The sequence below is a fragment of the Bufo gargarizans genome, chromosome 4 (genome assembly GCF_014858855.1).
Source record: "Bufo gargarizans isolate SCDJY-AF-19 chromosome 4, ASM1485885v1, whole genome shotgun sequence".
Lineage (NCBI taxonomy): Eukaryota > Metazoa > Chordata > Amphibia > Anura > Bufonidae > Bufo > Bufo gargarizans.
The window spans coordinates 404,725,364-404,869,542 of NC_058083.1; the positions used below are offsets into that span (position 1 = coordinate 404,725,364).

Consider the following 144,179-nt stretch of genomic DNA (forward strand, 5'->3'; position numbering starts at 1 on the left):
CCTCTCCATATCTCTGCTGTCTGGTGAACTCATGGGAGGGCGAGGGTATGAGGGTACTACCACACAGCATGGTGGTGTCATGGTTATGGTCGAGTACCGTGTGGCTGTACGGGTTGCAGCTGGCTCTTGTTAAGTTGAGATGACCCTGTTTAGTCGGTCTACATTGTTAATGGCCGCACGGCACCTTCAGTACTGCATTAATACTTAACAATGCAGACCGACTAAACAGTGTGATCTGCACAAAAGCCAGCTGAGTTACGTATGGCCGCATGGTACCTGACTATAGTGCGGCTGTGTCACAACTAGGACTGCACCGTGTGGTCATACCCTGATGGGGCACTGTTACTGGCATTGTAGTTGGGCCAGAGGCAAATATAAAAATCATTGGGCCCCATAGCAAAAGTAACTATGAAATAACATTTCCCTGTAAGGTTTTGTTCTGGAAATTATTAACTTACATTTAAGTAGACATGGTTCCATGCGTATGTAGCCTACTACTGACAAGGATGTGTACACAGTTCAGCTATCTCCGGAATTCCCATAGAATTTCCATAGAAATGAATTGAGCGGTCGCACGCATGTGCTGCAGGAGGTACAGGGCCTCCGTTCTCGTGGATAGGGGATAACTTGAAACAACCTGAATACCCCTTTAAAGCAGGGATGTCCAACTTGCAGCCCTCCAGCTATAGCAAAGCTACAACTTACATTATACAACAGATGTAGGAACGCAGGTTGACATCTCTGACTTAAAGTGTACCTAAACTAAATAAAGTTTATTAGAGCCTATTATTAGTGCTTTAAAATTATTTTTTCAAACTTTTTTTTCTCTATTAGAAAAAAGGACCTGAAGTTCAAGTGCCTATAGCACTTGTAGACCTCTGGTACCGCTATCTTTGAAAAATTGGAACCTGAAGTTTCCGGGATTTTAATATTGATTGCCTATCCTCGGCATAGATCATCAATATCTGATTGGTGAGGATCCGAGGCCCAGCAAGTCATCAACCCCATGATCAGCTGGCCACAGCGGTTTCCGTGGGACCATCTTTACATGTCGGCATCTTTCCACGTGGATTTTTTCAGTGTGGGCTATTTTCCATGTGGGAATTTTACTCTTGGAAATAGAGTGTATGACATTGGTTGTAGTGAATAATTTTCATGTGGGCTTTTTTCATGTGTGTGTTTTTTCCTGGTTACCCTGAAGCATATGCAGCTGTGCAGAGTGTACGTATTATATGCTGGTTTGCGGAGTGTTTTTCACAATATTTGTTTAATTATTTTGGCTCGTTATGACTTTGGTGTCATCAGTGTAAGGCTACATTCACATCTGCGTACGGGATTCCCATTCCACTATTCCTTTCCGGCAGCGTTTTTTTTTTTTTTTTTTGTAGCAGCCATATTTTTCCGGCAGAAAGCCAGCATTAATGCCACAAATCTGATGAATCCCATTAGAGTGAATGGGTACATGGTGGTGTCCGGGTATGCAGGATATGTAATTCTAGTATTCTGCTTCTCTGAATGAACAGAATACCAGAATCTCCCACACAGATGTGAATGTAAAGGTGTATCACACAGTTAAATACCCTTTAGGGCAGCGTTCTCATGACAGTAGATAACAGGATGCAAATTAATATGGTTTTAATTGCACGGATTAAGACAGCATAAATGATCCAAACAAAATATTTATTGCTGCACACTACAATTTTACCATTTACAGTAGACATTATACTTGAGCTTTTCTCCAAATTTGGTTCCTGCTAAACATTCGTCAAACTTTGCATCCATTTCTTGGCTCTGAGCTTGTGAGAAGTAATTCTTCCAGTCCCCAACTTCCCCTAGAAAATAATAAAATAAATGGACAGTGAAATATATGGTCTGAAAAAAAATTGTTGCATGAAACTTGTGGAAAGTTTGTCATGGTCACCTCATACTCTTATACTCATGCAAAAACACAATGCAATGGCACTCTACAAACATTGAATATATAGATGGAACATTTTACTAATGATATATTCACTATATAAATGAATATGTTACTTTGCAAGTACATTTTGATCAAAATCATTTGTGCCCTTCCCCTGTAGCAAGGGGATCTAATTTAGATAGGACCCTACTTTATAATGACTCCTCTCCTTGTAGCAATAGACCTCAAATGAATTGAGAAAAAGTAGGATCCAGCTTTGTACTGCTCTAATTATAAACAGCCTTAGGGCTCATGCACACCACTGTTGTTGTTTTGCGGTCCGTTTTTCACGGATCTGTTGTTCTGTATCTGAGGTTTTTTTTTCTCCGATTTAAGTCCTCTTCTAATTCTTTATTCTACAAAACATATCCATATGGTTTCCGTATGCGATCCGTTTTTTGTGGATCGGAAACGGAAACAGTAATTTATTAATCACCAAACACATAAGCAATATGGGCTGGGCATAGCATTTCTGCTGTATGAATCCGCAAAATACGGATTAAATGCGGATGACATACGGATGTGTTCCGTGTGTGTTCTGTATTTTTTGCGGACCCATTGACTTGAATGGGGCATCGGACCGTGATTTGCGGACAATAATAGGACATGCACTACTTTTTTTGCGGAGCGGAAAAAAGAAAATATGGAAACGGAATGAACACGGAGTACCTTACGTTGTTTTGCGGACCCATTGAAGTGAATGGTTCCGCATACGGTCTGCAAAAAAAACGGAACGGAAGCAGAAAGAAAATACGTTCGTGTGCATGAACCTTAGTTACATAGCCACAGTTAATTAAAAAAGACATAATTCCATTAAAGGGGTTGTCCAGGTTCAGAGCTGAACCTGGACATACCTCCATTTTCCCCCTGGCAGCCCCCCTGACATGAGCATCGGAGCAGTTCATGCTCCGATGCTCTCCTTTGCCCTGCGCTAAATCGCGCAGGGCAAAGGCATTTTCTGAGTTCCGGTGACGTACCGGGGCTCTCTATGGGGCTGACAGGAACCCCGGTGACGTCACCGGCACTGATGGGCGGGATTTGGCTCTGCCCTAGCCAGTAAAACGGCTAGGGCAGAGCTAAAGCCCGCCCCTCAGAGCCGGTGACGTCACCGAACACACTGCTGGGCGGAAGTTACCGCCCGGCAGTGTGTTATTGTAAACACAAGAGCCTGTGCCCTGCGCGATCTAGCGCAGGGCACGGGAGCGCATCGGAGCATGAGATGCTCCGATGCCAGGCTCAGGAGGGCTGCCGGGGTGAAAATAAGGGTATGTCCGGGTTCAGCTCTGAACCCGGACAACCCCTTTAAGTTCAACCAGGGGATAGATGGGGACGTGAATTTTAGAAACGGGGAGAGAGACCCAGATTTCTACACATACTCCTGTTAGCTACATCTGGCATGTATCTGACATTTCAACTAATTTATCTCTTGGATTCTTTTTGCAGACTTTTGAACTGTCCCAGTTTAAGCAAAGGGGCAATAATAACATATTTTCCATGACATTTACATAGGACCTGGCATTTTCCATCTGATTAATGCTCCGTTCAGCAAATATTGGTACAAAATTGATATTAAATGTGAACACCCTGTGATAAGTTAGTAATACGAACCTTCCTGTTGGTAGGAAGTGGAACAAGGTTAATATGGCCTTGGATGACTTCTAACAGCTCTGTAACTGCATGGAGCCGACTAAGCAGACTTTTTGACACCAAAGCTGAATTATTTACTACAGGTAGGTCACCAATAATTCCACCAATAAGTCTCCACACTAGGCTTTGAGGCATTTTTGCTTGCCCACTGTGTACTAGCCCAACATTCCATAGCTGAGCTAACACTATCGGGGGAATTATCGTAGATCAGCATTTTTGGATGGTCTATGATATCTCCGGGTGTTGTCAAAGGATGCCCCTAATTTATGACGAGGCTGAAATTTACAGTATGCCATCTCCCAGCTGGTGTAGATGTAGAACTGATGTAAAAGAAGATAAATATGCCGGTTCTGCTGGCCACATCCCTCCCTCACCATGCCCTTTTTTCAGCAAATGGTGTTAAAAAAGACAGTGTCTGTGACGTTTTTACGTCAGAAAAATGTGATCATAGCCTTGGTTGCTTAGCTGTAATTTGAGTAAAGGGTACTTAGAGACTCGCCAACTCACCTGGAATGTCCAGGAAGCGCCCAGAAAATCTGGTACATTTCCTGGAGGGCTGTTTTCTCAAAGAAAGCAGCACTTCATGAACTCTAACTACATCAAAAGACTCAGTTCCAGTCCCAAAAATGTGCCTTGAAAGGACAGAGCACTGCAGAAAAAAGGGGCATGGACTATTTCAACAGGGGTTGTGGCTTGATAAAAGGGGCATGTGAAAAAATAAATTTGCCACCACATTTAATTTCGCACTTTGCCACCTCGCAGATTCTGGGGGGAGGGGGGTTGACAATATGCACTGCTCTAGGTCACAATACAGTGGATTTCACCAAATTTGCATGTGAATTGCAAGATCAACAAAGGTTACTCAGGAGTACTGTACATGCTATTCCAGCAGCTAGTGATTCTGTTCTTAAACAAAAGCATATTCTTCCAGGTATAATATATGGAACATCCACGTTTTACAGAGCTACTATATGCCTCCCTAATAACTGCATGGGCCCTACTGTACCTCTATATACCGCCAATTTGAAAGAAGATTCTTCTCTCAGTTTCATGCTCTGCATGTTGTGTGTATGAGACATACAAAGGTCTTCTTTTAATTTGATGTCAGAGAAGCAATTCTTGCAAATATGAATTCAGGTCATATTATGGGATACAAGTAGCAGTTGGACTCTTACCTTTTCTAAAAATAATCTTTCCATAATCCCCATGAGTTTTCCCAGAATTCTCCTTCATAGACTTAAATGTTCCTTGTTCAGCAATTTGCTTCTGTTGTTCCTCAGTAATTGAAATTCCATAGAATTCAGATATCTTCTTAATGGTTCCTTCCAGATCCTATGAAGGCAGTAAATCTAATTCAGGTTACTGCTAGAAATATTGAGTTCTGTTCTCTATTGATTTTCCTGGTAGCAAATAATCATCTGTGAAACGGGTTAAACGATTCCTCTGTCGTATGATCAATTATAAAAATAAAAAATCTAAAGATGAATAATCATCCTGCATGGTTAACTGAGCAGTACTGGACTATGAAAACATGGCTGCCTTCTTAAAAAAAAAAAAATCCCTCACCTGTGCCCCACCTAGGTTGTGTGTGGTACTGCAGCTCAACGCCATTTACTTCAGTGGAGTTAAAATACAATATCATGCACAACCCACTGGGAGATGAAGCTCTGTTTCAGGAAGAATGCAGCCATGTTTTTCTTCTCCTCTACATGCCGTTTAATTCTAAAAAAGGATCAAGAGAATTCAGTTAAAGTTTGTTTCCAATGATAACATTGTCAAATACTTCATTTATGGATGCTGAGCAATACTGATATCATTTATGTGTCATTGGGGACTTTGGGCCCCCTGAAACACCAGGGCCTGGGTGGGTGTGTCACCTCTGGTACCTATTGCAATGACCCTGATTGGAAACATCTAAAATTCATAGACCTTAACAATTTTGTACTGTAAAAAAAATTTGGTTCATTCATCTGTTATGTTCATTTACCTCGCCACTGAACATGTACTACTCAACATTATAAAAAATGCTCATTATCTTCTTAGCTAGAAATGGAGAAGCTGAAATGCCAAAAAGAAAGTGTTGTGGAAATGGAGAATCAATGTGGTAATGGCAAGGTCAAGCTAGGACACACAATGGCTAGCAACAGAAGAAGTAATATAGTACAAATCAGTAAGAAGACGCATGGTCAAACAATCCAAGTCAAGAACTCAGGACCAAGTATCAAGTAGGAAGAGAAACAGAAAATTAGGACAAGGACTACAACAAAAGAAGTGGACCTGGAACAGGCAAAGTAGGGAGCACAGGGGTTAAGATACAGCCGATGGGACAAACCAAATAACATGCCAGGAAAAATCATATAAGGCAGAGCCCTAGCGAGCAAAGAGGAATGGCTCAGCAGCTGGAATGCAGTTTAAAAAAATGTCACTAACTTCTTTCATGTCTTCAAATATTGTCAGCAAAATTGTGTCATCATCAAGATGTTTATTCCAGGCAACTGCATGGTCAAAATACGATCCAAAGACAACTAAAATGATTAAAAAGAAATAATTAGTCTGGAGTTGAGAACTTGCTTAATAAAAATGTCCAGATTTGTGAACTGAGAAATTGTGGAAACTTAGAGTTTATGCGTTTTTGTGCAAAATTAAATGAGTTGTCTCCCTTCAGCAAAAGGCATTGGCTCCATTCACAGGTCCAGATTTTACCTTTCCAGAATTGCGGTCTGTTTTTTTGCGGATCCGTTTTTCCGCAAATAACTTAAGTTTTTTTACAAATGTGCATCAGCATCCGTATCGTGTTTCTGTGTTTGCGCAAAAAAAGAAAAAAGAAAGGAGGAATAGATGTTGCTAGGGTACCCCAAAAAATTAGTTTAGTTAGATCCCCTGTTGTTATTTTAGTATAGATTAGGGACTCACAAGAGAATGAGGACCCTTGACGTGGGCTTGCGGGCTGAGGTATTTTGTAAAATCCCTATATTTTTTTTTTTTTGGGTGTAAATACCTTCTAATACCTAATTTCTAATTACGTCTTAGAATTATTATTAAATCATTTTAATATTAATTTAAATTTGTGGATGTCCCATTTTTATAATTTAAAATAGGATATGTCTGTGTTCAGCTTTGAACAAGGACAACACCAGACGTGATCAGGCCCGCAATCCACCAAGAATAAACTTTGACGCAGAAATGTTGTAAGAATATAACATCATAATTTTTAAGCTGAATGCACACGTCTGTGTAAACGGACTGTGAGATACCGGCCTGAGGTCCTGCTGAGTGCAGGAGCGTGCGGCGTCATTCGTTGCTATGACGCTGTGCGCTTCATGCTACCGCTGCTGTACACTGAGGCCTCCTGCACACAACAGAAAATCAGGTCAGTATCTCACGGTCCGTGTCACGTGTGCATTCAGCAGACAGCTGCTGCTCTTGATGCTCTCTCTTGCCGTGCGCTAGATCACGCATTGAAAGGGCTCTTTAAGTTAAAACAACACACTGCCGAGCAGATGCTTCTCTCAAGCAGTGTGTTTGGAGACATCACCGGCTCTGATGGGCCGGCTTCTGCGCTGCCCTATCCTTTTTAGCTAAGTCAGTGCAAGAGCCCGCACATTAGTGCAGGTGATGTCACCAAACACACTGCTTGCCAGCAGCATCTGCCCAGCAGTGTGTAGCCCTTTCCATGTTCAATCAAGCAAATATGGAAGGGGGGGCTGCCTGGGTGAAAATATGGTTATGTCCAGTTTCAGCTCTAAACCTAAAATCTAAAAGTGGAGGGTACATAATAACTTCTATTGTTTACTTAAGCTCAATGCTGCTCAAGGATTGTTGTGACAAAAAAAATAGAAGTCTTTATGTACCATATCATCAAAAAGATGATTCTCCGCTGTGCGGCCGTTCTGTGTTTTGGGGACCACAATTTGCTGTCCCCAATGCACGGGCAACGTCCATGCAGCGACTGGAATGGATCAAAAACCATTAAACTTGAATGGGTCTGTGATCCGTCTGCACCGCAAATAAATATAATTTTTTTTATTTTTTTTTTGCAGTGTGGAGGCACGGACAGTTACTCCGTAGTACTTACGTGGGCTTCCATTCTGCACAGCAGCGCATATTCAGGATTTGGATCCAGTCTGCATCTGTGATTCTGTGATACGGGGTGCACACGGCCGGCACCCTTATATTGTGGACCCGCTGTTTTCAGGCCACAATATGGCAACGGGCATGTGCATGTGGCCTTATAGTAATGGAAAAAATATGTTTTGATTTAAAAAAAAATAATAATGACATAAATAGATATTAAAAATCTAAATTTTTTTAAATTACATTTTTGAATAGCTAAAAGACATACTCAATAGTAATAGTATAACAATGTTTTATTATTACAAAAAATAAAATAATAAAATAAAATGATAATTCAAATAATTCAAAAGAGGGGTCAGATCTGTTGAGATGGGAAGGAGGGGTATAAAGTTAAAGGGGTATTCCCATCTTTATCACTGTTAAATATGTTAATGATTTAACAGTGATCATTTTTCTAAATATATTTAATTAACTAATTCCCACCCTTTAGAAGAAAATGAACATATACTTACCTGACTTTTGTCTTCCGTCTCCCCTGGTTACCGCCACGCTCTTCTCCGGAATCTCGGTGACCGCGCTTGCGCAGACGACTTCTTCTTTTCGGCCGGCTGGCCGTGCGCAGTTCCGAAAGCGCATGCCGACGCTGCGCATGCGCTATGGTGATTTCTTCCTGGCCAGTATAATATACTTGCCAGGAAGAAGTCACCAGGGTGCATGCGTGTTCAGTCCAGTGCGAGGCCCGGCTGGGATAAGACTTCAATCAAGATGGAGCCCCCCCCCCTGCTGAAACCAGGAAGTGGACAGCGCGCCGGGAGCAGGTAAGTATGAAACAGCGTGATGGGAATAACCCTTTAAGTCTCTTATTTCGACAATTTTTTTCAAAAAGTGAAGGACTTCTTGTGGCTCCTGAGGCCCAGAAAATTCGTCAATAGCCATGGCCAACGCAGTAAGGCACAGTGTTTGCCTTTCATCTGGCACATGACTTTGCGTCTCATTGGTTCTGATTTAGATATTCGAGCACCATTGAATCAACATGTGCTCGAACATCTACATTGGAAGCCATCAGCGGACGTTGGCGGTGTCTGCCAGATGAAGGGCAAACTGGAGTAAGAACAATTGGGGTCCTTTCTGCGGTGGCCACAGTGACATTTTCCATTACAGGACCTTGTTCTGTCAGCTCTAAAGGCAGGAGCGGCTCTGTTGTAGCAGATCCTCCAGCCATATTCTCCTGGGTATCTTCCTCCTGTGTGTCACTCGTTGGAGGTCTTGATCTGGAATCTTCTATCGCCAGTATCAATAGTTCTGTAAAATAAAGTTATATTTAAAAAAAAAAAAATTTAAATGTATATAAAAAATATATTACTGTATGATACATTTTCTTACGGTCTTAGTTCCATAATCGGTTTCAAGAAGTTCGGATTTTTTGTATACATATACTTTTTTTTTTTAGTGATCCATCACCACTTTTTTGTTTTGCATTTACTTTGCGACAATATTCGTCAAGGCACGTATTCCAGTGCTTTTTATCTGCTGTACTGAAAAGACAATAATATTTTATAAATTTTTATCATTAATTTATAATACTTAGGCTACATTCACACGTCAGTATTTTTCTATAATCCGAATTTCGGTCCGTTTTTTGCGGATCCGTTGTTCCTGAAAATGTTTCCGTATGTCATCCGTTTTTTGCGGATCCGCAAAAAACGGAAACATGTATACATTTCAATAATCAAATAAAGTTTTTTGGATTTCTTTGAAAAAAAAAAAAAAAAAATTTGCTATGTGTTTCCAGGAACGGATTCCGCAAAAAACGGAAGACATACGGAATGACATCCGAATGTCTTCCGTTTTTTGCGGAACCATTGACTTTGCATTGTACCAGGATCCGATTTTTCAGGAACATAATAGGACATGTTTTATATTTAAACGGACATGCGGAACGGAACAACGGAAACGGACAGCACACATTGTGCTGTCCGATATTTTCCAGGACCCATTGAAAATTAATGGGTCCTGATCTGGTCCTGATCTGTTCCGCAAAAAACGGAACAGATCAGGAAAGAAAAAACGGACGTGTGAATGGACCCTTAAAAAGACCCTTTTATCTGTTTAGCCCTAGTCTAATTAGGGTCTTACCTTATAGGGCAGCCCCACAGATGTCATCTTTTTTTTCTTTTTTAAGACCCCCCCCTGTTCATCCGCTGTCGTCCCCTGTTGATTTCGGCACCTTATATTCTAATTAGCCGACTTGGTTATATTAGGTGGAGACTGGAGCGGTTCTCTTCCCCCTGGCTGTGAGTGCATCCAATCAGAGTGCACCGCTCATATCCAGGGAGGCTATGAGGCCCTATAAGGTAAGACCCTAATTAGACTAGGGTTAAACAGATGACAGGTCCTCTTTAAATAAAAACTACAAGACATATTTTTAATTATAGCTCAAAAGGCTCATGCACACGAATGTGTGCGGTCCCCAATGCATGGGCAACCTCTGTGCGACTGCCACAGACGGGTCCAGACCCATTTAACTTGAATGGGCCCGTGATCTGTCCGTTCTACGGAGGCACGGCCAGAGACACCATGGAAGCACTCTGTAGTGCTTCTGTGGGGTTCTGCTCGGTGCTTCCACACCATATCTCCCAGATCTCTGACCCATTGAAGTGAGTGGGTCCGCAATGCGTGATGCAGGCTGCTCAATACTGTGGACCCGCTGTCCTGTGAATGAGCACTTATACTATAATAAATATATTGAAATACTCACAATTTTTTTCTTTTTTCTGGCTTGATGCTGAAGACCACGATGACTGGACTAGCTCTTTTGCTATATTATCCCATGACCGGTCCTTTTTCAGACGGTCGAGACATTGTTCACAGCGGGTGTCCCATAGGGTTGGGTGCTCCTGGATCAATATTATCAATTTCTCGATGTCATAGGAAGCCATCTTTTCACTTGTGTACTCTTGTCTCCTGCTTTCTTCACTGCTTTCACAAGTTCTGAAGTTCTTAGGGGGCAGGCCCTTTTTTTTTCTACTTCTTGCGGATCCACAATTGTGGATGACATGCGGATAACATTTGGCACCTTTCCGCATGTCAGCCACATTTTTGCGGACCCAATGAGTACAATGGGGCTACTGACCGCAATTTGCAGCCAAAAGTAGGACATGATCTACTTTTTTGCGGTTCCACATAATGGAACGGAACGGAACCACGGATGCGCCCCTATTGAAATGAATGGGTCTGCAACTTTTCCGCAATTTTGCGGAACGGATGCGGATAAAAAATTGCGGCTGTGTGAATGGACCCTTAACATGTAAGACAAAGTTGATACAAGGCACTTACTAATGTATTGTGATTGTCGATATTGCTTCCTTTGCTGCTTTGATTCACTTTTTCATCGCATTATACACTTCTTGTTTCCATGGTTATGACCCTGCAATCCAGCATCTGGGGCCATGCTTGCATACTATAGGAAAAATCGCTGGCCTAAGTGCACTCCTGCGATCCCGGCCATCAGTGCTGGATTGCAGGGTGGTCGCAACCCCTGGATATGAGCAGTGCATAATGTGATGGCAAAATGAATCAAGACAGGAAAGGGGGCAATATCACCAATCACAATACATTAGTAAGTGCTTTGCATTAATTTTGTTGACATGATAAATGCCATTTGCTGAAGTGACGAAACCCCTTTAAGACATTGCCCATTTTTATTCAAAAATATTCGCATGCATGTAAAAATATTCTACAATTACCACTAAATCAGAAGGGAAGAGAATATTATGGATCTAGAAATGGAAGGATCTTCTATTGCAAGGTTTTGTGAATGATTAGTTGAAAATTGTGACTGCACAGTCAATATTTCAGTTCTTATAGATCAGGGGTGGCCAACCTTACAGACACAAAGAGCCCCCAAAAAAAACTTATGACTAAGAGGAGCCACAAGCTACACACTTACACACGAGTTACTGTACTTTTCACCCTACAAGATGCACCTAGGTTTTAACAAAGAAAAATAAGACAAAAAATGAAAAAATATATTTTTCATCAGACTCCTAAATCAGATCCCCAATCCTCATCTGACCTAAAATAAGATCCCCAAACCTCATCAGACCTCCAAATCAGAACCCCAAAATAAGACCCCCATACTCGGATCACACAATACAAATCAGACTCCCAGTAACAAACCCTCAGTGCTCAGATCTGCCCCCCCATGCTCAGATCTGCCCCCCCATGCACAGATCTCCCCCAATGCTAAGATCTCCCTCTTTCTCAGATCTGACCCCCCCATGCTCAGACCTGACAAACCCATGTTCAAACAAGACACTCCATGTTCAGATCTGCACCCATGCTCAAATCTAAACCCCTATGCTCAGATCCCCCCCATGCTCAGATCAGACCCCCATTGCTCAGATCAAGAACCCCTCATGCTCAGATCAGACCCCCATTGCCCAGATCAGGACCCCCCCATGTCCAGATCAGAACCTCCCATGCTTAGATCAGACCCCAATGCTCAGTTCTATAATCAAAAAAAATCTCTTCCCTCTCCTGCTCGGGCACCTGCTACTCTGCAGGTCTGACACTGTGACCTTATGAGCACAATGTCAGGTCATAGTGCGTGTCTCCACGTACTACGTTATCACACTGTGTGCATCAGGACATAGTGGAGAGTGAGCTGGAGCTGCAAAGTAGCAACAGTGCCCGATCAGGAAAAGAGATCTGAGCACGAGGTGGAGTGTGAGCCGGCCTGACTGCTTCCCGGCTCCACAGCTAGAGCCGCACTTGAAGAAGCAAAGAGCCGCAGGCGGCTCAAGAGCCACAGGTTGGCCACCCCTGTTATAGATCATCAATTCTAATATATCAGGACATGTTTATGATGAACAGAGACATTAGCGCTGCCGTTAGATATATCTCTGAGGCTGATGTTTTTACCTTGTTTGCCGCTGCCTAGTATTGGGGTGAGTGTCCAACCTGTTCTCACCTTTAATAGGTAGCTAATAGCTATATGTATATGTATATAATACCGGCGCTGGCATACAGAGAGGGTAGGGGAGGGTGAGGATTATTATATGTATATGCACAGGACGCTAATTACAAGACTTCTACCTGTTATCTGATGAATAGTCGTTTGTGATGTGGTGTGATCCCGTTGTTCCAGGAAGCGCTGTATCGATCTTCTGAGACGCTTCTTGCTCTAACTCTCACCTAGCACGCTGCCCCGGCCGGTAGCTAGCGCACACGGTTCATTAGATAACAGGTAGAAGTCTTGTAATTAGCGTCCTGTGCATATACATATAATAATCCTCACCCTCCCCTACCCTCTCTGTATGCCAGCGCCGGTATTATATACATATACATATCATGACATGTTGTCTACATTTTTCTACATCAGATGGTTGCACTCTTTATTACATAACATTTAAGATTCCACCAGACTATCTCATGCAGTACCAGGCTACTCAACCAATAGTTTCACAGGTACCAATATCCTTTGGACATGTTACAGGCTTAGTGGACCTGCCCTCCAATCAAGAGACGTTGGATTCAGGTCTATTCCCTTATCTATTCAGCCACTGACTACAAGATCCAGGAGGGGCACTCCTAAGTAAAAAAATAAATAAAATTGCAGGCATATCCTCAAACTATAGGTGGTGTTAGAGACCAGCTTCTCTATATGATCCTGCACAACTGCCAGCCCTCAAAATGGGTTAACCAGGTGCCTCTTACTTTTTTCCTCCGTTTCATTCCTCTCCCCTGTTTGCTAAGACCAGCAACTCAGGGTAGACCTCTCAGAAGCATCTTGGAATAATCTTTTTCTTCATTAATCTTATTCCTCTTCTAATATACAGTGTTTTGTATATTTCATTGATGGTTCTTATTCTGTTGCTTATTTGTTAAGTATTCAATCACCTTCACGGCCTCGCGGTAACATCCATTTCATTTTCAAAATGGCAAACCACAATCAAAATTATTGTAAATTTTTTTTTTTAATACAGTACCTTTACCAGCCATGAAGTCCGGGAAAAACTCATCCCAGCTATTGTAAGTGGGAAGAACTGGGTTGTTATTGCAGAAGTGAAAAAGTGACACTGCTGTATCTTTGGGATTCCGAAACACCACCATCATCTGTTAAACAAAGTAGTTATGAAAACACTAATGAGGTAACAATTTGTAATAGTTGTACATAGTCATTGATATGTGGGCAACAGACAGTTCAGTCCACTGGACCAGGACAGTTAGATGGTCTTATATATTGCAGAAACTGAACCATGTATGGTCAAACCTCTCCAAAAGACCAGATCTTTAAAAAGACCACCTTTGATTCAGATTCTAGTTTTGGCCTCTTCATTGAGAAGACCTCCTAGAAGATTACTTTTACTGTAATTGTAATAACACTAATCAGAGTCATACTGTGCATCTGAACAATTATATAGTACTTATCCAAGCTCACACAGCAATTAACCCCCTTTCATCTAAATAACACATTAATAGCAGATAATTAAAGAGGATAGGGGATAGGTGTCTGATCAGCAAGAGTCCGAGCAGCAGGGCACCCGATGATCTTGGTGGAGAGTCCATGTTCCCCTAGTTGAATGGAGCGGTGCATGTGCACTGCTATTCCAATCTGCTCTGCAGGGCTGCCAGAGATTGCTGAGCTGAATGAGTTAAATCAGAGCTGAATGAAGAGGTGGACATGCATTCACATTTAGCTCTCTATTCAAGTGGGAACATTGAGACTTCTGCCGATCAAACACTTATTACCGACCATGTGGATAGGGGAGAAGGTGTTGTAATAGGACAACCTGTTTAGCCCCTTAGGGCCTTTTTACATGTGCTGAGGATCGAGGAAATTATTGGTAACAAACATTCCTATGAACGCTCTATCCCAGTAGTCGGCTGTGTAAAGGTGCCGTAAATAATATACTTGTTTGTCAGGTGAATGCATCTTTTAAGCATCACCGACCATCTTCGCTTGACAGCAGCGTATTGCCCTGTGTAAATTGGGGTATGCGGCTGACATTCCAGGAATTTGTATAGGGACGATCCCTGATAGTAAGGGTCGTTCCCAATTATTACCCACTCTATCAGCCCAAGTAAAAGGACCCTCAATCCCACAGATGTTTTGAATTCAATGACCACTTACATAGTTACATAATTGATGAGGTTGGAAAAAGACAAAAGTCCATCAAGTCCAACCTGTAATCCTGCTATATCAGTGGTGGCGAACCTATGGCACGGGTGCCAGAGGTGGCACTCAGAGCCCTCTCTGTGGGCACCCACATCCTGGAATAAGTCTGTGGTGTACCAATATGCCATAAACTTTTCCTGCCATTCATCAGCGCAGGGCTTACTATGAACAGCGCAGGCAGCGCACTGAATGTAGGCAGGGTATTATAGCTAAATAAAGTACATGGAAGATACACTATACTGGACTGTAGTATTCAGGGTGAATTACTGTGTCGGCACTTTGCGATAAATAAGTGGGTTTTGGGTTGCAGTTTGGGCACTCGGTCTCTAAAAGGTTTGCCATCACTGTGCTATATTGATCCACGGAACAAATCCCTGGATCAATGTCCATCTTCCTTTTAGTGATATTTTTGCATGTAGTGCTTTTTAGTGCGAGAAAGGTAAAAGAAAAGTCAGCATTTTCAATTTAAAACCATAATGTGATATTTTTCACAATCAAGACTGGATCTAGTTGAACTGGGGGGGGGGGGGGGGGGGGAGCAGCGATGCCTGAAGAAGAGAGGAGTTGCATGGTCACAGTCAGGAGGACTGCTGGACCATATGCCCCAAAGGTATTTCGCTGCTTCCACCAGGAGGACTGGTGGGTTGCACTGGTCACAGCTTGGAGGCTGTTTGACCAATGCCGATTCTGCTCTTTTGCATGTCTTTACCATATGTCCATGTTTATGCAAACAAGTTTTTATATGACAAAGCTGTATAGAAAGGTTATTAAATATTATGTTAGGACAATCAGAAAACTTTTTGTCACCCTAATGATATTGATCTAGGTGCGCAGGTCCACCCAAGCCATCCAACAGATGTGAAGCAACTTTGAGGCTTACTGGCTCTCAGTCAGATGAGAGCTGGTTTGGAATGTCTCATAGTGCACAAGGCTGCCATTGTAAGGTATGTTGACTGTTTCTGTCTCATGGATAGATTGTTGGCTTCCACATACCTGGCTTTTGGCATATAGCCTTTGTGTGGTTGTCTATTGTATGTCATAGATAATAGGAGTCCAAGACGCATCCAGCTATCCTCTTAATGCTGTTTCCAAACCATTTTGATGGGGTTTCCATGAATTTCTAACCTTTTTTCTGAACCAGACTACTCTTGCGAGCAGGGGGTGCCTGGGGTTCTCCCATTGACTTCCATTATGCCCGGGTGCTCGGTAGAGCACTTGAGCATACCGATTTGTTCGGCCAGAGCACACAAGCACTTTGGTGCTCGATCAACACTAGTACCTACCCTTTTAAATGATGATTTAAGGAAAATGCACATTGAAAACAATGGTTCAGGTGAAATGACCATTGAAAACAATGGTGCATATGAGGTGCAGAATAAATATGTAAAGTTAGTTGAAATGCATAATAAAAAGGTAGGGTCAAGTGAGATATGTGATGATGATGACACCCCTTTTCCTTTGCTGGTTGTGATCGGATCGAAGAAGCTCCCCCTGTTGGTAAAAATGTATGTGAGTTAAAAATGCTGGTTGATAATGTTGGTAGCACAGAGCTGAGGAAACCCACTGTGGTAAATGTGCAGGAAAGTGTGGCAGTGTTAGGCGGTGCACCACACAAACCAGATGCAGATAAGCAGTTTCCACAGTGTTCTATGGGTTATGAACTAATGTGCAGCGTTGGCGAAGGTAACGTGACATACAAGGTGAATCACGCTGATGAAGGAGTGCCTGGGAGGGTTCATGACGCGAATCAGACAGATCGAGTACTGGAAGAACCGGGAATCATTGGTGGCCATACATAACGGAATTGAGAATGTGTCGCAACCAATTCCCACTGTGAAAGCAGAAGAGGCTGTTCACGTCCTGAAGTCTACTCTGGGTAAACGGCCAGTGAGATACCTGAAGAGATGAATGACTCCCATAGAGAAGAGGTACACAGACATGGGGCAAGTATGTTTGGCCATTGAGTGGATGGTGGAATCCATAAAATACAGGTTGTCAGGTACAAAACAGATTTTTGTGATAAACCTGGCATGTTATGATTTGCTGGGTTTTCCACTTGGGGATAAAGCAATCCTCAGTGTGTGAGAGGAGGAACCCTGCAGAGGTTCTTTGTGGTTCCAGCCAGGAGGGCTGGGTGGCCACAAGGCTGAGGAAGCCTGAGTTTGGGGGGGACCCAGTGACGCCTGAAGAGGTGTCACATGGTCAGAGTCAGGGGGACTACTGGACTATATCCCCCCCCCCCCCCCCCAAGGTATTTTGCTGTTTCCACCAGGAGGACTGGTGGGTTGCACTGGTCACTGCTAGGAGGCTGTCTGACCATAGCCGAATACTGCAGTGTGAACACTGAGCTAGAGATTAGTTAGGGAAAACCTCTGTATAGTGAGTGCCTAGCCAGTCAAGGGTTTATAGTTTTATGTTGATGTAACATGTTGTGATGTGAAGCTGTGAGTTCATTGTACCAAGTGATGTCAAACTTGAAAGTATGATGAGATGTGTGACAAATAAAGCACTGTTTGAGCTTGAAAACCCCCTGTTTGATGAAAAGTCTGTCATTGCCAACCCCTGAGAGAGAGAGTGATCCCTTACAATATGGTGTATGGTGCTGCACGTTATTCTACGTACCATTGTTTAGGCTCCTATACGTGGCATCCTAAAGAGCCTGCACAGGGGCTGATGTGGAGGATAAAGGGGGGGTTGAAACTAATGCATTGGTGACCAGTGAAGGATCCCCAGAGGTCTGCAAATAAGCAGCCAAGGGTGCAGGAGGCTCCTCAGCAGAGAAGGAGGCTGTGCGATTACTTCCCATGGTTTGTGGGTGGACAGAGAGATAACTGGTGCCTGGGCTGACTACTGCAGAGCATGCAGGAGCGGGAGGACATGAGGCAGGAGTGGGGGGGCGGGGCCACAGCACAGGATATATTACAGAGGGAGGCTGACTTGGGCTCAGGCGACATGGTGGTCGGGTGTGCCGAGCGGTCCGCCGGCCACCAACAGAGGAAGAAGCTGGTGGAGCAGGAGGGGGCTCCTGCAAGCCAGCAAGCAAGTGGGCAGAAATAGCTGCCAAAACTACCTTCTTGTCGGCCATACTTGCAGCAGCAAAATGCCTGGTGAAGGTACAGGTGAAGAGAGGCTGGAGTAGGTAAGCCCTCCTGTGACGAATACCGCACCTGGCAGCCCCGCCTGACGTCAACTACGTAGAGCTCACGAGATATGGTTTAATCACTGGTTTCTAAGACGTGATGTTACGCCCTCCCTGGGAGCACATAAGGTCAGCTTAATACAGTTTACACAGACGCCTCTTGTCCACGCGGGCACAGAGAGGCAGGGGGGAGGGATGCTCACAACCCTGACAAGCTGAGAGAGTCTTTCTCAGCCCGTTAGACTGCCACCAATTCCTTGTTTGATATAAGCCCGGTCCACTAACGGGATTATATAGGTTGAGAAACCAACCCGCAGTAGCGTATAACTATGCCGAAACATGGATGTGGGGATTCGTGATCGAGATACAAGGACAGCACAAGATTAAAGGGAACCTGTCACCGGGATTTTGTGTATAGAGCTGAGGACATGGGTTGCTAGATGGCCGCTAGCACATCCACAATATCCCGTCCCCATAGCTCTGTGTGCTTTTATTGTGTAAAAAAACCCGATTTGATACGTATGCAAATTAACCTGAGATGAGTCCTGTCCCTGACTCATCTCACATACAGGACTCATCTCAGGTTAATTTGCATATGTATCAAATCGTTTTTTTTACACAATAAAAGCACACAGAGCTATGGGGACTGGATATTGCGGCTGTGCTAGCGGCCATCTAGCAACCCATGTCCTCAGCTCTATACACAAAATCCAGGTGACAGGTTCCCTTTAAATTATATATTTAATTGCCTTAAGGGCACACTAGACAATACATGATATACACAGAGAATATATATGGTGGTCGGATGTGCAAATACAGGTGGCATGACACAACAGAATTAAACAGAGCAAGGGTCAGTTACCAGATGGATGAGTTGGGTTATGATGAGTTCTGGGGTGCAGTAATCCTGGGTAGGGATGAGCGAACCCGAACTGTATAGTTCGGGTTCGTACCGAATTTTGGGGTGTCCGTGACACGGACCTGAACCCAAACATTTTCATAAAAGTCCCGGTTCGGGTTTGGTGTTCGTCGCTTTCTTGGCGCCTTTTGAAAGGCTGCAAAGCAGCCAATCAACAAGCGTCGTACTACTTGCCCCAAGAGGCCATCACAGCCATGCCTACTATTGGCATGGTTGTGATTGGCCAGTGCAGCATGTGACCCAGCCTCTATTTAAGCTGGAGTCACGTAGCGCCGCACGTCACTCTGCTCTGATCAGTATAGGGAGAGGTTGCAGCTGTGACTGTTAGGGCGAGATTAGGCAGTGATTAACTCCTCCAAAAGACTTAAGTCAGTGATCGATCTACAGCTGTGGATCATTGAACTGCTGCTATTCAATTGCTCACTGTTTTTAGGCTGCCCAGAGCGTTTTTCAGTCACTTTTTTCTGGGGTGATCGGCGGCCATTTTGTGTCTTGTGGTGCGCCAGCACAAGCTGCCACCAAGTACATTTAACCATCAATAGTGTTTTTTTTTTGGCTATATCCTACATCAGGGGCAAGCTGTCACCAAGTGCATTTAACCATCAATAGTGTGGTTATTTTTTTGGCTATATCCTACATCAGGGGCAAGCTGTCACCAAGTGCATTTAACCATCAATAGTGTGGTTATTTTTTGGGCTATATCCTACATCAGGGGCAAGCTGTCACCAAGTGCATTTAACCATCAATAGTGTGGTTATTTTTTGGCTATATCCTACATCAGGGGCAAGCTGTCACCAAGTGCATTTAACCATCAATAGTGTGGTTATTTTTTTGGCTATATCCTACATCAGGGGCAAGCTGTCACCAAGTCCATTTAACCATCAATAGTGTGGTTATTTTTTGGCTATATCCTACATCGGGGCAAGCTGTCACCAAGTGCATTTAACCATCAATAGTGTGGTTATTTTTTGGCTATATCCTACATCAGGGGCAAGCTGCTACCAAGTCCATTTAACCATCAATAGTGTGGTTATTTTTTGGCTATATCCTACATCAGAGACAAGCTGTCACCAAGTGCATTTTACCATCAATAGTGTGGTTATTTTTTGGCTATACCCTACGTCAGGGGCAAGCTGTCACCAAGTGCATTTAACCATCAATAGTGTGGTTATTTTTTTGCTATATCCTACATCAGGGGCTTGGCTGTGTTTGCTATTTTATTGAGGGGTGAAATACAATTGCCAAAATAGCAGTACCCTAAATCTGGTATTTCAGCTGTGGCCAGCCAATTGTAATACTGTCTGCTGTCTGGCAAAGGATATATTTTTGTTCAGGGTTGAAATACAATTCCCAACTTAGCAATTCTCTAAATTAGTGGTTTCTGCTGTATCAGGCCTACTTTAAATCTATCCCTAAAAGGGTATATTAGATTCAAGGTGCTGATAGGGTCATTCTCAATAACTTCACACACACTCTACTGTGTATTTCCAAGTCTAATTCTGTCTGTAAACATATACCTGTCACCCAGCGCCTAAATAATAGGCCTCAAATTTATATTCATCTAAATCTGTGGTTATTGCTGAGGCTGGTCAAGTTATTTTGGGCCCGTCAAAGCACAGTTTTTGTTCTAGGTTGAAATACAATTCCCAACTTAGCAATTCTCTAAATTAGTGGTTTCTGCTGTATCAGGCCTACTTTAACCCCTTAAGGACACAGCCTTTTTACACCTTAGGACTAGGCCATTTTTTGCAAATCTGACCAGTGTCCCTTTAAGTGCTGATAACTTTAAAACGCTTTGACTTATCCAGGCCGTTCTGACATTGTTTTTTCGTCACATATTGTACTTCATGACACTAGTAAAATTAAGTCAAAAAAATATTTTTTTTTGCACCAAAAAATACAAAATTTATCAAAAATTTTGAAAAATTAGCAAATTTCAAAGTTTCAGTTTCTCTACTTCTGTAATACATAGTAATACCCCCAAAAATTGTGATGACTTTACATTCCCCATATGTCTACTTCATGTGTGAATTATTTTGGGAATGATATTTTATTTTTTGGGGATGTTATAAGGCTTAGAAGTTTAGGAGCAAATCTTGAAATTTTTCTGAAATTTACAAAAACAAAATTTTTAGGGACCATTTCAGGTCTGAAGTCGCTTTGCGAGGCTTACATAATAGAAATCACCCAAAAATGACCCCATCTAAGAAACTACACCCCTCAAGGTATTCAAAAGTGATTTTACATATGTTGTTAACCCTTTAGGTGTTGCACAAGAGTTATTGGCAAATGGGGATGAAATTTGAGAATTTCATTTTTCTGTCTAATATTTCATTTTTACCCATCTTTTCCACTAACAAAGCAAGGGTTAACAGCCAAACAAGACTGTATCTTTATTGCCCTGACTCTGCCGTTTACAGAAACACCCGATATGTGGCCGCAAACTACTGTACGGCCACACAGCGGGGCGTAGAGTGAAAGGTGCGCCGTGTGGTTTTTGGAGGGCTGATTTTTATGGACTGGTTTATTTACACCATGTCCCATTTGAAGCCCCCTGATGCACCCCTGGAGTAGAAACTCCCTAAAAGTGACCCCATCTAAGAAACTACACCCCTCAAGGTATTCAAAACTGGTTTTACATACGTCGTTAACCCTTTAGATGTTGCACAAGAGTTATTGGCAAATGGGGATGAAATTTGAAAATTTCATTTTTTTGCCTTATTTTCCATTTTAACCCATGTTTTCCACTAACAAAGCAAGGGTTAACAGCCAAACAAGACTGTATCTTTATTACCCTGACTCTGCCGTTTACAGAAACACCCAATATGTGGCCGTACACTACTGTACGGCCACACAGCGGGGCATAGAGTGAAAGGTGCGCCGTTTGGTTTTTGGAGGGCTGATTTTTATGGACCGGTTTATTTACACCGTGTCCTGTTTCAACCCCCCTGATGCACCCCTGGAGTCGAAACTCCCTAAAAGTGACCCCATTTTGGAAACTACGGGATAAGGTGGCATTTTTTGGGGGAGTATTTTTAGGGCAAATATAATTTTTGGTTGCTCTATATTACATTTTTGTGAGGCAAGGTTACCAAAAATTGAAATTCTGATATTTCATCTCCATTTGCCATTAACTGTTGAGGAACACCTAAAGGGTTAATAAAGTTTGTATAATCATTTTTGAATACCTTGAGGGGTGTAGTTTCTTAGATGGGGTCAATTTTAGGGAGTTTTTACTCTAGGGGGGCATCAGGGGGGCTTCAAAAGGGATATGGTGTCAATAAAAAAGGCCATCAAAATCGACCTTCCAGAAACCATGTCGGTCCTTTCCTTTTGCGGCCTCCCTTTTACGGATACAGCAGTTTACGACCACAAATGTGGCGTTTCTGTAAACTGCAGTATCAGTTAGGTCATGGGATATTGTTATAGAGGAGATTCTTACGGACGCGGCAATATCTAATAAGTCTACTTTTTTTTTACAATTATTTAGGTTTTTGACTATATTATCTTTTTTGATACAACATTTTTTTTTGGGTATCTCTAAAGTCTAAGTGTCATTTTTTTTATTTTCTTTTAGCCAATTATCTTATGTGGGGGCTCATTTTTTGTGGGATGAGCGGACGGTTTTATTGGCACTATTTTGGGGGCTGTATGACTTTTTGATCGCTTGCTATTAAACTTTTTGTTATGTAAGGTGACAAAAAAAATATTTTTTTGCACCTATTTTTTTTTTTTTTTTTACTGTGTTAATCTGGGGGGTTGGGTCATGGGATATTTTTATAGAGGAGATTCTTACGGACGCGGCGATACCTAATAAGTCAACTTTTTTTTACAATTATTTAGGTTTTAGACTATATTATCCTTTTTGATACCCTAAAAAAAATTTTGTATCTCTAAAGTCTAAGAGTCATTTTCTATATTTTTTTTTATCTGATTATCTTATGTGGGGGCTCATTTTTTGCGGGATGAGATGACGGTTTTATTGGCACTAATTTGGGGGCTATATGACTTTTTGATCGCTTGCTATTAAACTTTTTATTATGTAAGGTGACAAAAAAAAACTTTTTTTGCACCTTTTTTTTTTTTTCTGGACCGTGTTAATCTGGGGGGTTAGGTCATGGGGCATTTTTATAGAGGAGATTATTACCGACGCGGCAATACCTATGTCTACTTTTAATAAATTATTTTAGTTTTTTTGGGTGTCTCAAGTCTGAGAACCATTTTTTTTTATCCGATGTCAGTGCTAAATTGGGATATAAATTTAGTACTCCATGGAAGTGTGATACTCCCTGAAGCAACCGTCAATGCAGAGGCCCGGATGATCGGGGCATGTGTCGCACTGAGTAGTCGTGTCCTTCCGTATCCCCCTCCTGCGACACACTCTGCACTTTTTTTGGGTTCGTCCCTTCTTTCCAGTATGGGGGACCACACCTGGAAAGTGTTGGCCAGGGACGATCCGGGCGCCTACAGTTCCCGAGGTACTCCGGCCTGCTCTTTCCCGGTCCGAAAAGATCAGGGCCTTGAGGACTGCCTCATAGAACTGGAGGAATGTCCCTGTGCTGCCAGCACTTCGGGATAGTACAAAAGAGTTGTACATGGCAACCTGCACCAAGTAGACCGCAACTTTTTTGTACCATGCCCGGGTTTTGCGCATGGCGTTATATGGCTTGAGGACTTGATCCGAGAGATCAACTCCTCCCATATACCGATTGTAGGCGACGATACAATCGGGCTTGAGGACCGTTGCCGCGGTACCTCGCACAGGGACAGGGGTGATGCCGTTACCATGAATTGTGGACAGCATAAGGACATCCCTCTTGTCCTTATACCTGACCAGCAACAGGTTTCCAGTGGTAAGGGCACGGGTCTCACCCCTGGGGATAGGTACCTGGAGGGGGTGGGCAGGGAGGCCGCGTTGATTTTTCCGCACGGTCCCACAAGCGGACGTGGATCTCGCGGCAAGGGACTGGAACAAGGGGATACTGGTATAAAAGTTATCCACGTACAAGTGGTAACCCTTATCCAGCAGTGGGTGCATAAGGTCCCACACAAGTTTCCCGGTAACACCCAGAGTGGGGGGACATTCTGGGGGTTGAATCCGGGAATCTCGCCCCTCGTATACACGAAATTTGTAAGTGTACCCTGAGGTACTCTCACAAATTTTGTATAGCTTCACGCCATACCTCGCCCGCTTGGAAGGCACATACTGGCGGAAAATGAGTCTCCCCTTGAACGCAATGAGAGACTCATCAACCACGACCTCCCTTCCAGGTACATAGGCCTCCATGAATTTGGCCCCAAAGTGATCGATGACCGGCCGTATCTTGTACAGACGGTCATGGGCAGGATCACCTCGGGTTGGACATGCTGCATTATCGGAATACTGCAGACATTTTCGGATGGCCTCAAACCGGGAGCGTGTCATAACTGTACTGTAAAGTGGGGTCTGATATAGGACGTCCCCACTCCAGTACAGCCTGGCACTGGGTTTCTTGACCAGGCCCATATGCAGCACGAGGCCCCAAAATGTCCTCATTTCGGCTGCACTGACCGGCGTCCAGCCACCGGGCCTGGCCAAAAAGGAGCCCGGGTGTTGAGCGACGAACTGTTGGGCGTACAGATTCGTCTGCTCCACCATCAGATTTACCAGTGGGTCACTGAAAAAATGACAAAAAAAGTCATATTCAGTGTAGCCCACTGTGGAAATCTGGATTCCTGATTGGCCTACGAAATCGGGAATCACGGGCTCGTATCGCTCTGGGCTACACCAGACAAGTTCACCGGCAGGGTGCTCCGGTGGATTTAACTGGTGGGCCGGGAAACCAGTACGAGCCCCAGAGCTGCTCGTACTAGTGTGGGCCACAGGGTCCCTAACATGGCGGTCCCCTTGCTCCGCCTGGCGGCGTCTCCGCCGCCTTGGGGGCTCATCATCATCGCTAGATGATGAGGAGGATGCGGATGACAACAGGAATGTGGGGTCATCCTCATCCTCACTGGGACTCTCGGACTCGGAGGCAAGCTGGGCGTATGCCTCCTCGGCCGAGAACGTCCGGCGGGCCATAGGGGAGTGTGTGTCTGCGTGTATATGTGCGTGTGTGTAACTCTTTATTTGGTGTGCGTGTGTGAGGGGGCACGGGTGTTCACGAACTCACCCTAAAACTAACAGAAAAAATAAAAAAACTAACTAAAAAAAGGGCAAAAAATTTGGAAAAAAAATTCAAAACTGCTGATCAACCGTCCGAAGTTGATCAGCGGTGGGGTGTGCGATGCGCTAACAGTGGCCGGACGCTAAGTGCCGGCCACAGTCAGCGAACTCAAAAAAAAAAAAAAAAAAGTGTGGGGGGGGGGGGGGCAAGTGGCAGCACCCCTGGGGGGTCTAGGGTCACACAGCTGTGCTGTGGACCCCAGACACCCTAACTGGGGTGATGCAATAAAAGTTCAAAAAAAACTACCTTTCCCTTTTTTTTTCCCTGCCTAAACCAAACTTTCCCTAGCTGTCCCTATGTACCTGATGGGGTGCTGGGGGCAGAGATCGGGTCCTGGGGGGGCACAGATCGGGTGCAGGCAGCAGTGCAGCGGTGGCAGCAGACACGTGCAGGCAGCTCCTCTCTCCTCCGGCTCCGGAACACAAAAGGAGGAGGAGAGGGGCGCCTGCCTCTTTTGAATCTGCCGCCGGACCGCCCACAGACCAATCAGAAAGCGATCCTGAGTGGTGATGTCACCATCACCACTCAGGATCGCTGGATGGTGATTGGTGGAGTGAAATCACACCACCATCACCATCCTGTTCCGGGTTATCGGGTCTTCAGAGACCCGAATAACCCGGAAACGCAGAAAACCGCAGGTCTGAATTGACCTGCGGTTTTCTGCGATCGCATACATGGGGGGGTCACCGGACCCCCCGACGCATTTGCCCCAAGTGCCTGCTCAATGATTTGAGCAGGCACGGGGTTCCGATCGCCGCCGGCCGCGCGGCGGTGATTGAAAATGCACAGGGCGTACATGTACGCCCTGTGTCCTTAAGTACCAGGGCACAAGGGCGTACCTGTACGCCCTGTGTCCTTAAGGGGTTAAATCTATCCCTAAAAGGGTATATTAGATTCAAGGTGCTGATAGGGTCATTCTCAATAACTTCACACACACGCTACTGTGCAATTCCAAGTCTAATTCTGTCTGTAAACGTATACCTGTCACCCAGCGCCTAAATAATAGGCCTTAAATTTATATTCAGCTAAATCTGTTGTTACTGCTGTGCCTTTATTAGTGTAATACGGTACCTAAATAGATAGCCAGATAGTGTTAGGTGTCTGTAAAAAAAGGCCTGAATTTGAATTCAATACATTGAGCCAAATAATATTTTTCTTATTGTGGTGAATGGTAACAATGAGGAAAACATCTAGTAAGGGACGCGGACGCGGACATGGTCGTGGTGGTGTTAGTGGACCCTCTGGTGCTGGGAGAGGACGTGGCCGTTCTGCCACAGCCACACGTCTTAGTGTACCAACTACCTCAGGTCCCAGTAGCCGCCATAATTTACAGCGATATTTGGTGGGGCCCAATGCCGTTCTAAGGATGGTAAGGCCTGAGCAGGTACAGGCATTAGTCAATTGGGTGGCCGACAGTGGATCCAGCACGTTAACATTATCTCCCATCCAGTCTTCTGCAGAAAGCGCACAGATGGCGCCTGAAAACCAAGCCCATCAGTCTGTCACATCACCCCCATGCATACCAGGAAAACTGTCTGAGCCTCGTTATGCAGCAGTCTCTTATGCTGTTTGAAGACTCCGCTGGCAGGGTTTCCCAAGGGCATCCACCTAGCCCTTCCCCAGCGGTGGAAGACATAGAATGCACTAACGCACAACCACTTATGTTTCCTGATGATGAGGACATGGGAATACCACCTCAGCACGTCTCTGATGATGACGAAACACAGGTGCCAACTGCTGCGTCTTTCTGCAGTGTGCAGACTGAACAGGAGGTCAGGGATCAAGACTGGGTGGAAGACGATGCAGGGGACGATGAGGTCCTAGACCCCACATGGAATGAAGGTCGTGCCACTGACTTTCACAATTCGGAGGAAGAGGCAGTGGTGAGACCGAGCCAACAGCATAGCAAAAGAGGGAGCAGTGGGCAAAAGCAGAACACCCACCGCCAAGAGACTCCGCCTGCTACTGACCGCCGCCATCTGGGACCGAGCACCCCAAAGGCAGCTTCAAGGAGTTCCCTGGCATGGCACTTCTTCAAACAATGTGCTGACGACAAGACCCGAGTGGTTTGCACGCTGTGCCATCAGAGCCTGAAGCGAGGCATTAACGTTCTGAACCTTAGCACAACCTGCATGACCAGGCACCTGCATGCAAAGCATGAACTGCAGTGGAGTAAACACCTTAAAAACAAGGAAGTCACTCAGGCTCCCCCTGCTACCTCTTCTGCTGCTGCCGCCTCGGCCTCTTCTGCTGCTGCCGCCTCGGCCTCTTCCTCCACCTCTGGAGGAACGTTGGCACCTGCCGCCCAGCAAACAGAGGATGTACCACCACCACCACCACCTCCGTCACCAAGCATCTCAACCATGTCACACGCCAGCGTTCAGCTCTCCATCTCACAAACATTTGAGAGAAAGTGTAAATTCCCACCTAGCCACCCTCGATCCCTGGCCCTGAATGCCAGCATTTCTAAACTACTGGCCTATGAAATGCTGTCATTTAGGCTGGTGGACACAGACAGCTTCAAACAGCTCATGTCGCTTGCTGTCCCACAGTATGTTGTTCCCAGCCGGCACTACTTCTCCAAGAGAGCCGTGCCTTCCCTGCACAACCAAGTATCCGATAAAATCAAGTGTGCACTGCGCAATGCCATCTGTGGCAAGGTCCACCTAACCACAGATATGTGGACCAGTAAGCACGGCCAGGGACGCTATATCTCCCTAACTGCACACTGGGTAAATGTAGTGGCGGCTGGGCCCCAGGCGGACAGCTGTTTGGCGTACGTCCTTCCGCCGCCAAGGATCGCAGGGCAACATTCTTTGCCTCCTGTTGCCTCCTCCTCCTACTCGGCTTCCTCCTCCTCTTCTTCCACCTGCTCATCCAGTCAGCCACACACCTTCACAACCAACTTCAGCACAGCCCGGGGAAAACGTCAGCAGGCCATTCTGAAACTGATGTGTTTGGGGGACAGGCCCCACACCGCACAGGAGTTGTGGCGGGGTATAGAACAACAGACCGACGAGTGGTTGCTGCCGGTGAGCCTCAAGCCCGGCCTGGTGGTGTGCGATAATGGGTGAAATCTCGTTGCAGCTCTGGAACTAGCCGGTTTGACGCACATCCCTTGCTTGGCGCATGTGCTGAATTTAGTGGTGCAGAAGTTCATTCACAATTACCCCGACATGTCAGAGCTGCTGCATAAAGTGCGGGCCGTCTGTTCGCGCTTCCGGCGTTCACATCCTGCCGCTGCTCGCCTGTCTGCGCTACAGCGTAACTTCGGCCTTCCCGCTCACCGCCTCATATGCGACGTGCCCACCAGGTGGAACTCCACCTTGCACATGCTGGACAGACTGTGCGAGCAGCAGCATGCCATAGTGGAGTTTCAGCTGCAGCACGCACGAGTCAGTCGCACTGCGGAACAGCACCACTTCACCACCAATGACTGGGCCTCCATGCGAGACCTGTGTGCCCTGTTGCGCTGTTTCGAGTACTCCACCAACATGGCCAGTGGCGATAACGCTGTTATCAGCATTACAATACCACTTCTATGTCTCCTTGAGAAAACACTTAGGGCGATGATGGAAGAGGAGGTGGCCCAGGAGGAGGAGGAGGAAGAGGGGTCATTTTTAGCACTTTCAGGCTAGTCTCTTCGAAGTGACTCACAGGGAGGTTTTTTGCAACAGCAGAGGCCAGGTACAAATGTGGCCAGCCAGGGCCCACTACTGGAGGACGAGGTGGAGGAGGATGAAGATGAAGCATGGTCACAGCGGGGTGGCACCCAACGCAGCTCGGGCTCATCACTGGTGCGTGGCTGGGGGGAAACGGAGGACGATGACGATACGCCTCCCACAGAGGACAGCTTGTCCTTACCTCTGGGCAGCCTGGCACACATGAGCGACTACATGCTGCAGTGCCTGCGCAACGACAGCAGAGTTGCCCACATTTTAACGTGTGTGGACTACTGGGTTGCCACCCTGCTGGATCCACGGTACAAAGACAATGTGCCCACCTTACTTCCTGCACTGGAGCGTGATGGGAAGATGCGCGAGTACAAGCGCACGTTGGTAGACGCGCTACTGAGAGCATTCCCAAATGTCACAGGGGAACAAGTGGAAGCCCAAGGCAAAGGCAGAGGAGGAGCAAGAGGTCGCCAAGGCAGCTGTGTCACGGCCAGCTCCTCTGAGGGCAGTGTTAGCATGGCAGAGATGTGGAAAAGTTTTGTCAACACGCCACAGCTAACTGCACCACCACCTGATAGCAACGTGTTAGCAGCAGGCAACATTTCACTAACATGGTGGAACAGTACATGTGCACACCCCTCCACCTACTGACTGATGGTTCGGCCCCATTCAACTTCTGGGTCTCTAAATTGTCCACGTGGCCAGAGCTAGCCTTTTATGCCTTGGAGGTGATTGCCTGCCCGGCGGCCAGCGTTTTGTCTGAACGTGTATTCAGCACGGCAGGGGGCGTCATTACAGACAAATGCAGCCGCCTGTCTACAGCCGATGTGGACAAGCTGACGTTCATAAAAATGAACCAGGCATGGATCCCACAGGGCCTGTCCATCCCTTGTGCAGATTAGACATTAACTACCTCCCCTAAATATCTGACAATGGACTGTTCCAGTGTTGGGTGACGTGAAGCATTGTAGTGTCCCACTAGGTAAAGGTGGGCACTACACAAGGGTAATGTGTTTATTGCATTTACTGTCATGTGCTGTATTTCCCTGTGTTATCTGGGTGTCAGGCCTGTCAGGGTACAGTTTAGCCTCCCAGACGTTAGTGGGAGCTAGAGAGCTATATATATATATATATATATATATATATTAGAGAGAGAGAGAGCCCAGACAGGGGAGAGCTAGTGTATTCCAGGGGACTAGAGGAGTCACCTCGTCAGCCTGAAGCTCCTGAGGCTAAGCATAGCTCAGTTGAGATACCCCAGTAGTAAGAGAGCACCTCCTGGGAGCAACCTGCAGTTTCCCTACCAAGAGAGGATCATACAACCAAGTGCAGATAAGTAACCTGATGGGCAGAAGTACTATAAAGTACAGAGCAAGGGTCTATACTGGAGGAAGGAATTTATACCAAGGATTTAAGCCAGCACTTAGGCATCCGGGCCTTGGGATCCAGCCAGCTAGAATAGCTGAGGGGATAGAGCAGCATTGTACTGCAAAGCATTAACTGTTTGCCCTCCAAGTATCTTGCATGATTAATACCTGCCATCATTGAAAGTAAGCCTGCTTGGCACGTATTCTTCAAGGGACTGCATCATCATCATTAACCACTGTAATTGACTGTACAAAGTTGGACTGTTTTCAAGTAAAGCAACGTTTGGTTCACCATACAATCTGTGTACCTTAATTACTAATCCTACCAACCGGTGTGCCACCGTTACAGGCACTGGCGTCACGATCCTTAAAGGGACCTTGCCTCAGGCACTCTAAACACCTGCAACAACCAGGGCACCTCACCCAACATCAGGTCAGGTCTCTACACCCAGAGTGTGCCCCAGAGGAACTAGTGCCTGCCTCTCATTCACTGCTGCATGCCTGCCCAGGGTCCTCCAAAAAGTGAGTAACCCTCGATTGTCCATACCGTGACCTCACTGTCGCAATACCCTGCGGGTCTGGCGTGCTGCAGCATGATTCTCTGCTATGACATGAAGACTGATTCTCTGCTGACATGAAGCCATATTCTCTGTTATGGGACCTCTCTCCTCTGCCTGGGTGCTGGGGCCTAAATATATGACAATGAACTGTTAGTGTTGGGTGACGTGAAGCCTGATTCTCTGCTATGAGATGAAGACTGATTCTCTGCTGACATGAAGCCAGATTCTCTGTTATGGGACCTGTTATTGGTTAATTTTTATTTATTTTATTTTTATTTTAATTAATTTCCCTATCCACATTTGTTTGCAGGGGATTTACCTACATGTTGCTGCCTTTTGCAGCCCTCTAGCCCTTTCCTGGGCTGTTTTACAGCCTTTTTAGTGCCGAAAAGTTTGGGTCCCCATTGACTTCAATGGGGTTCGGGTTCGGGACGAAGTTCGGGTCGGGTTCGGATCCCGAACCCGAACATTTCCGGGAAGTTCAGCCGAACTTCTCGAACCCGAACATCCAGGTGTTTCGCTCAACTCTAATCCTGGGCTGTAGTCACATGGGGGAAGTGATGTTAGCAGTATGTCAACAGTCCGTCCAAACCAGGGTGGATAAAAATCCATTTAAAAAATCGGATTTTTTTTTTAAATCGATTTTTTTATTTAAATCACTTTTTTTTAATATAAAATGCTTTTTGAGGAAAATATATTACCATCCAAAGGTTATTCCATCATGAAATAAAGATTAGTTTTTTAACCACTTCAGCCCCGCTAGGTGAAACCCCCTTCATGACCAGGCCACTTTTTACACTTCGGCACTACACTCCTTTCACCGTTTATCGCTCGGTCATGCAACTTACCACCCAAATGAATTTTACCTCCTTTTCTTCTCACTAATGGAGCTTTCATTTGGTGGTATTTTATTGCTGCTGACATTTTTACTTTTTTTGTTATTAATCAAAATGTAACGATTTTTTTGCAAAAAAATGAAATTTTTCACTTTCAGCTGTGAAATTTTGCAAAAAAAACGACATCCATATATAAATTTTTCTCTAAATTTATAGTTCTACATGTCTTTGATAAAAAAAAATATGTTTGGGCAAAAAAAAAAATGGTTTGGGTAAAAGTTATAGCATTTACAAACTATGGTACAAAAATGTGAATTTCCGCTTTTTGAAACTGCTCTGATTTTCTGAGCACCTGTCATGTTTCCTGAGGTTCTACAATGCCCAAACAGTATAACTACCCCACAAATGACCCCATTTCGGAAAGTAGACACCCTAAGGTATTCGCTGATGGGCATAGTGAGTTCATAGAACTTTTTATTTTTTGTCACAAGTTAGCGGAAAATTATGATGATTTTTTTATTTTATTTTTTTCTTACAAAGTCTCATATTCCACTAACTTGCGACAAAAAATAAAAAATTCTAGGAACTCACCATGCCCCTCACAGAATACCTTGGGGTGTCTTCTTTCCAAAATGGGGTCACTTGTGGCGTAGTTATACTGCCCTGGCAATTTAGGGGCCCAAATGTGTGAGAAGAACTTTGCAATCAAAATGTGTAAGAAATGACCGGTGAAATCCGAAAGGTGCACTTTGGAATATGCGCCCCTTTGCCCACCTTGGCAGCAAAAAAGTGTCACACATGTGGTATCGCCGTACTCAGGAGAAGTTGGGGAATGTGTTTTGGGGTGTCATTTTACATATACCCATGCTGGGTGAGAGAAATATCTTGGCAAACGACAACTTTTCCCATTTTTTTATACAAAGTTGGCATTTGACCAAGATATTTTTCTCACCCAGCATGGGTATATGTAAAATGACACCCCAAAACACATTCCCCAACTTCTCCTGAGTACGACAATACCAGATGTGTGACACTTTTTTGCTGCCAAGGTGGGCAAAGGGGCACATATTCCAAAGTGCACCTTTCGGATTTTGCAGGGCATTTTTTACACATTTTGATTGCAAGGTACTTCTCACACATTTGGGCCCCTAAATTGCCAGGGCAGTATAACTACGCCACAAGTGACCCCATTTTGGAAAGAAGACACCCTAAGGTATTCCGTGAGGGGCACTGCGAGTTCCTAGAATTTTTTATTTTTTGTCACAAGTTAGCAGAAAATGATGATTTTTTTTTTCTTCTCTTTTTTCCTTACAAAGTCTCATATTCCACTAACTTGCGACAAAAAATAAAAAATTCTAGGAACTTGCCATGCCCCTCACGGAATACCTTGGGGTGTCTTCTTTCCAAAATGGGGTCACTTGTGGCGTAGTTATACTGCCCTGGCAATTTAGGGGCCCATATGTGTGAGAAGTACTTTGCAATCAAAATCTGTAAAAAATGACCGGTGAAATCCGAAAGGTGCACTTTGGCATATGCGCCCCTTTGCCCACCTTGGCATCAAAAAAGTGTCACACATCTGGTATCGCCGTACTCAGGAGAAGTTGGGGAATGTGTTTTGGGGTGTCATTTTACATATACCCATGCTGGGTGAGAAAAATATCTTGGTCAAATGCCAACTTTGTATAAAAAAATGGGAAAAGTTGTCGTTTGCCAAGATATTTCTCTCACCCAGCATGGGTATATGTAAAATGACACCCCAAAACACATTCCCCAACTTCTCCTGAGTACGGCGATACCAGATGTGTCACACTTTTTTGCTGCCAAGGTGGGCAAAGGGGCACATATTCCAAAGTGCACCTTTCGGATTTTGCAGGGCATTTTTTACACATTTTGATTGCAAGGTACTTCTCACACATTTGGGCCCCTAAATTGCCAGGGCAGTATAACTACGCCACAAGTGACCCCATTTTGGAAAGAAGACACCCTAAGGTATTCCGTGAGGGGCACTGCGAGTTCCTAGAATTTTTTATTTTTTGTCACAAGTTAGCAGAAAATGATGATTTTTTTTTTTTTTTTCTCTTTTTTCCTTACAAAGTCTCATATTCCACTAACTTGCGACAAAAAATAAAAAATTCTAGGAACTTTCCATGCCCCTCACGGAATACCTTGGGGTGTCTTCTTTCCAAAATGGGGTCACTTGTGGCGTAGTTATACTGCCCTGGCAATTTAGGGGCCCATATGTGTGAGAAGTACTTTGCAATCAAAATCTGTAAAAAATGACCGGTGAAATCCGAAAGGTGCACTTTGGAATATGCGCCCCTTTGCCCACCTTGGCATCAAAAAAGTGTGACACATCTTGTATCGCCGTACTCAGGAGAAGTTGGGGAATGTGTTTTGGGGTGTCATTTTACATATACCCATGCTGGGTGAGAGAAATATGTTGGCAAAAGACAACTTTTCCCATTTTTTTATACAAAGTTGGCATTTGACCAAGATATTTATCTCACCCAGCATGGGTATATGTAAAATGACACCCCAAAACACATTCCCCAACTTCTTCTGAGTACGGCGATACCAGATGTGTCACACTTTTTTGCAGCCTAGATGCGCAAAGGGGCCCAAATTCCTTTTAGGAGGGCATTTTTAGACATTTGGATCCCAGACTTCTTCTCACGCTTTAGGGCCCCTAAAAAGCCAGGGCAGTATAAATACCCCACATGTGACCCCACTTTGGAAAGAAGACACCCCAAGGTATCCAATGAGGGGCCTGGCAAGTTCAAAGAATTTTTTTTTTTTTCGCATAAGTTAGCGGAAATTGATTTTTTTTTGTTTTTTCTCACAAAGTCTCACTTTCCGCTAACTTAGGACAAAAATTTCAATCTTTCATGGACTCAATATGCCCCTCAGCAAATACCTTGGGGTGTCTTCTTTCCAAAATGGGGTCAGTTGTGGGGTGTTTGTACTGCCCTGGCATTTGAGGGTCTCCGCAATCATTACATGTATGGCCAGCATTAGGAGTTTCTGCTATTCTCCTTATATTGAGCATACAGGTAATGAGATTTTTTTTTCCGTTCAGCCTCTGGGCTGAAAGAAAAAAATGAACGGCACAGATTTCTTCATTCGCATCGATCAATGTGGATGAAAAAATCTCTGCCAAAAAAAAAAAAATGGAGGGGAAAGGCGTCTGCCAGGACATAGGAGCTCCGCCCTACATCCATACCCACTTAGCTCGTATGCCCTGGCAAACCAGATTTCTCCATTCGCATCAATCGATGTGGATGAATAAATCATTGCCGGGATTTTTTTTTTATATATATATATATACATACAAAGTGCTTGCCAAAGCATAGGAACGCCGCCTCCTCCTCAGCTCGTATGCCTCGGCAAACGTATCTGTCACTGCAGAGGAGAAAATCCCGTCTTGCAGCGCCGCATACACCGACTTGCGTGTAATCTGACAGCAGCGCAATGCTTCTGTCAGAATGCACATCGGTGCTGCAGCTAGTAGATCGGTTGGTCCACCTGGAAGGTAAAAAGACAAAAAAAAAAAAAAAGAAAAAAACAGGCCACAACGCAATAATTTTATTAACTTTGGAACAGAACATTTAACTTTAACTTTTGGAACTAAACATTAACCTGTTTGCTTACCTGTTTTTTTTTTTGTTTTTTTACCTTTATAGAACAAACCTCTCCTTCCCCATGGGTCAATGTGCAAAGCGCAAATCGCCCAAAGATGTGGCGAAGTGCGTTATGCACTTTGTCCCATGTGAAAGGAGACGTTTGCAGCAGCAGTGAGTGAATGGGCCCTAATAGCCCTGTGTGCCTGTCCTGGTGAGATGATCCCTATGCTAATAGTGTACCTGTGAGTGGTACTTCCGGAAACACTCTCCAAAGCATAGGGCAGGGTGGTCCGGACAGTCAGGACAGAAATAGCGGGTGTCACGCCTTATTCCACTCCTGCTACAGACACAACATCTTTTTCGGGGTGACGGTTGGGTTGAGGTACCAGGAACGACATTGGGGAAATGTCGCTCGTGTAGACGGCTAACTACACTGGTGGTTGGGGCCACGGAACCTCCTGGATACAGGAGGTTCTCAATGATCTCTTCCTGAAATTTGAGGAAGGATCCAGTTCTCCCAGCCTTACTGTAGAGAACAAAACTATTGTACAGAGCCAATTGAATTAAATATACAGACACCTTCTTATACCAGCGTCTGGTGCGTCGGGAAACTAAATACGGAGACAACATCTGGTCATTGAAGTCGACCCCTCCCATGTGGAGGTTATAGTCGTGGACTGAGAGGGGCTTTTCAATGACACGGGTTGCTCGCTCAATTTGTATTGTCGTGTCTGCGTGAATGGAGGAGAGCATGTAAACGTCACGCTTGTCTCTCCATTTCACCGCGAGCAGTTCTTCGTTACACAGTGCGGCCCTCTGCCCCCTTGCAAGACGGGTGGTAACGAGCCGTTGGGGGAAGCCCGCGCGACTAGTTCGCGCGGTACCACAGGCGCCAATCCGTTCTAGAAACAAATGCCTAAAGAGGGCCACACTTGTGTAAAAATTGTCCACATAAAGATGGTACCCCTTGCCGAATAAGGGTGACACCAAGTCCCAAACTGTCTTCCCACTGCTCCCCAGGTAGTCAGGGCAACCGACCGGCTCCAGGGTCTGATCTTTTCCCTCATAGACCCGAAATTTGTGGGTATAGCCTGTGGCCCTTTCACAGAGCTTATACAATTTGACCCCATACCGGGCGCGCTTGCTTGGGATGTATTGCTTGAAGCCAAGGCGCCCGGTAAAATGTATCAGGGACTCGTCTATGCAGATGTTTTGCTCTGGGGTATAAATATCTGCAAATTTCTGGTTGAAATGGTCTATGAGGGGCCGAATTTTGTGGAGCCGGTCAAAAGCAGGGTGGCCCCTGGGACGGGAGGCGGTGTTGTCACTAAAGTGCAGGAACCGCAGGATGGCCTCAAAACGTGCCCTGGACATGGCAGCAGAGAACATAGGCATGTGATGAATCGGGTTCGTGGACCAATATGACCGCAATTCATGTTTTTTTGTCAGGCCCATGTTGAGGAGGAGGCCCAGAAAAGTTTTAAGTTCGGAAACTTGGACTGGTTTCCACCGGAAAGGCTGGGCATAAAAGCTTCCCGGGTTAGCGGTGATAAATTGTGTGGCATACCTGTTTGTTTCGGCCACAACTATGTCTAAAAGCTCCGCAGTCAAGAACAGCTCAAAAAATCCCAGGGCCGAACCGATCTGAGCCGTCTCAACCCGAACTCCAGACTGGGCAGTGAAAGGGAAAACTACAGGTGCGGCTGAAGTTGGGGACTGCCAATCAGGGTTTGCCAGCACCTCTGGGATTCTAGGGGCTCTACGGGCACGTCTTTGCAGTGGCTGCGACGGGGTCACTACTGCACGTGCCACCGTACCAGCTTCAACTGCCCTTCTGGTGCTCGCTACTTCACCAGGTTGTACGGCAGTGCTGGTACTAGGTCCAGGGAGGTCTGGGCTGCTGGTGTATGCCTCACCACGTAATCCGACAGCACCAGCCCCACTCTGCTGCTCTTGAAGCGGATCCTGCGCAACCTGCGGTCTAGCGACACGGGCCCGGGTACGCCTGGTGCTATCAGGGACCTCAGCCTCCTCGTCCGAACTTTGGGTCAGAGAGCCACTGCTTTCTACAGGTTCGTATTCTGACCCGCTGGATTCATCAGATGAGGGTTCCCACTCCTCATCCGACTGGGTCAGAAGCCTGTAGGCCTCTTCAGAAGAATACCCCCTGTTTGACATGTGGGCAACTAAATTTAGGGGTATTCCCTGAGACTACCCAAGAAAAAAAAAGCAAGCCTGTCTTACAAAGGGGAGGCTAGCGAAGTACCGGAGGCCGCTGCGGTTGATAAAAAATATCAAAACTGATTTTTTTATCGCCGCAGTGCGTGTAAAGTGAATGTGCAGTGATCAAAAACAAATTTTTTTTTTGTCACTGCGGTGGGGCGGGTGTGGGCGAACGCACGTGTGGGCGACCGATCAGGCCTGATCGGGCAAACACTGCGTTTTGGGTGGAGGGCGAGCTAAAGTGACACTAGTACTATTATAGATCTGACCGTGATCAGTTTTGATCACTTTCAGATACTATAAAAGTACAAATGCTGATTAGCGATACGCTAATCAGCGAATAACGGACTGCGGTGCGGTGCGGTGGGCTGGGCGCTAACTGATCGCTAACTACCTAACCAAGGGACCTAAACTATACCTAAAACCTAACGGTCAATAACAGTGAAAAAAAAAAGTGACAGTTTGCACTGATCACTTTTTTCTTTTCACTTGTGATTGACAGGGGGTGATCAAAGAGGTGATCAAAGGGTTAATTGGGGTTCAGGGGGGTGATCAGGGGCTATAGTGTAGTGTTGGTGTACTCACTGTGAAGCCTGCTCCTCTGCTGGATCCAACCGACGAAAAGAACCAGCAGAGGAGCAGGCAGCCATATAACAGATCATATTTACAAATATGATCTGCTATCTGGCACTTTGATTGGATTTTTAAAAAATCAGCAACCTGCCAGCCACGATCATTGGCTGGCAGGTTGCTGACGAAATGGTCCTGAAAGAAATGCCGGCGCGAACTGCGCACGCGCGGGCGCATACTCGCGTCATCTCGCGTCTCGCGAGATGACGCGTATATGCGTGACTGTGCGCAGCCCTGCCACCTCCGGAACGCACATGTGCGTTAGGCGGTCCGGAGGTGGTTAATTATGTAGAATAAGGCTATATATGTTTTTGGTAAATAAATTCAATTAACCCATTCACAATGTCATGCTCTTCCAGAGATTATTGGGCAGTTTCTCTGCCTACAAAATATTATCACAGATGCTTGGTTTACTTTTGCAGTTCTCAAAACTGAATTTAACTCAGCAGAGATCACATGCTTCTTCACAGCAAAAATGTTATAACAAGAACAGAGTTGAGAAAAAGACCTTAATCCTAACTTCTACAAACCTATGAATACAGAATCAACCTAATCAAACTAATATGAAAAGTTGTTATTCTAAAAAACTTCATCTACTTGCATATTAAAAGTTATACCAGCAAGAATTAGTCCTTATGTAAAAAACTATGATTTAAATCAAGCTTGCTCCAAAACCAGTACTCAATGTGAGCCCCTCCAGAGAAATACCCTGGCTTCTGACCTGCATGGGCCTTTTCACCTGTAGTCGGCCACTCCCCTCCCTGCCTCTGGGAGGAGTCCACTCCTCCTTCCTGGTTCTGGTAGCCAAAGACCCACAAAACCCCTTAGGGCCCATAGCTCCAGACCGGAAGGGCATGGGAAGATGGTTCTGGGACCAACGGGTCCACCTGGGTTCCGGCTACAGGTGGAGACCAAACATGGCGCCGTTATTAGTTTCCTGCTGTAAGATATCTGTATCTCCTCTTCCCAACCCCCAAACTACAACCAGGGGCATGTTTTTCTTGGCCCCATGGTCGCAGGTATATAAGGTTTATGCCTGTGATGGACGGGCAATTCATAATTCCTTATGAATCTCTGGTTCCATGATGTCTGATGGATTTTGATTGATCTGGGTAATGGCTGAGTGAGGTGTGAATTTGTACACACGTGACCTGCTTGAAGCTAGGACCCCTACAGAGTTCACTCCCTCGGCTATCTGTCACCACCAGACATCTGAGAAGCTCTGACAGATGTTCTTCAGAACCTCCTGCTTGAGGTTCTTTTGTTTTGCTTTCGTTTTGTCATCTCGTTAGCCTCTCTCAGCTGTCATGTAGTTGCACTGATTGCATCCCTTTAAATCCCTTCCCATACTGCATCACTTTGCGGTTTATACAGCTTCCTGGAGTGTGTACATGCTGGATGCTACAACTGATCCTTCTACAGATAAGTCTGTTCATTGATTTGTGTTTTCCTGTTTGCTTGATCCTAGGTGACCCTGACTCCCTTGGTATTAAGTGCAGGGAGCCGGTGGTCGTGTCCCCTCACTATTATAGGGTGTTCAGGTGTCATACAGTCGAGGCACGAGGGCATGCAATTTTCTATCATAGAGATCTTTGCATGGGTTGAGAAGACAGGGAGAGTTTCAGGGCTTAAATAGGGATCCCCTTTTGTTCCTTAGTTTCGGATCAAGCCAGTCGGATCCTTATTTGTAACTTCTTGTTTTCTGTTACACCATCCGTGACACTATCTGACAGAAAATAGCTGGAATTAGATCATGGCTGGCATTAAGTCATAATTCCACATCCCCCCCCCTTACTTTAGAGGGCGCTAGGGGGCACCACATTCCTGTGTTCCCCCGTATGCCCATCCGCACCCTCTCCTTGCAAAGAAAACGCGTCGGCATTCCCGTGGTGACAGCCCTTCCTGTGGCAAATGGTAAAGTGATACTGCTGGAGAGCTAGGCTCCAGTGTAGCAACTTCCCATTCGTTCTTGACAGAGTGTTTAACCAGCTGTGGGGATTGTGGTCCGTCTCCATGGTGAACTGGTTGTAACTGGGTGCCGAAGGCGCACTCGGTCTCCCATCAGCCGCAGACCTGCTGCTTAGCTTCGGGAGCGAGGATCTCTGTTTGACCTCGTTCCCAGGGCGGCTTTGCTAGCTGGGAGGCTACATGCTCCTAGGTCTGCCTTGAGTGCCGAGTTGATCACTTGGTGCTCGACTGGTCGGTCTGTCGGTCATGTGACGCTGACCACGTCACATGACCCTCCCTCCCCACTATAAATACAGGCAGCCTGCTGGCCACAGGTTGCCTGTTAATTTCTAGGTTCCTGGCTATTTGTTGGACTACTGAATACTCACCTGATCCTGTTCCCTGACGATCCTTTGCCTGCTCCTCCTGTACTGCGCATCCGTCCTGGTATTGTAACCTCGACTCCCACCTGACTACTCTTTGCGGACTCCTCTGGTACTTCTCTACTCTCCTGGTATTTGACCCCAGCTTCTCCTGACCATTAACCACCTGCTTAACCCTTTGTACTGCGTAGCTCTCTTGGTTCTGACCCGGTCCGTTCACGTTCCGTATTTTGTCTTGTCTGTCTTCCCTGCACATATCCTAAGTAAGGGACTGTCATCCAGTTGTCCCCTGTCATCAGGACTCGTGAGGCAAGTAGGCAGGGCCAGGGGTGAGGGTGGAGCACAGTGGTCACTATCCTTCCCCCTGTGTGTGTGTGGACGTGACAGTTACACTGGCGCCCGTATAAGTATGGCTGCAAACGTTGCAGTGCCCAAACAATTGCCAGGCACTCCTTCTCCATCGTGGAGTAGGCCACCCCACCTCCCTCGGCAGGAGCTCCCATTTCAGGTACAAAATGGGGTGTTCCTGGCCCGCAGTATCAACCTGGCTGAGCACGGCACCAAGGCCAAAATCACTAGTGTCGTTCTGTACTATAAACGGCTGTGTGAAGTCAGCTGCTTGTAGTACAGGGAAGCTCAAGACGGCGGCCTTCAAGCTTCTTCTTGATGAGGTCCGTGAGGGGCTTTACCAGGCTACAATAGTGGGGGAAAAAACTCCTATAGTACCCGGTTTCTTGGTCCTGGGGGTGGGCCAGGATGCGATGGCACCCACTTTCCCGGGCTCTGGCTTCATGGCCCCCCCACCTACCCGGTGCCTCAGGTAGTGGACCTCGCTCATGCCCAGCTGGCACTTTTCCGTCTGCCTGGCGGATCTGCCTGAGCACCTGCGTCAAGTGCTCTAGGTCAGCGGTCCCCAACCGCCGGGCCGCGGCCCACGGCGATCAGGGCAGTCTTTAACGCTGTACTAATGAAGCGCTTCCATTATGGAAGCGCTTCATTAGTACAGAAGGACTAGGAAGCAGTGAAGGATCTGTACTCACCACTTCCTGGTCCACGGCTCGGCTATCGGCTGTGCAGGACTGCGCACAGCATGAGGTCTCTGTGACCTCACACTGTGTGCCTCTATACACAGCCAGCCGACAGCAGAATGAAGAGGATTGCAATGGTGACTAGGAGCAGGAGAGGTAAGTGTTTATTTTATTTTATTTGCACTGGGGGCTGATGGCTGACCCGGGGAACATTGGGCAGACATGGGGGGCTTATGGCTGACATGAGGGGCTAATGGGGGGCTTATGGCTGACATGAAGGGCTAATGGGGGGCTTATCGCTGACATGAGGGGCTAATGGGGGGCTTATGGCTGACATGAGGGGCTAATGGGGGGCTTATGGCTGACATGAGGGGCTAATGGGGGGCTTATGGCTGACATGATGCGCTAAAGGGGGGCTTATGGCTGACATAAGGGGCTAATGGGGGGCTTATGGCTGACATTGGGGGGGTTTATGGCTGACATTGGCGGCTAATAGATGGCTAAAGGTTTGGGGGTTTATCTGAGCCATTGGGGGTCTGATTTGAGGTCTGATTGACATTGGGGGTCTGATTGCTGGTCTGACCTGAGGTGTAATGAAAAATATTTTTTTCTTATTGTTCTCCTCTAAAACTAGGTGCATCTTATAGGGCGAAAAATACGGTACAGTGCAGCAGAGACCATAGTCAGTTTATATAGTCATTATATAGTGTTATATATTTTAATAAGCACCTTGGGCTTTGTTATGCGCGTGAATCACTCAGCCCCGCCCGCCCCCTTCCCCACCACCCGATCCCTGGGAAAATTGTCTTGCATGAAACTGGTCCTTGGTGCAAAAAAGGTTGGGGACCACTGCTCTAAGTGATCCTCCCATGTGGAACTGAAGATGGCAATGTCATCCAGGTATGCGGCCGCGTACCCTTCAAGTCCCTTAAGCAGGGTTTTGACCATCCTCTGAAAGGTGGCAGGGGCATTCCTCATGCCGAACGGCATCACAGTGGACTCGTACGATCCGAAGAGGGTGATAAAGGCAGAGAGTTCCCGTGCCTCACGGGTCAGTGGAATCTGCCAGAACCCCCGGCTCATATCCATGATGGTCAGGTACTTTGCCTCAGCCAACTGATTGAGCAGGTCATCGATGCATGGCATTGGGTATGCATCGGTGAACCGTGACAGCGCTGAGTCCCCTGTAGTCCACGCGGAAATGGGTGGTCCGGTCTTTCTTTGGGACGAGGACCACAGGCATGACCCCCAGCTTCAGCATCTCGTCAATCTCCTGGCGCATGTGCTTCTGCACCCCCAAGGTAACCCGATATGCTGAACGTCGGATTGGCTGGTGATCCCCGAGGTCTACGTGATGGACGGCCAATTCTGTCCTTCTGGGCTTGTTGCTGAACAGCTCCCGGAAGGGGGAAGGGTGGCCCACATCTGGGACCGTTGGCCCTTCAAGAGCTGTTGGCCCACCGCCATAACCTTCCGTCTTCCCCCGGCGTGGTCCAGGATGACCAGGTACGTTACGGCGTTGAGTCGCTGGTGCGCAAGGTACAGGCTTTCACAGGCCGCTTGAAGCTTGTCCTGAGGTACGGGGACCAGTACCCATACCTTTTAACCCACCTGGTTGGTCCCCTCACAAGCGTTCTGGTCATATCATCGCTTCTGGTCGGCCTGGGCTCGCTCCATATTATCGTGCATCAGCTACGACAAGGCCTGCATCTTGTCCCAGAAGCACATGACCTACTCGACGACCGACACTCCAGGGGTGGCTATATCTCCCTTCCAGGCCTCTTTCACCAGAGCCAGGGGCCCCCACATAGGTCTCCAGTACAGGAGCTCGAAGGGGGAGAACCCCGTGGAGGCCTGTGAGACCTCCCGGTAGGCGAATAGCAGGTGTGGGAGTTACCGCTCCCAGTCATGCCTGTGGAAGTCGACCAACATCCTAAGCATCTGGTTTAAGGTGCCATTAATCCGTTCGCACAGGCCTTTGGTCTGTGGCTGGTACGGTCTGGTCACCAGATGTTGCACCTGCGTCTGCCTACAAAGGGACTTCATCAATTGCGACATGAACTGGGTCCCCCAGTCGGTGAGCATTTCCTAGGGAAAGCCCACTCTGGAGAAAATCTCCAGCAAGGCGGTGGCCACCTTGATCGCCCGAATGGATGACAAGTCTTCCGCTTCCGGGTACCAGGTGGCATAACCTACCCTCCTGAAAGGCTCTTCAATTATGGGCAGCATTACCAGGGGGGCTTTGGGGCGCGGTCTTGCCTTGCCCACCCTCTAGCAGCTATCACACGAATGGAAGTAGGCAACCACATTGGCCCCCATCTTTGGCCAGTAGAAATGCTGGGCTAATCTGGCCTTTGTCTTAGTGACCCCTGGGTGTCCAGCCATCAGAATCTCATGTGCAACCTGCAACAACTCTGTCCTAAACGTATAGGGTACCACTAGTTGTCGGTCCCTAGGCCATTACTCTGGTGATCCCTGCTGGACCTTGACCCGGTACAGTTGTCCTTGTTCCCAGACCACCCGCTCGAGGTCTGAGTACGAGGGAGGCTGTGATGCCTACCCCTTGAGAGTGTTCAGGCTGGCATCAGCCAATAATACCACCTGAAACCCCTGACTGGACATGGCCAGAATAGACGAGACTGTCACGTCCTCTGTCAGGTCCCTGGAACCTGTGTTCTGGCCTCCGTCTGAATCGGCAGCCACTTGGTCGGAAGGGGGAAAGCCATCAGACCCCTGAGGGTCCCCTAGATTCCCAGCACTCCCACTGCATGTGACAGCAACTATGGTCGCTGCCACTGCTGGTAGTGCCTGCTTCCCCTCGGCTTCCGACCAAGTCGCCAGTCCAGATGGACTAATCTGGCCCTCTAACATCCTGGATGTGGAGAAACCCTGCACTGAGGCTTTACCTGGGAGCCCTACTTCTCCTGGGAAAGCCCTGGCCTCATTTGCATCCTCCTCCTCGGCCAGGGTTGCTGTGGCGGAGGCCCCCTTTGGCTTCCGGTCTTGGAGGTACTGCTGGAGGTCCTTCAGGCAATTCCACAAAAACTGCTCTGTATGGATAAGCTCCTTCAGCTGCTGGACGGTGGTGAGCTCCAATTCCGTGGTCCATTGGTTGACCGCTCTAAGCAAGGCCCGCATGTGATCGGCCCAGCTCTGGGTAGGGCCTCGCTGCAAACTCCGGAGCTTCTTACGGAACGTCTCAGGGGGCAAGTTGTACTGCCAGACCAGAGCCTGCTTGATGTCCTCATAGCTCAGGATGGTCTTGCTGGGCAGGTACCCAAAGATTTCCAGGGCTTTTCCCCTGAGATGTGGCGTTAGGAATCGGACCCACTGGTCCTCCAGCAGCTGGTACTGATGGCAGGCTGTCTCAAACGCCAACCAGAAGATGTCAAAGTCCCCATATTTGTCCAGCAGGGGGAAGTCCTCCGCCCGTAGTTTTGGAATTCGTATTTCTGGAGACTAACATCGGGCTAGGGAGGGCTGCTGGAGTTGGAGCTGGAGCCTTTGTAGCTGGTGCTCGCACTCAGCCTGCTCACGACGTTCTGAGGCCTCTGCTTGCTCACAACACTCTGTAGCTGCCATGAGTGCAGTACGCAGCCCTGCAAGGTGAGTGATGGTGAGGTCACAGGGACAGTTAACAGACCGAGGGTTGCTATTGTTACTCACAGTTTTTATATACCCTGGGCAGGCATACAGCAGTGATGGAGAGGCTGGCACATGGATCCTCTCGGGCATTCTCTGTGTATAGGGACCAGGCTGGGTGGTAGGTGAGGTGCCCTGGGTGTTGCATGACTGGGTTATTGGTTATTCGCCAGGGCCTACTACCACTATCATAAAATTCCCCCAACCCCTTCTTTACCCACAAATGAACACTCTCAGACTGGGTTGGATTAAATCGGCCACAGTAGCTGTTTATTAATAAAATAAATAAATACATAACATATATATAACAATAACATTGAAATACCCCGACGAGGGAGGTCATAGAAGCCCCAAATTCCTAACATACATGTATAAAAAACACGCCAACCCGGCACTTCCATCATGCCTCCAGCCGCAAAACTCCAGCTCGGAGACACCAACTGATGGACGCCTCTCTGAACGAACCAAAAATGCCCCAACTATGAGAGTCCAGCCCCCCTCCTGGAGGCCCTCCCATTTTCCACACCATCCAAGACCACCAGCTTCTATGACCTTCCCCCGCCTCGACTGCCACGACAACCCTAAACTCCACCACCCCTAACATAAAAAACAAAAAGGGGCGGGTGGGAGGGAGATGTCCTCTCTCCTGCGCTTCCACTAAAAATGGCGCCGGTCCACATGCGCCCGCCCCTTTTATAACCTCCACCCCCACCACTCAGATTCATGCCCCTACACACTGACCTTAACCCCTACTTGCCCGGCCCTGGCACCCAAAACCCCTCATGCCGGCCTACCTTGATTGTCCGGCCTTTCTGGTTTAGTGTGCCGGTGGCAAGATCCCTTAAAGTTTGTGACGCCAGTGCCGGTAACGGTGGCACACCGATTTGTTGTAGGAATAATTGAGGAACACAAGTTGCAGTGAACCAGAACTTCCTTTTACTGAACAGTTCAACTATTTACAGTCTTTAGTCAGTTCCACATGTAAAGGGTTGTAACAGGCAGGCTTTATATAAAACAGCAGGCAAAGTCCTTGCAAGATACTCAGAGGGAATAACACTTACAGATCAGGCTGTATTTTCCTCTGTTCCTGTCTGGCTTACTCCAAGGCCCGTATGTCCTATTGCTGGCTTTATCCTTGGGTAGGGAAACCTTCCTCTGGTATATGTCTCCTTGCTGTAGAATATCCTTCTGCCATTCAGCTCTGTTTGTCTGGAATAAACTTGGCTCTGCACTGTACTTTTAAAGGAACTTGGTTTCTCAGGAGGCAACTTCTTCCCCTGGATGCAAGCTAGGAACCTGGGCTATCTAGCTGCATGTTGGAACTGATCTTCAGCTCCTCTCTAGCTAAAGTGCTAGCTTCACTCCCTTCTAGACTGACTCATTCCTGTCCTGAACCTGACAATATATACTAGGGGGTTTCCTAGCTCCCTCTACTGTCTAGGAGGAGGAACTACCCCTAACAGGCCTGGTACAGGAGATAACAGGAAAAACACATAAAAAACATAATATAAAATACAATGACCCTGTTCCACAAAAGGTGGGGAACAACGTGGCCCAATTGACCCTTGTGTAGTGCCCACATTTACCTAGTGGGACACTACATGAGGATCTCATAGGCAGCCTGGTCTCTGGCCTGGACCAATATGTGACTAATACCGCACCTCTCGGCCCCGCCTGATGTCAACTGCGTCAAGCTCACGAGATACGGTTTAGTCACTGGTTTCCAAGACGTGACATTACTCCGTCCCTGGCAGCATGTAAGGCCAGCTTGATACAGTTTACACAGACGCCTCCTGTCCACGCGGGCACAGAGAGGCAGGGGGGTGAGGGACGCGATCTACGCGGCCTCCGGTGTAACTCCACACTTGCTGACAACCCTGACAAGCTGAGAGAGCCTTTTTACTGCCCCAGTGAAACAGCGCTTTCTCAGCCCGGTAGATTTCCACCAGTTTCTCGTTTGATTTAAGCCCAGTCCACTAACGGGATTATATAGGGTGAGAAACCAACCCACAGTAGTGTATAATTATGGCGAAACACGGACGTGGGGATTTGTGATCGAGATACAAGGACAGCACAAGATTAAATTATATATTTAATTGCCTTACGGTTACGATGAGTTCTGGGGTGCTGTAATGCTTGGCTGTAGTCTCATGGGGGCAGTGATGTCAGCAGTTTGTCCACGGTCCCTCCAAACACAGTCCTCGATGTGACCTTCTCCAGAGAAAGACCCTGGCTTCTGGCCTGCATGGGCCTTTTCACCTGTAGTCGGCCACTTCCCTCCCTGCCTCTGGGAGGAGTCCACTCCTCCTTCCTGGTCCTGGTAGCCAAAGATCCACAAAACCCTTGAGGGCCCATAGCTCCAGACTAGAAGGGCATGGTGAGATGGTTCTGGGACCAACGGGTCCGCCTGGGTGCCGGCTACAGGTGGGGACCAAACATGGCGCCGTTATTAGGATCCTGCGGGGAGATCTCTGTATCACTCCTTCCCAGCACCTGACCCCCAAACATGTCCGTCTTGGCCCCATGATGTCTGATGGATTTTGATTGATCTGGGCAATGGCTCAGAGCTCCTACATATTTTTTTTCCTGTAGGATGAGTTGGCCTCCGTGCTGACTGAGTGAGGTGTGAACCTGCGGAGTTTACTCCCTCGGCTATCTGACAGCAAATGGCTGGAATTAGATCATAATTTCACATTATTTTATTAACTCTAGGGGAGGGGCAGGAGCAACCATCTTGGCTAACCACTAAGCTAAATGATTATTTTTTGCAACGGACAGTGTTTCTCACAAACATGTCCAATATGTTACTGAAAGAAATATACACATATAATTAATTATACAAGATCAGAGACTAAACTCACCTTTACTTTCTTATCAAAAAATGATTGAGGTATGTTGTCATACTTCAAGTGTGTCCCCAGGAATCTGGGTGAAGGTTCAACTTTTAGCTTCTGAAAAATAAATCGTTCTTTTGATTAATGTGGTACATTTAAAACAAGGCAAAAGAATTAAAGGGGTTCTCCAGGAATAAAAAAAAAAAAAAATACTTAAATATTATTTTATAATGAATATATTCATAAATACCTTTCATTACTTAGAATGGCTTGATTTGTCTAGGGGACAGTCATTATGAGAAATAAAATGGCTTCCGTCCTATCATTACACACAAAACCTGTCCTAATCACACAGGAGGACTAGTTAATTCACCACAATGAGCTATAGTGCTGCCTCATCCTCCTCTTTGCTCTGCTTGATAAGAATTATGATCCTGAAGACAAGTGAATCTCTGTGGTAAAGGAGATCATTACGAGACATGAGAGGAGGGTCGGGTGGGGCTAATGAGCAGCAGCACTTGTTTACAGTCTCCATTACCACATCAACACATTACCACAGCCTGTCCTGTCTGTCCTCTCTGTACTTCATGTCTCCTCAAGAGATTCAGCTAAAGTTCTTATCATCTGTATTCAGGATCATAATTAGAGATGAGCAAATCGAAGCTGACAAAGTGGAATTCGATCAGAATTTCAGGAATTATTCGATTCGCACCAAATCCAAATTTCCTCACGCTTCGTGGTAACAAATCGCATTTTGTCCTAAAACAGCTGCTGCACATGTTAGGACATGAAGCAAGGAACTGTGGGAACGAGGGATCACCCACAATGCCATGCATACAGCCAATCAGCAGCCATCCAGCCCTGTGATGTCACAGGCAGCCCTATAAATAGCCTAAGCCATCTTGGATTCAGCCATTTTCCAGTGTACTTAAGTGCAGGGAGAGACATTAGCAGGTGCTAGGGACAGTGCTAGGAAAGACTTTAAAACTTATATTTTGCTCCATAGAAATTCAGGGAAAGAGCATTAGAAGTGTAGGGAAAGGATAGGGAGGAATTATTCCACAGTATTGAAGCAGAACAGGGTTCAATAGGGGTGTTTACAGCCTGGGTAATAGGAACAATCCTATTACACCTTGCTGCACTGACTGCGGATCCAAATTGATATTATACTGTTGCTCATTTAAGATTTGCAATGCCTCTGTAATTCCAGCAAACCATTCTTGTTATTGGGGTCTTATTAGCTCTTGTGCGGTGCAGTTATATATATGTTCTAAAGCCTTTTTTGGCATGTATTAGTGGGGAAAAAGAAAAAGGGCTTATTAGCTGTTGTGTGGTGAAGTGAGAAAATTAAAGCCCTTTTTGGCGTGTATTCATTTCCTTTTTATTTACTTATTTGATCTAACAGTATGTCAGACAGAGAGGTGACAGGCCCTGCACAGGGAAACAAGCCTAAATGTTTCTGGCGCAGGCACAGGTCGCAGAAGAGTAAGGGTGCGTGGCAGCAGGGATCACTTCGAAAGACATGACCACTAGTGTCAGCTAGTGGTCATGTCTTGACCAGCAACACAGCAGTTCTTGAATGGTTGTCTCGATCTTCGACTTCAGACATCAGACACCCCAGCCAAGAGTCGGTGGATTCGTGAAATACAACCCTTATTTGGCATGGCCCTGTGCCCTCACCTGTCCTCAACCTGCCTCAGTGCTTTTCTGTTCCCTCAGCCAGAGAAGTACTTTATGCTGTGGGCTCAGCTCCACTATACAGCGAGGGCGAGCTACTAGAGGACACTCAGCAGCTACTGCCCAGCCAAGATCTGGAGGAGACACCCGTCGCTTCCTCCGGTAGGATGGCAAGTAGTGATGAGGAGAGTGGTGTGGGAGCTGGTGTTGCTGCAGCGAACCGGACCGCAGGGGCAATCTGTGAGCGCACGGTGGGCTGATGGGGGTAGTAGTCGTACTCACGATTTTTGTAGCTCCTTGGTCTGGCATGCAGTGATGGTTAAGACAGCACTAAATCCTCTATTACAGGGATCACCGGCCAGATGGTAGTTGAGGTGCCCTTGATGGTATAGGTGTTTAGGGTGCTTTTAAGGCTGGGACCCCAGTTGTTCGTGACGCCAGCACCATTAGTTGCAAAGATTGGTGGTGGAAAAGATGAGGAGTCGGTTATAGTAAAACTGTTGAACTTTTACTTAAATCACTTGTCTCCAGGTAGTCAGTACACTTCATTTATATGGCATAAAGATATGACTCAGTGTCACGGTCCCTCCAGTGACAGAGGTTAGAAGATCTGAGAGACTGGCTACACGTTAGGTCATCTGACAGCCTGTTTTCACTTGTTGCAGTGTTGTTGTTGGTAATGACCACACCTCTTGTCTCAGGTGTAGCTTGTGGTCATTACTGCTCCTCTATTTAGTCTAGACTCACACTTCATACCATGCAGTTGATACTCTCTGCCTGGAGTTGGAAGAGCTGGTTTGTGGTCCTCATACTTTTTCCATTTTCTATTGAAGATAAGTGTACTTCTCTTGGTATTTTGTTGCTCCCATTTGCTCGTTGTTTACTAGGCCTCAGGGAGACGCTGGTTTGTTTATCCGGGAAGGAACCAATAGTCTCAAACCCTGTCACTAATCCTAGGAATTTTCAGGGTTACTAGTGTCTAAGTTTGTGCTGTATGAATATAACCACCTTCAGGGTCTATTCATACTGACAGGAGTCAGGGCTAGGTTTAGGGTTTCCTTAGGTGGTCACCATTTCCCTTTCCCTAGCCTTGAGGCCTAGTTCCTGGTCATTTTCCTTCTATTCTCATTCTGGCATTCCTCCCCTCCCCCTACACTGTGACATTTAGATATTGGCTTAGCTGTAATCCTTGTAACAGGCTTGACAGTTGTCAGTTTTCCTAAGACTTTTACTTTAACAGGCAAGAAAAGGGCTCTTTCTTATATAAGTCTGCGCTAAGTCCATTCTCTAGCACTCAAGTGTTGAATATAATAAATCTCACTGGTCAGTAGCAATCCACAGGGCAGCTCCCTAATGGCAGGCATCAGTCTTCTGCTCAATTCTTTGGAAAGGATGCTCACTGAAGAATTACAGTCCACTATGTCCATAGAGGCATGTGGTAAAGGATAATTTTGCGCATTAATCATCCGGCTGTGTCCAGTTACTTTTAGGTTCCTACTGGTCACTCGTGCTTGTAAAGTCCATTGGCTAATTTAGCTCTAACCTCCACTAGACTTTCTCTAAATCCAGACGTAGACTCACTGGTCTGTGCTGTGCTGCTGTAATACTGTTCTCTATACTGCCTTAGCCTGGCCAGAGCCAAGGGGCTAAAATAGCAGTTACATTGTGGACTAAGCCTGTTCTGCTCCTCCATTAACTTCCTACCTTATCCTCTGTTCTCCTCTCAACAACCAACCACCGTCATCGGGAGAAGAGGGTGCAGCTTGCACGTGAGGCAGCGCCGGAGCTAGCAAGTCGGTAGCATGGCCGGGAGTCAGCAGGGTGGTAGCAGTGGGAGGTCTGGAGCCAAAAGTGCCCGGGGTAGACCACCCACTTCGCAGGAGCCTACTGGCCCGGAAAGTAGTGGTGCAGGTGTTCACGGAGGCAGAGGTGGTAGCAGTCAGTCAGTGCGGAATGTTGTGGCTAAAATTACCTACTTGGCGGTGTGGCAGTTTTTTGTAAAGACGCCAGGGGAGGTAACCATGCCCATTTGTCGAATCTGTGGGCACAAGGTGAAGCATAGCCAGGGTGATTGCATCAACATATACAGAGCTGCATCACCCAGTGGCAAGCACCCAATTTCAGGCAGTCAAGGCTCCACCAGCTCCTTCACATCATCTGCTGGTCCCGATTCTCCTGCTCCTCCTCCTAGTAAGTCTTTCCATCTGCAATCGATCACCAAAGCGATTGCCAAGAGACAACAGTATGCACTCCAATGGCGCAGAAGCTGAACTTGCTCCTAGCCAAGTTGCTGATACTGCAGTCCCTCCCTTTCCAAGTGGTGGACTCTGCACCTTTTTCAAAGAACTGATGGTTTGTGCCGAGTCAAGGTGGAGAGTCCCAAGGCGTAATTTCTTTAACAAGAAGGCAGTACCAGCTCTGCACACATATGAAGAACAGAAGGTGGGCCAGTCCTTGAGCCTGTCGTGTCTGCCAAAGTGCACGGCAGTGCCGACGTGTGGAGCTGTAACTATGCTTAAGGACAATATATGTCCTTTATGGCCCACTGAGTAAATGTGGTTCCTGCCCAGCCAAACCAGCAACTTGGCCAGTTGACGCCGCTTCCGCCTCCACGTTCTCACGCCATTGGTCCTGTGACAATTTCCGCTTCTGCCTCCTCATCCTCCACCTTGTCCTCAGCCTCCACTGCAGGGGCAATTCAGTGAATTCACAGTTCTCCACCAGCATTCCACATGTGCAGAGCACGGCGGTGTCACGCTGTTCTGCACCTAGTTTGCCTGGGAGAACTGAGTCACACAGGGGAGGAACTGCTCCGTGTCCTTCATCAAGAAATTGAATCCTGGCTTTCTCCACTACAACTCAAAATCAGAACCATGGTGACCGACAAAGGTAAGAACATGGTGTCAGCGCTGCGTCACGGAGTGCTGAGCCATGCGCCTTGCATGGCGCACATGTTCAATCTGGTTGTCAAGCGTTTCCTGAAGTCTTTCACCCATCTGCAAGACATCCTAAAAATGGCCAGAATACTTTGCATGCCCCTCAGCCACTCGTACACCGCCATGCACATCCTCCTTGAGCTATAGCAGCAGAGTGGCGTCCCCCAACATAAGCTGTTATGCAACATTTCCACTCGGAATTCCACCCTCCATATGTTGGACCAACTGTACGAACAGGGAAAGGCCATAAATGATTTCTAGATGATACAGGCGGACAGAGGTACTCCCCTGTGTGACTTCGATGTTACAGTAGCTCCATTCCCCTGAAGAGGCCACATCTGTGGCGAAACATGTTGGAGGAGCTGCAGTTCGGATTTTAGGTTAGGTGCATGCAGGACTAAGTGTCTTAGTGTGGAGTGACTGCAGACTCACCGCACTTAGACACATAAGCGGCAGAGAGTTGCGATAAAGGATATACAACAAAACTAAAGCGAATAATCAAAAGCGACTTGACAGATGGTCCTCAATAATGCAATCTATCTAGATACATAATGATTGCTGAAATAGCAAACAGAAAGAAAGAGACACATTAGAATGAGGCAGGATATTTGGGTGAAGCAACCCATATCCTCTGCCATCTGAGTCCAATTGTCATGAGGGTGTCAAGAGCCACGTCTGACTCCGTTATACCCGGGGTCAGGAAGTCGCAGCGGGTGGCTGCGCGCTCTATGTCTAAAGATCACGTTGTTTCTTAGTGATTGTTTTCTGTGTTTGCCTTGCAATCCTTTTTGTCTCACTCAGGGATCCGTAGCTTCTCCTCCTCAGCTGTTTCTTGTCTGCCACTCCCAACCTCCTTATATTCTCCTCTCACACTTCTCTAGTTGCCAGTTATAGAGCTTCCTGCCTGGACTTCTATACTGACCCACTGGAGCTGTGAATCCTGGTTGTTGTTCCAGAGTGCTACCCTCCGGATCCCTGTTGGGCTTTTTGCTGTCTCCTGTTGTCGCCCACCTGGGATTATATGTTGAGTCTGTATTGTCTGTCCTCCCCTTGGTGTTTTCCTTTAGAGCTAGTGGTGCGGACTAGTGTTCCCACCGCCCTGTTCACTATCTAGGGCTCATCTTAGGGAAAGCCAGGGTTTTAGGCACGTGATCAGCGTACGGGTGAGGAACCCGTCTAGGGACGTCAGGGCAGCCAGGTGCCAGCCGCAAGGTGAGTCAGGGGTCACCACCTTCCCTCTCACTTGGGCAGGGCCTTCCTCTTTCCCTCCCTCTGTGTCACGTATGTGATAGTCACGCCGATCGTGATACCAATAGCACCTATAATTTTAAAGTTCTATTTTTCTCCCGATTCACATTATCTTTAATAAATGAAATAAATGTTACATTTTAATAGACCTGAAACGGGAATTTAGTAGCCTAGGCTATTTGAACTATATGATTTAGATTATCCCGGGTCCTATGGGTCCTTGAACTATAATAACAGCAGAGTGGCGTCCCCCAACATAAGCTGATATGCGACATTTCTACTCGTTGGAATTCCATATGTTGGACCAACTGTACTAACAGGAAAAGGCCATAAATGATTTCTAGATGATACAGGCGGACAGAGGTACCCCCCTGTGTGACTTCGATGTTAACCAGTGGCAACTCATGCATGACACCTGCCGTTTGCTCATGCCTTTTGAGGAGGCCACTTTATTTGGTAGTCGCCAGGTCTACGGGTCGAACAACGTCATTCCACTGATTCATATTCTGGAAAAGATGCTGGTAAATCTGGCTGGTCAAGGGACTGGAGACTTGGTGCCTACATCTCACGGCCACATGTAGAATATTCGTTATATTCGTGAATATTTGCGAATATTCTAAAAACAAATATATAGCACTATATTCGCTATAGTGCTATATATTTTTTCGAATATTCCTAATTTTTTTTCTACCTGTACAGTTGTTTCACTTCGGCATACTCCTCCCAGACAAGCTTCCCTATTATCATGGGAACACCTGGGGGTTAGAATATACTATCGGATCTGAGTTTTCACAATCTCACTCAGATCGTGAGAACTCAGATCCGATGGTATATTCTAACCCCCAGGCGTTCCCATGGTGACGGGGACGCTTGTCAGGGAGGAGTACGCCGACGTGAAACAACCGTACAGGTAGAAAAAAAATACGAATATTCGAAAAAACAAATATATAGCACTATATTGAATATATTAGTTTTTTTGAATATTCGGCTTTTCTTTATCCTGTACAGTTATTCCGGCATACTCCTCCCCCGACTAGCATCCCTGTCACCATGGAAACGCCTGGTGGTTAGAATATATCATCGGATCTGAGTTTTCACGATCTGAGTGAGATCATGAAAACTCAGATCTGATGGTATATTTTAACCCCCCAGGCGTTCCCATGGTGACAGGGATGCTTGTCGGGAAGTAATATGCGAATATAATGAGGCAGTAAGGTGCCCAGAGGGGCATTATTTTCATTCAAAAGGTACCCAGGAACGCCCTCGAGTGCCCAGGTCCGCCCCCCCCTACAGAGCCCAAGCACTCCTCTCTCTCCTCTCATACACTACGCCCCTAGCCTTGCCATTGCTGTCAAGCCCCCCTATCCAGTAGCCGATAACCCCGCCTACCCTTTCCCTTCAGCTGGCACAGGACCTGCGCTCTTCCAGTTTAACTGAAGGCATCAGCTGCAACTGTTTCACTGGGCATGCGCCAAAAAAGTCACTGGGCTCGATGCATGCCCTCAGTTAAACTGGAAGAGTGCAGGTTCTGTGCCTGTTGGTGAAGCTGAAGGGAAAGGCTAGGCGGGGTTATCGGCTACTGGATGTGCAGTGTCCCAGGGGGTCAGTAGTGTATGCTGGGCTTTGTAGTGCAGATTGACTCACTAACCTGGGATCCACTGTCGTCTTCAATTGGGGCAAATACTGGAACAGGCAGGTATTTAAAAGTTCGTGACGCCAGTGTCAATTAAACGGTGACACGCCGTGTATGGTATTGTAGAAGAATGAAGCAAGCATAGGATAGCCAACAAAAACTGGAACTTTTACTGAATATCTGTGATTATAATACATGGATGCAGTTGGAAGCGCAGTTCCATGAAAGACAGTTGGTTACTATTGGAATACAGCTGGTTCTTGGAAGTACAGAATGGCCGGTCTTAGCAATGTTTTATACAGAGTGTTGATTACAGGAGATGCAGTACAGGCGGCTTGCACACTATTCCTGACTGGTCCTGAAACATGTGACTTTCTCTCCAAGGTCTAATGCCCTTTATCTGGCGTACCCTTGAAGCTGTCCTTATCTAGTACCTCCTCTGTTATCTTGAGTACCTCTTGCTTTATCTGATTGGCCTGTGTGGTATTCTGTGTCTTGGCTGGTGGCTTGCTTATGCTGTTTCAGCTAAACGGATGATGACTCAGGAGGGGAACCTTTTCCTTGGATCCGGAACCCGGTTACAGGGCCTTTACTACCCTCTCCTAGTCGGCAGGCTTCAGGCCTGCTCTGCTCTCACAGGCCCATAGCCTGGCCTTCACTCAGACACAGGATCATTTCTGACCTCTGCTCCCACTGTCTGAACCTACTACTACTTCCTGACTGGGCCTTATATAACCTAGGGTTCCCTAGCTCCCTCTAGTGACTCAGAGCTGGAATGACACCCTAGCCGGCCTGCACATGCACGTTTCACAGTAACAGGAAGTACATAGCATGACATTAACAAGATATTTTCCATACCAACCTCCCCATAAATACAGGGGGAACGACAATACCCAAGTGACCCTTCTGTAGTGACGGGGTATTACTCTCCCGTACACTACAGATGGGGGGGCTTGACAGCAATGGCAAGGCTGGGGGCGTAGTGTATGAGAGGAGAGAGAGGCGTGCTTCGGCTCTGTAGGGGGGGCGGACCTGGGCACCTTTTGAATGAAAATAACGCCCCTCTGGGCCTTACTGCCTTATTATATTTGCATACTCCTCCCCGACAAGCGTCCCCGTCACCATGGAAACACCTGGGGGCTTAGAATATACCATCGAATCTGAGTTTTCACTATCTCACTCAGATCGTGAAAATTCATATCTGATAGTATATTCTAACCACCAGGTGTTCCCATGGTAACGGGGACACTTGTTGGGAGGATTATGCTGGAACAACTGTACAGGATAAAAAAAGACGAATATTCTAAAAAACTAATATACTCACTATAGTGCTATATATTCTTTTTTTCGAATATTCGTCATTTTTTTCCATCTAAAGTCATCATGATTCCTCCCTGCTTAAGTTGCTTGTGGGCCAATGACTCAATTACCAGCTAGTCTCCCCTTTCCCACAAATATAGTAGTGGCAGAATGTTTATGGTATTAGAATTATGATTTTACAAGACTGAGCCCTGATGTTGCATGGTATAAGAAGTACACACTGGAAGATGTAAATGTCTTTCCTCCATAAGAAATCTGAGTAGGTGAATGAGCCAGGCAAATATGAAGTTTCATGTGCAGGACACATTAAATCATAAAATAATGAAACTTGGGTACAGAACAGTCCAAACAGTCCAAACTTACTGAAATTATGTCCTGGAACCTTTCTGGAGGTGGTAATTTCACTTCCTTACATAATACACCTATAGCTCTGCTCTGTGCAATATGATCCTTCAGTGAGACTAAGGCCTCATGCACACGGTCGTGTTCTGCGGCCGAGAGTGGTCCGTGGTAACACGGCCTGGATTCTTGTTGAGAGCAGGAGCGCACAGTGTCATTGGTTGCTATGACGCCTTGCGCTTCATGCCGCCGCTGCACTACAGTTATACACTATATGAGGCCGTGTGCATGAGGCCTAAAGGATGCAACATAGTTTTTACTTCATGGTTAGTATGGCTTTTCAGTGAGTGCAGAGTTTCTGAGCAGAAATAAAACAGTACTGTGTGGGCACATATTTTGGTAAGAGGTAAAGAAAGAGGGATTTTTCTTTAACACGAAACATTACAAATAGAGATGAGCGAAGTTTTCAAAAATTAGATCTGGACGGTTCCCTAATTTTCCAAAAATCTTCGATTCAATCAGAATTTATTTGTGATGAATCGCGTTAAAAATCAGCTATTTCCCAACTGCAGAGAGCCTATATATTGGTGTAGAACACTGTGCGTTGCAGAAACATACATTGGTAATCCGCTGTGGTAGTGAAACTGTTACTTTACGTCTGTATGACAGGCAGTTGACAGGCATCACTCTTAGAATCACTTCACTTATTTGCTCAGTTACAGGGCCGAAACTGACCAAATAACTTGTGTGAATTTATCCTTATAGGTCAATGTTAGTGTCAGGTTATTGCAATGGCCCAAGATTCTACTATAGAGTGAAAGAGCTCACTCCTTTTACACCGTCGTCAGCTGATTCCACATAGATTTTTATGGAACCTGTTCTGTTACATGCTGATACAAGTAGTGCCCCCATGAGAGAGTGGAGAGGGTTTCAGCATTAAGTTTGTGTCAACATCACTGTTTATTTTGCCCTTCTTCTGATCCGTCATAAGAACAACCCCAAAAAAACAGATCCTGTATTTTGAGCATCCGCTTTCACATGGTCAGCATTTGGTCAGTAATCCATCAGTATTGCTAAGGCCCAAAAAAGAGTGGATCCAAAACAGATGACACATGATTGGAAAGTTTGCATGTCTTCAGTGTTTTGCACCCACTCCTGCTGTTGGCTTCCAAATCATGAGCATATCCTAATGCAAAATAGGGACTTTGTGATACAGTACAGACATTACGGATGCTCCAAAGACAGGATCCATTGTTTCTAATTTTTCTGTCCTTCTGACAGATTAGAAGAATGGTAAAATATTGTGATGTCAACAAGGCCAAACAGGAACAATAGTGGCCCCATCATAGAGTACAGAGGGTGACAACCGCATGATGAGTCCACAAAATGGCCCAGTCACAGAGTGGTGAGGGTGGAAAATGCATGAGGAGTCAACACAGTGACCCAATCACAGAGTAGGGAGGGAGGGGGGCAACAGCAGTGGCAGTAACAGCACAAGATGGTGGGTGGCAGTAGGAGAACATGGTGTGTGGCTTCAGGCAGGTGGCAGCATCAGAATAGTGGCTGAAGCAAGTAACCAGAAGAAACAGGTCTCTTTTCACAAGGTTTGGGTGTGGCACCTATAATAATCTAGACCAGGTATGCTCAACATGTGGCCCTCCAGCTGTTACAAAACTTCAACTCCCAGCATTCCCAGACAGTCTACAGCTATCAGTCTGCAGCAGGACATGGTGGGAGTTGTAGTTTTACAACATCTGGAGGGCCACAGGTTGAGCATCCCTGATCTAGACTGATCCATCAGGCACTGGTGTGTGTAAATCATGGTTGATTCACACTTGATTCATCTTCACATAGGTCAGTCTCTCCACATTTTGGGTGGAAAGGCAAGTACTTCTTGGGGTAACTATGCACCCAGTCGTACTAAACACATGCTCTTATGCCATACTACTGGCTGGGCAGGAAAGCTTATCCAGGGCAAACTCATCTAGTTTCGGCAACAAATCAAGTTTGGCTGCCCAGTAGTCCAGGGGATCTTGGATGTGCGGTGGCAGGGTGCAGTCCAAGTATGCCACCACCTGCTGATTCAGGTTCTGCTCCATGTCTTGCTGCTGAGGGATGGTTTCTTTAGTAGGCAGGTAAAGAAAAGTGCTAATTAGAGTCTCTAGAGTTAAGTTGCTGCTGCTAGAACTGGTGCTGCTCCTCCCCTCCCGACCCCTCCAAAAAATACTGGTTACACAAGTTAAAAAGGTTGATGTGGGTTAATACGGGTGTTATTCAATCATATTTTTGATATTATGTTTTGTTCCATTTTTTTTCTCTCAATAAACGGAAACTTTTCACAGTTGGGGACAACCTGTGTATTTAAGTTTTATTTAACCTCTATATTTAAAATGTTTCTGTGGGGATTCGAACTCACAACCTTCTACATTAACCCTTAAGTACCTCCACCGTACATGTATGGCGCTGGTGGACGTGACTTAGGCTACTTTCACACTTGCGGCAGTGTGATCCGGCGGGCAGTTCCGTCGTCAGAACTGCCCGCCGGATCCGCCGACCTGGCTGTGACTAAAAGCATTTGTGACACGGATCGGATGCGGATCCGTTCTCACAAATGCATTGCAAGAACGGATCCGTCTCTCCGCTTGTCAAGCGGACAGACCGATCCGTCTTGTATCTTTTTTCACATTTTTACCGGTCTGCGATTGCGCAGGCCGAAAGGACAGATCCGGCATTCCGGTATTTTGAATGCCGGATCTGGCACTAATACATTCCTATGGGGAAAAATGCTGGATCCGGCATTCAGGCAAGTTTTCAGTATTTTTCGCCGGAGATAAAACCGTAGCATGCTACGGCCTGATCTTTTGCCTGATCAGTCAAAATTACTGAACTGAAGACATCCTGATGCATCCTGAACAGATTACTCTCCATTCAGAATGCATGGGGATAAAACTGATCAGTTCTTTTCCGGTATAGAGCTCCTGTGACGGAACTCTATGTCGGAAAAAACGCTAGTGTGAAAGTACCCTTAAGGACCAGCGCCGTACATGTACGGCGGGCTGATCAGGTGGGTGCAGGAGATGCGTTCGCCCGATCAACAGCACGGACCCAGCGGACCCCTACTGCATACGCCGGCATCGGTGAAAACACCGATGCCAGCGTGTTAACCCCTTGTATGCCACGGTCAAAGCTGATCATGGCATGCAGAGGGTTCGCGGAGGGTACTGGTTCGCATCCATAAAGACCGGCTCTACGAAAATATCACATGATCCACCCCCTCATCTAAACTCCATAGAAAAAATAAAATAAAAACTGTGCTTAAACAATAATTTTTTTGTCACGGTCCATTACAAAAAGTGCAAAACCAAGTGATCAAAAAGGCGTATGCCCCCCAAATAGTACCAATCAAACCGTCACCTCATCCCACAGAAAAAGAGGCCTACATAAAACAATTGGGGGAAAAAAAAACAAAAAAAAACTATGGCTCTCAGAAAGAATATGGAGGCACTAAAATATGACTTTTTTGTTTACATTTTTTTGTTATTGTGTAAAATAATAAAAAAAAGTATGCTGTATGGCCGCATCTGTAAGAACTTGCTGTTCGAACTACCCCCTCAGGTGAACTCCATAAAAATAAAAAAAACACGGTGTAAAAAAAGCCATTTTTTGTCACCTTACATCACAAAAAGTATAATACCAAGTGATCAAAAAGTCATATGTACCATAAAATAGTACCAATCAAGCCGTCATCTCATACCAAAAAAAATTAGCCCGTATATAAGACAGTCGCCCAAAAAATAAAATTAACTATGGCTTTCAGAATATGGATCACAATGCAGAGAGGAAAGGTAACAAAGTTGCGGCACTCACCGAAGTACTAATATCTTCTTTATTGAAACTTCCTTGGAAGGCAGAGTGGAGGATCCAGGGGCGGACACAATGTTGCAAGCGGCGACGGCCGTTTCGTGCGTGGGACCGCGCTTCCTCAGGCTGCTGAATACGTCATCGCGCACAGAGTGCGCTTTATACAGGTGGACAGAGGGACGGCCGACGCCGTCAGCCACTATCGCGCGGCCGTGGATTAATGTAATTTAACATAAATTAAAAACATGCAGGCAACAGGTACAATTATAGGTGCTAAAAACAGGTTAGTCAGAACAAAACCGGATGTGACTTATCTAGTAGGTTATAAATCCATATACAGAAGGCAGGGGGAGTGTCGGAAGGCGCAGTGCAATCAAATGTGATGAATACATTAGATTTCAGATAATGATATTGTTAAAGCAACGTAATACCAGTATGAAGAATCGCAGGTACAGAACGGCACTGTCAATACACAAAATCGTGACTGCGAAAAAATTGCATTGTGCGAACAATCACCCTCTATTCTGAGCGCATGCGGTTTATAAAAACATTGACATATCATTTTTGTCGTTCAGGCCTGCCGCGCCCATCGCTCCAGTTTGCATAATCCACCTTGCCTCCCTCTGCAGGAGCAGGCGATGCTGGTCACCACCTCTAGGAATGGGACGGACATGCTCCACCCCCCCCCAAAGGAGAGGCAACGTGGATGGGCGTCGTGGGTGGTGCGGATATGATCAATAAGGCGTGGACTGCCTCTACCAGACCGTATAGAACCAACGTGTTTGCGAATGCGCTCGAATAGAGGGCGAATAGTTTTGCCTATATAAAAGCGTTTGCAGGGACAGAAAACTACATATACCACGTAAGGTGTACGGCAGTTTATGAATTCCCGTACAGTGTGTTGTATCCCCCCTATCTGCAGGCGTTTACCACACATATTTAATGCACAGAAAGAACAGTGGCCACATTTAAAATTACCCATGGGCTTTTTAAGCCAAGTCTCGCCCTTAGGTGTGGAGAATACACTCCTGACTAATTTGTCTTTGAGTGTAGGGCACCTCCTAAATGTGACCAACGGTTTTTCACTGGTGAAGCTGCTGAGGGTAGAGTCCCCCTTAAGTAGGTCCCAATTTCGATTGATTACCTGCCTGACTACCTCGGCGGCAGAACTATATTGAAAGGAGAAAGCAAAGCGTGAGGGTTTGGCATTTATTCTTTGCTCCATAAGTAAAGCATTACGGTCCAATTGGGCCGCTTTTTGAAGAGCTGCAGAGACACTTCTCGGCGGATAACCCCTATCTATGAGCCTGCCCCCAAGTTCTCCAGCCTGTCGGAAGAAACTTTCATCGGTATCATTTATCCTGCGCAGTCGGATGAATTGTCCATACGGGACTGCACGTTTGACCGACGGCGGATGGAAGCTGGTCTGGTGGAGGAGGGAGTTGGTCGTTGTGGGCTTACGATAGCCACTAGTATGTACAATGCCATCCTTTACAGTGACATGCACGTCTAAAAAATCCAGAACCTCACCACCAAAATTGATGGTGAATTTCATATTCATATGATTCCGCGCGTTCAGATAATCGACGAATGCACGGCACGACCCCTCGCTCCCCGACCAGACCAGGAAGATGTCATCCACGTATCTTAAAAGCAAGTGGATGTGGCGCAGGAAGGGGTTATCCACCGAGAAGATATAAGTCTCTTCAAATACCGCCAGGTACAGGTTAGCGAATGTGCACGAAACAGGAGTGCCCATCGCAGTACCTAGTACCTGGCGGTACCACTGTCCATCGAATTGGAAGACATTATTTCTAAGGACAAGGTCCAATGCTTCATTAACGAAGTCATTAAATGCCGCACTCTTATTGCTTTTGCTCAAGACTGTACTGACTGCCTGAAGTCCTAGATCATGGGGGATACGAGTATATAGACTTTCGACGTCTAAAGACACAAGATTAAAATCATCCTGCCACTCAAGACCTCTGAGTGCCCGGAGAAAGTCTCCCGTGTCCTTTAAGTACGTCAGAGTGCTATTAAGCAAGGGTCTAAGAAGCCAATCGATGTAGCCGGACAAGGGCTCCGTCACTGAACCGATCCCCGCAATAATCGGACGACCCGGAGGTAGGGTCAGTGATTTGTGGATTTTAGGTACGAAGTACTATGTAGGAATTTTGGGGAAGGCAGGGATGAGTCGATCTTTCATGGTTTTGGGTAGGAATCCATTAAACACATATTGATTGATAAGGCTATACCACCTGGAGGATACATCAGGTAGAGGGTCTCCCCTAAGCTTTAAATATACCGTGCTATCTCCTAGTTGCCTAAATGCCTCCTCCATATAGTACTCCCTGGGCATCAGGACCACATTCCCTCCCTTGTCGGCCGGCTTAATGACCATATTATTCTGTTTACTAAGCCACAAGAGAGCGCGGGATTCCTCTGCCGTTAGGTTAGAGGGTGCTGCGGTATACACCAGCGCACGCATTTCTCTCAATACTCGCTTGTGGAAAAGGTCTATAGCCGAGCCGAGCCGGCCGGCATGGGAGGAAGGACGGTGGACCTGATGCCCCCCGTGTACCTATTGAGATGACCTGTGATGTCCACGGGTTCCTCTTGTTCAGTGTTGGACAGAAAATGAATACAGGCTATCTCCTCATCGCTGAATTTGCCTAGTAAATGGAAATCGGTCAAAGACATGGTAGCTGGAACCCCCCCCCTGCAAGGGGTTGGAACCCTGAAAGGGGGTCTCAGAAAACAACTTCTTGAGGTATAACTTGCAAATCGACAGAAATAAGTCAATCTCAAAATCCACTAGGTTGAACTGTCCAGGTAGGCTGTATCCCAGCCCTCGGTTGAGGAGTGGGATACAGCCTGGGGGCAGTTCAGAGCCCGTGAGATTGTTCTTGGTGGGTGGATTTGCACTCAGTCCATCATGTTCTACTGCCGCCAGGAAACCTGGCGTCTCCTCCTCGTAGATTTTCGGATCTCTCTGGATTTTTCTTGATAGTCTGCCACGCCCCCTTCTCGTGCCTTTTCTAAAGGGGTTATTTCTTCACCTGAGTTGACTCCATTTCCTTCAGATTGGCTTGACTCTGAGTCAGTGGCCCAGAAGTTATGGCGTCCTCTACGTGGCATGCGCTTGGGGCGGGTCCATTTCTTGCCCCAGTCAAAAACACGATCTAATTCATAGTCGTTCTTATCGCTGATGAACTTGTCCCTTTTACGGTCTTTTATATCTGCCTGTGTGGCCAGTAATTTTTTGTTTAGCCTCTTTTCAAATCCAGCAAATTGTGATTCAAGGAGTCGTTTTTGGAGCTCCTCTCGTGCTTTTGTTAATTCTTCTGTGACTGTTACATATTCCTGCTGGTCACGGGCTAGTATAAGCTCCATAATTTCTACAGAAAATCTGATGCGCCGCTTTCTACTGCCCTGTAAAAAGGGGGTCATCGTCATATTGTACAATTTCTTTGAACAGGCGTAAGCCCCTAGGGACACGTCCGCTCTCTTTATAAGATTTAAGGGATTCGATAGTCCAGAACAATCTGACCTCCTTATCCGCCAACTGAAATATTTTCGTTTCCAGATTTTTAGTGCTGATGGCATGCACATAATCCTGTTGATTGCATGTAGCAAAAAATGTGTCCGCCCCTTCTCGACCCTGGGTGAGACAGCATACGGCTTCAGCTGTGATTTCTGATATACAAGTGATGGCTTCAGTGTTAACATCAGCGTGCTCTGCCATGATAATAAAGGCGCTGTAAAATATGCAGAGGGAGACAGAGAAGTACACGGCGGCAATGCTTTCACTGAGATTGCCGTCAGTGATAGGATAGCCGTAGATGCGGTGTACTAAGTTTCGCTGTGTGGTGCTCACCAGACCAGCTTCCATCCGCCGTCGGTCAAACGCGCAGTCCCGTATGGACAATTCGTCCGACTGCGCAGGATAAATGATACCGATTAAAGTTTCTTCCGACAGGCTGGAGAACTTGGGGGCAGGCTCATAGATAGGGGTTATCCGCCGAGAAGTGTCTCTGCAGCTCTTCAAAAAGCGGCCCAATTGGACCGTAATGCTTTACTTATGGAGCAAAGAATAAATGCCAAACCCTCACGCTTTGCTTTCTCCTTTCAATATAGTTCTGCCGCTGAGGTAGTCAGGCAGGTAATCAATCGAAATTGGGACCTACTTAAGGGGGACTCTACCCTCAGCAGCTTCACCAGTGAAAAACCGTTGGTCACATTTAGGAGGTGCCCTACACTCAAAGACAAATTAGTCAGGAGTGTATTCTCCACACCTAAGGGCGAGACTTGGCTTAAAAAGCCCATGGGTAATTTTAAATGTGGCCACTGTTCTTTCTGTGCATTAAATATGTGTGGTAAATGCCTGCAGATAGGGGGGATACAACACACTGTACGGGAATTCATAAACTGCCGTACACCTTACGTGGTATATGTAGTTTTCTGTCCCTGCAAACGCTTTTATATAGGCAAAACTATTCGCCCTCTATTCGAGCGCATTCGCGAACACGTTGGTTCTATACGGTCTGGTAGAGGCAGTCCACGCCTTATTGATCATATCCGCATCGCCCACGACGCCCATCCGCGTTGCCTCTCCTTTGCGGGGGTGGAGCATGTCCGTCCCATCCCTAGAGGTGGTGACCGGCATCGCCTGCTCCTGCAGAGGGAAGCAAGGTGGATTATGCAAACTGGAGCGATGGACGCGGCAGGCATGAACGACAAAAATTATATGTCAGTGTTTTTATAAACCGCATGTGCTCAGAATAGAGGGTGATTGTTCGCACGATGCGATTTTTCGCATTGGCGATTTTTTTCGCAGTCACGATTTTGTGTATTGACAGTGCCGTTCTGTACCTGCGATTCTTCATACTGGTATTACGTTGCTTTAACAGCCCGAATATCATTATCTGAAATCTAATGTATTCATCACATTTGATTGCACTGCGCCTTCCGACACTCCCCCTGCCTTCTGTATATGGATTTATAACCTACTAGATAAGTGCTGACTAACCTGTTTTTAGCACCTATAATTGTACCTGTTGCCTGCATGTTTTTAATTTATGTCATTAATCCACGGGCGCGCGATAGTGGCTGACGGCGTCGGCCGTCCCTCTGTCCACCTGTATAAAGTGCACTCTGTGCGCGATGACTTATTCAGCGGCCTGAGGAAGCGCTGTCCCACGCGCGAAACGGCCGTCGCCGCTTGCAACATTGTGTCCGCCCCTGGATCGTCCACGCTGCCAAGGAAGTTTCAATAAAGAAGATATTAGTACTTCGGTGAGTGCCGCAACTTTGTTACCTTTCCTCTCTGCATTGTGATCCACAGTCTGCATTTTTGCCTTGCTGAGCACCACACAGCGAAACTTAGTACATCGCATCTACAGCTATCCTATCACTGACGGCAATCTCAGTGGAAGCAGTGCCGCCGTGTTCTTCTGTCTCCCTCTGCATATTTTTCAGAATATGGAGACACTAAAAAATCCTGTCATGTAAGGTGCTCAAGGTCTGGCTGACTCACCCAGCTAGTTTTGTTAATAGACTGGCACACTATATCTGGTAGCAAGTAAAGAGACAATAAGTGTTGTAAAATAAGTGATATTTATTATCCTAATTGCAGTTAAAAGTAGTGATATCTAAGTAAATGGGGAAAAGATTAAGATTAAGAAAAAATATATACAGTTAAAAGGTAACAGTCAAACTCAAAATATAAGTAAAAATGAAAAAATTTGCAAAATCCGCTTGCACAAAAAGAAGTTGGTTTGGCCCACATGTGGTACCTGTAAGTGTGCTTGTTAGGGATATCTCTCTATTAGTGGTAATAAAGTTGCTGTATATCCACAATGTCAAAGGTCTCTGGTATTTTAGCAACAACACAATATGTTCTGCTGGGTATTTAAATACTGCAGATATTGTATATTAGTTGTATCACAGATTACGAAACTTTGGCTGTTTTGCTAGTTGTTTCAGCCAATAATTGTCCATTTTTTATAGTAAAGCTATCTGTTTCATTAAATAATGCAGCCGCTATATCTTTTTTTTTTATTAACTTTATTATTTTCTTTCTTTTTTAAAACAACATATAAACTTTCATCACATCAATGACCTAATGTAACATAATCCATATTACTACTATAATAAATATTATTGATTATCACCCGAATACCCACCCACCACCCCTTGAGAAGAAGGAGAGAGAGAGGAGCTGGGAAAAAAAAAAAAGGGAAAAAATACCCTTAACCTAATATGGCCATTTATTCCAAATCTCATCAAGTCCTACTGGATTTTTAGTATAGCACTCAGAAACCCATTGATTTTTAATAAGGTTAACTACTGCTTCACGCCACTGTCCCACTGTGGGCGGATCTTCTTTTATCCATTTCCCAAGTATAAGGAGTCTAGCTTGAAATAGTACTTTACCCAAAACCAATCGTACTTCCTTCTTTAATTTCAAATGTTCAGTTGCTCCCAATATACAAACACCTGAACATCCAGGAATACAAATACAATCTCTGCTATCTCCTTCCAATATCTAAAAAGTCTGGGACATCTCCAAAAACAATGTATTAAATCTGCATTCCCTCCACTACATTTTGGGCAATTATCTGAAGTTCTAACACCCCTTTTCTTTAGCATCTTAGGAGATCGATGTAATCTATGTACTATAAAAAACTGTGATATTTTATGTGAACCCCTATCCGACACCGTTGGATAACTTCTAAGGGCATCTTTCCATTTCTCATCGGAAAAGAGAGGCTGAAGTTCTTTTTCCCATTTTTTTTTTTAGCTAGTATTGTAATCCATTCTTTCTTTCCTTCCATCAATATCCCATATCTTTTTTTTTTTGTACCTCTTTTCTCCTCCGTTAGTGAATTTATATATTCTGTCTGATTGTTCCTTTCTATATTTATCTAGTTTTACCACTGTCCTCAAAGCGTTCCTGAACTGGAGGTATTTGTAAATATCCTTTTGGGTGATCCCAAACTCCCTAGGAAGTGTATTAAAATCCTTCAATTTATCATCTTCAAATACTTGAGCTAAATATTTTATCCCCTTTTTTTCCCAATCAATATAACTCCTAATCGTTTGCAGTTCCTTCAAATTTAAATTTTTCCAAATAGGTGTATATTGGAGAAAACATTTTATCCCCAATAAGTTTTTAATCTGCCCCCATATGTGATCCATTAAATTCATAATTCTATTTCCTGTAATATTTTTGTCTAGTGTACCCGATTCCATTATCTCTAAGTGATTAAGTTCCCCTCTCCAACCCATTTTATTTAATTCCTGTCTTCCCCCTGGACTATTCAAACTATAGCAGCTGCTATATCAACTAATAATCAAAAATAAATGATCCAAGTGATGCAGTTGCTGTGACACACAATAGAAAAGCCAAGTTATATAGCAGGCAATTACCTTTCTAGAGTCTTCCCGTGAGTTCACTCACTCCTGTTCTCCGTGCGTCTTCTTCTCTCGGCGTTCACGGCAGGTTCGGCGCTTCACGTGATATTGTGGTCTCGACAAACCACGTGATGTTGTTTGTACCCGGCGTCCCACGTGGTGTAGAGGCTCGGCGTCCATGCGGTCAGCACGCGCTGGCTGTATATACCGGGGAGGTTGCTATGGATCTGTGGGCTGGTATAGTTTAATGGAAGTGCTTACTAACCAGTTGGTATATGTTATCCTTTAATGTCTGAACAGGCGGGTAACGTTGAATCACCAGAGGCGTTTCGGGGTATAACCTGACCCCTTCCTCAGTGTTATCTTGCCTCACAAAAAGTGTAATATAGAGCAACCAAAAATCATATGTAACCTAAAATAGTTTCCAAAATGGGGTCACTTTTTTGGAGTCAAATGTGACATGGCAACTTAAAATTATCCCAGTAAAATCTGCCTTCCAAAAACCATATGGTGTTCCTTTCCTTCTGTGCCCTGCCACATGCCCGTACAGCAGTTTACGACCAAATATGAGGTGTTTCTGTAAACTACACAGTAATAAATATTGAGTTTTGTTTGGCTGTTAACCCTTGCTTTGTTAGCAGAAAAAAATTGTTTAAAATGGAAAATCTGCCAAAAAAGTGAAATTCTGAAATTTCATCTACATTTGAATTCTTGTGAAACACATAAAGGGTTAACAAAGTTTGTAAAATCAGTTTTAAATACCTTGAGGGGTGTATTTTCCAAAATGGGGTCACTTTTTGGGAGCTTCTACTCTAGGGGTGCATCAGGGAGTCTTCAAATGTAATATGGCAGCTTAAAATTATCCCATTGAAATTAGCCTTCCAAAAACCAAATGGCGCTCCTTTTCTTCTGCGCCCTGCCGTGTGCCCATACAGCAGTTTATGACCACGTATGGGGTGTTTCTGTAAACTACAGAATCAGGGCAATAAATATTTTGGTTTGGCTGTTAACCCTTGCTTTGTTACTGAAAAAAAAATGGATTAAAATCTACAAAAAAGTGAAATTCTGAAATTTCATCTACCTTACATTTTTCTTTAATTCTTGTGGAACACCTAAAGGGTTAACAAAGCTTGTAAAATCAGTTTTTAATACCTTGAGGGGTGTAGTTTCTAAAACGGGGCCATTTATGGCTGGTTTCTATTATGTAAACCCCACAAAGTGACTTCAAACATGAAATGGCGCTTAAATATTGGGTTTTAAAAAATGTAAGATTTGCTTGTAAACTTCTAAGCCTTCTAACGTCCCAAAGAAAGAAAATGTCATTTACAAAATGATCCAAACATGAAGTAGACATATGGGAAATGTAAAGTAATAACTATTTTAGGTGGTGTCTTTATCTGTTTTAAAGGAAGAGAAATAGAAGTTTTGAAAATTACAATGTCTTTTTTTATTTGGTATTTTTTTACAAATAAACATGAAATATTTTGACTCAGATTTACCACTATCATGAAGTACAATATGTGACGAGAAAACAACCTCAGAATGGCTTGGATATGTAAACACATTTTAAAGTTATCACCACATAAATTTACGCATGTCAGATTTGCAAAAAATGCCCTGGTCCTTAAGATGAAAAATGACAGGGTCCTGAAGGGGTTAAAGACAAGAACCTTAACCACTGGGATATAGAGCTCAATGCTAAATCATTACTGAAAATCCTCATAGAAGTTTCAGTAGTGACTTAGCATTGAGCTATATAGCCCAGTGGTTAAGGTTCTTACCTGTAATGTAGTGGGTTGATAGTTCGAATCCCCACAGAAACATTTAAAAAATAAAGTCTAAACTAGACTTATATACACAAGGTGTCCCCAATCATAGTGACCATGGTTGGGAATACCCCGTTCATGGAGTCAGAGCAGGGACTCATAAGCCGGGAAATTCCCCATTCTGGAATCTCGACTCTTATACGATCTGCCGAGACTGAAGCAGGGGGCCCCTGGGAGGATCAGGGCCATGGGCAATTGCCCAGTTTGCTGGCCCTGCCCTACACCATCAATCTGTCCTTGAACTGCTCAATAGTAATATTTGGTGAATAAAGGCTTTTATAAACACTGTCCATAGTGCCTGTAACATCTCTCCCTGCACTAAGTACACTGGAAAATGGTCGAGACTGGGGGATACTTTTTATAGGGCTGTGACATTACAGGGGGTGGCTATCTGCTGATTCACTATCTGCATGGCATCATGGGTGATCCCTCGTTCCTGGGCTTCTTACTTCCTCTTTCTAACGAGCAGCAGCCATTTTAGAAAACATACGATTCGTTACCACGAAGCGCGAGGAGCTTTGACTTAGGGACAAATCAAATTCCACTTTGTCAACTTCAATTCGCTCATCTCTAATTACAAATGTTATTTTTCACCTCCACCACCTCTTCACACGACCAGATTCTTACAGTTTGTAAAGACACTGCCTTCAGCACTGTATACTTCACATGCACTATTGTCTTTCCTATATTATGGTATACCACTACAGTAAAATAAAAAAAATTCTATAGATTACAATCTGACATAACCTCATTAAATTTACATGGACTGTTCCTCCAAAAATCTCAGCTTGCACATACCTCAAATTTATTAGGAGCTTTAAATTCAAGCAGTGGAAAAATGGACGATGATTCTTTGTTGTAAGCAGCTCGTAAAAGGCGGTGTAACAGTGAAGAAGTCCAATTGGATCCTATAAATTATATGACACATATCAGATTATCTTTACACAATTACTGTAAATTGTCATTCCATGCAGTAAAAAAACTAATGGATTTTGCCTCTTCAAAATCCACCTCATATTCGGCTGCAGAAACCATTGCCGTTTCTCACTTTAAATTTTGCTGACACCTGCGGCTTCCAATAGTGTCTGTCTGAACACTGAGCCACGAAAGGACATGTACTTTCTTGGTCCTGTTGCGGCTTTAAACAGGAATCCATGCCAAACTTCCTGTGGCAAAAGACGCCATGTGTGCATACTGTAAAAGCATCAGCAGCTGGACAGGTGTACAAATCCTCACTGATAGCGTGGTCATAGAGAATTCTATAGAATGGATACAATTCTATCCACGTATCAGCTGGCAGCAGAAGTAGGTATACAGTTGCAAGAAAAAGTATGTGAACCCTTTGGAATGATATGGATTTCTGCACAAATTGGTCATAAAATGTGATCTGATCTTCATCTAAGTCACGACAATAGACAATCACAGTCTGCTTAAATTAATAACACACAAAGAGTTAAATGTTACCATGTTTTTATTGAACACACCATGTAAACATTCACAGTGCAGGTGGAAAAAGTATGTGAACCCTTGGATTTAATAACTGGTTGAACCTCCTTTGGCAGCAATAACTTCAACCAAACGTTTCCTGTAGTTGCAGATCAGGTGTGCACAACGGTCAGGAGTAATTCTTGACCATTCCTCTTTACAGAACTGTTTCAGTTCAGCAATATTCTTGGGATGTCTGGTGTGAATAGCTTTCTTGAGGTCATGCCACAGCATCTCAATCGGGTTGAGGTCAGGACTCTGACCGGGCCACTCCAGAAGGCGCATTTTCTTCTATTTAAGCAATTCTGTTGTTGATTTACTTCTATGCTTTGGGTTGTTGTCCTGTTGCAACACCCATCTTCTGTTGAGCTTCAGGTGGTGGACAGATGGCCTTAATTTTTCCTGCAAAATGTCTTGATAAGCTAGGAAATTCACTTTTCCTTCGATGATAGCAATCCGTCCAGGCCCTGACGCAGCAAAGCAGCCCAAAACCATGATGCCCCCACCACCATACCTCACAGTTGGGATGAGGTTTTGAGGTTGGTGTGCGGTGCCTCTTTTTCTCCACACATAGTCTTGTGTGTTTCTTCCAAATAACACAACTTTGGTTTCATCTGTCCACAGAATATTTTGCCAGTACTGCTGTGGAACATCCAGGTGCTCTTGTGCAAACTGTAAACGTGCAGCAATGTTATTTTGGACAGCAGTGGTATCCTCTATGGTATCCTCCCATGAAATCCATTCTTGTTTAGTGTTTTACGTATCGTAGATTCGCTAACAGGGATGCTAGCATATGCCAGAGACCTTTGTAAGTCTTTGGCTGACACTCTATGATTCTTCTTCACCTCATTGAGCAGTCTGCGCTGTGCTCTTGCAGTCATCTTTACAGGACGGCCACTCCTAGGGAGAGTCGCAGCAGTGCTGAACTTCTCCATTTACAGACAATTTGTCTTACCGTGGAATGATGAACAGCAAGGCTTTTGGAGATTTTTTTCAACCCTTTCCAGCTTTATGCAAGTCAACAATTCTTAATCGTAGGTCTTCTGAGAGCTCTTTTGTGCGAGACATCATTCACATCAGGCAATGCTTCTTGTGAAAAGCAAACCCAGAACTGGTGTGTGTTTTTATAGGGCAGGGCAGCTGTAACCAACACCTCCAATCTCATCTCATTGATTGGACGCCAGTTGGCTGACACCTCACTCCAATTAACTCTTGGAGATGTCATTAGTCTAGGGGTTCACATACTTTTTCCACCTGCACTGTGAATGTTTACATGGTGTGTTCAATAAAAACATGGTAACATTTAATTCTTTCTGTGTTATTAGTTTAAGCAGACTGTGATTGTCTATTGTTGTGACTTAGATGGAGATCAGATCACATTTTATGACCAATTTGTGCAGAAATCCATATCATTCGAAAGGGTTCACATACTTTTTCTTGCAACTGTATATTCAGGTTTGCAGCCTCTACATGTTAACAACATTTGTAGATGGTGAAGAATTGAAACATAAAGTATATTAGAAAGTTATAAAACTTTTCGGGTGTATAGAAAGATTTGTCCAAATAAAAAAATAAAAATCCTTTCAATTGGTTAGGAGCATATGCAACGGGTGCCTTACCCTAGGGCCCTCTATATATTGTGCGTCCCAGGTGTAGTAAATGCCAAGTGGTATGTTGCAGCCTAAAATGTCTCTTATGTGTGTCACTGTGCTCCGACCTGGATACCGCTGGACCCCAGGCTTTGGTTCCGAAGCAATAAATAGGGGGAATAATTGAGGGATAAAAGAATAACTTGAGTCCAGACCTTGAGATGAAGTTTGATGGCAGGTTTACTTTGCATATACGTTCTCCAGAACGGTTTACAGGCTTTGTCTTGGTTCCAGGAGGCTTTAGCATGAAAATGGCATGCAAAATCCACTGTACTATATCTGTTTGTCTCTGATTCTGCTGTAATGACAGGCTGGCTGTATTACTCAGCTTCTTCTCTATGCTGCACTTCACTTTGTAGTCTGACTCTAGGTTATGCCAGGGAACTTTCCTCTTGGCTCCTGAGGCTTCAAGCTTTGGCCTCCATGGCCAGTAGAGCTTAGGGTGCTCTGGATGGCATGGGCACGTCCAGCAGAGACGTGCCCCTGCACACCCTTCCCCTAGCTGGGGGTAAACTAGACTGACTAGAACTTATGCCCCACCCTTCCTACAGGAAGTAGGACTCGCCCACCTCTCTCCAGAGGGGAGTTAGAATGGAAGGTTCCATTCTATCTAAATATAGCTCTGCCGATATCTAATCAGGATTAAAAAAAAGAAATAGTCAGTATTCATTTATCTGATGGAGTAATTACCGAAGAGCAGGAAAAAATAAAGGGCGCTTTCTTAAAACATTTTTCGGAAATATACCAAACTAGTGATAATATTCCCGATGAAATAATGGACACCTATTTGGACTGCATTACTTTGCCGGTTCTTACCGAATCTCAGAGGGAATCCCTTGAAGCAGACTTTTAACTTCAGGAGTTAGAGGCTGCAATAAAGGCTTGTTCGGGAAATTCCTCCCCTGGATTGGATGGCTTTCCATACAAGCTTTATCGCAAGTATGGTGAGGTTATTCTTCCGCGTTTGTTGAGGGTAATTGTTGAGTCAGTGAAGGATGGTAGTCTTCCCGAGTCAATGACAGAAGCCGTAATTATATTAATATTGAAAAAGGGGAAAGATCCGTTAGATATGGGGTCATATAGACCGATATCGCTTCTGAATACAGAAGTTAAGCTTATATCAAGGATGCTGGCTACAAGGCTCTCCAGAGATATTTCCTCAATTATTCATCACGATCAGAATGGGTTTATTCTTAACAAAAGTACTCATCATAACCTTCATTGATTTATTTTGGAACATATAGTCTCCTGGGGGGGTTCCCGCTCCATCCTGTCACTGGACGCCTCTAAGGCGTTCGACAGGGTGGAGTAAAAATTCTTATGGAAGGTGCTGGGAAGGATGGGATTTAGAACAAGGTTTATAAGTATGGTTAGGCTTCTGTATAAATCCCCTATCACCAGATTGAATCTTAATGGCATTTTGACCAAAAGTTTTAGGTTAACTACAGGTATTCATCAACGTTGTCCACTTTCCCCCTTATTGTTTGATATTTATATTGAGCCCCTGGCACTTAGTGTTAGGCAACATACAAGGGTTGAAGGGTTTGGAATATTAGGAGTAGAGGATAGGATTTCTCTATATGCGGATGATGTGGTATTTTTTATAAATCGTAGAAATATAACTCTCCCAATAATTATTTGTATAGTTAACTCTTTTGGGGAAGTCTCTGGCTTATATTTCAACTTGGCAAAGACCACTCTTATGCTATTGGATAATTTTGAGTATCTGAGCGAGGGGTCCTTGATGATGCTAAAAAATGTTGATTCATTTGAATATCTGGGCATGATGATATCGCCTAGGATCGAGGATTTTATTTAGCTTAACCTGATTCCTTTGACATTGAAATTGAGAACTAAAATCTCGATCTGGCTTCTATTACCCCTTTCCAGAGCAGACAGAATATATTTAGTTAAGATGGTGATTCTACCCCAACTGTTTTATATTCTTAGGAACTCCCCAACATGGATCGAAGATCGGTTTTTCAAGCTCATTAAGAGGATGATTAATCTACTCTGGGGAAGAAAGCGAGTGAGGCTAAAACTGGAGTATTTCTATAAGCCCCTGGAGCAGGGAGGATTGAATCTTCCCTACTTCAAGGGCTATTTTATAGCTGGGCAGTTATGGTTATATTGTGAATGGGAGAAAAGCACTCTTTGTAAGACCCTGGTGGAACGATCCCCATTTGATAATATATTTACTCTGTTGGAATCTGGGCGATTAATTAATGTTGAACAAGTGACTGGCAAGTTATTTTCTAAATCTTGGACCACTATTAGAAGATGGTTGGGGATAAAGAGTTCTCTTTTGTGCACCCCTCTAGCATAATTGCTACTTACAGGATTTGGACGAATTAGCTAGGGATAAGTTTTGGCAAGTAATATTTTCTATGTTTCACAGGTGGTGAGGAATGGGGAGATACTCCCTTTTTCCTCTTTAATACAAATGGGTAATTTAAGTTGGTTTAGTTACTTTCAGTTACGTTCAGCACTTTCTAGTGTAAAAGAAACTTCACTTTTAGAGATACACTTCTTCACCTCAGAATGCTGTGATTTTGGAGTCTAGGCCAGAAGGGCAAGATTTCCCAATTATATAAAATGTTACTTAAGGTACTATTTAATAAGGTTGTTTCCCCGGGTCAAAGAGCTTGGGGAATAGACTGTCCAATGGTTATGACACAAGACTGGGGAAATATATTTGGTTATTTAAGACTAGTATTGCACAATTCGAATCACACACTGGTTCAGTTTAATATTTTACATAGAGTTTATATCATTCTGATTTGGCTTAAAAGATGTGGTCTACGAGAGTTGCCAAACTGCCCACGGTGTGATTCACAGTGGGTGGATTTCTTACACATCTTTTGCTTTTGTTCAAATCTAAAAGTTTATTGTGGTTCAATTTATAACTTTATCACCCATAAAATTAGGGTAATAATCCCGTTCACAAAAACACAGAAATATAGTGGCAAATCTGGGGGAGCTGCTCAACCCCTAACACTGTAGCGTGTTTTTCATTGGGGGAGCAGTCCCACCGCATGTGGACCGCAGCAAACGACTATCCCCAGCAAAAAATATTTTGCATACGGTGGAGGATGTCGGCGCGGTCCACATGCACCACAAAGGCATCCTACACAAAACGGAGCATTGTGCGGATGAAAATATAATCATAAATCACAGAAGAAATGCACCAAACGGATATGCCACTGACTATACTGGCTAGTCATAAATGCAGATATTAAAAGCTGAGACTTTTGCCAATATATTCCTGTCAGGAAGATATCGGAGCCCACATGCACCTTCAGACCTTGTTCACACCATAGGTAGCGTAGTGGTAGGACCCCTTGCCATGCTGAGAGCCGTGACGTGGTGCATGTGGGCTCCGATATCTTCCTGACAGGAATATATTGGCAAAAGTCTCAGCTTTTAATATCTGCATTTATGACTAGCCAGTATAGTCAGTGGCATATCCGTTTGGTGCATTTCTTCTGTGATTTATGATTATATTTTCATCCGCACAATGCTCCGTTTTGTGTAGGATGCCTTTGTGGTGCATGTGGACCGCGCCGACATCCTCCACCGTATGCAAAATATTTTTTGCTGGGGATAGTCGTTTGCTGCGGTCCACATGCGGTGGGACTGCTCCCCCAATGAAAAACACGCTACAGTGTTAGGGGTTGAGCAGCTCCCCCAGATTTGCCACTATATTTCTGTGTTTTTATCTTGTTTTATATGTAGTGTATGTGCCTTTACCTGGCATTCAAACACTCTCCTTTGCACCTGGTAGCCTCCATCACATGGTCTGATATGGGTGTGGCTTACAGTCTGGCTTTGTTCACATTGCACTAGTTATCCTGCTAGGCGGTTGTGTGGAAGCTTGGCTGTGAGCTGGATTACATCACCTTCAGACCTTGTTCACACCATAGGTAGCGTAGTGGTAGGACCCCTTGCCATGCTGAGAGCCGTGACGTGGTGCATGTGTGCTCCGATATCTTCCTGACAGGAATATATTGGCAAAAGTCTCAGCTTTTAATATCTGCATTTATGACTAGCCAGTATAGTCAGTGGCATATCCGTTTGGTGCATTTCTTCTGTGATTTATGATTATATTTTCATCCGCACAATGCTCCGTTTTGTGTAGGATGCCTTTGTGGTGCATGTGGACCGCGCCGACATCCTCCACCGTATGCAAAATATTTTTTGCTGGGGATAGTCGTTTGCTGCGGTCCACATGCGGTGGGACTGCTCCCCCAATGAAAAACACGCTACAGTGTTAGGGGTTGAGCAGCTCCCCCAGATTTGCCACTATATTTCTGTGTTTTTGTCTTGTTTTATATGTAGTGTATGTGCCTTTACCTGGCATTTAAACACTCTTCTTTGCACCTGGTAGCCTCCATCACATGGTCTGATATGGGTGTGGCTTACAGTCTGGCTTTGTTCACATTGCACTAGTTGTCCTGCTAGGCGGTTGTGTGGAAGCTTGGCTGTGAGCTGGATTACATCACCTTCAGACCTTGTTCACACCATAGGTAGCGTAGTGGTAGGACCCCTTGCCATGCTGAGAGCCGTGACGTGGTGCATGTGGGCTCCGATATCTTCCTGACAGGAATATATTGGCAAAAGTCTCAGCTTTTAATATCTGCATTTATGACTAGCCAGTATAGTCAGTGGCATATCCGTTTGGTGCATTTCTTTTGTGATTTATAATAATCCCGTTCACACCAGAGTGCTGGATATTGAGTGATCTATCCAAGGTAAACTGCCATAAGCATAAAAAGATTTTGCAGTTTTTGGCTAGAAGAGAAGAAGAAGAGGAGGAAATTTCAGAAGGGGAGATAGAGAGAAGGATGAGACGAGTTGGAAGCAGGGGGAGGTCGTCGCAAGGAGCTAGTGGCACAGTCAGACAGCATGTATCGGCACCCGGGGTCAGCCAGACAGCACGCCAATCAACGCATGCTGTTGCCACCACCAGAATGGCGTCATTGCAAAGCTCAGCAGTGTGGCATTTTTTTTTTGTGTGTCTGCCTCTGACAACAGCGATGCCATTTGCAACCTGTGCCAAAAGAAACTGAGTCGTGGGAAATCCAACACCCACCTAGGTACAACTGCTTTGCGAAGGCACATGATTGCACATCACAAACGCTTATGGGATCAACACATGATGACGAGTAGAAGCAGCACACAAGCTCAAAGCCACCATCCTCCTCCTGGTCCAGCATCATCAGCCACATCAACCACTGCTGTCCTCCTTGCCCCCTCTCAACCACCTGCCACTCCTCCTCTCACCTTGAGCAGTTCCATCTCATCTGCCCACAGTCAGGTGTCTGTAAAGAAAATGTTTGAGCATAAAAGGCCAATGTCACAGAGTCACCCCCTTGCCCGGCGTCTGACAGCTGGCTTGACGGAACTCTTAGCCCGCCAGCTTTTACCATACCAGCTGGTGGAGTCTGAGGCCTTCAAAAAATTTGTCGCTATTGGGACACCACAGTGGAAGGTACCTGGACAAAAATTTTTTTCTAATAAGGCAATCCCAAACCTCTACTCGGTGATTAAAAAGGAAGTCATGGCATCTCTGGCATACAGTGTTGGGGCAAGGGTCCATCTGACCACTGATCCCTGGTCTGCAAAGCACGGTCAGTGCAGGTATATCACCTACACTGCGCATTGGGTCAACCTGCTGACGGCTGCCAAGCATGGAATGCGTGGCTCTGCAGCGGAGTTGGTGACACCGCCACGACTTGCAGGCAGGCCTACTGCCACCTCCTCTTCCATAACCTCCTCGGCTGAGTCCTCTTCTGCTGCGGTGTCTGGCTGCACATCAACTGAATCCCCTAAGCTCCCCAGGGGCTATTCCACATCCCGGATACGACAGTGTCACGCTGTCTTGGGGTTGACTTGCCTGAAAGCAGAGAGCCACACCGGACCAGCACTCCTGTCTGCCCTGAACGCACAGGTGGATCAGTGGCTGACCCCTCACCAACTGGAGATCGGCAAAGTGGTGTGTGACAATGGAAGCAATTTGTTGGCGGCATTGAATTTGGGCAAGTTGTCACATGTGCCGTGCATGGCACATGTGTTGAATCTCATCGTACAATGCTTTGTGTCTAAGTACCCAGGCTTACAGGATGTCCTCAAGCAGACCAGGAAGGTGTGTGGCCATTTCAGGCGTTCCTACAGGGCCATGGCGCACTTTGCAGACATTCAGCGCCGAAACAACATACCAGTGAGGCGCTTGATTTGCGACAGCCCGACACGTTGGAATTCAGCACTCCTAATGTTCGACCGCCTGCTCCAACAAGAAAAAGCCATCAATGAGTATTTGTATGACTGGGGTGCTAGGACAGCCTCTGCGGAGCTGGGAATTTTTTTTGCCACATTACTGGACGCTCATGCACAATGCCTGTAGGCTCATGCGTCCTTTGGAGGAGCTGACAAACCTAGTCAGTCGCACCGAAGGCACCATCAGCGACCTCAACTCATTTTTTTCTTCCTGAAGCGTGCCCTGCGAAGAGTGCTGGATCAGGCTGTAGATGAGCGGGAAGAGGAAGAGTTGTGGTCACCATCACCACCAGAAACAGCCTTGTCATCATCGCTTGCCGGACCTGCGGCAACGCTGCAAGAGGAGTATGAGGAAGAGGAGTCAGAGGAGGAATGTGGCTTTGAGGAGGAAGACCAACCACAGCAGGCATCCCAGGGTGCTCGTTGTTGTCACCTATCTGGGACCCGTGGTCTTGTACGTGGCTGGGGGGAAGAACAGACCGTCAATGACATCAGTGAGGAGGAGGAACGGGAAATGAGTAGCTCGGCATCCAACCTTGTGCAAATGGGGTCTTTCATGCTGTCATGTCTGTTGAGGGACCCTCGTATAAAAAGGATGAAGGAGAACGACCTGTACTGGGTGGCCACGCTACTAGACCCCCGGTATAAGCAGAAAGTGGCGGAAATGTTACCAAATTACAAGAAGTCAGAAAGGATGCAGCAGTTCAAAACCAAACTAAAAAATATGCTTTACACAGCTTATAAGGGGGATGTCACAGCACAACGGGAATCTAACTGGGGAAGAGGTCAAAGTAATCCTCCTCCTACCACGACCACAGCGGCAAGGACAGGACGCTTTACAGATGTGTTGTTGATGGAGGACATGCAGAGCTTTTTTTAGTCCTACACATCGCCACAGCCCTTCGGGATCCAGCCTTAGAGAACGACTCGACCGACAGGTGGCAGACTACCTCGCCTTAACTGCAGATATCAACACTCTGAGGAGCGATGAACCCCTTGACTACTGGGTGTGCAGGCAAACATTTGTAGAAATTCGCTTTCGCCGTTTGCAAACGGAAAATTTTATGTTCGTGACATCTCTATACAGGAAACGTTTGGTTGAAGTTATTGCTGCCAAAAGGAGGTTCAACCAGTTATTAAATCTAAGGGTTCACATACTTTTTCCACCTGCACTGTGAATGTTTACATGGTGTGTTCAATAAAAACATGGTAACATTTAATTTTTTGTGTGTTATTAGTTTAAGCAGACTGTGATTGTCTGTTGTTGTGACTTAGATGAAGATCATTGGACTGCAGTGTAGAACACACATGCAGACTCACTCTCGCCTCTATATTTGAGCCTGATAGTGATTTGAGCCTCTAAGGGTGTGATCCTATACAACACTTACTAAAGGGTCTACAGCCCCGTATATATAGTGCTATTGGTATCAATTTAGGATCATCGCAGGATTTGTTCCACCATTTCATATACTCCTAAACATAAAGGAGTCCCTATGATATTCAACTTATTAGGGATCTACCATCCAAGTGTGGGATCCTATACAGCACTGACTAAAGGGTCCACAGCCCCGTAATGTGCAGTGTGAGCAATATCCTTTTAGGATCATTAGAGGATTTATACCATTAATTACTTACTCCTAAATATAAAGGAGTTCTTGTGGTAGGGTGTTATTAGGAATCAGCGTATAAATAGTCTGACACATTCCTATTCACCCTATCAAGCCTATTTGTGTGGAGATTTAATTTTAACATTATTCAATAAAGTGTTTTTAACGTACTTTAGATAGGCAGTTAAACATATGTCTGAACAGTACGTCTACAGGATTATCATATTTAAGTGAATTAGATGAAGATCAGATCACATTTTATGACCAATTTGTGCAGAAATCCATATCATTCCAAAGGGTTCACATACTTTTTTCTTGCAACTGTGTATATATATATATATATATATATATATATATATACACAATTATTTTTTTCCTCTTTTCTGGAGGGATTGGAGACGCATCTCAAGGGGAGGGAGGGCACGGTTAGGTTGAATGAGTAGGGAATGGAGAACAAAAAATAGGGACAAGAATTAATGATGCTATTGATTAACATGTATTTGTTTAAATGTTCTTGTTTCTTAATAAATAAAAGAAAACAAAATATAGCTCTGCTGTGTTTGCTGCCACCTTCTGGTGAAACAGGCACATTACATATGAACACTTACATCACATTAGAAATGCAAAGTTTATAGGATCTGGAATAAATGCATAAGATGACATGAGGTTAGACCAATAAAGACAGTAGCAAGATGCAGAAGTGGTAACACCAGTCTGGCGTGTTACACATACTGTGTACACACTATAAAAGACTGAAAAGATAACAAAATGGTCAAACTAACTGAGGTAATATAATAAACATTATCATTTCCTCTACTACAAGGTACATAGTGATCTCATGGAGCCTGCAACTCTGCTTAGAACTTACCACATTTGGGATATGCCACCATCATCAAATCATCTTCACGTGCTTCAAATGTTTCCATAGTTTTAAATGTATCGACATCACAAATTGATGTTGGATATATCACTCCATTGTATGTGAAAAGCAAATCTTCCTTTGGAATGTTCTTGGATGCTTCAATCACTTTTTTAAATTCTTCCATAAATTTAAATTCAGTCTCCATTGTGATGTGATCTAGGGCTGCTGGGAACAGGTTGCTTTATCTCCTCAACTTCTGTTAATAAGCAAGGAGGATGATCCGACGAGAAAGAGGGCAGGCATACAAGAGGCAGTACTCATGCTGTTGCAGCCTTCTACCTCTTACACTCTGAAGAGGAATGCTGTCCTGTGTTTTGTACTGTAGGTGTCAGTATAATTTCAGTAGCCATAAATCATGGTTTAACCAAAATTGCTTCAAAAAAGTAATCAAGTAATGAAATAGCTTCAGTACACAGCTTATTCTATAGATCAATAGATAATGTAATTAATGCCTATATGCTACCAAGCCTCCCAACAGTCCCAGATCCAGCAGATTTCAGCTGCTGCCCTGCAAAGGCTGCCTCATGTCCTGATTTCTACTGTATCTGAGTCCTCGGGACAGGGCCAGGACCAGGTATTTCGGGGCATCCTAGGCAGAGCAGGCAAATTGCACCCCCTCCAAATCAATTTAAAGTAACATTACTTTGTAATGAAGAGTGTAGCAATGTGTATGGTAAAGTTGTGGAAGGTGTATATATCTCACCCAGTTTCCTCAGCTGGGTGAGCTAGATGAAATCCAGGAAGCTGTACCTGCAGAGATAGTTTGCTGGAGCTGTTTTGTTAAATTTCATGGGCTGGATTTTATTTGGACTGAGAGGTAGGATTAGCAGTGGGACCTCCAAGTCCACATCCTTCCACTACAGATATTCTCCATAGCCTGAGGGTGTCCAGGTCTAAGGTGCTGGGATCATTAGTGGGGAATAAAATAGATCTCAGAATGTCAGTCTGAAGACTGAAAGGGGAAAGATGCCTGATCTCCCCTGATGTGAACAGGATGCAGTAGGTGAAAGAGGAATCATCTGTTGTATTAAGTAAAACCTAGACAGGCAGGTATTTCTTTTGTTTCATGTTATGTTGGGCTGGTGCTGGAACCTCACCTCACCAGTGAAGCTATAACTGGGATGATGACCTGTATTGCTGAGCTGACCAAATAAAGCACCGTTTGGACTTTGAAACCTGCTGTTTCCGTGGAAATATGTCATCGCTGCCCTAAGAGAGAGAGGGATCCCTTACAAGAGATGAAAACACATTTAAAAGAAGCAGTCAGGGGCAGATGCAATGACTTACAGGTGGCTGCTTCATGGATTTTAGTTGTTTCTCTTTTCTTCCCCATTTGGTCCAGACCATCATGAGCAGACAACTTTGGTCAGTTGTGTGTAGCCCCCTCTGCCACATAAGAGTAAGGAGACACCAGCATTACTATATGGCACATGGGGGACTGTTACAGATTCTGCAAATCAGCTCCCAAATGTATACATATTGCTGTGACTTCTAAAACTGTGCTCGCTCTCCCATGCCTACAAACACTAGACAGTCAGAAATAATAGTACCCCATAATAATAGTGCTCCCAGATTGCCTTCATTAGTAAAAATGCCCCCAATAGTGATAATACCCCCCAAGAGTAATCTAATATATAAAGCTGAGTGTGTGTGTGTATGTCTGCTAAAGGAATCTGCACCGTCGCATTTACAATCATGAAATTTGGTACACAGGTACATCAGGTGTCTGGGAAGGTTTTAGACCGGTTCCCAGCTATCTAGCATGTACCGTTCCTGGGATATTCCCAAAAAATGCAAATATGGCACATCACATGACCTACATTAGCCAATAGAAGCCTGCAGGTCTTTCTCTTCATATCCCAACTGCCAAACACACGGTCACATTTCCCTTATCAGCCAATAGAAGCTCGCAGGTCCTTAGTCTCCACATACGCAAGGTTTTACAGCAGGTTTCCATAACAACACAGCCATTTTTCTTCACTGCTGCAGGTCAGCTTTAAAGGGACAGGGCGCTGTGGCTGACACTAATAAGGGAGCGTAGTGCTGTGGAGGTCACAGTTCAGGGGAAAGGTAGGGTGGCCATTTAGGCCACCCTGAAAAGACGGACTTAAAACCGCTAAGCCACGCCCCAGACCCGGTTAGGCCATACCCTCTCTCAATCCACAGCTGAAGGGGATTGAAAAATGAAAGTAAAAATCAACTTCTGTCTGATGCAGGGGTAGGAGGGACGGTGACTTTCTCCCTGCAGCTCACTCTCAGACAGCACAGTGCTGCTGTCTGAGAGTGAGCTGTTCAAAAGGACATCCCTGTGTCCTTTAGAACACCGGACGGAGGACAGGGAGTCTGAAAGCTCGACTGTCCTGCCTAAAACTGGACCTCTGGCCACCCTAGGGGCAGGCTGCTGTGGAGGTCGCAATTAAGGGGACGGTCCGCTATGAATGTCAGTGGTAAGGGGCAGATTGCTGTAGAGGCCACTGTTAAAGTGGCGGGCTGCTGTGGAGGTCACTGTTAAGGAGACAGGATGCTGTGAAGTTCTCTGTTAAGGGGGCAGGGAACAGTGGTGGTCACAGTTAAGGGGATGGTCCACTATGGAGGTCAGTGTTAAGGGGCGGGGTGCTGTAGAGGTCACTGTTAAGTGGGTGGGGTGTTATGGAGGTCACATTTTAAGAGAATTGAGCTCTGTGGAGGTCACTGTTAAGGGGGCAGGTTATTGTGTAAATCACTGTTAACCCCTTAGGGACGCATGACGTACACATACGGCATGTTTCCCGAGTCCTTAAGGACCCATGACGTACCGATACGTCATGAGTTTAAAATAAGATTGCAGCGCTGCAGGGGTTAATCTGAACAGGATGCCGGCTCCTGTCACAACGCCGGGGGGGGTCATGTGAACCCCCCCGTATCAGCGATTGCAGCAAACCACAGGTCAATTCAGACCTGCGGTTTGCAGCGCTTTCTGCCGATTCTGATCTCTGCGGTCTCTGACCGCGGGGATCAAACTTTAAAATGAGTAAAATTAAAGTTTTACTCACCCCCTGCACCCCTGAATGATATCATGGTGGTGGGAGATGCAGGGGAGGGTTGTGGGCGGTGCTGGCGGTGCGGGAGGCCTCCCCTTGAATAATCGTTGGTGGCCAGTGGTATACCAGGGTGTCAGCACATTGCTGACACCCTGGTATAAACGGCTGACACCTGTGATGCGATATCAGTCGTTTAACCCTTTCCATACAGCGGTCCATACGGACCGCTGTATGGAAAAAGTTAACAGTAAGAGGGTGCTCCCTCCCTCTCCCATCGGGGGGCTGCTGTGCCTTTGCAGCCCCCCGATGGAAAGGGAGAGAGCCCCGAGACAGCCCCCGTCCTTACCCTTCCCCGTCTGCGAAGTTATGGCCACAACTGAGCAGACAGGGAAGTTTCCCATGGCAACAGGACGCCTTCTCAGGCATCCTGCTGTCCATGGTGCTGAACAGATCTGTGCTAAAGGCATAGATCTGTTCAGACAAAGTGTGAATGAAATACAGTGCAGTACACTATATAGTGTACTGTACTTTTACTGTATTATACAGACATCAGACCCACTGGATCTTCAAGAACCAAGTGGGTCTGGGTCAAAAACACATTTAACATTGATTAAAAATATATATATTTTTTATTCCCTACACATGTTTGGTATCGCCGCGTCCGTAACGACCTGATCTATAAAACGGTAATGTTACTTTCCCCGCACAGTGAACGCCATAAGAATAAAAAAATAAAAACTATGAGGAAATTGAAATTTTGCCCACCTTACTTCCCAAAAAAGGTAATAAAAGTGATCAAAAAAGTTGCATGTACGCCAAAATAGTACCAATCAAACCGTCATCTCATACCGCAAAAAATCATACCCTACCCAAGATAATCGCCCAAAAACTGAAAAAACTATGGCTCTTAGACTATGGAAACACTAAAACATGATTTTTTTTTTGTTTCAAAAATGAAATCATTGTGTAAAACTTAAATAAATTTAAAAAATATATACATATTAGTTATCGCCGCGTCCTTATCGATCGGCTCTATAAAAATATCACATGACCTAAAATGGTGTGAAAAAAGCAATTTTTTGTCATCTTACGTCACAAAAAGTGTAATAGCAAGCGATCAAAAAGTCATATGCACCACAAAATAGTGCCAATAAATCCGTCATCTCATTCCACAAAAAATGAGACCCTACTTAAGATAATAACCCAAAAACTGAAAAAACTATGGCTCATAGACTATGGAGACACTAAAACATTTTTTTTTGTTTTAAAAATGAAACCATTGTGTAAAACTTACATAAATAAAAAAAAATTGTATACATATTAGGTATCGCCGCGTCCGTGAGAACATGCTCTATAAAATTACCACATGATCTAACCTGTCAGATGAATGTTGTAAATTAAAAATTAAAAAACGTACCAAAAAAGCTATTTCTTGCTACCTTGCCGCCCTGCCACCCTATCCCGTAGTGTCTAAAATGGGGTTACTTTTTTGGAGTTTCTACTCTAGGGGTGCATCAGGGGGGCTTCAAATGGTGACAGGTTCCCTGTAAAAAAGGAGACTGGCTGCTTAATAGTGCAGTCAGGGCTTAGTACAGTGTGCTACATGGAGATCCTGTCTCCCCTCCCTCTCCTATTAGTACAGCCCAGCTTCTGCTACAGAGACTGCTCTGTAGTCGGCAATAACAGGAGGGAGAGGGGAGACTGAATAGTGACAGGAAGTGCTGCAGAAAGAAGAGCCTGTGACTCCCAGGAGCCCAAACATTCCAGGCTTATCCCTGCCAGCACTAGCTGTCCTGCATCTCATGTTGTCTGCCCCCACCCCCAGCTGCATTCATCTGCTGTCCTTTGTCCCCCTCCCTAAGTCCTGTGGGCTCCTGATACCCCAAGTTCTCTTGGTCCTCTACTCATCTGATGCCCCCAGCCCTCTAGGCCCCCTATCCATCTGATGCCCCAGTCCCCTGGAGCCCCTACTCATCTGATGCCCCCAGCCCTCTAGGCCCCCTAACCATCTCATGCCCCAGTCCCCTGGGCGCCTATGTGCTGCTTGGGGACACACCGTTATGAGGCCAGTCATCTGACCCCCATCCACCCAAACGTTTACAAAATGGGGACTGGAAGGTCACAGAGCAGACCGGCGTGGAGCAGGCGAGTATGGTTTTTCAACAACTGTACAATGCGCTGGAAGTTCACATCACATTTTTGTCCCACATGTAACAGACAATGTACATGTGGATACAAGGATGCAAATGCCTAGTATACTACCCTTCTCCATCCTGCATAGTCCAGTAAAAACATATATGATAAACAGATCTGTATTTTTATTTATTTTTTTACAATGGAAGCCTATGGTGACGAATGCCACTGTATGACGCTGTCTGAGGCAACTGTGTAATGTATAATGTGTATATGCTTAAACTGGGGTATAAATCTGATGTAAATACAGCCTATGGGCCAGTTCACATTGAGTTTTTTGGCACTGATTTGGGAGCTTTTCTGCCGCAAAGGAACAGATAGGGAAATCTGTCACAAAGACCCTGATCGCCGAACAGTGTGCTGTCTTCCTGGCGCTAGAGTTCGACACATCGCGGATCGGGTTGACAGATTACTAGGAGGGGCTGGAGAAGATCCAGCGGTCATGGTCCATATCAGAACCAATGACAAAGTTAGGGGTAGGCGGAGGGTCCTTAAAAATGATTTCAGGGATTTAGGTCAAAAGCTGAGGGCAAGGACCTCAAAGGTAGTATTTTCCGAAATACTACCTGTATCACGGGCCACACAAGAGAGGCAGCGGGAGATTAGGGAAATTAACAAGTGGCTCAAGAACTGGTGTAGGAAGGAGGGGTTTGGGTTCCTGGAGAACTGGGCCGACTTCTCTATCGGCTACAGGCTCTATCGTAGCGACGGGCTGCACCTCAATGGGGAAGGGGCAGCTGTGTTGGGGAAGAAGATTGCTAGAATGTTGGAGGAGTGTTTAAACTAGGGACTGGGGGGAGGGTAATTATGTTATAGAATGGGAAGATAGTGCAGATAGAGACTGGGGGCAAGGTAGTGAGACTGGGGGAGGAATGGAAGGAGGGACTAGAACAGTTCAGAAGGAAAGGTGTAGAGTAAAAAATATACATAAACCTCTCAAATGTATGTATACTAATGCCAGAAGCCTGACTAATAAAACTGGTGAACTGGAATTAGTGATGTGTGAGGAGGACTATGACATAGTGGGAATAACTGAGACATGGCTGGATGATAGCTATGACTGGGCAGTTAATGTACAGGGTTACAGTCTGCTTAGAAAGGATCGTCAAAACCGGAGAGGGGGAGGGGTCTGCCTTTATGTAAAGTCCGGTCTAAAGACCACACTCTGTGAAGATATCAGTGAGGGACATGAACATGTGGAGTCACTGTGGGTAGAGATACATGGCGCTAAAAACAATAATAAATTACTAATAGGAGTTTACTATAAACCACCTAATATACCAGAGTCCACAGAAAATCTACTACTAAACCAGATAGACGAGGCGGCAAATCATAATGAGGTGGTTATTATGGGGGACTTCAACTACCCAGATATAGACTGGGAAACTGAAACTTGTATATCTCATAAAGGAAACAGGTTCTTGGCAATAACCAAAGACAATTACCTCTCCCAACTGGTTCAGGACCCGACTAGAGGGAGGGCCATACTGGACTTAGTATTAACCAATAGGCCTGACAGAACAACAGACGTGCAGGTTGGGGGACACCTGGGAAATAGTGACCACAAAGTAATAACCTTCCAATTATCATTCAAGAGAGCGTTTCTACAGGGAGGAACAAAAATACCAAACTTCAAAAAAGCTAAATTTAGCCAACTAAGAGAGGCCATAGGCCTAACTAAATGGGATAAAGTCCTCACAAATAAAAATACAGCCACAAAATGGGATATCTTTAAAAGCATCCTAAAATCTCATTGTGAGAGGTACATACCGTATAGCAATAAAAGGTTAAGGAACAAAAAGAAACCAAAGTGGATAAACAGAACTGCAAAGAAAGCAATAAATGACAAAAAGAAAGCATATCATTCACTGAAACAGGAAGGGAGCACAGAAGCACTGAAAAACTATAAGGAAAAAAATAGAACATGTAAAAAACAAATAAAAGCGGCCAAACTAGAGACTGCGAGATTAATTGCCAAAGAGAGTAAAACTAACCCTAAAATGTTCTTCAATTATATAAATGTTAAAAGGTATAAATCTGAAGGTGTCGGCCCGTTAAAGAGTAATGAGGGGGGAGTCGCAGAGAGCGACGAGGAGAAAGCAAAGCTGTTAAATATTTTTTTCTCCAATGTATTCACTGAGGAAAATAAACCGTCAGATGACATGCCGAATGTTGAAATAAATTCCCCATTAAAAGTGTCCTGTCTGACCCAGGAAGAAGTGCAACAGCGACTTAAAAAGATTAAAATAGACAAAGCGCCAGGACCGGATGGCATACACCCCCGTATCCTAACGGAATTAAGTAATGTCATAGCCAGACCCTTATTTCTGATATTTGCAGATTCTATACTGACAGGGAATGTCCCACAGGATTGGCGCATGGCAAATGTGGTGCAAATATTAAAAAAGGGTCCAAAAACAGAGCCTGGAAACTATAGGCCGGTAAGTTTAACATCTGTTGTGGGTGAAGCTGTGAAGCCCTCTCTGCTGAGTCGACTTAGGAGGCCGTTTGTCCGGGGTCCTTACCTGGTCCTTACCTGGGGGTCCTAACTGTCTCAGGCTGCCCTTCTGTGCCCGTCCCGGACTGTTTCAAACCGGAGGTTACATGCGGTGTCCGAAGATTTGGAGTCGTGAGTAAATGACCCCTAGTGGGTACTACACTGTTGCCTGCTTGGTTTTTCACCTGTTTGGCACTATCTGAAAGGGCTTAAAGTCGACCACTCCCGGACTCCATCTGCCCTGCTGGTGTGTGGCCCTGAAGAGAGGGGGGCTGACATCCCCTTTTAATACTCCACTATACGCCGCTTCATACGCCAGCAGGCCAGTTGCCTCTCCGACCTATTTGTGGGGTGGCTGTGACAATTGTTAAGTTTAAAAAAAAACAAAAAAAAAACAGTTTCTCCTGTTTGGCCTTACATCAGCCTTATACACCTGCTATATATATCAGCTTTAAACCAGCCATATTAGTGTAAATCACTACAGCACCCGTTTTTCCGCTGGACATCGCACCGCTTTGCGGCAAAAACTGCTATACATACCTGCTATATACATTCGCTATAATACTAGCTGTATATCAGCTACATCAGTATATACCATCATAGCCCCTGCTCTGCTGCTGGAGGAGGGGGGGGGGAATATACACAATGGCTCCAAAATTGCAAAACAGAAAGTCCATTGGATCCTCTTCACCCAAAGGGGGCGCTGGAAGGACGCAGCTTGAAAAATATCTTAAATCCCCACCTCCACTATCTAAGACAAGGGGTAATCAGAAACAAACATTACAGATGGGGGACTATGAAGAGAATGAAAACCCTTCAAATAGGGTGGGAGATAACCAGGCAGCAGTAGTAGAGAACCAGATGAGTAATATTGATCATAAATTAGCAGGTATATTGGAAGCAGTTAAAACAACTAACCAATCACTTAATACCCTGACGACAACGGTGGCAGCAGTGCAGACCGATATTGCAGTAATCCGGGACGATCTAAATAAAATGAGGCAGCACGTTAAAGAGTACGGAACCTTGACCATAGAGCTGCAAAAGGAATCCAGCCAGATTAAAAAAAGGATGGCAACTGTAGAGAATGATAATAAGGCACTGAAGGAAAAAATGGCCGACTTGGAGGACAGATCACGGAGAGACAATCTCAAATTAGTGGGTTTTCCAGAAGGAGTAGAAAAAGACGACCCTATAGGTTTCATACAAAAATGGCTGTTAGATAATATAGCAGCCTCAGGAGCAGCTCTAGGATCCATAGTGGAGAGAGCACACCGTATTCCAACAAGAAAACCCCTACCAGGGCTAGCACCAAGGCCTTTGTTAATTAAAATGACCTCCTCAAGGGATCGGGATAATATCCTTAAGTGGAAGAGAGAAGCGCAAACGGTGAAATATAATGATACTAATATAGAGATATACCCGGACTTTTCGAAAACTACGCAAGATAAAAGAAGAGAATATAAGGATGTTAAAAAGAGACTGATACAAGCCCAACTAAAATACTCCATGATGTACCCTGCGAAACTACGGATCATCTATAAAGAAACCGTACAATTTTTCTCCAACCCAAGCGACGCCGTCGATTGGATGGACTCTCAGGGCATTAAATAACTCGCCTATGGTCGTGGTGGGGGAGAGCTGGGGTGGTCGGCGGTGGGGGGGGGGGGGGATAGTCTATAGTCTACAGTTAGAGATCTATGAGCCGCGTTCTGCGACTCGCAGGTCAGAATGGGATTGGGGTTTTTGGGGGTTGGGGGAGGGGATTTCTTTCCGCGGGGGTCTGTCGTGGTGTTGAGGATATGTCGCTGGTGGCTCCCCTGTTCTCCCGCTCAGTGTTGCCATATTCCTTAAAATGTCTAGCATATTGACATGGAATATCCGCGGCTTTGCGGATAAAATTAAGAGGTGCGCAGTGTTCGATTTGGTCTCTAGACATTTACCAGCAATAGTGGCCCTGTTAGAAACACACCTTACAGGTGATAAAATAGCGGCACTGGGCGGAAGGAGATGGGCCTCTCACGAATACCATTCCTGCCACTCTATATACTCCAGGGGAATCAGTGTGTATGTTCATAGACAGGTAGACTATGACCCAATAGAACAGCTAATTGATCAAGAGGGCCGGTACATCTTTTTGCACTGCCATTGGCAGGGGCAAAGGATAATCTTAGCGTTTATATATATTCCGCCCCCCTTTACTACTACTGTATTATGTAAATTGATGGCATATATTACAGCACGAGAGGAGTGCCCGGTGCTGGTGATGGGTGATTTCAACTCGGTCATGGACACTAAGAAAGATAGGACTTCGACCATAACTAACTATGAATCAAATCTGGGATCAAGTACAGTGCTATCCAGAATTAGTACGGAGATGGCACTGGTCGATATCTGGCGATCCCTTTACGGAAATAAGCAGGTATTTTCTTGCTTTAGTAACACATATAGGTCCATGTCTCGAGTTGATCTGGCTCTCGCCAGCCCCGGGCTTATTAATAGGGTTAAAAAAATGAATTATGAATGTCATGGCATCTCTGACCATAGCCCGGTCATGGTAATACTGGATAGCCCTAAGAAACCAAACCAAAATAGAATTTTTAAACTTAACCCCCATTGGATGACATTGATAAGGGATTTAGATAAGATTAATGAAGAAATAAAACTCTTTTGGAGGGATAATGTTAATTCAACACATATTCATATGGTTTGGGACTCGCTTAAGGCACACCTCCGGGGTATATATTCTCATGAAATCAGGAAACAGAAAAATCTTTTCGCCCAAACCCAAAAAGAAATAGAAGGGAGGCTCAACCGGATAACGAATGAGATTATCTTTGTAAATACTATAGAAAAACAACTCGAACTTAAAAAGGCACAGGAGGAATATAAACAAAATTTATATAAAAAAGCACAAAACAAAATGTTTTTTTCAGGGTTGAGGAGTTTTAGTGAGTCCGGAAAGCCAAGCAGATTATTATCTATGATAGTAAAAAATCAAAGGGGAGGTTCCAATATTACTGGAATTAGGACAGAGGCAGGGAATATCTTACGAGACCCTGATGACATCCTAAAGGAATTTACTAGGTATTTTTCTACATTATATCAAGCCGGGTCCCAAAGTCAGGGAGGAAAAATAGATCAATATTTGGATAATATTGACATCCCTGAATTTGACCAACAAGATATCGATTGGTTAAATAGACCTATACAACTGACCGAGCTACAGACCACGTTGCACTCCATTAAGGGTAATACGTCCCCAGGGGCGGATGGTTTTCCATTCGAAGTATATCGGCAACATGAGGGAACGATTCTTCCCTCAATGTTGGAGGTACTAAATCAATCTTGGACAAAGGGTTCCCTACCCCCCTCATGGATGGAAGCCATTATCACATTGATCCCCAAAAAGGGGAAGGATCCGCTGTTGGCTGCTTCCTACCGCCCTATCTCTCTGTTGAACACAGATGATAAAATTCTTGCCAAATTGTTAGCCAACAGATTAAAAACTGTCATACATAAAGTTGTCCATGTAGATCAAACCGGGTTTATTCCCAAAAGAAATATACAGGATAATATAAGGCGGGCGTTCTTGAACATCCAGACGGGGGACGGGGGGGACTGCTCCATCCTGTCTCTTGATGCCGCTAAGGCCTTTGACAGGGTGGAGTGGCCCTTCCTTTGGAAAGTATTATCACGGGTGAGGATGGGCGAGTATTTCTCCAGATGGGTTCGCATTCTGTACCAAAACCCGGTGTCGAGGGTCCGAATTAATGGAGAGTACTCTGCCCCCTTTCCCCTGACCCGAGGAACACGCCAGGGCTGTCCCCTTTCCCCTTTGCTCTTCTCGCTATTCCTGGAGCCAATTGCATGCAAAATTAGAACAGATGAGGAAATATCTGGCTTCGGGTGCGAGGGGGAAGCTGATAAAATTAGTTTATATGCGGACGATATGCTGCTCTATCTGGGAAAGGGGTATATTGACCTGCCCAGGGTTATGGACAGTCTGGATGAGTTTGGATCCCTATCTGGATACGACATAAACTGGGAAAAATCTAAATTTCTCCCACTGAGACGCCCAGTTCCACGGGGCCACAATTTTCGGGTCAGTATATTGACCCCAGCAGACTCCCTACTGTACCTGGGTATCCAGATAGGGACCAAATTGGAACACTATTTGAAACTGAATATAATCCCAATAATAGATAAAGTTAGGGAAAAAATTAGAACATGGCTAAAACTCCCTATATCACAAATTAACCGAATAGCGCTTATTAAAATGACATTACTACCAATGTTATTATACGTTTTCAACGCTAGTCCAATCACGATAGAAGACAAGTTTTTCAACAAGCTAGAGACCATTTTTAATGAACTTATTTGGGGCCGCAAACGAGTTAGAATCAAGATTCAGTATCTGTATAAAGAAGAGGGTGGAATGTCTATCCCTTTCTTAAAAGGATATTATTTAGCTGCCCAACTGAGATGGTGCGCTAAGAATCGGAGGAATAAATGCATCTGTCTTCTTTTTGGGGAGCATTGTAGACCATGGTCGGATCTTTTTCATATTCTTGAAACCGGTATTCTTAAGAAGAAAACAATAACAAATCCGTTTTGTAGAATGCTCGGGTATATCTGGCAACAAATTAGAGATATGACGGGCATATCTGAGGCAGTTCAGTACACCCCATTGTGGGGGAACGCACACTTATCACAAGTTATGCAATTAGGTCACGCTGAATATTGGGAAAAAAATGGGATATATTTCATTGCACAATTTTTTCATCAGGGACTGATTAAGCCCTTAAATGAAATATTACCAGACATTATATTAGGATTTATTGATAAATTTCGATATGAACAATTACGTCACGCTATACAATACACGGAGAATAAGAATTATTTGAAGATAGTAAGGAATACTTTTTTAGATTTTTGTTTTGACATGACATTTAACAGCTCTATATCACATATATACGCTAAGTTTAAATATGAATACACAAAAACGATCACATTTAGGGGTGAAGCTAAATGGGAAAGAGATTTACATAAAGGGGAACCTATTATCTGGAATACTGTGTACAGAAACATTAAAAGATCGACCGTTTCACCCGCTCATGCATGTATTCTTCTGAAAATTATACACCGTCTCTATTATACACCAGCATTATTGCATACCATTTATAAAGATAGGAAACAGAACTGCTATAAATGTAACAAAGACAGAGGAGATTATAAACACCTGCTGTGGGAATGCCCAGGGATAAATGAATATTGGATTAAAATATTTCGGAAACTGCAGGACCTTTCCCCAATGAAATACCAGGCATGCATTGATTATGCCATTCTGGGTACACTCCCAGAGACAGACGAAAATAAAACAGAGCAGATACTGTGGTTTCGGGGCATTGCACTAGCCAAAATAATAATTGTGAAACATTGGGGCACCATGAAATACCCCAGTTTTCAGGAGTGGTTGGAGTGGATGAACAGAGTTAGGCAGTATGAACACACCCTAGCCCAAACAGCACGGAAAAAGGCAGCCTGGCTGCGGATCTGGGGTAACTGGAAACAATGACAGTCTATGTGGGTACAGCGGCTTTGTGGAGGAGAAGGGGGGGCCACTGGCAATTGGAAACAATTGGAAACAATAACAATGTTAAAGATGCAGAGATGGCAGCCCCGCGGAAAGGGGAAAAAAAAAAAAAAAAGGGGGTGGAGGGAGGGACAGGGGGGGTTTATAAATAATTAAAATGGAAATTTATTACAGGTTGAGATGAAACCATTTCTGCACTCTCACTTATCTCTTTTATATTGAAATGGAAGACTGTTGTACATTAATCTTTTTTGGAAAATAAAATATAAAAGAAAAAAAAAAAAAAAAAAAAAAACATCTGTTGTGGGTAAACTGTTTGAAGGTTTTCAGCATGACTTCGTGAGGGATCGATCATGTCAAACAAATTTAATCAGTTTCTATGAGGAGGTAAGTTCTAGACTTGACAGCGGCGAATCAATGGATGCCGTGTATCTGAACTTCTCCAAAGCATTTGACACTGTACCACATAAAAGGTTAGTATATAAAATGAGAATGCTCGGACTGGGAGAAAACGTCTGTAAGTGGGTAAGTAACTGGCTCAATGATAGAAAACAGAGGGTGGTTATTAATGGTACATACTCAGATTGGGTCACTGTCACTAGAAGAGTACCTCGGGGTCAGTATTGGGCCCTATTCTCTTCAATATATTTATTAATGATCTTGTAGAAGGCTTGCATAGTAAAATATCAATTTTCGCAGATGAGTAGTAAAGTAATTAACACTGAAGAGGACAGTATACTACAGAGAGATCTGGATAGATTGGAGGCTTGGGCAGATAAGTGGCAGATGAGGTTTAACACTGACAAATGTAAAGTTATGCACATGGGAAGGAATAATGCAAATCACCCGTACATACTAAATAGTAAAACACTCGGTAACACTGACATGGAAAAAGATCTAGGAATTTTAATAAACAGCAAACTAAGCTGCAAAAAACGGTGTCAGGCAGCTGCTGCCAAGGCCAATAAGATAATGGGTTGCATCAAAAGGGGCATAGATGCCCGTGATGAGAACATAGTCCTACCACTTTACAAATCATTAGTCAGACCACACATGGAGTACTGTGTACAGTTCTGGGCTCCAGTGAACAAAGCAGACATAGCAGAGCTGGAGAGGGTCCAGAGGAGGGCAACTAAAGTAATAACTGGAATGGGGCAACTACAGTACCCTGAAAGATTATCAAAATTACGGTTATTCACTTTAGAAAAAAGACGACTGAGAGGAGATCTAAATAATATGTATAAATATATCAGGGGTCAGTACAGAGATCTATCCCGTCATCTATTTATTCCCAGAACTGTGACTGTGACGAGGGGACATCCTCTGCGTCTGGAGGAAAGAAGGTTTGTACACAAACATAGAAGAGGATTCTTTACAGTAAGAGCAGTGAGACTATGGAACTTTCTGCCTGAGGAGGTGGTGATGGTGAGTACAATAAAAGAGTTCAAGAGGGGCCTGGATGTATTTCTGGAGCGTAATAATATTACAGGCTATAGCTACTAGAGAGAGATCGTTGATCTAGGGATTTATTCTGATTGCCTGATTGGAGCTGGGAAGGAATTTTTATTCCCCTAAAGTGAGGAAAATTGGCTTCTACCTCCCAGTTTTTTTTTTTGCCTTCCTCTGGATCAACTTGCAGGATGACAGGCTGAACTGGATGGACAAATGTCTTTTTTCGGCCTTATGTACTATGTTACTATGTTACTAAAGTCAGCTCCAGAAAATATCTCAAAACAACCTTCCATTCACTTCAATGGGAAGCAGCACTTGTACACATATAAAAAAGAAGCAGAGCACCCTATCTTGGGGCAGAATCGGCATTAAATCTCCCGTTGCAATAAATGGAAAGCAGGAAAAAAAAAATCCATGTCAGTCCATGCAGTTTTTGTGCATTTTCGGTGCCGTTTTTGGCACAGATCTTTAAAATCCTCAAGCTGAAAATTTACCTTTGTATTGAAGTGAACATCCATTTAAAAAAAAAAATAGACGCATAAAAAAAACCATGCTTTTTTCCAGGCTGAAAAAAAAAGTACTGTATATTCTGTGCTGATTTTTTAAACATGTTTCTAAAAAGTCAGTTGTGTGAACTGGGCCTAAGACTGGCACCAGTGGGGTATCTATCAGGAAAGGAGGGAAAGCAGCTGTATCTGGCCTGGGGAGCAATACTAAATGATTTTGTTGCCAGGCCCCCTCAACATGTGTTAACATTGGTACCTGGCCTCCTTAATTCATGAAATGAAGGGCCCACCAGCCGGATTAATATGGTGCTGCATAGACCAAACAGAAGGAGAAGAAGAGAAGAAGGCATTGGCAGCCTTGTGAAGGTATGTGTCCTGCCTCATTGCAGAGAGAGGGCATCCTCCAGGTTCAGGGCATGAGGGCAAGGCAGCTGAGAGAGGAGAGGTATGTGTTAGTGTAACACCCCAGAGTGGTGTTACCATTCCTACACCCTGCTACTATCTCTAATGGTCTAACCCAAATGTCATCTGGGTATTTCTGTCTAGCTCCTCTACATGGTGCAATGATAATATCTTTACGCAAATGTTCATTATATGTAATGTGCCTGGTTCACAAGCAGGTGGCAGTGCGAATGGCAGAGCTTTCATTAGATAGAATGGAACTTACCATTCCATTCTCCCCCTTTGGGCTGAAGTGGGCTAGTCCTGCTTCCTGCCGAAAGGGTGGGGCAGAAGTTAGAGTTAGGGCTTGTTTACACGACCGTATGTATTTTGTAAATACGGATGACATCCGTGTGCATTCCGTATTTTGAGGAACGGAACAGCTGGCTCTTCATAGAACAGTACTATCCTTGTCTGTAATGCGGACAATAATAGGACATGTTTTATCTTTTTGCGGAACGGAAATATGGGCATATGGAAACGGAATGCTCATGGAGTACATTACGTTTTTTTGCGGACCCATTGAATTGAATGGTTCAAAAAAAGGAACAGAAACTAAAATATACGGTCATGTTAATGAGCCCTTAGTTCTAGACAGGAGGAGTGTGAGGACCCTAAGATCTGCTGGCTATGAAGAAAGATGTCTGGAAGCCATAGGGCCAGAGGTAATTTTTCTTCGGCCACCACAAGAGAAATCAGCAAGAGGAAGAGTTCTTCGGCTGAAGATAAGTTTTACTGAGTGTCAGGAGGGGAATAACAGTCGGTGGCTTAAGCAGACTTAAGCAGAATTTAGTGCAGCTTAAAGAAAGAAAGCAAAGTACTTAACCAAGCCTGTCAGTACAGCAAAGAGAGAGAAAGCAAGCAGAGTTATTGAAGAAGCCTTCCAGTTTATGCCAAAGCCTGCTGGGACCAAGACAAATATTGAAGATTGTTTTGATGAACATTTATTCAAGTAAAGCTGCTGTTCAACTACATACAAGGTTTGGACGCTATCTTTTTCAAATCACTCAATTATTCCCCCTTTTTATTGCTTTGGAGCCAAAGGCTGGGGTCCATCAATATCCAGGTAGGACCACCATGAAACATAAAGAGACATTTAGACCGCACTGTTACACCACTCAGCATTTCCTATTACACCTGGGTTGCAATAGAGGGTGTAGTGGTGATCCCTTAGAAATGCATGGTATCGCTGCGGCAGTCGCAAGAAATCCAACACGGCTGGATTTCCTGTGACTGCCACAAGCCACAAGAGTGGGGGTTGCATTGAAGGAGGGGGTTATGAAGGGGGCCCCGTTTAAACATTTGCCACTGTGTGGACGTCCCATTTTAGGGAGATCTGGCACTGTGTGTGTGTGTGTGTGTGTGGAGGGAGGGGTCAGTGTTAAGGGGTGGGGGATATGGAGGTCACTGTCAAGGGGGCGGGGTGCTGTAGAAGTCACTGTTATAGTGGATACTGTCGACATCTTTTATCGACACACACAAACATTAAATTAAATAGTTGAAATATACCCTTCAGCTACTCAATAATAAAAACTGTGGTGCCTATATATATATATATATATATATATAATATTTATCCCCCTATAATTCCAGTATATATTGCTCCTTTGCCCCCCCATAGTGTGTGTGTGTGTGTATATATGTGTATATATATATATATATATATATATATATATATATACACACATTCTGACTTCGATTGTTGTAATAGTGATTTATCCCTAGTGAGACCTCTATGTCTGGCCTGTATAAGCAGATATAATAACTGCGGACAATCCTTATCAGATAGCTTTACTCACTAACACCAAGTTTATCCATGTAAGTTGCTTTATTCTGTAAGCCAGATAACAGAGTACAGCAGAACAGATGGATTTCGATATTGTGCGGTCAAAAGATGATGCTTTTACAAGCTTACATGAGAATACATGTGTACCTGTTCAATGCCTGGATCAGTATGGATAAACTGGAAGTGAGGTACACAGAAGAAGGGGTGGAGCAATGAAATGAATGACATATATGAAAGACAAGAAAAACAAGTTCAATACCAAAAACGGCCACTAGATGGGAGCATATAACCAAATATAGAATATCATATGAAGTAAACTATATAGATTTAACTGAGTAGCAGCACACTCCCCGTCTGGCATTGAAAATGTCACTATTTAAACCATTACGGTAGTTATATAATTGCAAATAAACAACAGTGCAATTTGCTTGATGTCTGAGGACCTGAAAAACATAAAGAGAACAGGCAAATAATGCAACAACAAAATAAAAGGCTTCATGTGTATAATTACATTTCAAACACTTCTTGCTTGAAGTTTCAGGTGGGATTCAGCAGCCTAGGCAATAAGTTCATTCTCCAAAAGGCAAGAGCAGAATAAGTTCCGTGATAGGCCTGATGAAAGTCTTTTCAGTCCCTTGTCTTGCAACTTTCACCTCCACCTTGCATACCTTACCGTCATCACTAGGAACGCTTTTAACAACAGTCCCATAGGCCACTCGATTCTTTCGGCTTGCTGGTCCTTGAGCAGAACAAGAACTCCAACTTGTATGTTAGGGTACTGTTGTTGCCATTTCCTGCGTCCTTGCATAGTGGAAAGATACTCCATCTTCCAACAATTCCAGAAGCGGTTGGCAAGGTTTTGTACTTGCTTCCATTGATCATAGCACAGATTTCCGTTTTTAACGTTTCCAGGTGGAACAAGAATGGACCCAATCTTCTGGGTAAGCAGGGTAAGCTTAAGTTAGGATAGTTGGGTTCTCTGGATCCTTGTGCAATGAGCGGACCATGGTACAGTTACATGGACGCCAAATTATGCAGTGGGTCCGGATAGGGGTATAAAAGTCTATAGTTTTGTTTGTGACACCAATTGCAGCGTGCGCAGGGTACAGTCACAGGGCCCTTTAAGGTGTTGTAACTCGCGTACCAGGTTAGGAATGCCAGAGGGGTGTAATGTCTCTGTGTGATGATGGCAATAGTGTCAACGTGGGTACGGCTGGTCTCCTGGATCCTGACTCATTTGCAATAAAATGAGTGTGTTGCTAGTAGGAGTAATTGAGGGATTTGGCAGCAATAATTGAGATCCAGACTTGGAATATAGTTCAAACTGGTCTTTACTTGATGCAGCTTTTATCTAAGTAAAATACAGCAATAGTCTGAAGTCCCAGCAGGTATTGGCAATGTGTGGAAGGAATCTATCTTCTGCTTCTATCATGTGCCTGGAGAGCTTTGCAGGATAAGTCATCTGCTTGTGGCTCTGTAATGTGACAGGAATTAATATCTTCTGAGTAGGGTTGAGCGAACCCAAACCGTAAGGTTCGTGTTCGTACCAAACTTTAGGATTTTTGGACCCCAGACCCGAACCCGAATATTTCCGTAAAAGTTCAGGTTCGGTGCTTTCTTGGCGCTTTTTAAAAAGGCTGCACAGCAGCCAATCAACAAGCGTCATACTACTTGCCCCAAGAGGCCATCACAGCCATGCCTACTAATGGCATGGCTGTGATTGGCCAGAGCAGCATGTGACCCTGGTTCAGGCCCTGTGAGATACTCCCTCTACATACAGAGGTTTGATTCAGGGATTTTAAATAGACATTTTGGGCAAAGAAATATAAACTTCAGGCCTACACTGGTTCAGGCCCTGTGAGATACCTCCTCTACATACAGGGGTTTGAATCAGGAATTTGAAATACAGCCATTTTGGGCAAATAAATATTTACTTCAGGCCTACACTGGTTCATACCGTATGAGATACACCCTCTACATATAGGGGTTTGAATCAGGCATTTGAAATACAATTTCTTTGCACAAAATGGCTGTAACGGGATGCCAAACGCACACTCGGTCTCCCATCAGCCACAGACCTGCTGCTTAGCTTCCAGAGCGATGATCTGTGTTTGACCTCATTCCCAGGGTGGCTTTGCTAGCTGGGAGGCTCCCTGCTCCTAGGTCTGCCTTGAGTGCCGAGCTGATCACTCAGTGCTCGACTGGTCGGTCTGTCGGTCATGTGACGCTGGCCATTTCACATGACCCTCACTCCCCACTATAAATACAGGCAGACTGCTGGCCACAGGTTGCCTGTTAATTTTGGTTCCTGGCGTTTGTTGCATACCTGTATACTTACCTGATCCTGTTCCCTGATGATCCTTTGCCTGCTCCTCCTGGTATTTTGACCTTGGCTTCCACCCGACTATTCTTTGCGGACTCCTTTGGTACTTCTCGACTCTCCTGGTAATCATGACCCCGGCTTCTCCTGACCATTCTTTGCTTATCCCTCTGTACTGCGTTGTCCTCTTGGTTTTGACCCAATCCGTTCACTATCCGTTATTTGTCTTGTCGGTCTTTCCCACACATATCCTAAGTTAGGGACTGCCGTCCAGTTGTCCCCTGTCATCAGGACTCGTGAGGCAAGTAGGCAGGGCCAGGGGTGAAGGTGGAGCGCAGTGGTCACTATCCTCAGGGCCGTCTTTAATATTGATTGGACCCCGGGCAAAAATTTACTTGGGCCCCCTGGATCCCGCCTTCCCACACCTTAGCATGCAATCACGCTCTCCACCACAACACACACACAAAAAATCCACATATCTGGTAGAGTCCAGTGAATGACTGTAAATACTTCTAGTTCCGAAGACTCCAGCGGCTCAGGAGCAGTGCTCTGGGCAGCTGGGCTCAGGCTGGAAGTGGGCACCGCTCTGCAGGAAGGAGACCAGGGCTCGGCTCACCCTAGTGTTACAGTGCACCCCAGCACCCTACAGTATGCAGTATAGCACCCTATAGTATACAGCACCACACAGTATGCAGTATAGCACCCTATAGTATACAGCACCACACAGTATGCAGTACCCCACAGTATATAGTAGAGCAGTATAGCAGCCCACAGTATACAACACCTCACGGTATACAACACCTCACTGTATACAGCACCCCAAACTATACATGATACAACCCCCCACACTATACAGTACAGCAGTATAGCACCCCCGCCCCACTATACAGGCCCCCCCACACAGTATACAGCCCATTACACAATATATAGCCCACCACACAATATACAGCCCACCACACAATATACAGCACCCCACTATACAGTAGTTTACAGTATATTAACATAACAGCCCCTGTCACCTTTTTCTAATGTAATCTTTACACAAAAAAGCTCCACAGTTAACTTCTGTAGGACCTGTAATGACCTCATAGCCATGTGACCAGTAATTGCTAGGTTACTGGTCACATGGTAATGATGTCATTAAGGTCCTAAAGCAAAACTCATTAAGGTCCTAGAATTAAGATCATTAGCACAGTACGATCATGATGCCTGTGTAGCCGACAGCCTGACACCCAGGGCAGTAGCTAGCAGGGCTCAAGAGGCAGCTGCCTTGGGCCCCCCAGGAGCAACTGGGCCCAGGGCAGCTGCCCCTTTTGCCCCTTGGTAAAGACGGCCCTGACTATCCTCCCCCTGTGTGTGTGTGTGTGTGTACGTGACTGTTACAGAAATATTTACTTCAGGCCTACACTGGTTTAGACTGTGTGAGATACCCCCTCTACATACAGGGGTTTGATTCAGGGATTTGAAATACAGCCATGTGAAATACAGCCATTTTGTGCAAATAAATATTTACTTAAGGCCTATACTGGTTCAGACCGTGTAAGATACCCCCTCTACATAGAGGGATTTGAATCAGGCATTTGAAATACAGCCATGTGAAATACAGCCATTTTGGGCAAAGAAATATTTAGTTCGGGCCTACACTGTTTCAGGCCCTGTGAGATACTCCCTCTACATACAGGGGTTTGATTCAGGAATTTGAAATACAGCCATTTGAAATACAGACATTTTGGGCATAGACATATTTACTTCAGGCCTACACTGGTTCAGACCGTGTGAGATACCCCCTCTACATACAGGGGTTTGAATCAGGCATTTGAAATACAGCTATTTTGAACAAATAAATATTTACTTCAGGCCTACACTGGTTCAGGCCCTGCAAGATACTCCTTCTAAATACAGGGGTTTGAATCAGGCATTTGAAATACATCCATTTAAAATACAGCCATTTTGTGCAAATAAATATTTACTTCAGGCCTATACTGGTTCAGTCTCTGTGAGATACCCCCTCTACATACAGGGGTTTGAATCAGGCATTTGAAATACAGCCATTTGAAATACAGCCATTTTGGACAAAGAAATATTTAGTTCAGGCCTACACTGGTTCAGGCCTTGTGAGATACTCCCTCTACATACAGGGGTTTGATTCAAAGATTTGAAATACAGCCATGTGAAATACAGCCATTTTGTGCAAAGAAATATTTACTTCAGGCCTACTCTGGTTCAGACCGTGTGAGATACCCCCTCTACATACAGGGGTTTGAATCAGGCATTTGAAATACAGCCATTTGAAATGCAGCCATCTTGAGCAAAGAAATATTTACTTCAGGCCTACACTGGTTCAGACCGTGTGAGATGCCCCTTCTACAAACAGGGGTTTGAATCAGGCATTTGAAATACAGCCATTTTAAATACAGCCATTTTGGGCAAAGAAATATTTAGTTCAGGCCTACATTGGTTCAGGCCTTGTGAGATACTCCCTCTACATACAGGGAGTGCAGAATTATTAGGCAAATGAGTATTTTGACCACATCATCCTCTTTATGCATGTTGTCTTACTCCAAGCTGTATAGGCTCGAAAGCCTACTACCAATTAAGCATATTAGGTGATGTGCATCTCTGTAATGAGAAGGGGTGTGGTCTAATGACATCAACACCCTATATCAGGTGTGCATAATTATTAGGCAACTTCCTTTCCTTTGGCAAAATGGGTCAAAAGAAGGACTTGACAGGCTCAGAAAAGTCAAAAATAGTGAGATATCTTGCAGAGGGATGCAGCACTCTTAAAATTGCAAAGCTTCTGAAGCGTGATCATCGAACAATCAAGCGTTTCATTCAAAATAGTCAACAGGGTCGCAAGAAGCGTGTGGAAAAACCAAGGCGCAAAATAACTGCCCATGAACTGAGAAAAGTCAAGCGTGCAGCTGCCAGGATGCCACTTGCCACCAGTTTGGCCATATTTCAGAGCTCCAACATCACTGGAGTGCCAAAAAGCACAAGGTGTGCAATACTCAGAGACATGGCCAAGGTAAGAAAGGCTGAAAGACGACCACCACTGAACAAGACACACAAGCTGAAACGTCAAGAGATGGGCCAAGAAATATCTCAAGACTGATTTTTCTAAGGTTTTATGGACTGATGAAATGAGAATGAGTCTTGATGGGCCAGATGGATGGGCCCGTGGCTGGATTGGTAAAGGGCAGAGAGCTCCAGTCCGACTCAGACGCCAGCAAGGTGGAGGTGGAGTACTGGTTTGGGCTGGTATCATCAAAGATGAGCTTGTGGGGCCTTTTCGGGTTGAGGATGGAGTCAAGCTCAACTCCCAGTCCTACTGCCAGTTTCTGGAAGACAACTTCTTCAAGCAGTGGTACAGGAAGAAGTCTGCATCCTTCAAGAAAAACATGATTTTCATGCAGGACGATGCTCCATCACACGCGTCCAAGTACTCCACAGCGTGGCTGGCAAGAAAGGGTATAAAAGAAGAAAATCTAATGACATGGCCTCCTTGTTCACCTGATCTGAACCCCATTGAGAACCTGTGGTCCATCATCAAATGTGAGATTTACAAGGAGGGAAAACAGTACACCTCTCTGAACAGTGTCTGGGAGGCTGTGGTTGCTGCTGCACGCAATGTTGATGGTGAACAGATCAAAACACTGACAGAATCCATGGATGGCAGGCTTTTGAGTGTCCTTGCAAAGAAAGGTGGCTATATTGGTCACTGATTTGTTTTTGTTTTGTTTTTGAATGTCAGAAATGTATATTTGTGAATGTTGAGATGTTATATTGGTTTCACTGGTAAAAATAAAAAATTGAAATGGGTATATATTTGTTTTTTGTTAAGTTGCCTAATAATTATGCACAGTAATAGTCACCTGCACACACAGATATCCCCCTAAAATAGCTAAAACTAAAAACAAACTAAAAACTACTTCCAAAAATATTCAGCTTTGATATTAATGAGTTTTTTGGGTTCATTGAGAACATGGTTGTTGTTCAATAATAAAATTAATCCTCAAAAATACAACTTGCCTAATAATTCTGCACTCCCTGTACAGGAGTTTGATTCAGGGATTTGAAATACATGAAATACAGCCATTTTGTGCAAAGATCTATTTACTTCAGGCCAACACTGGTTCTGGCCCTGTGAGATACACCCTCTACATACAGGGGTTTGATTCAGGCATTTAAAATGCAGAGATTTGAAATACAGCCAGTTTGGGCAAAGAAATATTTACTTCAGGCCTACACTGGTTCAGACAATGTGAGATACCCCCTCTACATACAGGGTTTTGAATCAGGAATTTGAAATGCAGCCATTTTGTGCAAAGATACATTTACTTCAGGACTACACTGGTTCAGACCATGTGAGATACTCCCTCTACATACAGGGGAGTTTGAAATACAGCCATTTGAAATATGCAATGAGCAGGACCGTGGTACGGTTAGGCGGACGCCAAAATATGCAGTGGTTCCGGATATGGGTATATAAGTCTATATTTTTTGTTTGTGACGCCAATTGCAGCGTGCGCAGGGTACTAACACAGGGCCCTATAAGGTGTTGCAACTCACGTACCAGGTGAGGAATGTCAGAGTGGTGTAATGTCCATGTGTAGCAGTAGTAATAGTGTCAACGGTGTCTCCTACCTTGGTACGGCTGGACTCCTGGATCCTGGCTCATTTTCAATAAATGAGTGTGTTGCTAGTACGAGTAATTGAGGAACTTGGCAGTAATGAATGAGATCCAGACTTGGAATATAATTCAAACTGGTCTTTACTGGAGGCAGCATTAATCCATATGAGTTACAGCAATAGTCTTGGGTCCCAGCAGGCATTGGCAATGTATGGCAGGGATCAATATCTCTTGTGCAAAGATATATTAACTTCAGGCCTACACTGGTTCAGACCGTGTGAGATACTCCCTCTACATACAGGGGTTTGATTCAGGGATTTGAAATGCAGCCATTTTGTGCAAAGATATATTTAGTTCAGGCCTACACTGGTTCAAGCCCTGTGAGATACTCCCTCTACATACAGGGGTTTGATTCAGCCATTTGAAATACAGCCATTTTGGCTAAAGAAATATTTAGTTCAGGCCCTATGACATACTCCCTCTACATACAGGAATTTGGTTACAGGGATTTGAAATACAGCCATTTGAAATGCAGCCATTTTGTGCAAATATATATTTACTTCAGGCCTACACTGTTTCAGACCGTGTGAGATACCCCCTCTACATACAGGGGTTTGATTCAGGCATTTGAAATACTGCCATTTAAAATACAGCCATTTTGTGCAAATATATATTTACTTCAGGCCTACACTGTTTCAGACCGTGTGAGATACCCCCTCTACATACAGGGGTTTGATTCAGGCATTTGAAATACAGCCATTTTGGGCAAAAAAATCTTTTATTGAGGCCTAGTCTGGTTCAGACCGTGTGAGATACACCCTTTACATACTGTTGTTCTATTCTACAACTTATGGGCAAGATCCTAAATTTGAAAAATATGAGGAGAGCGTCAAATAAAGGACGTGGCCCAGGTCGTGGTGCTGCTGGTGGCGCTCCTGTTGCAGGGAGATGACATGGTCGATCTGTACCAGCTACACGCACAAGTGAAATTCCTTCCTCAGATGCGAGTAGGCGACAAAACCTGCAGCGGTATTTGGTCGGGCCTAATGCTGCTCTACAAATGGTGAGGCCTGAACAAGTACAGACGATAGTAGATTGAGTTGCTGACAGTGGATCCAGTTCCTTCACATTGTCTCCCACCTCCTGTCTCCTGCTGAAAGACCACAGTTGGCACCTACAGCCGATTTCCTTCAGTCTTTCACCTCACCCCCTTGCAAATCAGCCAAGCAGTCTGAGCCCCAAGTCATGCAGCAGTCTCTTCTGCTTTTTGATAACTCTGTTAGCAGGGTTTCCCAGGGCCACCCACCTAGCCCTGCCCCAGAAGTGGAAGAGATTGAGTGCACCGATGCCCAACCACTTATCTTTCAATATGAGTACATGGGAGGACCATCGCAGCACGTCTCGGATGATGACGAAACACAGGTGTCAACTGCTGGGGCCTTCGAAAGTGTGCAGACCGACAAGGAAGGCAGGGGTGAAGACTGGGAGGAAGATGATGTGGAGGACGATGAGGTCCTCGACCCCCACATGGAATCAAGGTCATGCGAGTGACCTATGTAGTTCAGGGGAAGAGGTGGTGGTCACACAGAGCCACCAGCACAGCAGAAGAGGGAACAGGGTGTAAAAGCGGAGCGGCCGTCCTCTAGTCAGTACGCCTCCTACTGCCCACCGCAGCAAGAAACCGAGCACACCAAAGCCAGCTCCAAGGAGTTCCCTGGTGTGGCAGTTCTTCAGACAATGTGCTGACGATAAGACACGAGTGGTTTGCACGCTGTGCAATCAGAGCCTGAAGCGAGGCATAAAAACGTTCTCAACCTGAGCACAACCTGCATGACCAGGCTTTAAGTGCAATGCACGAGCTGCAGTGGAGTAGACACCTCAAAAACCAAGAAAGGTCTCTGGCACCTCCTGCTTTCTCTTCTGCTGCAGTCTCGGCCTCTTCATCCACCTCTGAAGTGACAATGCCACCCTGCAGGGATCTGCCAGCAACACCAACACCTGGGTCATCAGGCATCTCCACAATGTCCCACGAGGCGTTCAGCTCTCAATATCCCAAACGCTGGAGAGGAAGAGGAAGTACCCCCCTACCCATCCGCTATCCCTAGCCCTGAATGCCAGCATTTCTAAATTAATGGCCTTTGAAATGCTGTCATTCCGTCTTGTGGAGATGGATAGTTTTAAAGTCCTGCCGCAACTACTTTTCAAGGCGAGCCATCCCTTCCCTGCACAACCAAGTAGGGGACAAAATCAGGTGTGTACTGAGCAACGCCATCTAAGGCAAGGTGCACCTGACTACGGATATATGGACAAGTAAGCACGGTCAGGGCCGTTATATCTCCATAACAGCACACTTATTAAATGCAGTGGCGGCTGAGCCTGAGGCAGATAGCAGTTTGGCGCATGTCCTTCCACCACCGAGGATTGCAGGGCGCCTCAGTTTGCCTCCTGTTGCCTCATTCTCTACCAGCTCCTCATCCGGTCAGCGTAAAACCTTCACCACCAACTTCAGCACAGCCAGGGGTAAACGACAGCAGGCAGTTTTAAAACATATCTGTTTGATGGACAAACCCCACACTGCGCAGGAGCTGTGGACGGGCCTTGAACAACAGACCGATGAGTAGTTTGTGCCAGTCAGCCTCAAGCCCGGCCTGGTGGTGTGCGATAATGGGCGAAATCTCGTAGCAGCTCTGGGACTAGCCAGTTTGACGCACATCCCTTGCCTGGCGCATGTGATGAATTTGGTGTGCAGAGATTCCTTAAAAATTACCCCAACATGTCAGAGCTGCTGCATAAAGTGCGGGCTGTCTGTGCGCGCTTTCGGCGTTCTCACCCTGCTGCTGCGTAACTTCGGCCTTTGGAACTCCACCTTGCACATGCCGGCTCTTTTGGAGTGTACCTTAATTTTACAAAATTAAATTAAAACCAAAAACCTGTGTTGGCTATCTCCACCGCCTCCTCAAACTCCTACTCAATATGGAACTCCACCTCATAGATCTATTTTTTTTTTGTTCGTGTTTTATTTTATATCATTTCACTACCTTGTAATTTACATTTTCGGGTGAAATTCACCCATTTTTGGGTGTATAGTACCACTACTATACCTAGTAGAATTTTGGTGTGTATAGTACCACTGCTATACCTAGTGGACAGGTTAAACAAAAAAAATAAAATAAAATTGTCAGTTATATATTCTGTTGAAATTCACCATTTTTTGGGTGTGAGTTACTACTCCTATACCTAGTAGACCAAAAAAATAAATAAAAATTGTCAGTTATATTTTTTTTTGAAGGTCACCAATTTTTGGGTGTAATATACCACTCCTCTACCTAGTTGAAAGCTTAATAAATTTCAATAATTTTTCTGTTACATTCTTGGGTTGACATACAATTTTAGACTTTATTAAATTATTCAGACATTAATGCGCACCACATCCTTTCATTCAATGCTTAAACTTTGAAAAGTTGTCAAACTTTTATGCTTTAATAATTTCTCCCATATTTCAACTCTAAATTGAAATTTTAAAAAATGAATCCTCCCATGGATGTGGTCTCGCTTTCTCACGCTCCCTCCCTGGCTTGGAACCCTGAATCCCCACTACCCGTTATCACCATGGTAGGCGCATAAAAGAACATCGAAAGTTGATAGAGAAGATATCAAATTGGATGGTGAACATCACGGGGAAGTGCGACATGGTGGGGCAGTAAGTGTGCACGCGCCTACACGAACTGACTGACAGGGGTCAGCCCCTGCAACTTCTGGGTCTCCAAATTGGGCACATGGCCTGAGCTTGCCCTTTACGCCTTGGAGGTGCTGGCCTGCCCTGCAGCCGGTGTATTGTCTGAACCTGTGTTTAGAACAACTGGAGGGTTATATTTCCCAATGTTTTGGGGTGTACTCTAATTTACAAAAAATAAATACAAAATGTTAAACCAAAAAGCAGTGTAGGCTACCTCCTCCTCCTCCACTGCCACTTCCATCTACACCGCCACATCCACTGCCTCCTCAACCTCCTACTCCATATGGAACTGGTCCTCCTAGATCAAGATGGTTATTTTAAGTCATTTCCCTATCTACATTTGTTTGCAGAGCCCTTGCCATGCTCTTAACCACATTTTGACGACATTTGCAGCCCTCTAGCCCTTTCCATGACATTTTTACAGCCATTTTAGTGCTTAAAAGTTCGGGTCCCCATGACTTCAATGGGGTTTGGGGTCAAGTTCAGGTCCCGAACTCGAACTTTTTTCCGAAGTTTGGCCGAACCCGTCGAACCAGAACATACAGGTGTCCCCTCAACTCTACTCACAGTTGCGCTCACAGCTTCCTGGAGTTCTGGAGGTGGCTGCTTGCTTCTACCAGCTGAGGCTGCAAGACTCAGGCTGGGAATGGTGATCAATTGCCTCAGCCGAGACAAGATTCTGGCTTGGATCCCTAAATCTGGGAGCTCGTACTTGCACAACCTGACACACTAACTTTCTTCTCCACCCATGAGGCAGGATATGGACTAATCCACTTTGCTCATAGAGGGGGAGGCTGAATTGGAATGAACTATTCCAGTTCAGAAACACTAAACTGGCTTAAGTCCCTGTTGAATACATTGCTGTCACCTGCTGGTGAACATAGAAATTACATCAATTTACATTTACAAGGCTTAGAATACACATTTGTGAGAATATTAGATAAAATCACATTAGATGACAGTATAAATACACTAAACAGGTTGTAGCGAGGTAAAATAGTGTTGTAACATAACTCTGGGATGTTACACTTTTCAGGTTCTAGAAGCCCGAAGACATCAACAGTAGTCTCTTCTGTGTGATCCAGCAGGAATTCAAGGCCTGTTAACCAGGAATAATTTGCAAATACACTTGCAGACACTGGCCTAGTAGCATGATCTGCAGTATTAATTTCAGATGGGACATAATGCCATTGTTCAGGTTTAGATGATTTCCTGATTCTTTCTACACGGTTGCTGACGTAGACATAGAAACGTTTAGTCTGGTTGTATGTGTAGCCCAGAACAACCTTACTGTCTGTGTAGAATTTGGTGTCATTTATCTCAATGTCTAGATCACGTAATATGAAATCTGCAATTTTCTACAGCTAGCACAGTCCCACATAGTTCAAGCCTAGCAATTGTGTGTTCAGGCTTAGGTGCTAACTTAGCTTTCCCAAACAGAAACCCTATGTGGGTTTAGAAGAGTCTCTCACCTTGAGGTAGAAAACAGCCGCAATTTCATGCGGTATTCAATAATCTCATTGTCCATGTTGTTGTCACTGTGCCACAGAAACCTTAGGAAGTTCCTATGGTCTTCGCGTACAATGAAGCAATAAAACATCTGTTCAATATCAGCAGTTATGGCAACTGGTTCTCTTCTAAATCTTATAAGTAGGCCTACGAGGTTTGTTGGTTAGATTCGGACTAGTGAGAAGAACATCGTTTAGGGATACACCTTGATGCTTGGCACTGGAGTCAAATACTATCCTGATTTGTTTTGGCTTACATGGATAATACACTCTGAAGAAAGGCAGATAACAGCACTCATTTTGACTTTGAAGTGGTGGCGCTGGTTCAGCATGATCATTGTCAAAGATCCTTTTCATAAAGGCGATGAAATGGTCCTTCATTTCAGGCCTGTTCCTTAGTGTTCGCTAAAGTGAGTTGAATCTGGATAGCGCCTGCTCACGATTGGTTAGGATTTTGGCCCTTGTAGCATGAAAAGGTAATGGTGCAACCCAGCTGTTAGACTCATCCTGAAACAATTCCTTATCCATTATTTTGATGAATTCTCTGTCTTCAACTGACAAGGCAATTTTGTTGTCCTCACATGTAGTACAAAACACTGTGGTACCTAGGTTGTCATCACAAAGGACAGGAGTAACATCAGGTACTTGGATGATGTCAATAAGCTTCTCCTTTACTTCATAATGGTGAGAGCACTGTTTGTAGTGGGATGCACCTCCGTTTCCCCACACGCATGTCTTGAAGGAGTGGATCTCGGATGGCGTACACATCCTGTCCAAGCATACATCACCCACTATTACCCAGCCTAGGTCAAGTCTTTGTGCATAAGAGGCGTTGTTAGGCCCATCGCACTGATTGCGTACTTTATGTACTTTTAGACTGTCCACTCCTAACAGGACTAAAATTTCAGCACTCCTGTCCATTGCAGGAATCTCATCAACAAGGTGCCTTAAATGAGGATGTTGATACTCAGCTTCTGGAGTGGGAATCTCTTCCCTTTCATCTGGTATCTGGTTGCACTCGACTAACGTAGGTAGGGGTATGCCCTCTACCTCGTTGATATGAGAGACCATGAATCCATCAACCCTTCTGCCGAAGGTCTCTACACGACCATAACAGGTTCTGAGAGTATATGGTATTGCATGACCCTCTATGCCAAAGATCTCAAAGAATTTAGGCTTAACCAGGGATCTGTTGCTCTGTTCATCTATTATGGCATACATCCTAGCAGATTTCTCAGGATGATCCCTTGGGTATATCTTTACTAGGCATATCTCGGCACAGCATTTGTGGTCCTTGCCTTCTCCACAGACTTCTGTTCATGAAGAAGAGACATTATCTTTGGTTGGAGCATGACCTTGTTGCTCCCCGCCATGATTTGAGACAGGAGTGGAGGTAGGAAGCTGCTGTGGGTTGTCTGGAAGTGGAGTAGGATGCATGACTGTAATATATCTGTTGCTACCGGATTCTGTGCACTTGATGACAACTTTACAGTCTTTAGCAAAATGGCTATAAGAAGCACAGCACTTGTAGCATATGCCAAGTTTCCGGAGAATCTCCCTGCGCTCTTGTAAAGTCTTTTCCCTAAGCCCACAACATTTCTTAAGAGGGCGAGGCTTCTCGTGAATAGGACACTGGCGATTAGGGTCTTTATCGCTGTCGTCCTGAACGCCCTGATAAATAGGTGAGGTTGTGGAGGATGAGATGTCTGTCCTTTTAACAGATCTAGCTCTATTTAAGTCTCTACGTTTAGCTGCTGTATTATCATACCTTGATGATGGTGAGGATGAAGTAGGCAGGTTGGGTTTACTGAAGCTGAACCTAGGATTGTTTCTCATCCAGGCTTGATCACTAAGGAACCTGCAGAAGTATGAGAATGGAGGAAAAGACACATTATAGTCTCTTTTGTAGCTTGAGCCTTGTTGTGCCCATTTCTCTTGTAGGCCATATGGCAGTTTAGACACCACTGTGTTGACGCCATGAGCGGTGTCCAGGAAGCTTAGTTCAGGTAGACGTGGGTCAGTGTTTGCCAACTCTAGCTCCATGAGGAGGTCACTTAGATCTTGGAGCTTGCAATAGTCTTTGTTCCCTATTTTTGGGAAGTTTTGCAGTCTCTTGATTAGAGCGCTTTCTATGGCTTCAGAGCTACCATGAGTCTTTTAACACAACCTGCAGATTCTGGTCCCAGCCACTTTATGAGCAAATCAAGTTCTTCCTTACCAGTAAGGTTGAGATAGGAAATAGAAGCCTTCAAGGTTGATCTCCAGGCCCTGTAGCTCTCTGGACAGTTGTCAAACCTTGAGAGGCTGGTGTTAGTGAGCTCAGTCTGAATTAGTACTTTGTCCCATTGTTGTTCAAGGACCTTCAGCCTTGCTAGGTAAGCTGCTTCCCCCCCTTCCATTTGCAGAATCTTTATTTGTGAATCTGCCTCTGCTTGGAGAGCTTTGCTTTTGAGCTTCCATCTTGGCTTGATGAGCTGCCCTTTGAGCTTCCATCTCTACTTGATGAGCTGCCATCTTTGCTTGTTGAGCTGCCCTTTGAGCTTCCACACCTGCTTGTTGAGCTGCCCTTTGAGCTTCCATCCCTGCTTGTTGAGCTGCCCTTTGAGCTTCCATCTCTGCTTGCTGAGCTGCCGTTTGAGCTTCCATCTCTGCGTGCTTTCTGGTAAAGGAGCTTTGCGCCTTTTTTTATTCGGCATCAGCGCGGGCCTCTATTAACTTGTCATTTAATGTTGATCTTCTGGAACGAGAGGTTCTGGAAGAAAATGCAGTGTGCTTTGGTTGTGGTGGATCTGTGAGATCTGGTCTCCGGCAGTTGAGTAATGCAGAGTTCTGCCTTAAACTTAACATTTTGCACTGCAAGATCCCTTTCTCAGAGGCATGATGTAGCTGCGTTAGTTCAGCCATAAAAGAGTATTCAGAGCCTTGTTTAGACATTTTTTACGGTTTTGCGAAAAATGGTACTGTCTCTTTAGGAAGACGAACAGCAGATTAGATAGGTGAGGTAACACAATGCAATGTAGAGAAACAGTTTTGAACAATCCCTTTAAGTGCAGTAAGCTTGTGCGACCATGTGCTTTCACAAGATGGCGAATGGCACTGAGCTTGATTGTAGATTAGGCACACATATATACACAGCAGGCTGTAGGAATTCTATGCATATTTTGACTATTCTGACTCAGATTGTTGTAATAGCGATTTATCCCTAGTAAGACCTCTATGCCTGACCTGTATAAGCAGATATAATCACTGCGGACAATACTTATCAGATAGCTTGAACTCACCAACACCGAGTTTATCCATGTAAGTTGCTTTATTCTGTAAGCCAGATAACAGAGTACAGCAGAACAGATGGATTTCGATATTGTGCGGTTAAAAGATGATGCTTTTACAAGCTTACATGAGAATACATGTGTACCTGTTCAATGCCTGGATCAGTATGGAGAAACTGGAAGTGAGGTACACAGAAGAAGGGGTGGAGCAATGAAATGAATGACATATATGAAAAACAAGAAAAACACGTGCAATACCAAAAACGGCCACTAGATGGCACCTTCAGCTTCTTGCTCCTCCTTTCACCTCCTATTACCTGCCATTGGTGGTTTGTCCCAGACAGGCATGTTTCAGTGTCATTATTATGTCTGAACCGTGGTCAGCAATTACCAAAGCAGAGCTGCAGTAAGTGATCTGCTCTGTTCATAGTGGAAACGTTGGCTAGGTGTGTATTCACTTTTAAAGCCGTAAGGAGGAATAATATTGTGTGCGGGACACTTAAGGGAGCTTCATACTGTGTGGGGAGCACTTGAGGGCATCATACTGTGAGGGGATACTAAGGGGCATTATACTTTGTGGGAGGCACTAAAAGGGAATCATACTGTGTGTGGGGCATTTAGGGGCATAATACTGTGTGGAGGCACTGTTACAGATTTTGGGTCCAGGAGCTACACCTCTACCTAGAAGAGCACCATGAGGGTGCAAAAGGCATGATCAGGGCTATTTTAGAGCTTCTGTTGCAAATAATAATATGCAAATAATAATACTTAAGAAAATCAAGCTTAGGATTTGACAACTCAGTTTGTAGTTCTGGCAAACTGTTTCGGCAGAGAACAGCCTGCCAGAGCTCTCTGGATCCAGCATTGCCGGATGTTACCAGAATGCCTGCTGGCCCCATAAACTATAAAGAGGTCCGGCGGAAATCTGACTGCTACCCGGAAAATATGCCGGGGGTCGGCCGGACAAAAACCTTCTGCACACAGTCATAAAGTCTTCAGACCCTTTCACTTTTTTTACATTATGTTGTGGCCTTTTGCGAAAATATAAGTGTACATTTTTACCCATCATTCTGCACCCAATACCCTATGCAACACGCCAGACCTGCAGGGTATGCCGAAGTGAGGTCACAGTTATGGGCAATCGAGGGTACTCACTATATTTGAAGAACCCTGGGCAGGCGCGTGGCAGTGAAGGAGAGGTAGACACAGTTCCTCTGGGGCACGCTCTGTAGTTAGGGACCAGGCCTGATGGTAGCTGAGGTGCCCTGGATGTTACAGGTATTTTGTGTGCCTGGGGCAAGGTCCCTGTGGTATTCGTGACGCCAGTGCCTTTGGCCGGTGGCACGCCGGTTGATGGTTGGAAAGATGAAGGTACGCAAGTATGCAGTGAACCAAACGTAAACTTTACTGGACAATCCAACTTTGTACAGCAGGGAGTAGTATAGTCTCTGTATTACAGTTCCACAAAAGGGGCTTATTCACAAATATGGCAGGCAATAGTCATGCAAGTTACACTGAGGGTAAATTCCACAAGCACTCAGCAGCAGGTTGTACTTTTCCCAGAATCACTGTACACTGTCCTTTCTAGAACTCCTGCTCTGGCTTGATAACTCCCAAGGCCCGGATGCCTAAAAGGGTGGCTTATATCCTTGGTTACTTCCTTCCTCAGGTATTATACTGCTTGCTATGATTCCTAAGTTCTTCTGCCTATCAGGGTCACTTCGCTTACCCTGGGATGCCTCCTCCTATCAGGTGGGTAACTGTTGGTTTCTCCCAGGAGGTTGAATCCTGCAACTGGGGTATCTCTTCAGAGCTAACTTAGGCTCTCTTGTTCTTCAGGCAGGCTGGAGCTTCTCAACAGCCTCCTGGACATCACTAGCAGCCAGGGCTATCCAGCTGCATGTCAGGAGCAGGCTTCTTAACCTCTGTCTTCTCAGACTCCTGACTCTGCACTAACTCTCTCTGTCTGGGCCTGGACATTTATACTAGGGGCTCCCTATCTCCCTCTAGTGTCTGGGATGTCTAACTACACCCAACTAGGCCTGCTGCTGCATTAGACAGGGGTACATTGCATCTAACAACACAGTAAAACATACATTAAATGCAGAATAAAATATGACATTTCTGTTCCTTGTAAGTAAGAGTAATGCGCACACCAATTGACCCTTGTGTAGTGCCCACCCATACCTAGTGGGACACTACACCTATAATGAAAAAGTGAAATCTTTGTCCATTTATTGAAAAGTAAAAACTAAAATTTTGCATTGACATAAGTATTCAGACCCTTTACTTGGTACTTAGTTAAAGCACCTTTGGCAGTGATTACAGCCCCCTCGACTTCTTGGGTAAAAGACCACAAGGTTTACTCATCTGGATTTGGGAATTTTCTGCCATTCTTCTCTGCAGATACTCTCAGGGTCTGTCAGATTATATGGGAGACCCTTGGTGGACAGCCATTTTTAGGTCTGTCCAGTGATGTTCAGTTGGGTACAAGTCAGTGCTCTGTAAAATTCACAGAGCGTTGTCCCCAAGCCTCTTTTGTTGTCTTGGCTGTGTGCTTAGGGTCATTGTTTTTTTGGAAAGTGAACCTTCAGCCCAGTCTGAGTTCCAGAGCACTCTGGATCAGATTTGCATTAACAATATCCCTGTACTTTGGTCAGAGTTGAGGGAAAGCTGAATGGACCAGTCTTGTCTCAGCCACTGGAAAATAAACCCACACCATAATGCTGCCATGAGAGACGAGCGAAGTTTTGAAAAATCTGATTTGGCCGATTCGTCAAAGTTCACCAAGGAATTCAATTAATTCCGAATTAATTTGTCACAAATCAATATAAATCAGGTATACCCATGCCACTCTGCTTAATAATATTCTTCTGACTTGGTGGCCCAATCTCAGTGTGAAGGCTTGGAAGTTAACTCATTCCTGACCACAGACAGTCAATTTATGTTGGTCGGCATTTAAAAATGGTGCCTGCAGCAGGCTCCATGGCCACCAAGTATCTGCTGTGTGAAAGAACAGACACCCGGCACTAATCTCCACGACCGGCAGTAATGCCAATTGCAGACTTTTAACCCTTCAGATGCTGTGGTCACCCGGATGTGTTCGGCTCCCCCCTGGCGGAGATCAAGGGAGCTGGAGCATTGCATGTATGCAGCAGCTTCTTGCCTCCTGTGTGATGGTACCAGAGATGGTACACAGCGTTGATGCAGAAAAGCTTTCCTCAAAGCAATAACATTAGGTTAAGGATCCTTCCCTACTATGAGACTAATGGTATTTCACTTTTAAAATGATTAGGGTTAAAACTAGATGCCGAACATGGTGGATGGATCAAACGAATGAGTGCTTGTCAAGTCTCTCCCTATGCTCAACTCACAGGACAATGGTGGAGGCCACACTGGATGAGTCTTTTATAGGGCTGTGACATCACAGGAGATGGCTACCTGCAGATTGGCTGATTGCACGACATTATGGGTAATTCGTGTTCCCGGGCTTCTTACTTTTACGTTGTAGCATTGCAGCCGCCATTTTAGGAAAACCTGATTCGTTACCACGAAGGGTGAGGAAATTGAGCTTCATTGCGAATCGAAGTTTTCCTAAACTTCAGACAGAATTCCGCTTCCAATGCTTTGCTTCGCTCAAAAGTAGCTGCCACCACCAGGCTTTACTGTAGGGATGGTATTGGGCAGTGCCTGGTTTCCTCCATACATGATGCTCAAAACTGAAGCCAAAAAGTTTAATCTTGGTTTAATCATACCAGAGAATCTTGTTTTTCACAGTCTGAGAATCCTTTAGGTGATTGATTTTTTTTGCAAACGTTCATGTGTCTTTTACTAAGAGGCTTCTTTCTGGCCACTCTACCATAAAACCCAGATTGGTGGTATGCTGCAGTGATGGTTGACCTTCTGGAATTTTCTTTCATCCGCACACAGGATCTTTGGAGCTCAGCCAGAGTAACCACTGGGTTCTTGGTGACCTCTCTTACCAAGGCCCTTTTTTCCCCGATTAGTTAATTTGGTGAGGCGGCCAGTTCTACAAAGAGTGTTGATTGTTTGAGACTTCTCCCATTTAAGAATTAAATGGCACGATAAGATAATACACCGGACAGTTATGAGTGTGATGTTATCACGAACAGAGTGCTCCTCCTTCCGTCCTCCTCATAGACATTGAGGGGCTTCTGTGTCTGCAGATATACAGCGGCCAGCGATTAATCACTGCTGAGAGAGAGAAAGAGTTCTGATCCCATGAATATATTAGACTAGTAGTGTTGAACAAATCAAAGTTGACAAAATGAAATTCGATCCAAATTTGACGAAAAATTTTAATAGCCACGAATCCAAAGTTTCTCCCGCTTTGTGGTAGCGAATTGGATTTTCTAAAAAGCCCGAGAATAAGTGATCACCCATAATGCTGTGCAGCCAGCCAATCAGCTGATAGCCAGCCTCTGTGATGTCATAGCCCTATTAAAATAATTCCTACCCCATCTCAGTTGAAGTTCCTGAGAAGCCTTGAACAGGTGATCCCTTTGCACCAGTTCACATGCGGCGCTGGACGGTGGCCGCCACTGCTTCTGTGCCGTGCTGGTGGAGTGATGGGATCCGAGGCCTAGGTGGCTCTGCCTCACGGTGGGGCCGCATTGTGGCTGTTGGATCCCATCGCCTGCTGGTGCGGTGGTCGCCGCACAGCACTGCGCTATGGATAGAGTAGGTTCCCACTTAACAAGAGGCAACCTTGTCGCGGTAAGTGGGCCTATGCTCTTTGATCAAACTGCATACTAATGCCTCTTTTAGGGCACAGCAAATGTTTGATACTTGTGCTGTATAGCCATGTTTTATCAATAGAAATGCTGCAAAATACGTACAGTAGTCATTAGTATAGGAATGAGGAGGTGCGATTCAGATTCTCTCTCCACATTATACAATTTATATGCTTTAACTTCTTTTTCCCCCCTCTGAGTCAGCACTCCTCCCCATGTGGCACAGGTGCTTTTAATTTAGCAGTAGTCTGCAAAGGGTTAAATAATTCCTACCCCATCTCAGTTGAAGTTCCTGAGAAGCCGTGAACAGGTGATCCCTTTGCACCAGTTCACATGCGGCGCTGGACGGTGGCCGCCGCTGCTTCTGTGCCGTGCTGGTGGAGTGATGGGATCCGAGCAGTATAATATAGAGAAGGATTGTAGCCAGCTCACCTCATCGTCCTGCACAGCGGTGCACGGGGCGGACTCAAGCCAGTCCCTTGTAAACGGAAGAAGATAGGAAAAAATGCTCCAGCACCGCGGTGGATAATATGAAAATCCCGGTCTTTATTAACACCATAAAACATCCAGGTGAGTACAGCAATCGAAGACAAACACTGGTGGTCCCCGGTACCCCGGATCTACGCGTTTCGAACTATTGAGTTCTTAGTCATGATCCTAGGTGTCTCCCATGCTCCAAGCCTAAAATACTATCCACCCGCCATTATCCCCTCCTAGTAAGGGAGGAGCATAATGGAACAGGGCCGGCAGCAGAATCGGCTGGGCCCATGGGAGACACCTGTGTAAACCCAATCACATGTTGCACAATCCCAATCCCAATAATATAACATGGAAAAATATATACATAAATAAAACATCTCTCTCTATATAACTAACTGGTATAAAATCCTCTGTAGGCCGTCTCTCCAAACATATTTAACATGGTATTCTAATTCCATATGAATTATGAATGAATAGATGTAATATTCAAAAGACAAAGATAAGAATAAACACAAAATCTCTGAGTCTCAGTCAGCGCACAAAAATAAGATTTTATCATATTGTATTGTCCCATTTGTATCACATATTGCTTTGGTTCCATACATAGATCTTTTAATTTCTTCATTCATCCATTATGTTGGAGTATTTGATTTTCTTCATTATACTCAGAAAACGCATTGTATGAACCGAGGTCAATCTTTAGACTGAAAAAAAGGGGGACCGCTTTTATCGGACATAATATATTCAATGGTTAATCCATAAAACAAATCCGCGGTGTATCATGTATTATGGAATAAATTGTTTGATAGATGTAAGACAAACATTTATATATATAAAAATTAAAAATTAAAATATACATATATATGGTGGTCAGAGGCTACTACCAATTCCATCTCATTTTTATTTTTGTTTTTATTTTTAATGCAATTGAGTTTTTGTTTCCAAAAATTTGGCCTTTATATTCTCAATTCCTTTGGTCTATCTAGTATAGCGATGTAATTAGTATAGCAATAAGATAAATTTGCAATCACCCTTGACCAGCATATATTATTCCAAAAGAAATATAATTCCATATATTTATCCATTTTATACATGCACACCGCGGACAGGTTATTAGGCTATGTAGACTGATATACAGTTATCCATATTTTTCGGAGACATAGTGAGTTGTTATACAGAGTCCTATATATTGTTCATATCATCATCTCATTTCTGGGACATGAGCTGTTTATACCCAAGACTTTTTTTATATATATACAAGACAACAGATACAAATGTCCAAAACCGCACATGCGTCCGTACTGGTATTCCAGTTCAGCCCGTAATGCTTAAAGGGATTCTGTCACCTCCCCTAAGGCAAAAAACGATTTAAAACCAGCCATGCAGCACAGCTTACCTGGATTAGGCTGTGCTGTTCAATCTTGAAATCCGTCCAGCAGTTAGTTCAAAAAACGAGTTTGATCAATAAGGAAATGCGTCCTGAAGGTGCCCAGAGGGGCGTTTTTTTCTTCTGAGAGAGCCCAGTCCCGCCCCTTTTTCAGTGCCCAGCCCGCCTTCCTTTTACTTCCTAACCGCCGCCCCCAGCCTGCCACAGCCTCCCCTTCCTCTCCTCCCCCTCCCTCTTGCCGAACGAAGTCTCGCACAGGCGCAGTACCCACTGAGGGCTGCGCCTGTGCGATCATCAGGAGACTGAGGGCGGCAGCTTCATCTTCGTCACTGGGCATGCGCCGAGCCCAGTGACGTCCGATGCTCTCTCTTCCCTGCTGACTGAGGGAAGAGCGAGCATCGGACGTCACTGGGCTCGGCGCATGCCCAGTGACGAAGATGAAGCTGCCGCCCTCAGTCTCCTGATGATCGCACAGGCGCAGCCCTCAGTGGGTACTGTGCCTGTGCGAGACTTCGTTCGGCAAGAGGGAGGGGGAGGAGAGGAAGGGGAGGCTGTGGCAGGCTGGGGGCGGCGGTTAGGAAGTAAAAGGAAGGCGGGCTGGGCACTGAAAAAGGGGCGGGACTGGGCTCTCTCAGAAGAAAAAAACGCCCCTCTGGGCACCTTCAGGACGCATTTCCTTATTGATCAAACTCGTTTTTTGAACTAACTGCTGGACGGATTTCAAGATTGAACAGCACAGCCTAATCCAGGTAAGCTGTGCTGCATGGCTGGTTTTAAATCGTTTTTTGCCTTAGGGGAGGTGACAGAATCCCTTTAAGTATTTCTTGTTCATCTGATATGCAAGGATGTGCAGAAAGAGGAAAAGGCATTTTCATCCCTCTGTTACACCCATTGTGGGGTTAATCAATGTGAACACCGTCAGACGCACATGCGGTTTTGGTTCCAACACTAAAGCCTACTAATTTTTGTATTGTTTTTATGATGATATTTTAGTGAGGAGAAAAAAGACAATCACAAGAGGAAAAGATAATACACCTTTAAAGTTAAAATGAACATATAAGTATATATGTTGGGCTAAAAACATTAACAAAACCAAACGTATGCTGCAAGTCGCTTTCAGTATAGATACATTAATTCCCTTTTGAGATTGAGCCCCAAAGGATATCTTGTGCTCAATCTCCAGATCCAAAATGCCTCTCTGAGAAGAATTTTTTGTTTCAGGTTTCCACCCCTTTTTGGTAGTGTAACTCGTTCGAAGGCAAATGTACTGAGATTGTCTACATTACGTCCATGCACACTTATAAAGTGTTTGGCCGCATTTGATATACCTGTTGCTGATGGATTGCAGATATAATTCAGGTGCTCTCGCAGTCTATCTTTAAATTTTCTGCTTGTGCAGCCAATATATATTAGATCACATAGTGTGCATGTGATAATGTAGACAACCCCAGTTGTACCACAGTTTATATAGCTCTTAATGGGGAAGCTTTCTAGGTGAGATGAGTTAGAAAATTCCTTGGTATTAATAGCAAATTTGCATGTTATACATCTATTACTTCCACATTTAGAAAAGCCCGTATATTTTAACCACGTAGGTGGATCCTTGGCCTGCATTGGACTATACATGGAGGGTGACAACATTTTGCCTAAAGTTCCGGGTCTCTTTGAGACTACACGGCATCCATTTTGTAGGACTTCTCTCAGAATTTTATCCTCATACAAGATTGGAATACATTTTTGAATAACTTTCTTGATTTCAGGAAATTGTCTGCTATAAGTTAGGACTAGTGTTGGTATACACTCATTTGTCCGAACTTTTGTAGACAAAATACATGTATTGTCCGAACCATCTTTTTTCTTTCTATCTTGCAGAGGATAATTATATCTGGTAGAAAATCTTTTTTGGTTGTAATTGGTTGTAAGTAGGGATGAGCGAACTCGAACTGTATAGTTCGGGTTCGTACCGAATTTTGGGGTGTCCGTGACACGGACCCGAACCCGGACATTTTCGTAAAAGTCCGGGTTCGGGTTCGGTGTTCGTCGCTTTCTTCGCGCTTTTGTGACGCTTTCTTGGCGCTTTTTGAAAGGCTGCAAAGCAGCCAATCAACAAGCGTCATACTACTTGCCCCAAGAGGCCATCACAGCCATGCCTACTATTGGCATGGCTGTGATTGGCCAGAGCACCATGTGACCCAGCCTCTATTTAAGCTGGAGTCACATAGCGCCGCCCGTCACTCTGCTCTGATTAGCGTAGGGAGAGGTTGCGGCTGCGACAGTAGGGCGAGATTAGGCAGATTAACTCCTCCAAAGGACTTGATTAACTGATCGATCTGCAGCTGTGGATCATTGAGCTGCTGATCCTCAATTGCTCACTGTTTTTAGGCTGCACAGACCGTTTGTCAGTCTCATTTTTCTGGGGTGATCGGCGGCCATTTTGTGTCTTGTGGTGCGCCAGCACAAGCTGCGACCAAGTGCATTTAACCCTCAATGGTGTGGTTGTTTTTTGGCTAAAGCCTACATCAGGGTGAAGCTGTGACACCAAGTGCATTTAACCAGCAATAGTCTGTTCATTTTTTGGCCATATCCCAGTCTAATTCTGTCACTAAATCCATACCGGTCACCCAGCGCCTAAATACTAGGCCTCAAATTTATATCCAGCTAAATCTGTCCCTAGTGCTGTAGCTGGGCGAGTTATTTAGTGTCCGTTCAAGCACATTTCTTGTTCTGGGTTGAAATACAATTCCCAATTTAGCAATTTCATAATTTAGTGGTTCCTGCTATATCAGAGCTCTTTGAAATCTATCCCAAAAAGGGTATATAATATTGAAGGTGCACATAGGGTCATTCAGAGTAACTTCACACACACCCGCTACTGTGTATTTCCAAGTCTAATTCTGTCACTAAATCCATACCGGTGACCCAGCGCCTAAATACTAGGCCTCAAATTTAATTCCCTCTAAATCTCTCGTTACCCACCGCTGTACTGTTGTTGCTGGGCAAGATATTTAGTGTCCGTCAAAGCACATTTTTTGTTCTGGGTTGAAGTACAATTCCCAATTTAGCAATTTCATAATTTAGTGGTTTCTGCTATATCAGAGCTATTTGAAATCTATCCCAAAAAGGGTATATAATATTGAAGGTGCACATAGGGTCATTCAGAATAACTTCACACACACCCGCTACTGTGTATTTCCAAGTCTAATTCTGTCACTAAACCCATACCTGTCACCCAGCGCCTAAATACTAGGCCTCAAATTTAAATCCCTCTAAATCTCTCGTTACCGTTGTCCTGTTGTAGCTGGGAAAGTTATTTAGTGCCCGTCAAAGCACATTTTTTGTTCTGGGTTGAAGTACAATTCCCAATTTAGCAATTTCATAATTTAGTGGTTCCTGCTATATCAGAGCTATTTGAAATCTATCCCAAAAAGGGTATATAATATTGAAGGTGCACATAGGGTCATTCAGAATAACTTCACACACACCCGCTACTGTGTATTTCCAAGTCTAATTCTGTCACTAAATCCATACCGGTGACCCAGCGCCTAAATACTAGGCCTCAAATTTAATTCCCTCTAAATCTCTCGTTACCCACCGGTGTACTGTTGTTGCTGGGCAAGATATTTAGTGTCCGTCAAAGCACATTTTTTGTTCTGGGTTGAAGTACAATTCCCAATTTAGCAATTTCATAATTTAGTGGTTTCTGCTATATCAGAGCTATTTGAAATCTATCCCTAAAAGGGTATATAATATTGAAGGTGCACATAGGGTCATTCAGAATAACTTCACACACACCCGCTACTGTGTATTTCCAAGTCTAATTCTGTCACTAAACCCATACCTGTCACCCAGCGCCTAAATACTAGGCCTCAAATTTAAATCCCTCTAAATCTCTCGTTACCGTTGTCCTGTTGTAGCTGGGAAAGTTATTTAGTGCCCGTCAAAGCACATTTTTTGTTCTGGGTTGAAGTACAATTCCCAATTTAGCAATTTCATAATTTAGTGGTTCCTGCTATATCAGAGCTATTTGAAATCTATCCCAAAAAGGGTATATAATATTGAAGGTGCACATTGGGTCATTCAGAATAACTTCACACACACGCTTCTGTGCATTTCCAAGTCTAATTCTGTCACTAAATCCATACCGGTGACCCAGCGCCTAAATACTAGGCCTCAAATTTAATTCCCTCTAAATCTCTCGTTACCCACCGCTGTACTGTTGTTGCTGGGCAAGATATTTAGTGTCCGTCAAAGCACATTTTTTGTTCTGGGTTGAAGTACAATTCCCAATTTAGCAATTTCATAATTTAGTGGTTTCTGCTATATCAGAGCTATTTGAAATCTATCCCTAAAAGGGTATATAATATTGAAGGTGCACATAGGGTCATTCAGAATAACTTCACACACACCCGCTACTGTGTATTTCCAAGTCTAATTCTGTCACTAAATCCATACCGGTGACCCAGCGCCTAAATACTAGGCCTCAAATTTAATTCCCTCTAAATCTCTCGTTACCCACCGTTGTACTGTTGTTGCTGGGCAAGATATTTAGTGTCCGTCAAAGCACATTTTTTGTTCTGGGTTGAAGTACAATTCCCAATTTAGCAATTTCATAATTTAGTGGTTTCTGCTATATCAGAGCTATTTGAAATCTATCCCTAAAAGGGTATATAATATTCAAGGTGCACATTGGGTCATTCAGAATAACTTCACACACACACGCTTCTGTGCATTTCCAAGTCTAATTCTGTCACTAAATCCATACCGGTCACCCAGCGCCTAAATACTAGGCCTCAAATTTATATCCCGCTGAATTTGAATACAATACATTGGGCCAAATAATATATTTGTTGTTGTGGTGAACCATAACAATGAGAAAAACATCTAGTAAGGGACGCGGACGTGGACATGGTCGTGGTGGTGTTAGTGGACCCTCTGGTGCTGGGAGAGGACGTGGCCGTTCTGCCACATCCACACGTCCTAGTGTACCAACTACTTCAGGTCCCAGTAGCCGCCAGAATTTACAGCGATATATGGTGGGGCCCAATGCCGTTCTAAGGATGGTAAGGCCTGAGCAGGTACAGGCATTAGTCAATTGGGTGGCCGACAGTGGATCCAGCACGTTCACATTATCTCCCACCCAGTCTTCTGCAGAAAGCGCACAGATGGCGCCTGAAAACCAACCCCATCAGTCTGTCACATCACCCCCATGCATACCAGGGAAACTGTCTCAGCCTCAAGTTATGCAGCAGTCTCTTATGCTGTTTGAAGACTCCGCTGGCAGGGTTTCCCAAGGGCATCCACCTAGCCCTTCCCCAGCGGTGAAAGACATAGAATGCACTGACGCACAACCACTTATGTTTCCTGATGATGAGGACATGGGAATACCACCTCAGCATGTCTCTGATGATGACGAAACACAGGTGCCAACTGCTGCGTCTTTCTGCAGTGTGCAGACTGAACAGGAGGTCAGGGATCAAGACTGGGTGGAAGACGATGCAGGGGACGATGAGGTCCTAGACCCCACATGGAATGAAGGTCGTGCCACTGACTTTCACAGTTCGGAGGAAGAGGCAGTGGTGAGACCGAGCCAACAGCGTAGCAAAAGAGGGAGCAGTGGGCAAAAGCAGAACACCCGCCGCCAAGAGACTCCGCCTGCTACTGACCGCCGCCATCTGGGACCGAGCACCCCAAAGGCAGCTTCAAGGAGTTCCCTGGCATGGCACTTCTTCAAACAATGTGCTGACGACAAGACCCGAGTGGTTTGCACGCTGTGCCATCAGAGCCTGAAGCGAGGCATTAACGTTCTGAACCTGAGCACAACCTGCATGACCAGGCACCTGCATGCAAAGCATGAACTGCAGTGGAGTAAACACCTTAAAACCAAGGAAGTCACTCAGGCTCCCCCTGCTACCTCTTCTGCTGCTGCCGCCTCGGCCTATTCTGCTGCTGCCGCCTCGGCCTCTTCCTCCGCCTCTGGAGGAACGTTGGCACCTGCCGCCCAGCAAACAGGGGATGTACCACCAACACCACCACCACCACCTCCGTCACCAAGCGTCTCAACCATGTCACACGCCAGCGTTCAGCTCTCCATCTCACAAACATTTGATAGAAAGCGTAAATTCCCACCTAGCCACCCTCGATCCCTGGCCCTGAATGCCAGCATTTCTAAACTACTGGCCTATGAAATGCTGTCATTTAGGCTGGTGGACACAGACAGCTTCAAACAGCTCATGTCGCTTGCTGTCCCACAGTATGTTGTTCCCAGCCGGCACTACTTCTCCAAGAGAGCCGTGCCTTCCCTGCACAACCAAGTATCCGATAAAATCAAGTGTGCACTGCGCAACGCCATCTGTAGCAAGGTCCACCTAACCACAGATACGTGGACCAGTAAGCACGGCCAGGGACGCTATATCTCCCTAACTGCACACTGGGTAAATGTAGTGGCAGCTGGGCCCCAGGCGGAGAGCTGTTTGGCGCACGTCCTTCCGCCGCCAAGGATCGCAGGGCAACATTCTTTGCCTCCTGTTGCCACCTCCTCCTTCTCGGCTTCCTCCTCCTCTTCTTCCACCTGCTCATCCAGTCAGCCACACACCTTCACCACCAACTTCAGCACAGCCCGGGGTAAACGTCAGCAGGCCATTCTGAAACTCATATGTTTGGGGGACAGGCCCCACACCGCACAGGAGTTGTGGCGGGGTATAGAACAACAGACCGACGAGTGGTTGCTGCCGGTGAGCCTCAAGCCCGGCCTGGTGGTGTGTGATAATGGGCGAAATCTCGTTGCAGCTCTGGGACTAGCCAATTTGACGCACATCCCTTGCTTGGCGCATGTGCTGAATTTGGTGGTGCAGAAGTTCATTCACAACTACCCCGACATGTCAGAGCTGCTGCATAAAGTGCGGGCCGTCTGTTCGCGCTTCCGGCGTTCACATCCTGCTGCTGCTCGCCTGTCTGCGCTACAGCGTAACTTCGGCCTTCCCGCTCACCGCCTCATATGCGACGTGCCCACCAGGTGGAACTCCACCTTGCACATGCTGGACAGACTGTGCGAGCAGCAGCAGGCCATAGTGGAGTTTCAGCTGCAGCACGCACGGGTCAGTCGCACTACAGAACAGCACCACTTCACCACCAATGACTGGGCCTCCATGCGAGACCTGTGTGCCCTGTTGCGCTGTTTCGAGTACTCCACCAACATGGCCAGTGGCGATGACACCGTTATCAGCGTTACAATACCACTTCTATGTCTCCTTGAGAAAACACTTAGGGCGATGATGGAACAGGAGGTGGCCCAGGAGGAGGAGGAGGAGGATGAGGAAGAGGGGTCATTTTTAGCACTTTCAGGCCAGTCTCTTCGAAGTGACTCAGAGGGAGGTTTTTTGCAACAGCAGAGGCCAGGTACAAATGTGGCCAGCCAGGGCCCACTACTGGAGGACGAGGAGGACGAGGATGAGGAGGAGGTGGAGGAGGATGAGGATGAAGCATGGTCACAGCGGGGTGGCACCCAACGCAGCTCGGGTCCATCACTGGTGCGTGGCTGGGGGGAAAGGCAGGACGATGACGATACGCCTCCCACAGAGGACAGCTTGTCCTTACCCCTGGGCAGCCTGGCACACATGAGCGACTACATGCTGCAGTGCCTGCGCAACGACAGCAGAGTTGCCCACATTTTAACCTGTGCGGACTACTGGGTTGCCACCCTGCTGGATCCACGCTACAAAGACAATGTGCCCACCTTACTTCCTGCACTGGAGCGTGATAGGAAGATGCGCGAGTACAAGCGCACGTTGGTAGACGCGCTACTGAGAGCATTCCCAAATGTCACAGGGGAACAAGTGGAAGCCCAAGGCCAAGGCAGAGGAGGAGCAAGAGGTCGCCAAGGCAGCTGTGTCACGGCCAGCTCCTCTGAGGGCAGTGTTAGCATGGCAGAGATGTGGAAAACTTTTGTCAACACGCCACAGCTAACTGCACCACCACCTGATACGCAACGTGTTAGCAGGAGGCAACATTTTACTAACATGGTGGAACAGTACGTGTGCACACCCCTCCACGTACTGACTGATGGTTCGGCCCCATTCAACTTCTGGGTCTCTAAATTGTCCACGTGGCCAGAGCTAGCCTTTTATGCCTTGGAGGTGCTGGCCTGCCCGGCAGCCAGCGTTTTGTCTGAACGTGTATTCAGCACGGCAGGGGGCGTCATTACAGACAAACGCAGCCGCCTGTCTACAGCCAATGTGGACAAGCTGACGTTCATAAAAATGAACCAGGCATGGATCCCACAGGACCTGTCCGTCCCTTGTCCAGATTAGACATTAACTACCTCCCCATAACCATATATTATTGGACTCCAGGGCACTTCCTCATTCAATCCTATTTTTATTTTCATTTTACCATTATATTGCGATGCTACCCAAAGTTGAATGAACCTCTCCTCTGCCTGTGTGCTAGGCCTAAATATATGCCAATGGACTGTTGCAGTGGTGGCTGACATGAAGCCTGATTCTCTGCTATGACATGCAGACTAATTCTCTGCTGACATGAAGCCAGATTGTCTGTTACGGGACCTCTCTCCTCTGCCTGGGTGCTGGGCCTAAATTTATGACAATGGACTGTTGCAGTGGTGGCTGACGTGAAGCCTGATTCTCTGCTATGACATGCAGACTGATTCTCTGCTGTCATGAAGCCAGATTGTCTGTTACGGGACCTTTCTCCTCTACCTGGGTTCTGGGCCTAAATTTATGAAAATTGACTCTTACAGTGGTGGGTGACGTGAAGCCTGATTCTCTGCTATGATATGAAGACTGATTCTCTGCTGACATGAAGCCAGATTGTCTGTTACGGGACCTTTCTCCTCTGCCTGGGTTCTGGGCCTAAATTTATGAAAATTGACTCTTACAGTGGTGGGTGACGTGAAGCCTGATTCTCTGCTATGATATGAAGACTGATTCTCTGCTGACATGAAGCCAGATTGTCTGTTACGGGACCTTTCTCCTCTGCCTGGGTTCTGGGCCTAAATTTATGAAAATTGACTCTTACAGTGGTGGGTGACGTGAAGCCTGATTCTCTGCTATGATATGAAGACTGATTCTCTGCTGACATGAAGCCAGATTGTCTGTTACGGGACCTTTCTCCTCTGCCTGGGTTCTGGGCCTAAATTTATGAAAATTGACTCTTACAGTGGTGGGTGACGTGAAGCCTGATTCTCTGCTATGATATGAAGACTGATTCTCTGCTGACATGAAGCCAGATTGTCTGTTACGGGACCTTTCTCCTCTGCCTGGGTTCTGGGCCTAAATTTATGAAAATTGACTCTTACAGTGGTGGGTGACGTGAAGCCTGATTCTCTGCTATGATATGAAGACTGATTCTCTGCTGACATGAAGCCAGATTGTCTGTTACGGGACCTTTCTCCTCTGCCTGGGTTCTGGGCCTAAATTTATGAAAATTGACTCTTACAGTGGTGGGTGACGTGAAGCCTGATTCTCTGCTATGATATGAAGACTGATTCTCTGCTGACATGAAGCCAGATTGTCTGTTACGGGACCTCTCTCCTCTGCCTGGGTGCTGGGCCTAAATATATGCCAATGGACTGTTGCAGTGGTGGCTGACGTGAAGCCTCATTCTCTGCTATGACATGCAGACTAATTCTCTGCTGACATGAAGACAGATTCTCTGTTACGGGACCTCTCTCCTCTGCCTGGGTGCCGGGGCCTAAATATCTGAGAATGGACTGTTCCAGTGGTGGCTGACGTGAAGCCTCATTCTCTGCTATGACATGCAGACTAATTCTCTGCTGACATGAAGACAGATTCTCTGTTACGGGACCTCCCTCCTCTGCCTGGGTGCTGGGCCTAAATATATGCCAATGGACTGTTGCAGTGGTGGCTGACGTGAAGCCTCATTCTCTGCTATGACATGCAGACTAATTCTCTGCTGACATGAAGACAGATTCTCTGTTACGGGACCTCCCTCCTCTGCCTGGGTGCTGGGCCTAAATATATGCCAATGGACTGTTGCAGTGGTGGCTGACGTGAAGCCTCATTCTCTGCTATGACATGCAGACTGATTCTCTGCTGACATGAAGCCAGATTCTCTGTTACGGGACCTCTCTCCTCTGCCTGTGTGTGTGCTGGGCCTAAATATATGCCAATGGACTGTTGCAGTGGTGGCTGACGTGAAGCCTCATTCTCTGCTATGACATGCAGACTGATTCTCTGCTGACATGAAGCCAGATTCTCTGTTACGGGACCTCTCTCCTCTGCCTGTGTGTGTGCTGGGCCTAAATATATGCCAATGGACTGTTGCAGTGGTGGCTGACGTGAAGCCTCATTCTCTGCTATGACATGCAGACTAATTCTCTGCTGACATGAAGACAGATTCTCTGTTACGGGACCTCCCTCCTCTGCCTGGGTGCTGGGCCTAAATATATGCCAATGGACTGTTGCAGTGGTGGCTGACGTGAAGCCTCATTCTCTGCTATGACATGCAGACTGATTCTCTGCTGACATGAAGCCAGATTCTCTGTTACGGGACCTCTCTCCTCTGCCTGTGTGTGTGCTGGGCCTAAATATATGCCAATGGACTGTTGCAGTGGTGGCTGACGTGAAGCCTCATTCTCTGCTATGACATGCAGACTGATTCTCTGCTGACATGAAGCCAGATTCTCTGTTACGGGACCTCTCTCCTCTGCCTGTGTGTGTGCTGGGCCTAAATATATGCCAATGGACTGTTGCAGTGGTGGCTGACGTGAAGCCTCATTCTCTGCTATGACATGCAGACTAATTCTCTGCTGACATGAAGACAGATTCTCTGTTACGGGACCTCCCTCCTCTGCCTGGGTGCTGGGCCTAAATATATGCCAATGGACTGTTGCAGTGGTGGCTGACGTGAAGCCTCATTCTCTGCTATGACATGCAGACTAATTCTCTGCTGACATGAAGACAGATTCTCTGTTACGGGACCTCTCTCCTCTGCCTGGGTGCCGGGGCCTAAATATCTGAGAATGGACTGTTCCAGTGGTGGGTGACGGGAAGCCAGATTCTCTGCTATGGAACCTCTCTCCAATTGATTTTGGTTAATTTTTATTTATTTAATTTTTATTTTAATTCATTTCCCTATCCACATTTGTTTGCAGGGGATTTACCTACATGTTGCTGCCTTTTGCAGCCCTCTAGCTCTTTCCTGGGCTGTTTTACAGCCTTTTTAGTGCCGAAAAGTTCGGGTCCCCATTGACTTCAATGGGGTTCGGGTTCGGGACGAAGTTCGGATCGGGTTCGGATCCCGAACCCGAACATTTCCGGGATGTTCGGCCGAACTTCTCGAACCCGAACATCCAGGTGTTCGCTCAACTCTAGTTGTAAGTCCTAGTAGGTCTGTTCTAGATTTATTTTTCGCTATTTTTAGACCCCTGTGTAACATCCAATGTGGGTAACCTCGCTTTTTCAAACGATCCCAGATGTTACCACATTCCCTCAAAAAGGCTGTGTCTGTGCTACAGTTTCTTCTCGCTCTTATGGACTCCCCCACTGGAATACTCTTAATTGTATGTAGTGGGTGGTGGCTATTTGCCTTTAAGATAGTGTTGCCAGACACCTCTTTACGGTATGTCTCTGTCATCACTATCTGGCCTGGTTTCCCAGTCAGTTTTAAATCCAAAAAATTGATGTTTTCGGAATGATGGAAACAAGTAAATCTCAGATTATATTGATTATAATTTAAATAATCCGTAAAGCCCGGTATGGCAGACACATCGCCACTCCATATGAGCAGCAAGTCATCGATGTATCTGCCATACCAGGCAAGGGAACCAGAGTAAGGATTATCTACTGAATATATATACTTTTCTTCCCAGAAGGCCATCGATAGGTTAGCCAAAGATGGAGAGAATTTGGCCCCCATTGAGACCCCTGAGGTCTGAACATAAAAAGTTTCATCAAATGTGAAATAATTGTGTGTTAGGAGATAAGCCGTGATCTCCAACACATAATCAATGAACACATTTGAGAAACTACTGTATTTGTGAAGATTATATTCCAATGCCAAAAGGGCAAATGAGTGGGGAATGGAGGGATACAGTGCTACAACATCTAAAGTGACCCATGTATATTTATTTGACCACATGCAATTATGCATGTATTTTAGTACATCTGTGGTATCCTTTATGTATCCTGGTAGCCTTTTCACTAATGGTTGCAGCACTGAGTCCAGCCATTCACCCAATTTCTCATTTAAAGACCCAATGCCTGATATTATGGGTCGTAGAGGAGGAGGATTCATCCCCTTGTGTATTTTGGGGAGGGCATGGATAATGGGGGTTATTGGGTGTTGCACATTTAGAAAATCTACTTGTTTTTGTGTTAGATGACCCTTATCTAGACCTTTATTCAGAATGGAGGACAATTGCTGTTTGTAAATTACAAGAGGGTTGCTCTTTAGGATATTATAAGTGGTGGTATCAGACAACATTTCAAGCATCTGAGCATAATAACATATTTTGTCTAGTACCACCACAGAGCCTCCTTTGTCCGCCATTTTGATAATAAGGTCTTTTTTATCTTCCAGCTCCCTTAGTGCAGTTTTCTGTGTATAATTCAAATTGCATTCTCTATTTAAAGGGATACTACTCTGTATTCTATGCAATTCGCCCTCTACTGCCTCCTGGAATATATCCATACTATCGGTACGAAATTTAGTAGGATAATATTTACTATTAGGGGTCACAAATTTGTGTTGTATATGTTGTTCACATGAATCCCCGTTGTCTGCTTGTAAATCAGTAAGACATAATAGAGATTGCTGTTCTTTAAATGACATGTTACAAAACTGATTATCATAGTTATGTTCATGTCTGTCACTAACATGATCTCCTTGTGGCAAGGGGGATTCATGGAAACATCTCCTTAATGTGAGATTCCTAACAAATTTGTTAACCTGTAAAATAGTTGTAAACGGGTCAAAATTAATAGTTGGCACAAAATTTAAACCCAGAGAGAGTACATCACTTTGTTCCACACTTAATTCTTGATTAGATAAATTTACAACATCCAAAAATTGTATACCATTACCATGTCCCACATTTATTTGTTCTGCAAGCGGGTGGACATCTGATGGGGTCTTTTTGTGCTTGCGGCCCCCCCTTCTATATCGTTTTTTGATTGTCCCGATTTATCTCTGTTGTTTCTATTTTTCTGATAATAAGAAGGTTTTGCTTGCTGTGAGTTGTGGGTGCCGGGATCCTCATGGATTTCTTCACCAGCCGATTCACATGACTCTGAAGTTTCTAGTTCAGAATTACTGAAACTGACTCTTCTTGGAAAGTCCTGTTTATTTGTTCTTTTGTTGTTTTTCACATATTTTTTGTTGTTATATTTTTTCTTCAAGATCGACTTAGGTGTGGTATACGGGTTATCCCTCCTTCCCCACTCATACACTTGGTTATTTTTATAGTCATGGAGGTCTCTTTGAAATTTCCGATGTTTCACATCCATTATGTTGTCCTCCATAGCTCTAATAGATGTCATGATTTCCTCCTCTCTTTTGGAAAAATCTTCTGATGATTTATATTTGTTCAGAACCTCTTTACATACATCTATTTCTGCTTGTATATTAACAAGCCTTTCACCTTCATGCTCTATAATTAGAGACATCAGTTGAAGTGAGCAGGTGCTTAGTATTTGATTCCAACTTGAGACAAATGATTCTGAGAACACCGTGGTTGGGACCTTCTTTAATCTTAGACCCCGTGGTATCATCGCTTTTTCCACATATTTTGTTAGGGTCGTTTGGTCCCACCAAATTTTGGTCTCATGTGTTAAAAGTCTCTCCAGTTCTTGTAGCTGGGAATTAGCATTGCTCTCATCTGTTGATGTAAATTCATGTGCCGAAAAGACTTGATCCGCCTTAGATTTGCGGTCAGAATGTGCAGCATAGGCCATGGTTTGCTAGGGGTACTTGGGGTCAGTGTTGTCGCTGTAATCGGGAAATGTATAGTCCACATATAATAGTATAAACAAAATGATCCAGACTCAGTGAGCACGAGCACTTGAACAGTATAATATAGAGAAGGATTGTAGCCAGCTCACCTCATCGTCCTGCACAGCGGTGCACGGGGCGGACTCAAGCCAGTCCCTTGTAAACGGAAGAAGATAGGAAAAAATGCTCCAGCACCGCGGTGGATAATATGAAAATCCCGGTCTTTATTAACAAAAGATCTATGTATGGAACCAAAGCAATATGTGATACAAATGGGACAATACAATATGATAAAATCTTATTTTTGTGCGCTGACTGAGACTCAGAGATTTTGTGTTTATTCTTATCTTTGTCTTTTGAATATTACATCTATTCATTCATAATTCATATGGAATTAGAATACCATGTTAAATATGTTTGGAGAGACGGCCTACAGAGGATTTTATACCAGTTAGTTATATAGAGAGAGATGTTTTATTTATGTATATATTTTTCCATGTTATATTATTGGGATTGGGATTGTGCAACATGTGATTGGGTTTACACAGGTGTCTCCCATGGGCCCAGCCGATTCTGCTGCCGGCCCTGTTCCATTATGCTCCTCCCTTACTAGGAGGGGATAATGGCGGGTGGATAGTATTTTAGGCTTGGAGCATGGGAGACACCTAGGATCATGACTAAGAACTCAATAGTTCGAAACGCGTAGATCCGGGGTACCGGGGACCACCAGTGTTTGTCTTCGATTGCTGTACTCACCTGGATGTTTTATGGTGTTAATAAAGACCGGGATTTTCATATTATCCACCGCGGTGCTGGAGCATTTTTTCCTATCTTCTTCTGATGGGATCCGAGGCCTAGGTGGCTCTGCCTCACGGTGGGGCCGCATTGTGGCTGTTGGATCCCATCGCCTGCTGGTGCGGTGTGGAGGTGCGGTGGTCGCCGCACAGCACTGCGCTATGGATAGAGTAGGTTCCCACTTAACAAGAGGCAACCTTGTCGCGGTAAGTGGGCCTATGCTCTTTGATCAAACTGTATACTAATGCCTCTTTTAGGGCACAGCAAATGTTTGATACTTGTGCTGTATAGCCATGTTTTATCAATAGAAATGATGCAAAATACGTACAGTAGTCATTAGTATAGGAATGAGGAGGTGCGATTCAGATTCTCTCTCCACATTATACAGCCCTATTAAAAGCCTCATCCTGCCCTGTCTCCTCCATTTTACTGTGGACATAACTGGTGCTGGGGGCAGTGATTAAGAAACACTTTTATCACAAAATATTACTTTTGAACAGTTCAGGGACAGCTTAGTGATAGTGTATGGATATAATTGGGAGACTAATCCTTGATTATGTTATTGGGGTGAAATTGTGGTCTGATACTACATATTTTGGTGGGTTCACATTCCTTTATACATACTGTAAGTAATTCTGTTAATCCTTGATTCTGTAATTGGGGTGAAATTGCAGTCAGATACTAATGATTTTAATGGGTTCATGTTCTTTTATACATAAGTAATTCCGTTAATCCTTGATTCTGTAATTGGGGTGAAATTGCAGCCTGATACTACAGATTTTTGGATGTTCGTGTTCTTCTGTATATAAGTAAATCCATTAATCCATGATTCTGGGGTGAAAGTCTGTACCGGCCCTGCACATGTATGTTGAGTAGAAGGTGGGCCAGTCGTTGAGACTGTCGGTGTCTGGTAGCTCTGACATGTGGAGCTGTAACTATGGTCAAGGACAATATATGTCCCTTAAGGCCCACTGGGTAAATGTGGTTCCTGCACAGCCACACCAACTTTGGCAGGTGACTGCACTGCCACCTCCACGTTCTCAAGCTGTGAATCCTGTGTCAATGTCCTTCTCTGTCTCCTCATCCTCAGATTTGTCCTCAGCCTCCACTGCAGGCACAATTCAGACTGCTACTCCGGCATTCCACCTATGCATAACACAGCAGTGTCATGCTGTTCTGCACCTAGTTTGCCTGGGCAAACTGAGTCACACCAGGGAGGAACTGCTCTGCATCCTTCAAGAGGAAATCGAACCCTGGCAATCTCCTCATCAACTGAAGATCAGAACCATGGTCATCGATAACAGGAAGAACATTGTGTAGGCTATGCATCAAGGAGGGCTGAGCTATGCGCCCTGCATGGCACACGTGTTTAATCTGCTTTAAAGCAGTTCCTGAAGTCTTCCACCCAACTGTAAAACATCTTGAAAATGGCCAGGAAACTGTGCATGCACTTCAGCCACTCTTACACTGCAAAGAATGTCCTCCTTAAGCTGTAAAGGCAAAATTGCGTTTCCCAACATCGCATCATATGCAATGTTTTTCATCCATTGGAACTCCATCCTCCACAAATTGGACCGACTATATAAACAGAGAAAGGTTGTGAAGGATTTCTTGATGATGCAGGCAGACAGGAGCACTCCCCTGTGTAACTTTGATGTTAGTCGGTGGCAGCTCATGCATGACACTTGCAGTTTACTCAGGCCCTTTGAGGAGGCCACTTTATTTGTCAGTCGCCAGGACAATAGGATGAATGATGTCATTCTACTCCTTCACGTCCTGGAGCAGATGCTGATCAATCTGGCCACCTGAACCCTCTGGGGGGTTGTACTGACAGAGGAGGAGGAGCACATTTACGCACAAGCAAAGTATAAAGAAATGGGTGGTTTGCCAAAGTGACAGGAGAGGAGCAGGTCATATGCATGAGGCCTAAGAATGAGCCAAACATACGTCATCGGGTGCTATATATCACCTGATGGCGCGTTTCGGCCAGTCAATTACTGTAATGCCAGCAGCCGACATGGCTACGGCATTACAGTGAGGGCAGTACTCATCTGCATGTTTATTGGCTGCGTAGCAGCCAAGAAACGTGTGGGGCGGAGACTCGAGCATATGCAGTATTCGGCCAAATACAGCCATGTGCCGAGCATCGAGATACTCGAGCCGAACTGGTGTTCGGCTCTGGTGATATGGCATGTACATTGATGGATCCTCCAAAAATCAAGGAAGGCCATCTTCCATTCGTCTCCCTCCTTGATTCAGATTAGATTATATGCCCCTTTCAGGTCAATCTTAGAAAACCAGGTTGCCCCCAGAACCTGGTCAAATAAATCCGGAATCAATGGGAGAGACCGTGGGTAATATATCAGAATCTACTGAGACCCCAGCTTGTACCACAGACAGGCATGAGTCAAACTTAGGTCCCCATTTCACCAACTCCCCCCTGGACCAATCAATAGTGGGGTTGTGTAATCGGAGCCAAGGCAACCCTAGTACCACCTCGACCGGTAAGTTCTCCAGGATGAAGAGGGAACATTTCGCAGAGTGGCACACCCCCACGATTAAATAAATCTCTGAGGTACATGACCTCACCATACCACCTACCAGGGGAGTGGCGTCAATAGCCATGACATGGATAGGTGTAGGAAGAGAAAAAATTGGAATATCCAGTCTAATGGCGTACTCAGAGTCAATAAAGCTGGCCACTGAACCAGAGTCAATAAAGGCCTTACCCGGCCATTTATTAACCCCCAGATATATTGTTATAGGTACCAAAAGCTTACATTTAGTAATATCAGAGTGTACCTGGTCTTTAGGTTGCCTTGCCTAGGGAGACTTAACGGAGAGGGCCTTCTTAGGACACTGGTTGATTCAGTGGTCAGGATCTCTGCAGTAAAAACACACTCCACGTCTGCGGAGCAGATTCCCTTGAGTCATGCCGACCTGCATGGGTTGTTCGGTAGAGACCTCAGCATTGTTTCTGGGATAGACCTCAGGCTGGACCACCATCTGAGAAGAGAACTGTCGTTCCTGTCGTCTCTCTCTAACCCGTCAGTCAAGTCGGACTACAAGGGTCATCATCTCCTCTAGAGTCTCTGGAAGCTGATAATTCACTAGAAGGTCCCTAAAGTTTTCAGACAGACCTGACCTGAACTGACTCTGAAGTGCTGGTTCATTCCATCCTGAGGGAACACACCACCTTCTGAATTGGGTGCAATACTCCTCCGCAGGTAGTTCGCCCTGAACCAGAACCTTTAGAGCAGTCTCGGCTACCAATGTCCTGTCTGTTTCATCATACAGGGTACCCAGGGCCTGAAAAAAAAACCTCCACTGATGTTAAACAACTGGCGTCAGCAGGTAAAGAAAATGCCCAGTCCTGGGGATCACCCTGTAACTGAGAAATGACAATGCCCACGCGTTGACTCTCGGGGCTAGAGGATCCGGGGCGCAAACAGAAAAAAAGTTTACAGTTTTCTTTAAAGAAAATAAACTTCTTCCGATCTCCAGAAAAGGGCTCAGGAAGCTTAATCTGGGGCTCTAAATGTGGACTGGAGGCCTGAGGGATGGAAGTACCTTGTCCTAGCTAAAAAGAACAGAGTTTCTCCCCTAGCTCCTGCACCATCTGCGTCAGGTTAGAGACATGGTCAATCAGGGTCACCAGAGGATTCATGATACAGTGGTTAGATTACGGCCTGTTAATCTGTGACAGTAACGTACACTACACACAGGGTGGAGGATAGTGACCACTGAGCTCCACCCTCACCCCTGGCCCTGCCTACTTGCCTCGCAAGTCCTAATGACAGGGTACAACTAGACGGCAGTCCCTAACTTAGGATATGTGCTGGGAAGACAAAGAAGACAAATAACGAAACTTGAACGGACCGGGTCAATACCTAGAGAGCTACTAACGAATGAGCAGAAAATAGTCAATAAAAGCCGAGGTCATATACCAGGAGAGAAACGAAGTACAACAGGAGTCCGCAAAGAATCGTCAGGTGGAAGCCGGGGTCAGGATACCAGGAGAGATGCGCAGTACAGGAGGAGCAGGCAGAGAATCGTCATGGAACACAGGATCAGGTAAGTATGCAGGAACAAAACAATCACCAGATACCTAAAATTAACAGGCAACCTGTGGCCAGCAGGCTGCCTGTATTTATAGTGGGGAGTGAGGGTCATGTGACATGGCCAGCGTCACATGACCGACAGACAGACAAATCGAGCACCGAGTGATCAGCTCGGCGCTCAAGGCAGACCTAGGAGCAGGGATAGAGGATATCCCCAATGGATGCTTACTAGAGCCCTCTGTATAGCGCAGAATTAACGAAGGAGCAAGTTACTGTTCAGAACGGAGGAAAAAATTACAAAGAATCACAACTTTAATAAAAATAAGACCACGTTACCCACTTTGGTATTAACTCACAGCAGACAATTTTCAATACTAGAGGTTGGTTGTAGAATTGTGTCCAGACGTTCGCAAACATTTGTCCTTCGTTTTTTCTAATGCCACTGTTACCACAAAAAATACTTGGTTGACATATAAGGGATTCTCGAAGTGTGGTAGCCATCCATGCAAAATATGTAAATATACTGTGGCAATGAAAAGTTTTTATACTCACAATACTCACAATATACTTTAGAGTTTCCAATCAAACACTATATCAATTGTAACACGCTGGGTACAATTTATATTATGCGATGTGTGGAATGAGATTTGATATACGTAGGAGTTCTTCTAGAAAATTTAAAACTAGAATATTAAATGATATTACTAATCCTTCCTGCTTTGGTACATCCAATGCGGCCAAGCATTTTATATCTCTACATGATCGCAGTTTGAAGAGTTTCCAGGCTCTTGCAATAGAAAAAGTGATAACCCCCCCTCAGTGGTGGAAATATTAAAAAGATGATCCTACGAAAAGAGGTTTTCTGGATATTTGGGTTAACTAGGTTTCCCATGGGTCTAAACATGAGAAAGGAACCTATGTATTATTATTGAATTTTATTTATTCAAAAAAAAAAATTCTACTTTTCTTTCCCTTTTCATGCTCATCCCATTGAAAATCGAAGCGAACGCATGTTTTTGTCAAGGGGGATAGAATCTTGCTTTTGACAATGTAACCACGATATGCAATTTAAAAAAAAACTTCACCCTTTTATTCTATTTATATATTGCGTCTTTCTTGTGTAGCAGAGCCAAATTAATGATGACACTTGCATATGGGTTTTCATAGCATAATACACAAAGATGCATTACTTATGTCATTTTATAGGTGTACTTTGTTTTATGTATATATAAGGTTTTTTGTCTATATACCGTAATAATTTTTTTGCAGTATGTTATTGACATATAATGTTGGTGTGTGGCAAGTTAATGAGAGATTACCTGCACTGGGCTATTCCCAACCCCGGAAGTGATTGGAAGGGGGTGGTATATCTGAAGCCCTGCAGTGAACCTCTCATTGGGTTACGACTAAGAACACACCATGTGAGTGTCCATGTGAGTTACATGCTACAAGAAAGAAATAAAGGCAACTACAAGTTATTACAAGTGCTGGAACCATCTTTTCTTCTTATATTCTATAATAGCAATCGGCTTGGCTCGTTCCGTGCACAGGGCTGTGGATTATAAGGTGAGCTGGTTTACATTTATGGACTCTTTTATCAAACCCCCAATCAGATCTTCCAATTTTATTCAGATTTCAAATCAGACCCCCAATCAGACACCCAATGTTTTTCATACCTCAGATCAGGCTACCAGTCAGAGCCACAATGTTATTCAGACCTTAGATCAGACAGCCAGTCAGAGCCACAATTTTATTCAGACTTTAAGATCAGACCCCCAATCAGGCCCCCAATGTTATTGAGACCTTAGATCAGACCCTCAATGTTACTGAGACCTCAGATCGGACCCCCGTTAGACAAAAAAATATAAAAAAATAAACTCATTATTCCTACTTCGGATGCCTCCACTGTCACTCGAGCAATCCAGCACTCTTCTGGCCGCGCGGTGCTGTGACCTGACATCGCACAGCGTGAGGTCACAGAGTGTGCCTACGTTCTCACACTGTGTGCAGGTCACAACACAATATGCAGTGCTGGCAGAATAAGACCAGGGAGCAGTGAGTACAGCCAACGCAAGAAACACTGTATTCCGCGCTCCCCGGTCCTACTGAGTACTAGTGAACACTGCCATAATGGAAGCGCCCATTAGAATTTGCCCTATAAAATGCACTGCTATTTTCTGCCACATTTGAGGGAAAAAGGAAAAAAATACAGCATATAGGTTTTTTTTGTTCAGTTGACACACAATTGCTAAAAGAATAACTAATTTTACTTAATATTACAAACAGTGTATAGCAGTAATGAAAGCATAACAGACATATAGTAACATATTTGGGAGACATCAAATAAGGTGCGCTGAGTATTTATACCCTTAGTATACTAGGATAGGCCCAGTGGCGTAGCTATAGGGGTCGCAGCGGTCGCACTTGCGACCGGGCCCCTAAGTCAGGGGGGCCCACAGGGCCCCCCAGGAGAGACGGAGTAAAGCCCTGACTCATGGAGTGCTCTGATGGGGCCCGGCATGAAGTACAGTGACAATGCCGGGCCCTGTCTGAGCGCTCTTCAAACAAGTACTGTATAAAGTGAGCGGGGGGAAGGGATGGTTGGTGCAGAGGCAAAGGGGGGGGGGGGGGGGGCGGCGCACACTCACACAGACACCCGGCAGTTCTTGTCACTGCCGGCCGGGCTGTATCAAGAGTGAAGCAGGGCTCCAGCGCTCCCCTGCTGGCTGCACATCGCACTGCTGGCTGTGGGAGGAGCGCTGAAAGACCGGGAATGAGTGTGGGAGCACATCATCAAGGACTCAGGTAAGCATGTGTTTTTTTGGGTTTTTCCCCCCTAAAGCTGCAGACTGTGGTTCCCTCCCTAGTACTGATGATGATGATGGTGCCCCCTGTGCAGTGTGTGACTCCCTTTCTGACACTGATGATGGTGGGCATCTCTAATCTGGCATAACTACTATGAGGGGGCACATATCTGGGCATCGCTACTATGAAGGGACACATATCTGGTATAACTACTGTGAGGGGCACATATCTGGGCATAACTACTGTGAGGGGGCACATATCTGGCTACAACTACTGTGAGGGGCACATATCTGGTATAACTACTGTGAGGGGGCACATATCTGGCTACAACTACTGTGAGGGGGCACATATCTGGGCATCGCTACTATAAAGGGACACATATCTGGTATAACTACTGTGAAGGGCACATATCTGGGCATAACTACTGTGAGGGGGCACATATCTGGGCATAACTACTATGAAGGGCACATATGTGGGCATAACTACTGTGAGGGGCACATATCTGGGCATAACTACTGTGAGGGGGCACATATCTGGGCATCGCTACTATGAAGGGACACATATCTGGAATAACTACTATGAGGGGCACATATCGGAATATCTTCAGTGAGGGGGCACATATCTGGCTACAACTACTGTGAGGGGGCACATATTTGGGCATAACTACTGTGAGGGGGCACATATCTGGGCATAACTACTGTGAGGGGAGACATATCTGGGCAGAACTACTGTGAGGGGGCACATATCTGGGTTTCACTACTATGAAGGGAAACATATCTGGAATAACTACTGTGAGGGGCACATATCTGGGCATAATTACTGTGAGGGGGCACATATTGGAATATCTTCAGTGAGGGGGCACATATCTGGCTACAACTACTGTGAGGGGGCACATATCTGGGCATCGC

The 144,179-nt window shown here is 45.1% G+C and overlaps 1 protein-coding gene across 1 annotated transcript; it reads right to left on the bottom strand.

The window, feature by feature from the left end:
* Nucleotides 1-1,701: 1,701 nt before the first annotated feature.
* LOC122935460 (sulfotransferase 6B1-like) lies at nucleotides 1,702-82,209 on the bottom strand. The gene is made up of 7 exons (XM_044291225.1): nucleotides 82,011-82,209; nucleotides 70,924-71,033; nucleotides 47,897-47,986; nucleotides 13,672-13,798; nucleotides 6,038-6,132; nucleotides 4,783-4,939; nucleotides 1,702-1,832 (listed from the first exon to the last, which is right to left on the bottom strand). Exons 1-7 carry the CDS (start codon nucleotides 82,207-82,209, stop codon nucleotides 1,702-1,704), a joined length of 909 nt encoding a protein of 302 aa, XP_044147160.1.
* Between the last annotated feature and the right edge of the window lie 61,970 nt (nucleotides 82,210-144,179).

What these genes read in the sequence shown, in the direction of transcription:
- LOC122935460 (XM_044291225.1), bottom strand. Translation starts at nt 82,209, where the DNA reads ATGGAGACTGAATTTAAATTTATGGAAGAATTTAAAAAAGTGATTGAA. An exon ending in GGTGGCATATCCCAAATGTG is followed by an intron (nt 71,034 to 82,010) that starts GTAAGTTCTAAG and finishes TATAATTTATAG; the next exon opens with GATCCAATTGGACTTCTTCA. An exon ending in TATTTGAAGACATGAAAGAA is followed by an intron (nt 4,940 to 6,037) that starts GTTAGTGACATT and finishes CTGCCTTCATAG; the next exon opens with GATCTGGAAGGAACCATTAA.